The sequence below is a fragment of the Plecotus auritus genome (genome assembly GCF_963455305.1).
Source record: "Plecotus auritus genome assembly, chromosome: 3".
Classification (NCBI taxonomy): Eukaryota; Metazoa; Chordata; class Mammalia; order Chiroptera; family Vespertilionidae; genus Plecotus; species Plecotus auritus.
In genome coordinates this window covers 143,390,090-143,534,268 of record NC_137772.1, presented here as the reverse complement: position 1 = coordinate 143,534,268, position 144,179 = coordinate 143,390,090, and positions in this window count along the sequence as shown.

Below are 144,179 nucleotides of genomic sequence, written 5' to 3'. Positions count from 1 at the left end.
CAAGCCCTTACTCCTCAGCCTTGCTCTCCTTTCTTCTCTGTTGTTCCCAGTGGTCCCCGCCCAGCTTATCATTTGTCTATACCAGTGTTTTCAACCTTTTTACTAGTAATCTCATGACACACATAAACTAATTACTGAAAATTCTGTGGCACACCAAAAAAAGTATTATATTTTTTTGCCAATGTGACAAAATAAAAGATATAATTTTGATTCATTTATACACTGGATGACTACTGTCGTGTGAGCTCTTGTCACTGTTTTATTTGACAATCTAACAGAAAAGGTCAGTCCCCTGACTAAATAATCAGGTATTGCATGTTTTAAAAATTATTGTGGCACACTGGTTGAAAATTGCTGTTCTATACCAATTATACAAACTTATTAATAAATAGTTTACCTCTGTAGTATATGAGTAATGCTCTCATTTGCTCACAGCTTTCACTGAGCATCCTAATATATGCGTGTGATTTGGAACAGATTACAGAGGCTGTAGAGTTCATTTTATTTCAGAGCAGGGCAGAACAATCTTCTGTAGCTCAATTGATACTCCAATGCCCATTTTACTTAATCTATATGCTTCTTCATCTGCAAATGGAAGTAATTATGGTACGTGCCTCACAGATTGTGGTGGAGAAGCAATAAGTAAGCATAAAGCACTGGGACAGCAAGCACTCTGTGGGTTATTCAGTGTTCCTTTTAGTGTTATTTGCTGATAGGATTTACTGCAAGAATGCTGCAGAGCAGTGACTGCAGAGGTTTCTCTCTCTTTAGAAATTCTAATGTCCCTTCTTCTACCTTCAGTGCAGCAAATGGCATTTTAACATTTATTTTTTTTTAAATATATTTTATTAATTTTTTACAGAGAGGAAGAGAGAGGAGAGGGATAGAGAGCTAGAAACATCGACGAGAGAGAAACATCGATCAGCTGCCTCCTGCACACCTCCCACTGGGGATGCGCCCGCAACCAAGGCACGTGCCCTTGACCGGAATCGAACCTGGGACCCTTCAGTCCGCAGGCCAACACTCTATCCACTGAGCCAAACCGGTTTCGGCGGCATTTTAACATTTAATGTTTATCATTTATCAAGCATTATTCTGAGTGGCTTTATATTTATTAACACATTTAATTGTCACAACGATGATCTATGATGGAGATATTAATATTAGTCCTATTTTCTCTGATGGAGGCACAGAGAAAATGAAAACTATTGTTCAAGGACAACATCATTAAAAACTGGGAGAGCTCAGCTTCAGACCCAGGCTGTTTGGCTCCAGGGTCCACCTCCTTTTCCACTTTTCTATGCAGCAAACTATGTTTATTCTCACATGACCTTACTCTATGTCTCAGCACGTTCATGCTCATCACTAACTCAGCTGAGCAGGTCACCTGTTCTTTGACTTGATTATCTCTAAGGTCTCTTGCTCTATAATTCTCTTTTTTCTTTTCAACTATTTTAATTTCTTCTGTTTCACTGACTTTTCAGCTGCTTTCCAAACAGCCAGTTTCCCTTTATCTTTAAAATAAATAAATGCAACCCTTTGAGAAATGTCATCATGTTTTAGGAATATTTCAATTTCTTCTCTTTCTATCCATAGTGAAATTCATGAAGACAAGGTCTGCACCTGCTGACAGTGACTAACCACATCTGTGTCCTTTCCTCCTCTACTCCCACCATTCCACAGGAACCACTTTCTGGAAGTTATGGTGTCCCATGCAAATCTTGGTTCACCCCTTTTCGGAGGTTGGAAATAGAGCCCACAAAACAGTTATTCCAGGCAATGAGTGAAGTAAGATAAATACTAAGGGAAATAGTATAAAAGACTTCCTAAAAATAATACTCTTTGTTTTACTTCTATTTATTAGCTCTTCAGTAGCTACTCTTGATTAGTTAGAACTTAAATGGTCCATTCTCTTATATAAATTTTATCAATATTTTTGGAATAATGATTTGTTTCTCATTTATGAAGATTTATATTTTTTGACATTTCCTTAGTGTTGTTCTATTGCCCCAACTCTAAAAATAGGTAATTAGCATAATAATTATCTGTGACCTCCCTTTGTTAAAGCATGTGACATTTAGGAACTAGTAGGACAGGCTGAAAATTACCTATGGAATTTTGAGATAATTGCTAATTTAATAATATTCATGGTTCGATACTGCGCATTATTTTAAAAGGCTAGAGGTCCAGTGCACAACATTCATGCACTGGAGCGGGGTCCCTCAGCCATGCCTGTGCTCTCTCACAGTCCGGGACCCCTCAGCAGACATCCACCGAGGGGTCCTTAGTGCTGCTGCAGGTTCCCATCACTGCTGCTGCGCTCGCCAGCTGTCAGCCCGACTTCTGGCTGAGTGGCGCTATCCCTGTGGGAGCACACTGACCACCAGGGGGAAGCTCCTGCATTGAGCATCTGCCCCCTGGTGGTCAGTGCACAACATAGCAACTTGGCATTCCGCAGTTCAGTCGATTTGCATATTAGGGTTTTATTATATAGTGTATATATATAGTAAAGCCCTTAAGACTTAAATCTTGAGTAAATTCAGCATCTATGAAAATATAATTTTTGACTGAACAACTTCCTGACTGGGTTTTCAGCTCAGCTTAAGGGCATATTTTTATCCCTCAAAAGATGTAGCACAATGTCAGATTTAGAATAATCCCTCAACAATTGCTGAAAGAATGCACAAATCCATGTGGGCTGAAAAGAAATAGGGGAATATTTTATAGTCTCTTGCCTCTCATCCTGTGTTTTATGTAATAACTAGAGACCCAGTGCATGAAATTTGTGCATTTGGTGGGAGATGGGGGAGGTGTCCCTCAGTCTGGCCTGTGCCCTCTCACAGTCCAGGAGCCATTGGGGGATGTCCAACTGACGTGGAAGCAGGAGAGGCTCCTGCCACCACCCCTGCACTCTCCAGCCGTGAGCCTGGCTTCTGGCTGAGCCGTGCTCCCCCTGTGGGAGTGCACTGACCACCAGGGGGCAGCTCCTGTGTTGAGTGGGATCAGGCCAAAACTGGCCCTCTGACATCCTCTGAGGGGTCCCGGATTGCAAGAGGGCACAGGCCAGGCCGAGGGACCCCACTGGTGCACAATTGGGGCCAGGGAGGGATGCAGGAGGTTGGCCAGCTGGGGAAGACCGAGGGAGGGCTCCAGGGTGTGTCCAGCCCATCTCACTCAGTCTCAATTGGCCGGACACCAGCAGCAAGCTAATCTACCAGTCAGAGCATCTCCCCCATGGTGGTCAGTGCACGTCATAGCAAGCAGTTGAGCAGCCTTAGCATATCATTAGCATATTATGCTTTGATTGGTTGAATGGACGACCAAACACTTAGCATATTAGGCTTTTATTATGTAGGATGATGTGGTATTCCAGGAGTAGATTGTTGGAAGTTGAAATAAAAATAAGGGGAAAAGAAAATTTATGTACACAATGGTGATATCCCTTTCTTCCTCCAAGTTCTATCCTAGCAGCTAGACTTTCCCAGGAAACAATAGCTACATAGTCATATCAATTGTGCTAGAACTATGTTGGATGCTATATAGAGGATATCCATCCATCTATATGTACATACCTATTTGTATATACACATATCTATAATAATAAAAGTGTAATATGCTAATTAGACTGGATGTTCTTCCAGACGACCTTCCAGATGAAGCCAGGGCTGCAAGGGAAGCCCGGGTCCTGGGTGCCAGAGGGAAGCCAGTGCCAGGAGCCGGGGGAAGGAAGGCCTACTCTTGCATGAATTTCATGCATCGGGCCTCTAGTATAAATATATTTTTAAATAAGGAATTAGCTCGCACAATTATAGAAATGACAAGTCTTAAGATATGCAGAGTGAGTCAGCAAGCTCAAGGCCCCAGAGAGCCTATGATGTAGTTCCAGTCCAAAAGTGGCAGGTTCAAGACCCAAGTTCTCAGTTCAAATCTGGAGACAGACAGAAAAAAACAAATATCCCAGTTTGAAAGCAGTCAAACAGGAGGAAATTCCTCTACTTAAGAGGTTCATTCTATTCAGGCCTTCAGCTGGTTGGGTGAGGCTCACCCATTTTAGGGGAATAAGTCTGCTTTACTCAGTTACCAATATAAATGTTAATCTCATTCAAGAACATCCCCATAGAAATACCCAAAGTAATGATTCACCAAACACCTGAGCATCCCATGGTACAGTCAAGCAAACACATACAATTAACCATCATAGATCCTATCAGAGCGGAGTTTACGATGGAGAGGAACTAAGCAGGGGAGAGGGAAGAAGAAGTAAGAACTTTAAATAGTTATTAAGCAAATAGTTAATTCTGAAATTTACAAATAATAATCTAGCAACAAAAGCCTTTGAAATTCTGTATTTGAATATTTTGTAGATGAGATAGTATGAGTTTAAAACAGGGTTGGGAGTACCAGAAGCACTCAATAAAAGGTGTTATTTCTCAAATTTTAGGATGTTTAATTATATACTCTGTTCTTTATTTTAGTTATATTTTATAATTTGCATATAAAATTTTCAAATGTTCTATTTTTAATGTTAAGTAATTAATTTTTATATAATGTATTAAGGATCTAGAATGGGATTCTATGAAGAGGATAAAAAGACATAGTCAGTTCCTGCCTAAACACCATGGTGAACTGTGAAATGTGAATTTTGAGGTCATAGAGAACTTGTTTAAGTATGAGACTCATTACTTTCTAATGCTGTGTTCTTATTGATGTTATTTCACAGGTAGAGTTTGACTCTGTGAAACAGAATGGAGATACCTAACTCAGAAGTTTTCATATGGCTTACATATGGTCATATTACTTATATAATACCCACCACATGGATACAGAATGTATTCAAAGCGTACTAATTCTTTTTAGTTCCTCTTAGGCCTGGGAAGGCTGATAAGGAGTATACATACATGGTCTGGACTGATTTAGGACAAGCTACTTAATACCTTTGTGCCTCAGTTTTGTGTTGTTGTGGGTTTTTTTAATCTATAAAATGAGGATAATAACAGTACCTGTCTGTCATGAGTGCTGTGAGGATTAACTGAGTGAAAATCTGTAATGTATATAAAGCTTTTAAGGTAGCCTTTCCATTAGTCCATTAATGGGAGCTATTTAAGTATGATAATAATAATAATAAATGTCACAATAATAATTATTATTATTGTGGTACTGTTTGCCTCCAGAATCAGTATTATTAGCCACAACTAAAGAAAATAGCAACTACTATATTTTTCCAATGTATGGCATTGTAAATAAGTCATTTACAGACCAGTCTCAGACAAGTACTAAGGAGGTACTAGAGGGAGATCAGAAGACAGCAGTCTATTATAAGAAATGCCTAAAAAATGTTATTGGACATTGGATTCTGGTAGTGAGGAATTTTGTGAAAAGATTTGTCATTATGTGTATATTTTACTTCCCGTCTCACTCCCCCAAAGTGAGGGACTCTTGAAGAAAAGAACTCTGAAAGTTTATATTATGTTCTTGAAGTTAAGGGACAATGACATCACTCCCAAATAGCACTCTCAAACAGAAAGCCAGAAAAAGAGGCCTAAAAACTGGTCTGCTGGTATAAATGTAACCACAGTCAGCCCTTCCCCCTGGGGGGAAAAAAAAAAATGTTTACAAGACATGATTTGTAGCATTTGCAAATTTCCATTATCTAAATACTCCTACCATGATGGATTTCAAGATGCCACCATGAAGTTCCTAAACACAGAATTGGGAATTTATGCCATCAGCTTTTATGAGCCCTAGGAGCAAGCTGCATTCCTAAAGCAAGCATTGCCCTTTACATTTAAAGTTCTGTCACGGAAGGCTACGGAGGAAACCACAAAAGCATCCCACAACAAAAGAAAGGCCAGCATTGAACACAAAGACCCAACATTAAGTTAAAACTGAACCCATCATGTAAGGTCTTTTTTTGCCCCTATACCGTTTCTCTACTCCCCTATACCTGACACTGTAGAGAATAGAACTGTGAGGTAAGAAATGCCAGAGAGAAGGTCAGAAGTGTATCAAATGGAAGAAAAAAAATAAAAGAAGCCAACAGTGCAGCCTGTGAGAGTAGTTTGAACTTGAATAATGGTCTGTGTTTTTGTTCTGTTTTTGATACAGAATTTGAAAGTTTATAAAAACTATGTAGTCTGCCCAACTTTATCTAAGACAAGGAAAGAATAACAATAACAAATCTTTAGATAAAATCCAAAAGGTATAGGTGAAAAAGAATAGAGCTGCATCCTACCTGTGCCCAACCTAGTCTAAGTGGTTTAACAAATTGGCTCTATCAGTGATAAGGAAGTCAAACAAGAATGAATGCCCAGCAGAAATACAATTTTCATAAACAAAAGTAACTGTCACAACTAAGCCCAGCTTATCTGGGCTAGCCTCTCTACTCCAATCACACAGTCAGAGTTAGTTACTCCTTCTGACCCCTCCTGAAGCTTATCTATAATAATAAAAGCGTAATATGCTAATTAGACTGGACGTCCTTCTGGACATCCTTCCAGACCACCTTCTGGATGAAGTTGGGGCTGCAAGGGAAGTCCGGGTCCCGGGTGCCAGAGGGAAGCCAGTGCCGGCAGCCAGGAAAAGGAAGGCCTATTCTTGCACGAATTTCATGCATTGGGCCTCTAGTTCTCCCTATAAAGCTCTTAGTTGGCACAGTCTTCCTTGGGTTTCCTCTTGACTATCGAATCTCCTCTGAGTGTGAGCACCTGGGGCTTGGAATCATGGTGTGTTTATTTTTTGTATCCCTGTACTGCTTAGAACAAGGTACATTTTTACCTGTGTGTAGCTGTGTACTGCGATAGTGTATTTGGAAACATTTGTTTCATTTCCTAGATATAAAATATTCTTTGTTCTTTGTGTGGGATTAATTTGCTCACCACATCATTTTATATTGGCAATGTAAAGGTCAGCTGAATTCCAATTTCAGTCAATAAAATAATAAAGTCTACTCAATAAAGATGAAAACTAATGGCATGTTATTATCCAGTGGGGTTCATTCACAGCTCTTACCAACTTGATAAACCAGCGGAAGTTGGAAAGAACACAGTTAAGTGCTAGACACACTAAAGCCTTAATTTCAACACCATGGAGAATTCAATCCTTCAAAGAATGCCTTCCCCTTGGGATTTTCTGCCATAAGAAGGAAAATTTCTTAAATGCATGTGTGATATTTTTAAGAAAGATACAGAGAAAAATATTGTCTGACATCCTATAATTTATGTGAATTAATATAAACTCTATGTTAATTACCTTTTTGATAACTAAGGAGAATACCATTACTTTCCCAATTCATTGCAACAAAGTCTGTTAGCTCTTGCTCACATTCATTCTGTGGTCTGAATTTCATCTGTGTAATGGACTTATCTTTGATCATTCTTTTGGAATTTTCTAGTTCCTGCTCTTGATGCACTACCTTCCCAAACTTGCTACATGCACAGATTTCCACAACCCAGTTGACTAATACTTTATAGTTGTTCTGGACAAAAATCTTGGCATTATTCATGACTCCTTTCTTTTCTCACACCTCACATTATTGTCAGGAATCTTGATGACTCCAACTCTAAAAATATTTATGTAATCTGATCCATTTCATTGGTCCAAACTACCATCTGAAATAGTCCTCAAATTGGTATTCCTATTTGTACCTTGCCCCTTTACTGATTTTTTCTCTTATAATGAACATCACTTTTTAAAAATTATATGTTTGGTTCAGTGGCCACCTCTTGACTACAATGTAAGATCCACTAGGGTAAGCATCACTTTTCCTTTTTGTTTACTGATGTATCAGACACTAATTAAGGTACTTAAAATAGTACCTGGCAAGCAGTAGGCACTTATTGAATATTTGTTGAATGAATGAATGCTTGGTATAACATATATATACATATATATATATATAGATAGATAATGGTCTATATTTTTACATCTATATGTATGTATATATCATATATTTTGCATATATGCATATATTGTATCTAATAAAGAGGGAATATGCTAATTGACCATCACACCCTCACAAAGATGATGGCACCCACAGCCAATATGGAGGGAATATGCTAATTGACTGCCACACCCTCAAAGATGGTGGTGCCCACAGCCGCAAGATGGCGGTGCCCAGTTCCGCTGCCCGCCCCCCCAGGTGGGTCCAGCTGCTCTGTGTGCCTGCCTCTGGAGTCCCCCAGTCCCCTCAGCCCCCCAGCCACTCAGGACTGGCCCAAGGTGCAGGCAAGCCTCAGATGTCAGCTATCCAGCCACCCAGGGACGTCCGAGGCTCAGATAACCGGGGCCGGCTGAGGCTTGTGCTGCCGGCAGTGGCAGCAGCAGAGATGTGATGGGGGCATCGCCTTCCCCTGATTACTGGGTCACCTCCCGCCCATGAGAGCTCCCAGACTGTGAGAGGGGGCAGGTCGGGTTGAGGGACACTCCCTCCAGTGCATGAATTTTCATGCACCAGGTCTCTCGTGTATATATATATACACACCAATACAGATATATGTGTGTGTTTGTACATACATATATTCCTTGGTAGAATGATTTCAAATGTATTTATTTTGCATCATATTAAACATAATACTCATTCTTTCAAAATCCCATTCTACATAAAAATCACGGCTTAGCTTGTATTTATAAATGTTAAATCAACATTTTGAATGAAGTCTGCTTGAGGTGCTACTTTTTTGTAGCATCAGACTATGGGGAAATAATAGAGGAATTGGCTGATGTCATTTCCACAAAACAACATGTTGGTTATGCTATTTAACAGAAGAAAAAGACTGACCTTAGTCATTCAAAAATATTTCTTTAATATGTACCGCGTGCATATTTTGTGCATGCACAAAAAAGAATGAGACATAAGCATTGCTCTTAAGGATCTAATAAGTAGTAGAATTTTATTTAATTTAAAAGAAGTATAACATGCTGTAATATAATTATCATCATACCAAGAACATACATATATTTTCTAGACACTCAAAGAAAGAAGATAAACATGGAGTTTTGTGTTTCCATTTCCTTTTTGTGCTGTTGTGATGGAAAGTAGAAAGGAAAATTCCCAAATTGGAAAAGCTTCCCTTCTACTTTGAATTGAAATATCTATTAAAGTTCATTAAATTTTCATACAGCAATTAAAGACATTTTGAAAGCATTTTCTTTGTTAAATTTCAAAACTCTTGCACTTTGAAATGTGGGATGTTTAAATTTCTTTAACATGAAGTATTACAAGAGCTTTGTTTTCACTGCACATTGTAATATGGTTATTTCAGCAAAAACATCTAAGTCAGACACTAATTAAGTATATATCAAAAGGGCCACCCATATGAAAAGAATCTTAAATACCCCTGGAATTAAGATAATTTGTGTTTATGATTAAATGTAGGAATAATTAGCCCATCCTTAAATTACAGAATGAAGAATATAAATTCACATTACAGAAGCAGTGATCTCATGTTTGAATTTAACTATGAAAAACACACTGAAAATTTATTTGTATTTTAAAGGAAAAATCTAATTTCTTAGATTTCAAATTTATAATGAATGCATTTGGTAATTTTTGGATATAATTTTATTACTTTGTTCCTTAATATCTATATCTTTAAAAGGAAAACAAGAGACAGTCTTAAGATATTATATTTTCCTCCCAACAAGAAAGCAAATCTCAGAAATGCCTTAATTAAAAATATTTAGAAAGTTCTCCCTAATTCTATTCTTCTCTGTACCCACAGGATATAATCTACTCTTCTAGTATTTATTCATTTTTTATTCTTACCATTTTTCTTCCAAGCTTTTTAACAAATTTTTCTGGCTTTATTATCCATATTACTTTCTTCTGTGTTTGTTTGTTTTAAACTCAGTTCATATTCTGCTACATACTAATACAGCCATAGGCTTTAGATTTGGATGGATGAAAACTCATCCGTTGCACTAACATCATCTATAACAATCCAGTTGAGTGACAGTGTTTGCCAATTTCTCTAGTGTAAATATTCCCACAGCTTGCTGATTTCAGGCTACCAAACCAGCTGGCAAAATTCCTCAATATTTAGCAATCAGCTTTCATAAACTGGTAATAACCAATTCAAGCAGATATTACAAATATTCAGCTGTCTGACCTAGAATATATTTAGTGACCTGCAACTACTTCATGAAGTAGCCCATGTATTGGTAGACAGTCCAGGTTTTAAAGAGATCTTCCTTCTGCCCTGGCCGGTGAGGCTCAGCTGGTGGAGTGTTGTCCCATGCACTGAAAGGTTGCCAGTTCAATTCCAGCCTGGGCTCATACCCAGGTTTTGGGTTTCTCTGGTCAGGGTGTGTATAGGAAGCAACCCATCGATGTTTCTCTCTCTCTCTCTCCTTCCTCCTTCCTCTCTCTCTAAAATCTATAAAAACATTTTTTTAAATCTCCCTTTTCTTAACTCAACCTAATTTTCCCTGATATTTACCCCTGAAGTGACACTAATCACAATACAAAAGCTACATGTCGTAAGTAGCCACTCTTTGCCATATGACAGTCATTCGAAGACTTTAAGGCAGCTTTCCAAGCCTGTCTTCTTTCCCAGGTTAAGCACATAATTTTTTCCAACTGTTCCTCATATCCCATGGTTTCCATTGTACTTAACAACTGATTATATTCCTAGGGCTCTACTATAATTAACTGTCAATGGGGTCTAGAAATTAACACATAGCTCCAGATGTGGTCTGGGCAAAGCAAAGTGCCAGAGAATTATTAGTTTGCTTTTCCTAGCCACTATAATTTTGTTAATGCTGTTTGAGGGTTCATTAGATGTTTTTGGCTGCCACATCATACAGTTGGCTTGTATAAAACTGTAAAACTAACTTTATCCACCCAGGTGGTTTTGTGTGTTTTTTTAACTGAAAATGCACTTCAGCCAGTTTTCTATCATCTTGTACTTGGGCAACTAATTTCTGCTCCTAGGTGTAAGAATTTACATTAATACCTCTTGCATTTGATCCTATTAACTTGGCACTTCATTTCAAACAACAATACAATTGAATCCATAGTCCAGAAACTCCTCCCATCTTTATGTTTGTGATATTTTCAGATGTGCTACCTCTATTTTCATCTAAATAAAAATTAATCTAAAATGGTAAAGATGGCAAGAATCTATGGAAAGCCTTCCTATCAGAAGCAGCACATGGACAAAGCCTTAGCTTTAAATCTTTTTATTTTCTCCTGAGATGTTCTCTTTTCCTTCTCTGACACCATCATTCTGAAAAGAGGAGCTGTAACTCAGAAAATGCAAAATTTTTATCATCTGCATGGACTCAAATCCAAAGGCTTCTTTGTTTCCAAAACACATTTTTCAATTAGACAAAGAGGTATGCCCACCTGTACAATCTAACTTTTCTGCCCCAAATCCCCAGACTTCAACCTAAGACTTCAAAGTAACTAGAGATATAATTCATGTTCCCTCTTGAGATATCAATCATTTTCTCATGAATCAGCAGAAGGACGCAGCTTGAGCTTTCTGTACGTCTTGGCAGATGTCTCCTTATCTCAGATAAGAATTCCTTTTCTAATTACCTATGTGGAATGTTTATATGGCCAACTCCATAAGCTTCAGAAGAAAATCACTAGTGCTTACTATGCATCTTTTCCCCAGGGAACAATACTGCTTTCTCTGTACCTATTAGCATTTTCTATGTATTTGCACATGTCAGTGTAAATATACACTTGCATCAGCCTATGTTGTTATATACTTCGATGTATGGTAAGCTTATCTCCTTAACTCATTTAAAAATCAAGATCTGCTTTAATTATTTTATGTCTCACAAAGAACTGAAATTGCTTACCAAGTTTTGGGTAATATGTTTACATATGCATTGTAAGTGAGAATTTTCTCAAGGGGCTAATTTATAAGTAATGTGATTATAAGATTGATTAAAATCTCTCTGAAAACATTGCTGTTTCTTTATTGAAATAACAACAAATGTTTTTTTCATAATTCTCAAATCAATTAAAGAATAGAAACTAATTTTATCTTTCATCCTCATATTTTAACAACTCCACTCTTTGTCTCTAACATAACTTGTTCCTTCTTGCTTCTTGGTTTCATTGTTTCTGCTTATGATGCTTCTTTTTATGCTTATTTTATCTCTCCAGGTGTCTCACATAAAACCTGGGCTCCAAACAAACCTCTGCTCGGAATCCTTTCCTTATTAACCATACCTGACCTTAATCAGTCCTTTCTTTTTTAAAATAATATTTTTATTGATTTCAGAGAGGAAGGGAGAGAGAGAGAGAGATAGAAATATCAATGATGAGAGAGAATCATTGATTGGCTACCTCCTGCATGTCCCCAACTGGGGATAGAGCCTGCAACTGGAGCATGTGCCCTTGACCAGAATCGAACCTGGGACCCTTCAGTCCACAGTCCGACATTCTATTCACTGAGCCAAACCAGCTAGGGATAATCAGTCCTTTCTATGCATTTTCTCAAGCACTGATGTACACAGTGTGAAGTACACTAAATCAAGCATTCATGTTGTTGCTACATTAGAATTCATAGAATTTCCCAATCTTTGTTGCATGCCTCCCCACTTACATAGCAATCTCTCACTGGGAAGAGGCATTGCCAATCTCATTATATAAATCCCTGATCCGAGCCTTTCCAGGGTCTTTGAACCCCTTAGAACAGGACTCAAGACTTCGGACTCCTCCATTTTCCAGGCTCAATGATTGATACCAGGCTCCTCATAACCCAGTCTCTGGAGTTGTTCCGTAAAGTTCCCAGAAGCTACTGTATTATTCCACATTTAGTTTGCTCCGGCTGCTTTCTGGAATGACTGAAATCTCTGCACGTTCTGGAGAAAATCTCTTTATCTTTGTCTGACTCAGCTCAAGTATCATTCTCTTGATGAAATCCATCCTCTGCCTGCAATCTCTGTATGCCACTTTCCCATCCAACTATCTTTCCCAACAACTATAGGTTCTGTACTTTCAGCACACTCACTAGAATTTATATACAGAAGAGTGGGAAAAGTAGTATTAATAATAAAAAAATACATAATTGAGAAAATTTTTAGAGTTCTAATGAGACTAAAATCATTCTCTAGGCACTAATTTTTTTCACTAATTTTCAGATTTATGAAATGGTAGGAGTGAAGCATTATCATGCTCAAATGGCATGTTTATTAATTAACCATATTTGCAATTAAGAAATTTCAGAAGGCCATTATAAAAATCAGTACAGTTGTTTAGAACCATACATGACAAGCTCAGTTATAAATTGAATTAGGCTCAAGTTAAAAATAAGAGCAAAAAACAATAGTTTACTCTGGGATAATGTCTACGAGTAAAAGCTAAACAATTATATTTCATTATGAAAGACAAAAATACTGTCATCTGTAAATTTAGAAACAAGTCTATTTCATTTCTACAAAAGCTATTTTAGAGCAATATTCCTTATCTTTTCTTATATTTTGAAAAGCCTGCTAATGGCTCCTTCTGGCTTCCATCTTATCCTACCATCATGACTCCTTTGAAAATGTGGTCAATCTAATGTACCTAAAGCATAGATGTGGGGTTGGGGGGATGAGAAGAGATAACCCAAAGAACTTATATGCTTATAGGCATAGTGCATGGACATGGACATCAGCAATAGGGTAGTGAAGACATGGGGGTGAGTGGGGTGGGTAGGGGCTGGGAAAGGGGGGCATAAGAGGGGGAGGGGAATTGTAATACTATAACAATAAAAAGTATATTTTTATAAAAAAAATTGTAAAAAGCATAGTTCTGATCATATCCTATCACCACTCAATAAATTTAAAGTATTCTCTGAGGTCCTGAGAGTAAAATTCTAACAATTTAACATGACATTTGATGTTCTTGACAATCAGGTCCTAACCCTCATTTAGTGTGAGTTCCTTCACATATCCTTCACTAGGAAAACAAACAAAACTATTGATTGACTTGGCATTTTCTGATACAACCCATATTGTATCAGAAAGCTCCTTCTTGAATGCCCTTCACTCTCACCTCTACCTTTTGAACTGTAGGCAAGGCTATGAAGCCTTTCCAGGTAGTTATCACCTTTCTGCTTTTTTCTTCCCTCTGAACTTAATTTGTATATCTATTGTGATCCCTTCTTAATTTTTATATAAAAGACATTCTTGAAAACTGAAATGTGATTTTAAAACATAGCATGTTGAATTTTCGCAAAAGAAAATTTTAAATGGCAGACAAATAAGAGAACAATACTTTATGTTAAGTTTTCCTGATATATCAACCTATTTAACAGAAACATTTATAGAGAATAGTGAAACGTAACATGGCATTAGTCAAAAGCCATGAATTTATTACCCTGCTCCTCCTTTATAAAATGTCTTATATCCAAATCTCTGTCATGCTCAAGAATATTTCAGATTTAGTGCTTTCTCAAATTATCCTGCATTGTCACGTGTTGCTCTGATTATGTTTTCCTTAGCAGCAATACATTCTTGTTTGCTTTCTGTCCAGTGGGCCCCATTTTTCCTTTGTGGTGATGGTTTCTAACAATTACCATTGAGGCCTTCTTTTAAAATGAATGTTTTTTTAAAAAAAAAATCTAAATTAAAATCAAATGAAAAGAAAAATGTCACTTGGGATAACTCTAAATTAACTGACTAAATTAACAAACATTTGAATTCAGTATTCTCTGGAAAGGTCTAGATTTCTAGCTCCCTTTATTCACTGTGACCTGCAATGGATTCCTAAAAAGTACTGATGTTGGTGGGGGTCCCTTATTTTTATACTAATCAGAATGCACATTTTAAGGAAAGGAATAAATCCCATCCCTACATTATTTCACAAAGCATGTGAATCATTTATAAATGACAGGCTGATATATTAAGATTATTATATCCTATCTTGCCTTCTACTTCTATATTTCATTATGTCATACTTGATTGGAGCTCCTTTTTAAATGCTTATCTTATCCATTTAATTTAGAACTGAAAGAATCTAATATATTGATTGCCTTATTCACCAGAATCAATACTTTTTTTTGTAGAATCAAGTTGCACTTGATGAAATATAATGACAGGACACTTATTTGGGGGAAAGGAAAGGTATATTTATTTATTTTTGTTGTTTTGTGATGATATACTGTAATGTTCATTAAAAGGTCCAAGCAATTTAAATTTAGAGATGCATACTCCAATCAACATTAGTCTTCATCATAAAAATTCTTCTACCCAAATTCCACCCCTCTAAGTTAAAAATGGCAAGAAACATTCACATAGAAACCAAATCATAAGAAACATCCAACACCTGCTGCCTTTAGGCAAAATCTAAATTAAAGTTTTCTATGTTTAGAAATACTGCACCTCTAGATAGCAGAAGTATAAAATCATTTTGTTTGGCAAGATTTTCCTACTTCAACTATTTGATGTGTAGCTTATCTGTGGGAAATAAGTCAGTCAATCACTATTCTTTGGCTGTGTCACAAAACCTTTGTAGCTTTCTATCAGAGGGTTCTGAATTTATTGATAGGACTTACCTTTGAAAATTACAATTCTCTTATAAAATAAACATGTATAAAGTTTTTATTTAACTCATTAATTAATGATGGAACCAGTAAGATATTATAACCAATTCAAAGGAGAATTAGGACTTCAGAAATGCTTGAATTAATTTGTTAATAGATTCAAAACTGTTTGATTTTCTATACAGGTAATATTTGGTGTTATCTTTCCTACAAGGCAGAAATCATATAGCTTTCCTTCAGGACATATTGATTTTCATTGCTATCATTTATTAAATAAGTTATCTTCTACTTTTATAGGTATGTAAAATGTCCTAGTGAATAGAAACTCACTTAAAGCCACACACACTTATACAATCAGATAAAACCTAGAAGGTCCAGCAAAAGGGCATTTAGGACTCTGTGCTAATTGGGACAATTTTTTCCTGAATGTGTATCTAGTTTTGAATTGTGATCTTGATATTTAATCTTTTATAATATTTCTTATCAGGAGTAGAGCCTATTGCAGTTTATGGAAAATTTTTATTCAACTGTGTGATTAATGTTTTATGGGTATAAACTTTTGATGGGCAAAAAAACTGGTTCAGGATTTAACTAGATACAGGAATCATTCAAGTTAGGAGGGAACTATTTTAGGAAATTCTCATTCTGTGGCTGAAAAAGTTTGAACTTTTTAAGTCAAAGCTATACTTTCTGTTTGCTGTTTCTCTAACCACTAAGGATTCATGATCTGGTTTAAACTGCAGGCCCAATACCCAAATTAAATTAAACTTTATTTCCAATTCCTAAGATCAGAAACTCATTCTATTTCATCCTTAACTTCCACATTCAGAACCTATTTTAGTCCTGTAGTTCTTGGGCCAGGGTAAATTTCTTTGCTGTCGAAGGAGCCAAGAGTGGGAGTGGAATGGGAGTTCAAAAAGATTTTCTCTCACAGTGCATGTCAATGGATCACTTATATCCTGATGAAAGCTAGGAGTGGTTTCACTTGTCGGGTGGTGGTAGTGGGTGGGTATAGGCCATTATATTCATATCTGATCCAAACAGAGAATGATAACACTTTAAAACACAGTTCAGAAAAACACCGTTCTACTTAAAATCAGAGGGATCATTTTCACAAAGCTACATTTCCTAGGAAGTAGCTTGTAGGAGAGTAGCTATGGGGATGATGAATTATTATTTGAACAGACTAATGTTATTCTATGCATGGTGACATGATAAATGACATGCCAGAATACTCACCAACTATAGAAATGAGGTTAGTTGCTTCTAGAAGCTACTTTCAAATATACTAAATTAGACTTTGTTTATATAAAACACATGCTTTCACATTCTGTTATTTAGCAATGTAATGTAATCAAAAGTAGATTCAAGTCACATAAGAATGAAAGTTAAGGAACCCAATTAAATGGCTAACTCAATAGTCCAAGTAATAAATACTAGTAGGGGTGGGCAAACTTTTTGACTCGAGGGCCACACTGGGTTCTTAAACTGGACCGGAGGGCTGGAACAAAAGCATGGATGAAGTGTTTGTGTGAACTAATATAAATTCAAAGTAAAGGAGTGGAGGGGAGAGCAAGAGAACCGGATAGAACAGCCAGATCCGGCCCGCGGGCCGTAGTTTGCCCAAGGCTAGATGAAAAGAAAGGCAAGATAATTGAAAGCATAATCAGCAGGATTTGATAAATTGAGTGTGAGGGAGAAAGCAGGTCTAAGTTGACTAACAGGTGTCAGGACTCAACATCTCTGTAGACAGAGGTTTCCTTAACTGAGATTTTGTACATGAATAACAGGCCTGAGAATCAGAAGATGATGTGAAATTTGCACTGATCATGTTGTGTTTGAGATACTGCTAACTATTCTGGCAGGTAGGTTCAGGGTCTAACCTGGAAATACCCATTTGTAGCTATTGAACTTACAGGTTTGTGTTAAAATCATGAGTGATGATATTGCCAAAAAGGCTGTGTGCATGAAAAGAAAAGATAGACAGTTCAAGGATAGAAATCTGATGGCAGAGCTGAAAGGGAGATTGGGAAGGATGAATTAAGAGGCCACTGAGCCCTAGCCGGTTTGGCTCAGTGGATAGAGTGTCAGCCTGTGGATCAAAGGGTCCCAGGTTCCATTCTGGTCAAGGGCACATGCCTGATTTGTGGGCTCCATCCCCAGTAGGGGGTGTGCAGGAGGAAGCCAATCAATGGTTCTCTCTCATCACTGATGTTTCTATCTCTCTCTACCGCTCCGTTCCTCTCTGAAATTAATAAAAAATATATTAAAAAAAGAGGCCACTGAGACACTCTCAAGAGATAGATTGGTGTCAATTGAGTCATTGGAAGAGACTTAGGACTGAAACCTTGAGCATATATATGTAGACTGAAGGCAAAGAACCAGTAGATATTTGAAGTTAAATATATAGGAGATAAAAGATAAACTTGACAAAGATCCTAGAAGAGAGAGAAGATAATGAGTAGTGATAAGTTGCTTAACTTATCTCAGAATATGAAGACAGCCTCATAGTCTGATTCTGGGAGAAGAAAATACAAGCATGCACAGATATAAATTATTTTATCCAAAGGATAGCTGAGTCATAATCTCAATTCTATTTTTAAAATGTACATAAAGTTGTTAAGTGAATGAGGGAGGGCTTTGTGAAGAAAGTCTAAAATGAAAGAAATACTGAATAGGAAGGAAAAAAGTAACTGACCAAGAAAAATAAAAGAATGGTTGAACATTCCTATAGTCCAGCTAAAATAACATTCATTAATTTATAGTGACTCAAATCTAGGAAATTCTAAGATTTTCTCTAGTATCAAGAGGTTGAGAATATTTATTAGAATAAGGCCCAAGCAATGGGGTTCTCTGAGGTCAAAGAGCAGGTTCTGCAAGTTATGGCCTGAGAGAACTCTAATGTTAAGAGATGAGAATGTTAAGGCTTATGGTTTATGTTGAGACACATGGATTTTGTAATAAGAAGGTTTTGAGTGAAATCTTTGATATGAAAGACAGAAGTGGAATTTAACTGAAGTTAACTAAGTTTAAGGCAGTAAGAATCTATGAAGTTCGATCTACAAGTAGATTCTTCTTAACTTTGAAATTGCCATGATTGGTCATAAAACATGGGATAGAAAAAAATATTGATTTGAATGCCAAAAACTTTCATCGATATGAGAAAGTGACTAAAATATTTTTATATTCTGAAGAAGAAAAAATGTATTTTTGGTGTGTCACAGAAATTTAGTAATTAGTTTATGTGTGCCATGAAATGAAAATAGATGAAAAACGCTGACCTAGTGCATAGTGTTTACCTTTATGAACAGCTTTTGTATGGTCCCCTTTCTCCACAAAACATCCTCATACATTGTTTCTTTTTATACAAGATCTTCTCTTTTAAACTTTTGCCGTTTTTCAACCTCCTTCTTGGTGTGGTATTCACAAATACATAGTATACAAAGTAGGTTTTAGGCTAAACAAAGAAGACTAAGATACCTCCAGTGAATGAAAATGAGTAAAAATTCAGTGGAGTGTGTGTTAGCTCAATTAGCTCATTTGATATTATGCTGTTGACTTAAATTGAAGTAACTTCCAATAAAGCCCAATACTTTTTTTTCAAAATGCATCATATATGTGTGTGCCAATAAAATATAGTTAGATTTGATCATACTGTTAATGTTATTTGGCAGCATAAATTCACTGTACTGGTTTACCTTCCCAATGTTGTGTCTTCAAAAATTTTGATAAGTTTTTTTGATAAGTAATCACAAATATTAATTTTAAGTTTGAAGACACAAAGATAGAGCCTGTGGCACAACAAAATATCAACTTGACATCTGTCCATGTAGTAGTCTGTTCACTTACATACCATCTACCATCTTTTCAACATTTATGTATTATCTAAAAGTATATCATAAAAAATGTTGCAGGTAGCTCAATCAGTGCCCTACAGTCCCTAAACTTGAGTCAATAATCCCATAAATCTGCACTTCATAGAATTTTTTTGGTATGATGAAAATACTTTGCTAAATCCATCCTGAAGGCTCTTGTTCCCATATTTTCCCCATCCTCCTCACCTCTACAACTCAATCTTTGGTCAGTTATTTTTATTGAGACAATTATTTCAACTGAAGATTTTAATAGAAGTTCTTAGATTATTTCTAAGTGGAGAGACTGTGGAAGATTTGGGATAATAATAGAAGCTGGTGCCTAACTTATAAATTGCCTAAGACAAGAAATATATTTTTTCTCTCAAGACTCAATTTATTTATTCAATAAACAGTACTGACTATATCCTACATATTAAGATCACTTTTTGTTAAATAGTATATGTACCAGGCAAAAGACAGATGTTGGATATACAAAGGTAAATAAAATGTAGTTCTTATCCTTAAGGAGCTCACAACCTAATAATAGAAATAGATATTTAAACATATGATACTACATCATAAGAGGTATAAATAAAATAGCATGAGAATATGGACTTCAAGCACATGCCAGCTAGAATCTAACTCTAAAAATATTCATAGTCTTCTCAAGTTAATGATGTTTATATAGCTTTTTATGAAAGATTCTACACTATATAGAACATGCTCTTTTGAGGCAAACACGTCAATGAAGTATTTCATCAGACCAATCTTGGCCCACCAACATGAAACCGCCTTCCACACCCATATTAATCAACCAATTCTTAAATATTTTTGCTGTGTACTCAGGCTCAGCATAATACAGTAAGGACATTCTTGGCCATGACTCTGAATGCTGATTAGCAATCCAGTTTATTCTCTATTTCACATGAACCTGGGGTCTAATTTCCCACATGTATTGTTCAGTAAAAAGGAAAAGAAAATAAATCCATTGCTTTCTGGATGAAAAGCAGGCCGGGGCTTGTTAACACCTGTCTATGGCTCCTTTCCAAGGGCTTATTTTCAAAAGCCAGATCTCTTTCCTTTTGTTGAGTTGAAAAATCAAAGATTAAAAAAACAAAATCTATATAGGAACTTCCTTTGTGGAGGAAGAAGTCATGTGTAAAGGATTTTCATCCACCGTGCTAATGTTACTAAATGCCAATGTTACTAAGTCTAAAAAGCTAGAGCATTGCCTCAATTATTGAGTTTGCCTATAAATGATTAAGACTATAAATTACTCAAAGAAAAGGACCATACTGCCAAAATAATTGCTCCAACATTAATTCTGCCCTGTTACATCTCGCTAAGAATCCTTTGCCATCCATGCAGTCCCATCAATGTTTATTGCTGTTTTCAAGTCTGGCTTATTATTAAGGTGGTTTGTTGTGTTTTGTTTCACTAAAACCTACTTATTTTATTACCTTTAAGAATCATGGGGACTGGATAATGAAAACTTTTAAATTAGCCCCATTTGGAACTCTGTTGCTTACTAGGTAGTTATAAGCTACTCAATTTTATAGGTACATTAAAAACGCCCTACGAAAGAATTAAATTTATATGGTTTTATACTAGCAGCTCTATTACAATATCTTTTTCAGTTTCTATAGAAAAGCCTTTCATCTACAGAACTACAAAATTAAGAGACATTCTGAGTGAAATAAGTTCCTTTTATGTTTTGTGTACTAGGCTGATTTACGACTCCCCATTGAGATGAAGGTACTCAAACTATCCCCCCACCCATCTTTCTTTTCAAGTTTAAAATGAACTAAGTAAATTTGCCTTTGGTGTTTTATAATATCAATGAACTTTAAAGAGTCTTTTAAACAAATGGGATTGCGTGGACAACCACCAGGGACTAGATCATCATTTTCTTTGTGTTTCTATCCAATTGAAACTGTCTCACTGATTCAAGCCTGTATTCGGGACCTGGGTGTCTAGGTCATTCAGGGATCACCAATATTGTGAAACTTACCCAAATGGGCTTTCCTGGGAGATCAGTTCTGTCTGTGAAGAAAGATTACTACCAGGAGATAGGCTTACTACAGCCCTGGCAGGTTGGCCTCTCCTTCAAGTTAAATCTCCACCCTTCTCAAGTAAATCTCTTACTAAGACTCCTGTTGTGTACCTGAAATTTTTACGAGCACTCGCCTAAGCCCCATCCTTTCACCCTAGCACGCCTGCCCACCACCCACGTCCCATGTCCCATTCAAATTAGGTACTGTCTCACTCTCCTTTCCTCAGGCATCAACAGATTCAGGCACTGCCATTGCTACGCTGGTTGCTCTGCAGCTAAATTGCTTGGATGACCAAAAGGTGAGCTTGCTCATGAAGCGAGACTCTCAAAGCTTGAGACTTAATTCACCAAATAGGGACAGGGCAGAGTTAAAATTAAAAGAATAGTTCTTTTCAATTTGGGGATGTTAGTACCTGCCACAAACAAAGCAGGGTAGGGCCCGTATTTCTCAGGAATGGCCGACCTTGAAATAAATACATGCTGCTTCATGAATATGTTGCTGAATCTTGAGAAACATTTTTTTCAGGGGTGATATTATTTAGAAGAAACAAAAGGGTACTCTCTTGAAAGTTTTAGCTATTTACATCTCTGAAACAGTGCAAACTTCTCTAAACCATTACACTTCAAAAAGTTTTTTAAAGTAAAGTAGAATTTACTTCGTTAACATACTACTCAAGTGTTACCATTGTGATTTTCTCCAATATAATTAATTACAACTTCCCTGGTTCATCAAGAGCATTTTTGTTTTAGGTTGCTTTTATTATGCTCTTTTATTATACCCTTAATCTTTCCAATTTCAATAATCATTTAGTCTGATTACAGTCAGACACAAATTAGATTTTGTATCCTGGATATTTGAATAAACAACTAAATTGTATCACAATTTGGTAAATTGTCTTATATGCCCTTAGGTATTTATATACTAACTAAATTATGAAAGCTTTAGAATGCTGTGACAGTAAGTTTTTTAATTTAATATGACTATAAGAAAAGATAGACTAGTTTACTAACCTGTTTTCAGTACATATCTTATTAGGATATCATATTTTCACAAATACAGTTAACTTTTCTTCCTGATTCTTAATATGTGCTAAACACACAAGTAGCCTGAAACCTAAATTGTTATGGCTAAAATCCTATATTACAGTTTTTAAGAACTGAACTTGAATGGGACAGTATTTCAATTAAGAAAAAAGTCAGTCATGGCATATCTTTTAGTGAGTATGCTGCTATATATTTTAGATTTAAAAGTTGTTTCCTACTACAAAGGCTGACAGACATGAAGAAAATGGCCCAGAGAAGTGAAATTCCAGTATGCCCCCAACTGGTTCTGATACTTATATTTACCTTTTCTTCTTCTTTTCAACACACTGGATCTGCTGATGGCATTTTAATTCAGGCTGACAGTGTTATTGTTTTCTAGATTATATGGGGATTTTTATTCCTGGGCAGCCCATTAGCAAATTGAATTGTGTTACAGGTTATTACCACTAGGAAAACAGAGAATGTTTGCTTCAAACTTGGTGTTTTTTTTCTTATACTAGAGAACATATGAATTCATGTAAAAATATCACTACTTTTTGAAAACATTTATTTAGCTGAACAATTGTTCTTCTCATGTTACAATATGCAGTTATAGCTTACTGAACAGACACATCAGGCATAGAATTAAGTAAGAATTCTAAATAAAAATGTGTGATTATATTTACGTTGGCCCTCTTTGTATGTAGTGTGGTATTATGTATATCTGTCCAAATATATCCACCTTTTATAAAGTGTGGTTGAAAACACTAAATATGGGACTTGTAAACTTTTCAAAACAGGGTAAATGCAACTATTGCGATACTTTAGATAATCTAATCCATGAAAAATTCAACACAGAAAAATTCATAGCAGAATAAAATATTGATTCTATTTTTTATAATTTTTCAACTGAATTGATCAAAGCATTATTATTACTGAGTCTTCAATTAAGTTTTATATAGAGAGGATATAATAAGATCAGCAAGTCCCATCTATTATTTGTTTAATTTTTAGGCAATTATCAAATATCTTAGGACTTTAGTTCAGTATATTCTGGACTTGACCATCAATTCACTTTGCATATGCTAATTTTATTTTAAATAATGGTGTCAAAGTTTTAAACCTATTTTTTCATCTGTGTGTGTGTGTTAGGCCTACATAGAGATGGATGAGTATAATATGTTATATATTTTTGTTCTTCTTAATAAGAAATTGTTATTATTTAATAACTATAATGTATTAAATACAGATAATATACTCACTCATTAATTTGTTTATTTCTTCCACAAATACTTAGTATCTTCTATTTTCTAAACATGTAATAATAAATAATTATTCCCACTTGAGTTAATTTCATTTGAAATCAGATTAAAATTCAACTACAAATCTCTCCCTCCTAGTAAATCAGATTACACAATTCAATCTAGATATGTTTAGGAGTAAATCATATGTTTAAAAATGGTCTCTCTGTGCCAGAAATTCAATAGTCCCTAGGAAGGAAAATTTCTGATTCTCTTCAAAATACTATTTCACCTGGATTATCTCCAATGTGCACCTAGAAAAAAATTCTCATAGGTATCCTATATAATAAAAGCGTAATATGCAAATCTACCAGACTGCCAAACAGGGGAACGACCATCGGGATGACGACCATCCAGGACCATGCTACGACACCCACTGGTGCCAGGCCAGCCAAGGTGGGTGTGATGGGATTGGTCGGGGGCCCAGCCATCACCCTATGATTGCCCCAAAGAGGGAGCCCCAGGCAGATCCTCCCTCTGTGAGGAAAGCCCGGGTCCTGGGTGCCATTGGCTAGAGTGGGTCCTGAGTGCCGGCAGCCAGAGGGAAGCCGGTGCCAGCAGTTGGGGGAAGGAAGGCCTACTCTTACATGAATTTCGTGCATTGGGCCTCTAGTTTATTATAATTAGTGGTTTAGTTTTATTTAATCTGAAAGCCAAGGATAAATATTTGAGGTTTTACATTTATTATTATATTTGAATTTATTTTATTCTTACAGCTTATAAAGATCTTTTCCAATCACCCAAACTATCATGTAACTATAGTTTTTATAAGTAATTTTACAGCCAAAGTTCATATGTTTTTATATTTATTATTATCTTAATTAGGAATATTCAAATAATAAGTAGTATTAATTAATAAATAATTCAGATAACTAATGCTTGTATCATATATAATAGGCTCTAAAATTTCCTAAAACATTTACCTATAATATTATTGTTCCTCAAGCTCGTCAAATGTGTACTTACCCTTACTCTCAACATATTCTGTGTAATTTCTATTATTGATATGCTTAAAAAACTGCAAGTTTATTATTATTTTAACATAAAAGTAAATAAGTCATTGAAATGGTTCAGAAATTATAAGTGGAGATTTAAAATATTCACCACTCTGGCACCATCCTGAATTCTCTCAAAAATTAACCACTACAGGGATTTCTTATGTATTCCACTAGAATAATTATTTTTTTAAATGTATACAATATGTTTGTGATGATCCAGTAATAATTTTTATATGAGATCTGTCTGCATCAATAATACATACGTTGCTATAAACAATATAGTATAATAGAGGCCTGGTGCATGAATTCATGCACAGGTGGGGTCATTCCACCTGGCTGGCGATCAGGGCCAATCAGGGCCGGTGGCCAGGGAGGGACCGCAGGAAGGACCGCAGGAGGGCTCCAGGGCATGTCCAGCCCCGTTTCGCCCAGTCCCGATCGGCCGGACCCCAAGCAGTAAGCTAACCTACCAGATGGAGCATCTACCCCCTGGTGGTCAGTGCATGTCATAGCAACCAGTAGGTCAACTGCTCGGTTGGACACTTAGCATATTAGGCTTTTATATATATAGATTGTAGTTCAAGGTGCAGAATGCTTAGCATGCACTTTCCCTCCAGCCCCTGGTCTTGGAGACCTCATGTCCTTCCAAGGCTCTGCTCATCCTCTTCAGCTGCCACACGAAGTAAGTTGCATCGTGTGCATGGAAACCCTTTGCAGGCTCCATGGGTGTGTCTTTACTTCACTGCTGTTTTGATTACCCCAATATAAGGAGAGACACCCTCATTATCAGGTAACACCATCATGGTAAGACCCCTGCTCAGCCTACTGCAGAGGTTTTAAATAAGCCATGGGTTGCCCTAGATGGTTTGGCTCAGTGGATAGAGCCACAGCCTGTGGACTGAAGGGTCCTGGATTTGATTTCGGTCAAAGGCACATTTCTGGGTTGCGGGCTCAATCCCCAGTAGGGCGTGTGCGGGAGGCAGCAGATCGATTCTCTCTCATCATTGATGTCTCTATCTCTCTCTTCCTCTGCCTTCCTCTCTGAAATCAATAAAAATATATTAACAAAAATAAAAATAAATAGGCCATGAATCAAACATCACTGCTCTCCATCCATCCAGTCCCCTCACACACACTTTTGTCTTCACGCCTGCCCCCCCCCAAACACACTGTTGGAGTCTGTAAAATGGGGTCAGGATTTCAGCTTCAACCAAGGGTGATGCTTCCACACAGCCCTCCTTCCCCACCCATCTCTGTCCCCAGTCCTGTGAGGTCTCTCCCTCTCTCTCACCTCCATCTAACTTGGTGGGCCTTGCTCTGCCCCCTCCTCCTGCAACCTCTTGTCTGCAACCTCCCCATTTCTCCTCCGGGGGTGGAGCTCCCCAAAGACTTTGCTGGGTGGGGCAGGGTGGGTCTGAGTGGGGCTAGCCCAGGTGGGGCCTCAGAGGAGAGCTGGGGTGACAGGTCACCGGGAGGAGGAAGGAGGGATGTGGAGCCTATCCCATGGGAGAGGCACCGGGCTCCCCAACTGACCCCACCCAGCAGCTTTTCTAGGCCCCTGCGCAGCTGTCGCCCTCCACACCTCACTGCCTCCCACTTCCTTTCAAGTTTTGGACTCAGTTTCTCTGACTTAACCCCGCCGCCCTGTCTGCTGCCCCCCTGGGAGCCCTAGGCTTCCCCTTGGCCTCAGGCAGGCGCACCTGGCCTGTCCCCCCATAATGGTGCTAGCCACTCTCCTGGAGTAGTTAGTGAAACTTAACAAATAAGAAGCAGCAGCTCTGAAGATTATAAATTGCGCACTGAGAATGCCACAGGCTGTGGAGGGCTGCACAGTCCACAGCTCTCAGATCACACATAGCAGCCTCCTGAGCCACCAGGTCACTCCTGGGTCTCGCCCCTGCCCACCTCCACTGGGCCTTGGGCCTAACTCTGGGAGCTTCCTGACGGCTCTCACCTCACACCTCACTTTCCAGTCCAGCCCACCAGCACCCGCAGCAAGCTAACCTACCAATTGGAGTGTCTGACCCCTGGTGGTCAGTGCACATCATAGTGAATGATCGAGTGGTCAAACTCCCAGTTGACAATTTGCATATTAAGCTTTTATTATATAGGATATTAACACATTATAAATTATTTAACCATTTTTTTCTTATTGGTAATTAACTTTATTTCTAGTTTATCTTAGTTATAATCCTATATAATAAAGAGCTAATATGCTAATTAGACTGGATGGTGGAATGACCTTCCGGAACAACCAGTGGGTGGGGCCACTGGCATTGGGCCTCTAGTGTTGCTATCAAAACCTTTGAACATATGCTTAGATATATTATTGTGAATCTATCCAAGACTATATTAATGGATGTGAAATGTTGGAACATTAAGTACATGCATTATACATTTTGATATATATGAGTAAATTCCCTCAAAACATTTGCATCCACCTACACCCCCACCAAAAATTTATTTGTGAGGGTTCTTATTTCCTTACTAGAGGCCCTGTGCACGAAATTTAACAAATAACGAATGAAATTCGTGCAAAGAGTGGGGGTTCCCTCAACTCAGCCTGCACCCTCTCCAATTGGGGACCCCTTGCGGGATGGCCAACTACCATTTTAGGCCCGATCCCAGGGATTGGTTGGTTCTTATGCCAGTCAGCATCTCCAGGCCTATCTCTGGGGCTGATCAAAGAGGTGGGGCTTAACAACAGCCCCTACTGATGCCGGGAGAGAAAGAAAAGCCTGGCTGCTGGCCAAGATCAGAAAGAAAGAGGGAGAGAAAGAGAGAGGTAAGTACACTGATCAACAGCTTCCACTGAGGCTACAGATCAGACCCTGACTCACTTTCTGGGTCTCAGCCACCTGGGCAGTCAGTGCTGGGTCGCCAGGCTGCAGCTGGGCAACCCAGAGTTGACTTCCGGATGGTCTGCGTTTGGTCACAGGCTCGGCCCCTTCCCAAGCCTAAAGCCTCTGCCTTAGGCTTTAGGTTTGGGAAGTGGCCCCCCCCAACCCCTCCGATCACAGGCTCAGCCCCTTCCCAAGCCTAAACCCTGGGCAGAGGTTTTAGGCTTGGAAAGGGTCTCCCCCTCACCGTCCCCGCCCCCCGCCCCCCCTTCGATGACCAGCTAGGAGCGACCTGGGTCCCAAGGAGGTTCCCGGGACCCAGGTATGTATGCAAATTAACTGCCATCTTTGTTGGGTTAATTTGCATACTCACTCTGATTGGCTGTGGGCGTAGCAGAGGTACAGTCAATTTACATGTTTCTCTATTATTAGGTAAGATGGTCTTACCAGTACTAGATATTATCGAACTTTTCATATTTGTATATTTCATGTTTTATTTGAATATCTTTATGTATAAATGAGATTGAAAATCTACTCATATATCTCTAGTATTTTTCTGAAAGCTACACTTTTGAATCTTTTTTAATTTTAATTGCTTTATTTATTATATTATTTTATTGTTGTTTTGTACATATATTATTTAACCTGATAAAATGAGCTGTTTGCTCTAATGGTTGTTGTATGTTCTATATGTGCTGCCAATACAAGTTCACATTTCATCTTTTTTTAAACTATTTTTTCTATATAGAACTTTTAAATTTTTATATATCAAAATTTATCAAGCTTTAAAAATTACATGTGATTTTGTTTTGCTTGGAAAAGCCACTACTTACTCTAGAATCATATTAATTCAACAAGTTATTCTTCTATCATTTTATTTTTCATTAGCAATATTTAATTATCTGATAAGTATAGTGAATATGTTGATGTAATAAAGCAACACAACACTTTATTCACACTTTAAGTTCTCAGTAGCCTTATGTGGCTGCTTCTATATTATGGAACATGCCCATCATCACAAAAATCTTATGGGACTTGGAGGTACAGATAATCCCCCAAATTAATAGGCAAGGTTTTATTTTTCTAGCTATTCCATTAGATTTATTATAGTTAAAAATGTAACACACTGTGATAAGAGAAGAATGTGTACATGCATTTCTAACCTATTCTAAAGCTTAGTGGAATGTTGGAGCCCAGAACTAGAACAGTTTTACTACCTTAATCACTGAGTTTGCATATTGATATAAACATATAATGGGATGCTAGTGAATAGAGCTAAATGTATTCTTAAAGATAGGTCAGTTCAAACATTTGCTGCAAATGTTGAGACAAAGACTTCAGAGATTAAATATACTTCTGACCCAGTTTGAAAGAGAACATTGTAAAGAATTCAGGTCTGCTGCCTCTCAATCTAAACCAGCAGCCCACATTTGTTATTAATGTAATCAATGTGGAAAAATAAATTAATTATTGTACTCAAGGAATAATCAAGTGTAAACACAGGGACAAAAAATGACATTAATCTCTAAGAGTCTACAATTAAGTATATTTGGATCCTAAATGTAAACTGCCCTGGGTGTGGTCTCTAGTATTGCCCCTTGATAAAAAAAAAAAAAAAAAAAAAAAAAATGCAGAAATCAGTACCTTTGTACACTTTTCAGAAAAAAGTGACCAGCTCCAAAAACATGAGTGAGCAATGTGTATTTTCCTAATGATTTCATAGCAGAAGAGGAAGAGGAAGTTTATATTACATCTTGCCTAGCAAATGCTTTAAAAATCCTCATCATACAGGTCTGCTGAACTCTCTCTTCCTTCTCTGTAGCAGTGGAGACTCATGTTTTCTGCTTTGTTCCACATAGCTTCCAGCTCTCTTGTCCTTGTTTCTTTTTCCTAAACACCCCCAATCTCAGATGCTTCCTCCGTTTTTGCAGAACAATTCAATGTTTCTGTTTCTACATCTAAAATTGCACCCACGCTTTCAAGGTGATCACCAAAAGAGACTCAAGCTAAAAAAGTCAACAGCTCTTAGGTCTTCCTTAGTAGCCCTCAAAGTTTCTGGTGATTTGACTTTAGTCTGCTGTGTGACATCACTACCAGCTTTTAATAAAAGTCAGCAAATTCTCAGATCAGACCTGCCACATATACAGATATTTCCTAGATAATAATTCATTAGTAAGGAGGAATAAAGCTTTCAAACAGACTGGACTGGCAAGATTTAGGATATTACTATCTTTCTGGGGGCTGTCTCCATGGCATGCTCACTTGACACTATTCTAGATCACTTGGAATTAGCCTAGTTTTCATCAGGCAACCAGGACATAGTATCATTTGGGAAGTCAAATCTAGGGCTCTGTTCCCACATGCTATAGACTTGGCTGGAGTCTTATACACTGTTCATGAAAAGGAAAAAAAGTGTCTCTAAAGAATTTTAGCAAACCCACAGAATTTGAATACTTTTAATTTCACCAATGGGAAGTCATTTCTAACATCCCTCATGCTATTAAACTATTACTATCATGTATTCTAATTATTAATGCATCTGGTTTACATCAAGATATTGATAATTTAGGATTAAAACTGAATAATTTATAGATTAAGATATTTCTGATATAACACTAACCCATCACCCATGGGTGCAGATTTTTAATTAGAATATTCACTGCATCAGGATGTAACTTTGACTAACTCATTCTATATCTAATTTTTAAAGCTGAGGTACTTAAATTTCAGTCTTTGTAACACCATCCAATTAAGATAAACTATATAGAAGACAATGGGAAATAAGTAACAATTAAAGTTTTCTGTTACATGTTTTATATATGAAATTAACTTGGGTTTTATACATTGAAATTGAGAAATCTAAAGGTCTAAGTGCAGTAACGAATGTGTGTTACCTGTACTGTGTTGTGTTAAATGTAGCATTGTGGAAAAGGAGAAAGTCTGCCAAATTTTCGAATCCAGAAAATGTAATTCTTCACAATTTAGAAGGGGAGGACGTTATGTTATTTAGTAAACTGTAAAAGAAGTAGGAATTAATGAAGTAAGGTAATTAGCTAAAATAATAACAGATTCACTGGGGAAAGACAGTTTTATTTAATACAAGGTGTCCCAAAAATGCATACACATTTCATCAGCTGATACCTCAACTTTAAAATTAAAAATGAAGTGTATTTGAATAAACACTGACTTATAAGTATTCACATTGTATGCATACAATTTTGGGGGATACCCTATAGTTCCCAGCACAATCAGGAAAGTAACGCTATCTATAACAATAACAGCGTAATATGCTAATTAGACTGGATGTCCTTCTGGACATCCTTCCAGACAACCTTCTGGACAAAGCCGGGGCTGTGAGGGAAGCCCAGGTCCTAGGTGCCTACTGGCAGCTGGGGGAAAGCCTGGGTCCCGGGTGCCAGAGGGAAGCCAGTGCCTGCAGCCGGGGGAAAGAAGGCCTACTCTTGCACGATTTTTGTGTATCAGGCCTCTAATACTATATAATAAAAGAGTAATATGCAAATTAACCATCACTCCGCGACAAAAATGGCGGTGCCCGTAGACACAAGATGGCGGCGCCCAGTCCTCTCAGGCCTGCCAGAGTCCCCCAGTCCCAGGGAGGGCTGCCAATGAGAGCTGGCAGCGTGTGGCCAGGGCTGTTGGCCTGGGAGGCAGCCACACACCCCCCGGTGTGATCAGCTCCCAGAGTGGTCCGGGCTGTCAGCCTGTGAGCCAGCCGTGCCCCCCCACACCCCCGCCCCGGCACGATCTGCTCCCAGCCCCAGCCTTGGCTGTTGGCCTGTGAGCCAGACGCGCCCCCCAGGTGCGATCTGCTCCCAGCCACAGCCCAGGCCGTCGGCCTGCGAGGCGCCTGGGTGCCCCCTGCAAGATCCGCTTAAAGCTGTGGCCCAGGCTGTCGGCCTGGGAGGTGGCCGCACCCCTCCCACCCCCCTTCCCTGGTGTGATCCACTCAAAGCCATGGCCCGGGCAGTCAGCCCTCCCACCCCCCTAGAGATCAGCTCCCAGCCGCAGCCGGAGATGTAGGTCTGGGAGGCAGCCGTGCCCCCCAGAGCGATCCCTTCCCAGCGGCAGCCTGGTGTGTCAGCCTCCAAAGGGCCTGCACCCCCATGGAGTGATCCTCCCCACACACACTTATAGCCTTGGAACTTCCCTTGCCCCCAGTCGAGTGATTGGACATGGGGGGAGGGGGGTATCTGGGTGATGCTGCCCAGCAAACCTCTCCCATTGAGTAGAAACTTCTGACCAGGTTAGGGAGATAAATGGATTTTGTTTAAAATCTTTAGAAACCGCAAAGGAAATGTCTGAGGTAGAATTTCACATTGGAAGTAACTTACAACTAATTTCTGAAGGCAAACGGGGACATTGCAGTTACATTACTGGAGAGTACCAGGAGGTCCGAAGGTTGGCTCTGCAAGGGTGGTGGTGGGCGCTTCCCGCCCTGGTTCCTCAGCACCTCGGGCAGGGCTTGAGCCCACCCAGGAAGGCCTTTTCCCCTATAGTTTGCACCAAGGCAGGGAGGTTTTGTAGACATGAATAAGAAGTGCCCACACACAAGTCCTGAAGATGCCGGGGCCGGCAGAAATGATAAACCGGGAAAAGAGCAAAACCGGAAACACCACCAATCCCAACATAGGTCATCTTTTTCTTCAGATGACAGTGTATTTCCCTCTTCTTCGTCTTCTGGAAGTGAGACAGATTCAAGTACTGACGATTCTACCAATGGAAAAGTTAAGAGAAAGAGAGGACAGAAAAGGAATAAAAGGAGAAAAGAAAGAAAGGACAAAAGATGAAACATCAAGAAAAAGAAACAGAAGGAAGAAATGAAGAAACAACCACATGATATCACCTTTCCAAGGTCTCATGAAATTCCTCTTTAAGGAGTTTATTTTATGACACTTTTAGTTTGGGTTTACATTTTTACTGGTTTGTCAAGACCACGCAGGTACACTGCCCAATATGTTAAAGAAAAAACCCTATCTGATAAAGAGGGAATATGCAGGGGAGGGCATTTGGGGGTGACCAGGCTGTCAGGAGAGGACAGTTAGGGGCAATCAGGCCAGCAAGGGAACAGTTAGGCATCAATCAAGCTGTCAGGGGAGTGGTTAGGGGGTGATCACGGTGGCAGGCAGAAGTGGTTAGGGGCAATCAAGCAGGCAGGCAAGCAGTTGGGAGCCAGCAGTCCCGATTGTGAAAGGGAAGTCCGACTGCCTGTTTAGGGGATTGGGCCTAAACAGGCAGTCAGACATCCCCCGAGAGGTCCCAGATTGGAGAGGGTGCAGGTTGGACTGAGGGACACCCCCCTCCAGTGCACGAATTTCATGCACTGGGCCTCTAGTCTATATAATAAAAGCCTACGCGACCATTATGGCAGAACAACTGGAAAAACTGGTCACTATGATGCACACTGACCACCAGGGGCAGACGCTAAATGTAGGAAGCTGGGCTCACAGCTGGCATGTGCAGCTGCCACGTCAGGAGCCTCTCCTGACTCTGCAGCAGCACTACCAAGTGCCAGCAGCAGGCACAGTGGGCCGGGATGAGCGTGAGCGGCATGGTGCCAGCCCTGATTCAGGCTCCTCCCTGGCTGCCTGCCACTTGGTGCACTGCTACATCCCTCGGGGGATGTCCAACTGCCAGTTTAGGCCCGATCCCGGTGTTGTTCTCTGTAGAAGGCAGTCAGTCTGAACAACTCAGTGACTCAGGGAAGCACAGGGAACTCAGGGTGAGCCTGCCTCCGCACTTGACTCACCCACTTGATGGTGTTTGCAGGACAGACCGCGGTGGCCCAGCCATGCACATGCAGCAGCTGCTGAAGCTCAAGCAGCAGGCTGTGCAGCAGCAGAGGGACATCCAGCCACAAGCTGGCAGGCAGATATCCCCTGAGGAGTCTTGGACTGTGAGACCAACCCCCCAAAGCCCCCCCCTGCACCGTGAACGAATTTCATGCACCAGGCCTCTAGTTCGATGATAACAATATCTTTATTGAAAGAAGTTTTTTTTAAAAGAAAATTTAAAAATAAGTTAGCCTCTAGATTTAAATAAAAAGTGGAAGAAGACATGAGTTTTGGTAATATTAATTTAAATAGCCACATATAAAATATATATTAATAAGATAAAGATATTCAGATATATGTATATTCTAAAATGAATTCAGAGAGAATAAATTGATCTTATGTGTTACCTATTCTGCCTGGTACTATTAATTAAACTATTAATTTTTATACATTTTGTCTTTATACATATTCATATATCTTGTCTTATTCTTAAAACATTATGGAGGCATATATTAATTTCTTATAACATTCCATGAATTATCTTAATAACCTCTTTATTATCAGAAAAGTCTTCTCTGGCATGCTGGTACAATACCAAACTCTAATTTGGGCACAATTTTTATGTTTATTTAATTTTTTTTGTTTTCTATTACCATCAATGAGGTAGAGGAAAACCAGTTCCTTAGCTATTTTGATAGGGTATTGTAAGGTATTACATACTCAGGGATGCTTTCCCTCACTAAACTTGACTGTTTTATTCAATCTTGTTCTGGTGTAGAGATATGGACACCAAAGGTCAGAGAACAATCAAGGTACAGTATTCAAGATATATTTAAAAATTACCTGTTCTGATAGTTGTCCTCTACCCCAAAAGGAGGAATTCCTCACTCTATCCATTTGAATACTTAATTCAAAGCTGGCATTCTTCAGCTTTGGGGCATGGATCAGAGGATTTGCCACAGCTTATTAAAAAAAAAAAAAGATAATGAAAAATACCAATTGACTATTCCAGCAAAAAGACAAAGTGTTTGTGTGCTTATAATTAATTGTACTGTGATAGAAATTGTGGATCCTGATGAAATCTAGGTACATTTCCTTTTGCTTAACCTATATACAAAGGTTAAATTTCTCCCCAAGTATCTATGGCAACATACATATTTGCAGCAAAGGCACTTTAAACAATGGATTTACTGATTTTAGGCAACCTTCACCTAGAGTCCAGTGCCACTGGCACACTTTAGAAGGAATATTTTTTTTAAATATTTGCCAAATATATACATAGTAGAAGGAAAATATAGGTACAACATGGGGGCTGGAGCGCAGAGTTCTTAAGCCCTATTTAGAGGACTTTCTAATGGACTCTTGTAACAGTGTCACAGTCCAAAGAATAAACCATTTTTCTGCCATTACATTCAGTTTGAAGAAGTAGGAATATATTGAAGTCTATTACTATTAGTGGATTGAGCATATTTAAAGTTGCAAAGATTTAAAGACAACTTATTTTAGATCCTCCATTTAACAGGGAGAATGCTGAGTCCCTGAGCAAGTATAGGTCTTCCCACCAGAGTTTCCTGGAAGCTGTGGGCAGAAATAAGCTCTGTGAACTTCCTGTGTAACACAAGTTCTACAGTAGAAACAGCATTATTGATATTTTTCTGTCACCAAATTGTAAAGATGACTAAGCTGGCTAAGAAGAAAATAAAAGCAGATTCTGACTAAAGAAAAAGTTATGAGGAGATAAAGATGAAATTCCCAGCTCAAAGAATAAGGCACAGTGGAAAGTTAAACCTAAGAATCAGAAAGAAGTTTAACAACTGTGTCTCTGTGGTATCTATGCAGAGTGAGATATGGGAATGATCCAAGGAAAAGAGGGAAGTCCAATGGAGAAATGATAAGTGGAGTTTTATGTGCTAAAACCAGGAAAGCAGAAGGGCCCACAGAAAAACTAATTCAATTTAATAAACTATAATACCTTCTTGCCCAATATTGTCCTTAGTGATCCATTTATTGATTGATATGTTAGAAAATAGAGAGATCATAATTATAAAAATGTAAGCATGTTAAGAATAAAAAAATAGTCTCTTCTAAATAGGAACTAATCAACTTACAGAAAATGTTATTTTTTGTATCAAACAACTACAGTTATTTCATTTGAAGGTTGTAATAACTATCTAAATTTGGTCTGAAAAAACAAATATGTTATTGTCACAATCATTATAAAACTAGAATAATTTAATGCTATAATAACCATGTTCTGGGTCTACATTCTTAAAAATTATAAACCATTTAGTTGGTACCTTAAAGTTTATTTTAAAATTGTGAAAATATATTTTATAAAGATTTCTTTTCCTACTTCTAATAAAATACAATGCATTAATAGTTGTATGAAGGCAACAAAATAGTTACTAATATTAAACACATTAAGTTTAGAATAAGAACTGAAATAACCACTGAAAAAAACACACCAAGGCATTTATTTAATTTATTTGTTTATTTTAAAAAATATATTTTTATTGATTTCAGGGAGGAAGGGAGAGGGAGAAATAGAAACATTGATGATGATAGAGAATCACTGATCAGCTGCCTCCTGCCCACCCTACACTGGGGATCAAGCCTGCAACCTGAGCATGTGCCCTTGGCTGGAATTGCCTGGGACCCTTCAGTCCACAGGCTAATGCTTTATCCACTGAGCTAAACCAGCTAGGGCCCAAGGCATTTATTTTAGAAAATTATCTCCTCCCTAATTTTTATGTTAACAATTACAGTGAATTTAAAAAAGCAAAATAAATCTATTTTAGGATTTCCGTAGTATAAGATTTAAAAACAATATTGAATAAAATTTGCAATAGGTCCAATACTGCTTTGTTTGTTTTGTATTTTTAGAAAAAGGGTTCATAAAAAATAAACAAAAAAACAAAACAAAACAAAACCAACCTTCTTGCTCTATGGAAACAGTGAACTAATCATGTCTAAAGAAAAGAAGTTCATCCAAACCACGTGTCTTAGAGTTCTGGCAAGAATTCTTTACCTTAGGCAACTAAAATAATTATCTACCATAATTTAAGGATGTTTTTAAATCTTAAAGTAGAATGTTGTAATCTAGTTAAGTAACATTTGCCACAAAAAAAAAAAATTATATGGTTGTTCTATTACATGTGTGGTTCGCATGAGGTAGAATGTAGGCAAATCACCAAAAACATAATTTAAGGGATCCTTAAATCAGAATAACTGGAATGAAAATATGTACGTGTCCCCATAAGGCAAATGGTATCTTACTGACATTTACACACATCCTGTGTTACCTTTACATTAAAAAAAAATGAGACTAGTAATGAGTAAGGATAATAATTTCCTACCGCAGGGCACCTCGGGGGGAGAGGACAGGGGTGAGGTAGTAGGAGTTCTATTTTTAATTTCTTGAGAAACTTTCATTCTCTTTTCTTAGTGGCTGTTCCATTTCCATCAACAGTGCATAAGGGTTCCGTTCCCTGCCCTCACATCCTCACCAGCATTTGTTATTCTTAACTTTTAAAAAATTATTTTTCACTTATAGTTGACATACAATACATTAGTTTTAGATATACAATATAGTGATTCAATATTTATATACATTACAAAGCGATGACCCCAATTACTATCCATCTGGCATCATACATAGTTATTACAATATTATTAACTACTAGAGGCCCATTGCGTGAAGAGATTCATGCCTTCCTTCCCTTGGCTTCCAGCACCAGTTTTCCTCCAGCACCTGGGACCCAGGCCTTTGCTCCTGCTGGAGTCTGCCATCTTTGTCTTCACTGCAGACTCTGGAGTCTGCAGTCTTCGTCTTTGCTGTGGCCAGAGTGCTGCTCCTGTAGATCCCTTCGCCCCCCGCCCTCCCTCTCATAGCAGGCATCCTGCCCCGCCCGGCCACTCCACGCCTGGAGCAGCTGGGTGCCGCCATCTTTCTCCTTCTAATTTGCATATTCCCTCCTGATTGTCTGGTGGGCATAGCAGAGTGATGGTTAATTTGCATGTTTCTCTTTTATTAGTGTAGACTAGTGGCCCAGTGCATGAAATTTATGCACATTGAAAGGGAATTAATTAGAGGAAATATTTTAATATTGCTATTTGCCCTTTCTCTATAATAAAAGTGTGAGAGATAAAGGAAATGAGTACAATGCATATGAAAATAATACATAATTTTATTAATAAATAAACAATAACAAAATGATATAACAAACTCATGATATAAAAACAACATTGATGCAAATAATGACTGATAAAGTGATTAAACTTATTCTAATATCTTCCTGTATACCACATTAAGAGTGAAAACACTTTCAGAGTGCTTGACTAATTTCCCTTGGGATAAAGTATTTGCAACTTTAACTTTAAAGTCACATGCTCTTCGAACTCGAGAGAAAGCAACATATAACTGACCATGTGCGAAAACGGGTTCAGGTAGGAATATTCCTACTCTGTCTAGAGTTTGTCCTTGTGATTTATTAATAGTAATTGCAAATGCTGGCATCATGGGAAACTGTCTTCGAATTAATTTAAGTGGGAAGACAATGTCAGATGGGACAAATCAATTCTTGGAATCAGAACAACCTCTCCCTCTGCAGATCCTGTTAATACTTCAGCTTCGATAATGTTAGGTCATAATCTTTTGATAATAAATCTGGTACCATTACAAAGACCCCATTTACTATTAAGATTTCTAAGTAGCATGATAATTGCACCCACTTTCAATTTTAATTTATGACACGGCATCCCTGAAGGAGTAACACTATTAAGAAATTCAATGGGAAAATTTTCCTTTTCAGCATCATCTGTTGAGTCAATGGAATCATCACTCAAATAGGTGTGAAAATCTCCATCAAGTATATCCAAAATTTCTTCATTTAATTTTTGAACATGCTCATTTTTTGGACAAAGAATCACACGTTTATATATATTTTTAATATTATCTATAGATATGCTATTTCCAAAGGTGGCTTCAATAATAGATCCATTACAAATCATTTCATGGGGGATTTCAATAATATCCATTCCTAAATGAAAACTGCTATCAAGTTTGTCATCTCCAAGTTTTACTAACCATTCGCTATAAGCAGAATCCTCTGATCTCATATTTGTTTTAAGAGACAACTTTCTGAAACATCCCCAAACATTACAGTACTTTAAACTTGTTTGTACTATGGCCGATCGCATAGCATGTGGCACAATACTGAGACATTGTTGAAAATCCCTTCTGAGAAGGAGAACTTTCGCACCAAATGCAACATTCAAATTCATAATTTCTCTTAGTAATCTGTCTATGGCGTTTATAGCATGACTGGAAGCCATGGTGCATTCATCAATAATAAGAACTTGGGCCTTTTTAATGGTTTTAGCAACTTCGCTCTTTATTTCGAGTCTAGAAATTGAAGTTTCATTTAATGGAATTGGTCATTTATATTGGGAACGAAAGGTTTTTCCACCAAGAAGTAAATTTGCAGCAATTCCTGTAGATGCTGTGGGTAAAACAGTACCACCACAACCTCTAATATAATGTATTAAAACTTTATAGACATACTAGAGGCCCAGTGCATGAAATTCGTGCACAGAGGTATGTGTCCCTCAGCCCAGCCTGCACCCTCTCCAATCTGGGACCCCTCAAGGGATGTCCTACTGTCCTGGTAGGATCGGGCCTAAATGAGCAGTTGGACATCTCTCTCACAATCCAGAACTGCTGGCTCCCAACTGCTCTCCTGCCTGCCTTCCTGATTGCCCCTAACCGCTTCTGCCTGCCAGCCTGATCACCCCCTAACCACTCCCTTGACAGCCTGATTGATGCCTAACTGCTCCCCTGCCAGCCTGTTTGCCCCTAACTGCCCTCCCCTGCAGGCCTGGTCACCCCTAACTGCCCTCCCCTGCAGGTCTGGTTCCACCCCCCCCCCAACTGCTATCCCCTGAAGGCCTGGGTTCCCCACAACTGCCTTTCCCTGCTGGCCCATTTGCCCCCTACTTCCCTCCTCTGCCGGCCTGGTCACCCCTAACTGCCCTCCCCTGCTGGCCTGACCACCCACAACTGCCCTCCCTTGCAGGCCTTGTCCCTCCCAACTGCCCTCCCCTGCTGGCCATCTTGTGGTGGCCATCTTGTGTCCACATGAGGGCAGCCATCTTGTGTGTTGGAGTGATGGTCAATTTGCATATTACTCTTTTATTAGATAGGATGTTTTTCCACTACCACCTGGACCATCCAAGAAAAAGCATTTGGGGTGTACAGTTCAATCTTCGATGGCTGAAGTTATAGTCTGAAAGGCTGAAAACTGTTCATCATTCAGAGAATTGATCAAAACCTCTGCCTGTTGTCGCTCGTACGATTTATCACATGTATTTGCATTCATTAATAAAGGATAGTCCAGAAGTTTGAAATGTGAACATTTCATTTCATGCAATGTGAATACCTCCTGAATTTCATTAAGGGCATGCATTTCACAGTTCACACAGGCACCTTCTCTTCAGTGCAATTTCCAACAGAAATCTTCAATAAAATGAGACTTATTCTCATCCCATAATTTGTCTGCAGCAGAAGGACATTCAAACACACATATGTATGCAAATGTTACCATAGTTTTTTGGACATATTAAGGATGATTGCATCATCAATCATATCTTTCCAGATAGTGTCGTCAAGTAATAATCCTCGGTTTTTATCAGCTTCATGAAATGTATCATAAATTACACTTCCTACAGTTCGCAGATCCTCAAAACTTATCGCACCTTTTACATGCAGAAGCAAAAGTCTAAGGTAATATCGTTCTGGTTCTCTAAAGCTCACAGTGAACAATCTACCTAATACTTTATTCCCACCCTTTTGGCGTCTTGTCCACAAAGAATTATTAAACACATAATGCTATGGAATCTCCCAATAATAATAATTACGTGCATCAGAGTCTTCTCTATTCAATAAGAACCAAGCCATCAAAGTTGAGTTATGTCTTTTAGCCCTATCTAAAACTTCAGCAAAATCATTGGCATGAAAATACAAATTCTGATCATTTGGCAAATGAATAGCTAATCTTATGGTTGCATGAGATTGGGCATGCATTCACATTCCAAAAAGTCTCCAAACAGCCTCAGGAGTGCTCACATACCTGAAGTCAATGAAGTCCTGTACTTCTTCCTGATTGATAATATTTTTTTCAGAAATTTGAATATTTGCACAATCATGCCCTTTATAGATGTATTTAAATAGATATTTGACACTTCTAATAGATGCACAGACTTCAACATTTATATGACAGTTATATTTGAGGCACAAATACGGGTTATAAGGGACAATCCAAGTATTATCGACAATTTTATTTCCAATAGAAATGGTACTACCAGATCTTCGTTTGTATTTGGGATATCCATCAATATTTCCACTGGTCACATTTTGAAATTCTTTTGGATATCCCTTTCAACATTTTCCATTTTCCATACATAGACTATTTGGATTTTGTATTCCACATGGTCCATGTACCATATTAATTTTACAATTTGAAAAAGTCGAGGACACTGGTCCTCATCTGGAATTTCTACCTTAACTATATGGTCAATGTCATCTTCTGAACGTAATTTGGACTCACTATCTAATATCAATAATATGTGAGCGTGAGGCAATCCGCGTTTCTGAAATTCAATGACATGAATCTTAGCTATTACTTTGCCAAATAAATGGAATTTACATACATCATTTAAAAAGAGCCTTCAACTTAATATTAAAAACTCTGGCTACCAAGTCAGGTCTGTTTTCAACTTTTTGCTAGCATTGTAAATTGTTTGTAATATCTGCCCATTTGGGGTTGCATGTCATGGTTATAAATAAATCGGGCTTGCCATACTTCGTTACAATTGCCATAGCATCCTGATATCACTGCTGCATATTTCTGGGACCACCCTCAAAAGATGATGGAAGTACTATCATTTTACCAATCGGCACATTGTCATTTTCAGATCTAGATTTGAGATAATCCATCAAACCACTATATTTTTCAACTCTCAACTTAGATTGGTTTGCTTTAATGAAATTTATCCGATTGGCCTCCATTTTTTAATATGAATCCACAATAAACTGTTGAGTTAATTTTCCTGCATTTAAAATAGGATTGAACGTGTCCCTCACAGAGAGATGAAATCCATAATACTGCATTTGTGTGACTCGTGTCCTTACATTTTGTCTAGTATTATTGTTGAGTACACTGTTGTCTCTGAGTCTTAATGTGATATCTGTTCCCCAGCCTTTTTCACCATGTGGAAAAAGAATAGGATATGTCATTGCATCTAAAGTAGGAAACAGGATACTGATTTATTTCATTTTAGTTGCACTTGGATTATTGGGAACTGCTTTACAATGAATGAGCAAGTCCCTTTCAAAAGGAGGTTCTCCATCTTCGTTTCTGAATATGACAGCAACCTCGGTTACACGGGGAGAATTATAGCTCCCTGGGTCACTGTTACGATCGTATTTAATTGCCATAGGTACTTCCATGGGAGCTATACCTTTTGCTGCTGCTTCAGATTGGGCTTCCTTTTCTACCTCATGTAGCATCTTGTACGATTTTGTTAATTCATTTGTTTCATGCATGAGATTGTTGATGTTGATCATGAGTTGTTCTGAGCAGCCCTGGTTTTCCGGCATTGCTAATCTTTTACTTGTCGCTTCAGCTGTATCCAAAGTATAGAGTTGAGCAAACTTCTGAGAAACACCATCCGAAGGATGTAAAGTTCCAGTGCGGTGATAAACTTGTCCGTGTATTCTAAAACAGTATGGCCATACCCTGATGGCGATGCAATATTTGCACCCATGGAAGCAAAAGCAAAAGAACTATTTATGGATCAAATATTTTCCATGAAATTTTTACTGTCAGAATCTTCGTTTGTCATTAATCTTTTAAAATATGCCGGGTAATCTGGAAAATGTATATCATTTGGACAGACTTTACCTTTGCTACAACATCGAGTAAATTTTCCATCAGATGGTTTTTCATCAGAGAAATTTAGTGATAGGCAAAATTGACATCTAACAGTCATTCCACCACAACTATGTTCGAGAATTGCATCCTCATGTACTCCATTTTCGCTGACAAGGCAGTTCCTACCAGTATTGCTAGTACTTGTTGACGACTGCTCTCTAGACATATTCTGTCTTCGCCACCGCCTTCTTTCAACTTCAAAGGCACGTTGGTCTTTAGACATTTTATGTCGATGATGCCGGTGTTTTTCAGTTTCAGAGCGACGTTTTTCCAATAGCTGCTCTTCAGGTACATTCTGTCACAGGCGTTGCCTTCTTTCAAGATCAGAGGCACGTTGGTCTTCAGACATTTTCTGTCGATAATGTTGGCATCTTTCAGCTGCAGAGCTATGTTCTATCAACAGATTTTCTTTGGACATAGTCCCACCTCTCTACTGTCACGGTCAGAGATACAGGTGTGTGAGAGTCAGGCCTTTGAGAGCTGTGTGACCAACGGCTGATTCTGTGGGGGTGGGACTTCCTCCTACCTGTTGTCAGTTTCCACAGCTGGGATGAGGAAGCTGGGGCTCCAGAGGGAGCAGTGCCCTCTAAGCCACCAGCTTTCTCGCTCTGCTCGACCCCATGGGCAGGCCTTGGCAGGGGCTGCCCGGGTCCCCGCTGTTTGGACCCCGCCACCTTCCTGAGTCCAAGCCGCGATTGCGATCGTGGCTTGGACCCGGCTGGCGGCGTTGGGCGCTGCCCCCCACCGCCTGCCCGGTCTCCCATCTCGGCTTGGATCCAGCCAGCGGTATCGGGCGTTACCTCACACTACCTGCCTGGGTCCGCGATCGCGGCTTGGACCCAGGCTGGCTGTGTAGGGCGCTGCCCCTGCTGCCCGCCCAGGTCCAAGCCATGATTGTCGGGCAGGCGGTGCGATTGTGGCTTGGACCCGGCCACCTGCCCAGTCCCCCATTGCATCTTGGTTCCGGCTGGTGGCATAGGGCGCTGCCTGCGCCACCTGTATGCAAATTTACCCGCCATCTTTGTTGGGTTAATTTGCATAGCACTCCTGATTGGCTGTGGGCATAGTGGAGGTATAGTCTATTAGCATCTTTCTCTTTTATTAGTGTAGATATCCTCTATACCAGGGGTCCTCAAACTTTTTAAACAGGGGCCAGTTCACTGTCCCTCAGACTGTTGGAGGGCCAGACTATAGTTTTAAAAAAAAACTATGAACAAATTCCTATGCGCACTGCGGGCCCGGGACGAGTCGGCTGCTATAAGTGGGACAGGCAGCGGCACCCGGCGGGCCAGATAAATGTCCTCGGTGGGCCGCATGTGGCCCGCAGGCTGTAGTTTGAGGACGCCTGCTCTATACTGTGCCTAACATCCCTGTGATAATTTTTATAACTGGAAATTTGTACTTTAATCCCTTTCACCTTTTTCATCCATCCACTAAACCTTTTCAGCTTTTTTATAATAGCCATACTAACAAATGTGAGATGATACTGTGGTTTTGACTGGCATTTCCATGACGATTAGTGATGCTGAGCACCTTTCCATGTACCTGCTGCTCATTTGTATGTCTTCTTTGGAAAAAATATCTATTCAGGTACTTTGCCCGTTTTCCAACTGGGTTATTTGTTTAGTTTTTGCTATTGAGTTGTATGATTTATTTTTATATTTTTTATATTAACCCCTTACTGAATATGTGCTTCACAAATATTTTCTCCCATTCCATAGGTTATCTTTTCATTTTGTTTGCAGTTTCTTTTGATATGCAAAAGCTTTTTAGTTTGATATAGTCCTACTTGTTTATTTTAGTTTTGTTTCCTTTGCTTTTGATGTCATATTCAAAAAGTCTTTGCCAAGACCAATGTCAATGGACTTAACCACTATGATTTCTTCTAGGAGTTTTATGGTTTCAGGTCTTATGTTTAAGTCTTCAATACATTTTGAGTTAATTTTTGTGTATCATGTAACATAAAGGTCAAATTTTATTCTTTTATATGTGGATGTTCAATTTTCCCAAAACCATTTTTTGAAGAAACTATAGTTTCCCCAATGTATATTCTTGGCTCCTTTGTTAAGAATTAATTGATCATCTATAATTGGTTTTATATCTAGGCTCTGTATTCTGTTCCATTGATCTGTATGTCTGTCTTTATGCCAATACCATATTGTTTTGATTATTATAGCTTTGTAATATAGTTTGGAGTTAGGAAATGTGTGCCTCTAACTTTGTTCTTTTTCTTAAGATTGCTTTGGCTATTTGAGGTCTTTTGTGGCTCCATATAAATTTTCAGATTACTTGTTCTATTTCTGTGAAAAATGCAATTCAAATTACACGGAATCTATATATGTCTTTGGGCAGTACTGACCTTTTAAGAATAGTAATTCTTCTAATCCATGAGCATAGAGTGTATCTTCATATGTTTGCTTTTTCAGTTTATTTTATCACTGTCTAATTGTTTCTGCTGTGTAGCTCTTTCACTTCCTTGATTAAATTTATTTCTAAGTATTTAGTTCTTTCTGATGCTATTATAAAGGGGATTGTTTCTTAATTTGCAATCAATATTTTTATTCATTTCAGAGAGGAAGGGAGAGGGAGAGAGAGAGAGAGAGAAACTTCAATGATGAGAGTCATTGATCTGCTTCTTCCTGCATGCCCCCTACTGGGGATCGAGCTCACAATCCAGGCTTATGCCCTTGACTGGAATTGAACCCGTGACCCTTCAGTCCGCAGGCTTATGCTCTATCCACTAAGCCAAACCAGCTAGGGCTTAATTTCTCTTTCTGATAATTTGTTGCTAGTGTATAGAAATTCATCTAGTTTTAAATATTGATGTTTTTTATCCTGCAACTTTACTAAAATTGTTTTTTTTTCTTTTTTTTTTACTTCTAATAGTTTTGCTGTTGTTACTGCTTTTGATGGAGTGTTTACTATCATGACATCTGCAAATAGAGGAATTTTACTTCTTTTCTGATTTGGTTGCCTTTTTTTTTTTTTTTCTTGACTAATTGCTCTGGTTAGGATGTCTGGTTTTATGCTGAAAATAAGGGGTGAGAGGGAGCATTCTTGTTTTGTTTTGTTTTTTTTTAGAAGAATAAATGTCAAATTTTCACCATTGATTAGGATGCCACTATTTCAGTGTTAACTTATATGCATATGTGCAGAACCCATGGACACAGACAATAGTGTGGTGAAGGCCTTGGAAAGTGGCAGGAGCATGGTGGAGGGGATCAATGGGGGAAAAAGGGGACATCTGTAATGCTTTTAAAAATAAAGACAAATTATTTATTTATTTATTTATTTATTTATTTAATTGATTTTTTACAGAGAGGAAGGGAGAGGGATAGAAAGTTAGAAACATCGATGAGAGAGAAACATCGATCAGCTGCCTCCTGTACACCTCCTGCTGGGGATGTGCCCGCAACCAAGGTACATGCCCTTGACCAGAATCGAACCTGGGACCTTTCAGTCCACAGGCCGACACTCTATCCACTGAGCCAAACTGGTTAGGGCAATAAAGACAAATTTTAAAAATTAATTAAAAAAACTGCTGCTTTGTTTGCTACAGTCCTCAGTGATTCATGAATAAAAGCACCTTTGGCTATCAGAGCCGTATGACCAAGGATCCATCTCTCAGGCAGCAGTGTAAAAACTGGAGCGCAGACATATGTGCAAGCTCCTTGTAGGGTGATACTGGTTCATGCTAGACAGACAGCTAGGGAGATGTCTACCAGCTGGTTTTCCTAGTCTTCAGGGAGCATCATAGCCAACCCCTAAATGTGTGTTAAATTAGAAGCCTGATTCTCGGGCAGCAGATTCAAAGTATGCCATTGGGCCTCCCTCAGGGAAAGAGTGGGGAATGTGCATTTTGTCTATCCCCTCTGCACTGAGCCCTGAAAGGACAGCTATGATGAATGCTTGCTCATGCTGCTTTGTTTGCAATGGTCTGGTGCAAGCATGTCAAACTCAAAGGCTAACAGGGGCCAAATAAACAAGGTTTACGTTTATGTGGGCCACAAAAAACAAAAGCTTCAATTTTCATAGAAACTTAGGTTTATTTGGATAGAGACATGCTGAATACAAAGGGCTGAAATAAATGAGTAATCGTTAACATAAAAAAATACAACATTTTAATAAAAATTAATATTTTTTTCTTGAACATTAACTTACCAGACACTGAATAATTGCACAAATTAATAAGCATAATGCAAATAAACCTATTTTTCATATTCTCTGAAAGCAAAATATTTCCTGTGGCACACATCAAACAAGACAGTCCAAGACTAATGAGATGGCCATCGGCTGCTAAAATATTCGCTGCTAGTATTAGTGGAGAGAAATGGTGTGCCTGCGTGTAAGGTGCGTGAGAGAATTGAATGCAACACGATTATAGTAATCAGTCATTAGTGAACTTTGTAGTTCCTATTAATAATTATGTATAACAGGATATTGTAAAAATTAAGAAAAAAATTTAAAAGGTTTTTTATAAACCGTTATATTGGCTGGGCTGCAAACATCTTCGTTGTGGGCCGCATGCAGCCCGCAGGCCGCAATTTTGACACGCTTGGTCTGGTGTATCTCATGAACACAAGCCTAATTGGCTTTCATAGCGAGGTGTTTCAGGGATGTGTTCCTTGGGTGGGAGTCTAAAAGGTTGGGGTACTAAAAGTAGGTTGCAAACCATTCATCCCTCAGGGAGTAGCTGAGAGTTGGGAGTTCTCTCCAGATTATATGGCACTGCTTGGGTGGGGTTTATGGCGAGAATATGTCTCAGCCTTTCCCATCATTTTCCATGTAGGTGTGTTCTCATTTGCCCAATGTGTGGGAGTCAGTCAACTGTTTTCTGGATTTTTTTCAGAAATAATTGTTCCCTGTGTAGGGTGTACATTTGGGGTGTCCATGGGAAGAGAGGAAGGAGCTCAGGAGCCTCCCATGTCACCACCTTGATCAACCCGCCTTCACAATTTATTTATTTCATTTCCTCTAAGGAAGGGACAAGAAATCATTAGGTTAAGTGGGGATTATAACTATAAGTGGAATTTGACTAAGATTATCTTGCAAATATGTAATCATCAATAAAATTACTAATCTGCACACAAAAACCAAAAGCAAAATAAAACAAACATAAATTTAACTTAAATATAAAGTACAATGTAACATGCTATATAAGACATCCAAATAAAATCAGTAACCTCAATTATATCCTTAGTTATATACACAAAAAGTGACTATCTCTTTTAATGGGAATACTAGTTAGTATGTTATGTAGGTAAGCACCTTATCTAGATATTGGCTATATTAACCAAAGATATCAATCTTAACAAAATGTGTCTATACCTATTGGCAATAGAGATTACCCTTTAACAATTTAAAATAGCACTTTCTTTAGCATATTTCTTTTTAATCATGTGTTGCCACAAAATCTTTTATTTTAACTTGTTTGTTCCAGTAGCCTTCTAAGAAATACAGAGGTCATTTACACTGAGTGGCCAGATTATTATGACCACCTGACGTCTGTAGGCAAATTAACCGTTCACTGCATCGTATGGGATATGGAAGCCGAAGGCCTGTTCAAACACCTTAGCTGTCTGCAGTTATCAAGATAAAACGTCTCCAATTCACACAGGAACACAAGGATTGGACAGTCGAGCATTGGAAAAAAGTTATGTGGTCCAATGAATCACGTTTCCAGTTGCATCATGCAGATGGCAGAGTGAGAATTTCATGGAAACAGCATGAAAGCATGCACCCTACGTGCATTATTTTTGCACCTTCAAGCTGGTGGGGGCATTGTTATGGTTTGGGGCATGTTTTTCTGGCATGATTTGGGCCCTTTAATTCATGTGGAACAATGTCTGAATAGCACAACATACCTAAGTATCGTTGCTGATCAAGTTCATTCTGTCACGTTGATGGCGTATCCCAATGGAGATGGCTTCTTCCAATAAGACAATGCGCCATGCCACGGTGCTCGTATTGCTCAGGAGTGGTTTCAAGAACATGAGGGAGACTTTACCTAGCTTAGGTGGCCCCACAATCACCAGATCTCAATCCAATTGAGCATTTGTGGGACGAAGTTAAAAGAGCCATCAGGCAACTGGTTCCACAACCATCAGATCTCACAGAACTGGACAGTGCTATTCATCAGGCATGGTGTCAGATTCCTCGCATCACCTTTCAACATCTCGTGGAGTCAATGCCAAGAAGAATCGCCGCAATATTGAAGGCAAAAGGTGGCCCAACGAAGCACTGATGGGGTGGTCATAATAATCTGGCCACTCAGTGTATATAAAGTAGTCAATAATGTGCTTCCAATTGATAATAATGTGCTTCCAATTTCCTTTTCATTATTGAAATATTTAGTTGAAATATATTAACCTCTGTATTTATTTTCTTGTAGAAATCTGCATTTTAATGCCTTACAGATTTTTCTTCTCTTGCATCTTTACTCTGTTGGCACTGAGCCAATCCTTTTGAAAATACATATTTATACATATAATCAGGACAAATGTTTGTTTTTTAAATGAGGGAAGTTAATGATAATCAAGGTTATGGATGTTAGAAATGCTTTTTACAGGTACCGAAATCCAAAGTTAATTTTTGCTTTTGAAATGAATTCACTAAGATTACCACAATTGAAATGTTTGAAGGGTATTATCTGTTCATTTTCGGAGAAACTTGTTTCTGAGGCATATAGCTTTCTTTGGTGACAGCCTAATAAAAGGCAAACTTGTAGTACTGCAATGCTCTGAGCAGTTGAACCTGTGGTAGTTACATTAATTGCTCAGTGACCTGGGCTGGTCTTTCACTTCATTTTGAAAGAAACTGACCAACCTGGTTTCAGAAAGGGGTACATTTACCATCCTGTTTCAGTCACTTCACTCTTGAAGGTGGGGGATTCACGACAGGAATCAGTCTAAATTAAAGTCATTACGCTTTTACTTTACTAGCCTTGCCAAATCCTTTCTACTTGCTGAATTCTCACACCTAAGAAGTTTTCTGAGTGATAAATAAAACTTTTATTTGCCTTTCCCATAACTTACCTCAAAGCATCCCTCTAATTATCGTTTTCCATCCTCAGTGAACAACCGGTCCATAATTAGGGTTAATAATTTAATTTGGATAGATTCACTTATTTTTTGTTTGTACATGAGTATTGCACAAAATATGCTGGGCGGTGATTTCCTATGTATTCATGATGGGAGACGGTAATCAAGGTGCTCTAGGGTTTTATATATTTACTTTTGATGTCATAATGTTGTTTCTGGAAATTGCATTTCCAGGACAATTTTTGCTTTTATCTTGTGGAAAATGTAGTTACAGCTTAAGTTTGTGGTTTACTGCAACAAATGTGTGGGGTTTTTTTTTTAATTAGATGCAAAATGAATTTATATACAGATTTTGAACAGTTTGTGGTACTTGAATTGGATAAAGCAAAGTGATAGCATGTATGTGGGCCTTTCTGCATATATTTTTAAAAAGTCAGTGTGACATTCATTTTCATAGATAATTCAGGTATGAAGTAGGGCTCACACAAAGTGGCAACCAATTTTAGGAGTCCCTTAAGACATTGCCCCTCTCCCCCCCCACCCCCCAAATGTGCTTATCAATACATTAAATGTAAAGGTCTTTATTCTCTAAAAAATTACATAGAGGTTCATTTAATTGTGTTATATATCTTTGCTCTAGATGATAATTGTATTAAACAAAAATCATATTAAAGGGCAGAATATGTTGATTTTAGAGTATGTAGAAAGCAATACTAAATAATTTTGATTTAAACAATTCAATTATATCAAATGACAATTACCTTGAATAAAATAATTAGAATACTGAAAAATTTCGCTGTTATTTAATTGACATTAAATTGAAAACTTTATTTTTGCACCATAATCATTGTGTCTGGATATACAATATAAACTGAAAAACAGATTGTCATGAAATATTAATAGCTGTTACATTTAAATTGTGCTTTCTCTGGTTAAGATCTTATCCCAAGTATTTTTCCCTAACTTTCCCAAAATAAATCACTTAAAATATTAAATTAGTTTAGTATATTTAAGTCAAAAATACTTTTGGAAGTAAAAGAGCATGCTATTATTAGAATAAAATTCTGCTAGAATAGAACTAAATTACATTCAGTCTCTACTGATATCTTTTCCAAAGGAATAATTTAAAATGCTATGCCAATTGCAAACAAAGGCTTCTTGATAAAACGGATAGAGCTCAGTCTGACTTTCTTCTGCTCTTCTATGAACAGCCATTGGAGGCCATCCACAGGTATTATGCATCTAATTCTTCTGTCAGCCAACATTCTTTGCCTGCTCATGTTTCCTGCCCTTTGTGCTTGTGTTTAACTATTCACACTGAGTTGAAATTTCTGTTTGTGCTTTATTTATATAAACTACATTCTCTCTCTTACAATATTTTATTGATCAAAGTGTTAACTCATCGTTGAAAAATTAAATGTTTGTGCAAGTTCAGCAAAAAACATAAAAGACTCTAAAATATGTTGTTTTAATTTAAGAATATATAGCTGCATAAATTATCTCTCACATTTTATAAAACATAGTAAAAAAGATAAAAGAATAAAAACAGTTTACAATTAGACCTCAGTAGTTTCAAAATATGATTCTAGACCTCACTGAGTGACTAATTTAAAACTGGTAATATTTTGAGAGCTGAACAAATAAGAGATATATATAATTGACATTTAAGAGTCTCTGGCTGAATATGTCTCATCATTGGCTATATATAAATGAGCTAAGTGTTTCAAACTCTGCATGTTTTCTGAAACTTACTTTATTTTATTCTTCCTTCCCCTTGAGTAATATAATAATTTATGAATCAGGTAAGAAGTTACAATGAGGTAGAAAAAGAAAAATATAGTGTGTCCCAAAAAATGTATATACACTTTAACAGCTGATAGCTTAATTTTGAAAATGAACTGTGTTTTGATAAACACTTTCTTTATAATTATTTAAAGTGTGTATATACCTTTTTAGGACACCCTATATATATTTGATCTATTAATCAGTTAATGTCTAAACAACTTCCTAGGAAAATAAATACTTATATGCAGGATTCAAAAATTAGGAATTTAAATTCCAGTACAACAATCCTATATAATAAAGAGGTAATATGCAAATTGACCCTCATGCCCTCGCATCACAAGATGGCCACCTGAACGTTGTCACAAGATGGCCACCCCCACATTGTGACAATATGGCCACCACAAGATGGCCACCCCATGTCATCACAAAATGGCCACCCCCACATTGTCACAAGATGGCTGCCCCCACATCATCACAAGATGGCCACCACAAGATGGCCGCCACCACGTCATCACAAGATGGCTGGTAGGGGAGGGCAGTTGGGGGCAATCGGGCCAGCAGGGGAGCAGTTAGGTGTCAATCATGCCAGCAGGGCAGTGGTTAGGTGTCAATCAGGCCAGCAAGGGAGTGGTTAGGGGGCTATCAGGCTGACAGGCAGAATGGTTAGGGGCAATCAGGAGCCAGGCAGGTGAGTGGTTAGGAGCCAACGGTCCTGGATTGTGAGGGGGTCCCAGATTGGAGAGGGTGCAGGCAGGGCTGAGGGACACCCCCCCAGTGCATAAATTTCATGCACCATGGCTCTAGTCCTATATAATAAAGAGGTAATATGCAAATTGACCCTCATACCCTCACACAAGATGGCCGCCCCCATGTAGTCAAAGATGGCTGCCACAAGGTGGCCGGCAGGGGAGGGTAGTTGTGGGCGATCAGGCCAGCAGGGGAGGGCAGTTGGGGACAACCAGGACTGCAGGGGAGGGCAGTTGGGGGGGACCAGGCCTGCAGGGGAGGACGGTTAGGGGTGACCGGAAGGAAGTCGGACATCCAGAAGATGGTCTAATTAGCATATTACCCTTTTATAGTATAGATTGTAATTTTGGGTTTTCTTTTAGTCTCCCAGTCTCTTTTTCATGATTATATTCTTTTATCTATTACTTAGCACATAGTAGGCACAATAAACACCAAATCAAATAAAGAATGAGAGAAGGAAGTGTGGAGAGTGGAAAAAAAGCAGCACCATTAGGTAGGGGATGGGAAGATCATCTTTTGCTGAGTATCCATGTGGTGAATTAAGGGCCATCTGCCTGCCAGCCAGACAAGCAATGGCAAGCAGTGTAGAATAGGTGTTACAGCCAGGATATCTTCACATTCCCTGCAGGTCAGGAAGTACAAGTCCTGGGATGAGAACATGGACTTACAGTTGCAGCTGAAAAACAAAGCCAAGACCTATTATTCTCTATAATCTCTGTAAGATAATAATCCTCTTGCAAAGTATATGCACATCCCTACTATAGGCCTGTATTTATTGTTTTGTAAAGATATCTTCATATGCTGAGTCTTCCATAAGGAGGCTAGTGAAAAGCCAACTTCCCAAGGTGTGAAGAGAAAAATAACTCTTCAATGAATTATTGTAGAATATACTGTATAGAATTGGGCCAAATTAATTAAATCTGTTGGTAGTAATTCCTAATCATTCCAACAGAAGCGATAGTCACTGATATTTTTCATGTCACAAAGAGTATATGAAAATCAATCCATTGTTGTTAACAAAAATCACCATGCCTTGTAATTTACATTAATTTATATTAGATTTTTAAATCTATATATTTTTATTTTTAAAATCTTTGATTTTTCATAACTCAGGAGGACTGTACCTCAAAATATGCTCTATTTATTTTGAACCAACTCATAATTTTATTTGTTGCAACCACTGTTTCCTATCTATTAACATATCTTTCTATATGACTGATTTGACACATGATTGGGTTGCATTTCTAACATTTTTGCTAACATTAGAAAACCAACACAATCATAAATCAAATAATTTTAAAAGTAAATCATTTCACAATTTACATATCTGTACACAGTCTAGTTAGTAAACCACATTAAAATCAATTCAAATATATGTGAAAGGCTTTTTGTACTGTGCTGAAGAGCTATGTTCTGCTAATGGTAGTTTCTGAATGATAATGTCAGGCAGAGCCCAAAAAGCAAGATTCATGCCACAACATGATCATAATGTAACTCACTCAGTTTAAAAAAAAAGTCAGTGTTTTCTTAATTTGTTTCCCAGCGAGAAAGATTGAATGCCTGGCTTTCCATTTAAAATGTTTAAAAATCTGACATTGAAAGTTCAATTTATTAATTGTTAGAATGTTAAAATTATAATAAACTGAAAGACTATTTACATCTAATTTATGACTTCCACATACAAAAATATTGACTTAGTACTCTTATTCAAAAGGAAGATGAAATTGAATGAGGTGTGGCTTAGTTGCATTATGAAATGTCTTTATTTTTAATTCAACTTTGGAATGTTACCTTGGACACAACAAAAATAATGTTCTTTACTGAAATTAAAATAAACCAAGTCTACTTACAGTTTAATCTTTACCCAAATAGTAAATAATTTAAGCCAGTGACTTTGTCCCCTTTTTCACAGATTTGCATGATTGTAGCTTTGTCACAATGTACATTACATTTAGATAGGAACTCGAGTAGGTACTTTTGCTTGCCAATATTGAACTGACTGAACAGGTAAATGCTTGACTCAATTTTATGAAATTTAGAATCAAAACTTTATGTAATAAAGTAATTTTTAATAGGAAGAAATAGAAAAAACACATTTTAATGGAAATAGAACAATCATGCTTAATTTCACCACTGACAAAAAATACTAAAATGGAAGCTTAAATATTTTAAGAAATGGTAGACACTTTTTTCCATGAGAATAAATTAGATAATAAAACTAAAACATGAATTTAATTTATGAATATTGTTTATGATGTTATTACCCTTAAGACTTAGCTGGGAATTAATAGTTTTTATCACCACTTCTAATCGTTTACTGTATTTACAATTTTGTAGTATCTTTTTTTAAATTAAATTGATTGGGGTGACATTGGTCAACATGAACATATAGTTTTCAGGTGTGGGTTTCTATGTTATAAAATCTGTATATTACACCATGTGCCCACCACCCAATGGTAAGACTTTTTAAAATCAGTACTTTAATGTTTTAGTTGTAAATTTGCCTTTTTAATGAACATGGGAGGTTGTACTGTGGCTTATGCAACAGCTATCACTATGCCAGTTACTGCTACATGACAGACCACTGTATACTTACTCCTCACTGTTTGAGTTGCTCATTTTGTTTTATACTAGTAACATTCTTACTTTAAGAACCTTTTAATTTTAACAGTTCACTTTTTATAATGCTATTTACTGAAGTTATTTATTTAAAAAATGTCTAAAATTAAAAAAATTAACAAATATTTTCCTAAACTATGCTGAATCACAATGTACTAGCAACACTGACAAACAACTAGATTTAAAATGAATATAAGATAGACATTATTTCCATTTAATGTAAAGTATAAATTACATTAAAGTTTATAAAATTACATGTTTCTAAATAACACTATTTTATCTTTTACTCAGAATTTGGCAAACAGAATTCTTTAGCTGGTATTTACTTTAATTCTTATAAGAAGACATTTGATAGTATACAAAGTATTAATGTAAAAAAGCAAAATTCAGCAAAGTATTAATGTAAAAAAGCAAAAATATCTGAATTGTTGCAATTGAAACCAAAGTTTTGAATTAATATTATTCAGTAATAAATTGGTAAACAGAAACAAAGTTTTTGCTTACTGAGTTGATAATTTGACAGCTTTTATTATTTAAATAGGTTAACAATGCATTTTTATTACAGAATTATCAATTGATTATTTTAATAATAGCTTAGTGTTAATAAAAATGTATATTTTAATGATGTCTTTGATTTCAAGCCAGGTATAGATTAGATGAATATAGTATGTATATAGCCAAAGAAATATACTATAATTCTGAATTTTAAAATGGGGTCTGCATATTATATTGTAAATTTTAATAATTTTGTTTTTCAATGATATTTGCATTTTTAAATTAAAATATTCTGATTAATTTCATCAAAATGTAACTGTCCTTATAATACATAACTTAAAGTAAAGAGTTTGCATTATAGACATTGATACATTTTTGTCAATAAATTTTATTTTATACAAGATATATAAATAATGCATTATGCCAATATGTGATAAAAAATATGAGACATTCATTTTTCTTGTTTCAAAAAGTGATGTGAATTACCAATAAATTAGTCTATTTAAAGGAATTGCTGACTGAAAAAATGATCATGATTGAAATCCTGTCCTATGGTTTTATTCTCATGTCACACATAAGTACAGTCATTATTGCAGCTAAGAAATGCCAGGAAAAGAAGACGAATTTTTTTAAATGCAGCTGCAAGTTATTAATTCACAACTTGTCGAAGCCTTACAATTAAATGCCTAGTTCAGTAATAAATGTATGACAGCTATTACAAAACAGTCACTGAATAAATGACCATCTAAATTTGTTTGAATATACAGTGTGGTCGGGAGCTCTTCACATTGGCAAATGAGTTTCTATATTTTTAGTTATTACAAATGAGTCTTTATTTAAATAACTTGGAGAGGACTATTGTTGAGTCATGGTGAGACCTCGACAGCTGGCCAAATAGAAAAAGGGAAAGATTGGAATTTGGAGGTACTAGGCCTTGGGAAACTGATTTTGATGGGAGGAAGAATCACATTCATAATGGACAGGCAATAAGTCAAATCACAAGTATATCTGAAGATATTTATTGAATATTGGCTAATTTGGAAAGTTGTCAATATTCAAGGAAAAAAATTTGTTCAATTTCAATTTTATATTCAGGTATAAATTAAATAACAATAATAAGCATATATCTTAGATTAAATTAGTTTTGATAAATGTATATAACCCAATCAAGATATAAAAAATTCCCTTGTGCTGGTTTCCAATCAGGCTTCTCTACTCTCACCCTGAGCCTGCCATATTTAATTGTTTGTTTGTTTGTTTTTACAGAGAAGGGTCTTGCTTGTTTTTGAAGAGTATAGCCATGTAGTTATGGAGAATGTAGTTATGGAGTTCTGTGACTAGGTTTGCTTTGTTGCTGTTTTTTTGTTTTTTGTTAATCAGTGCCAGAGGATATTTTTCCATTGATTTTTAGAGAGAGTGGAAGACAGAGGAAAGACAGAGAGAAACATCCATGTGAGAGAAACACATCAATTGGCTGTGTCCTGCACCAGCCTTGAACAGGGACCAGATGGGGGAGGACTCTGAAACCAAGGTACATGCCCTTGACCTGAATCAAACCCGGGACCCTTTGATCTGCAGGCCAACGGTCTATCTACTGAGCCACCTGGCTAGGACTATGATTGGGATTTTTTATTCAAAACTAGAGGCCCAATGCACAAAGATTCATGCAAGAATGGGCCTTCCTTCCCCTGGCTGCTGGCACTGCCTTCGCTCTGGCCGGAGCTGCCTTTCTGCCTTTGCTCCGGCCCGGAACCGCCTTTCCGCCTTCCCACACTGCCCAGACGCCAGAACACCTGTATCGTCTCCATGGCAATGATGCAAGCATCCCGCCCTCCCCAGCTGCTCAGCACCTACTTATGCAAATCAACCTGCCATCATTGTTGGGTTAATTTGCATATTCACTCCTGATTGGCTGGTGGGTGTCTTGAAGGTATGGTCAATTTGCATCTTTCTCTTTTATTAGTGTAGATTATGTTTGTGTGATTTATTCATATTGTTGCATGTGTCAGCAGTTTAGTCATCATTATTATTCAGTTGTCCCCCATTGATTATATAAGTATACTAGAGGCCCAATGCATGAAATTCGTGCAAGAGTAGGCCTTCACAGCCACGGGTGGTGGCCTGGATCCCTCCCTCACAGCCACGATGGCTTCCTCAATCTCACAGCTACATCCCCGGCTTCGTCTGGAAGGATGTCCGGTCTAATTAGCATAGAAGGCTTTTATTATTATAGATACATTTTCCAGTTAATGAGTATTTGGAATGTCTTCAGTTTTGTTTTGTTATTTTTATTATGAATAAAGTTGCTATGAGCATTCTTGTACAAGTCTTTTTATGAGTATAAGATTTTGCTTCTTTGGGGTAAATTTCTAGAAATATAATTGCAAGAATTTTTTAACTTTATAAGGAAGTAAATGACTTTTTCTAAAGTGGTTGCCTAGTTTATTCTCCCAATATTAATTGCTGAGAATTCAAATTTTTCCATAACCTTACAAATACCTTAATCTTAGCCATTCTCATGGCAGTTTTGATTAGAATTTTCTCAATGATCCAGAAGATTGAGCACCTTTTCTAGTGCTTATTAGCAATTTGCATGTTTGTTTTTTGTTTAAATATTTGTCCATGTTCAATTGCATTGTTTGTTTAGTATTGAGTTTTAGGAGTATTTTCTGTATTATTTATTACATATATATCCTTAAGTCTTATATATTCTTTATATGTACTAGATATGTCTTTGATCAGATACATGTGTATTATAATATTTTCTTCCAGTTTGTTGCTTGCCTTTTCATTTATATAACCATTTTTTAATGAGAAGAAAATTTTATACTGATAAAGCACAATCTACACTAATAAAAGAGTAAGATGCAAATTGACCATACCTTTGTGACGTCCACCAGCCAATCAGGAGTGAGTATGCAAGTTAATCCAACAAAGATGGCAGGTTAATTTGTATACGCAGGCGCCGAGTGCCCGGGGATGTGGAGGGACGCTTGCACTGCTCCAGCCGCTGCCTCTTGGCAGTGTGGGAAGGCGGAAAGGAGGCTCTGGCAGAAGTGAAGGCGGTGCCGGCAGCTAGGGGAAGGAAGGCCCATTCTTGCATGAATCTTCGTGCATGGGGCCTTAGTTTATAAATATTTTCATGTATGATTCATGCTTCCTAGTTTTTATGTAGAAAAAATCTTTGCCTACCCAAACTTTATAAAAAATTTATCTTATATCTTGTCTATAAGATATATACTTTTAGCTTTTACATTTAGGTCTATAATCCTTTTGAGTTAAATATGTGTGTAAGGTGGGAAAAATCCAAGGTTTTGCTTTTGTTTTTCCATAGGGGTATCCAGTTGTTTAGGAAATTTTCTTTTTTTCTGTTTAATTAAATTGTTACATTCATTAAAATTAATTATATATGCATCACTATATTTTTTAGACTTTCTATTATGTTTCATTGAAAAATTTATCTATCTTTATTTTAATACCATACGGTCTTAGCTACTGTTGCTTTAAAGTAAGTTGAAATCAAGAAGTGAACATCAACTAACTTCGTTCTTTTTCAGATTGTTTTGGCTCTTCTAAGATCTTGTATTTTCCTATAAATTCTAAAGCTGAGCTTTGATTTTTATCAAAATATTAGATGTCTTTTTATAAGAACTGCATGAACTCTATAAATACATTGTGAAGAACTCATTGCTTAATAACTTGTTTTCTAATACAGGGTGGGGCAACAGTAGGTTTACAGTTGTGAGTATGTGAAACACAGAGTTTATTCTTGCATTATTATTTATTAATTGTGATATTTTCCATACACAACTGTAAACTTACTTTTGCCAAACTGTGTACATCAACATTATATATCTCACCATTTATTTAGGTCTTCTCTTTTCTTCTAAACAATGTTTTATAGTATAAAGATGTGCATGTATTTCATTAAATATTTCATGTCTTTGAATGATATTTTTAAACTTTGATTTTTCTACTTTTCTGTTGCTAATACAAAGAAACACATTAAATTTGTATATTTACCTTGCTAAATTTACTGTTTAGTTCTAGCAGGTTTTCTTTGAAGATTCCTTGGTGTTTTCTGTATAAACATAATGCCATCTGTAAATAAAGATGATTTTGCTTCTTTTGTTACAATCAAAATGTCTTTTTCCCTTTCCTTACCTCACACTGGTAAGAGTTTTTAGTTCAATGTTGAATAGAAGTAACAAAAGTGAATATATTTCCCATGTCTCCCAATCTTAAAATAGATATATTTCATTTTTCAATATTAAATAAATTAGCTGTAGGCTTTTCATACATGTCTTTTATAAAATCTTTCTCTTTCTTGTATGATGGCTATATTTATCATGAATGGCAGTTGAATATTTTCTAATGCTTCTTCTGTATGTATTGAGATGCTCATGTATTTTAACTTGGCTATGTTAATGTAGACAGTTAATTTGATTGACTTTCAGATATTAAACCAACTTTATATTGATGGAACATATCTCATGATATGCTCTTATGTTTGTATATAGAAATGGCTGAATTCAATTTCCTGATATTTAGTTAGATATTTTTGCATCTGTATTCACAAGGAATATGAGTCTGTAATGGTATTTTGTATAATGTCCTTGTCAGAATTTATCAAGTTTGTGCTGGTGTCACAGACATGTTGGAAAATGTTACCTCTTCTTATATCTACTTACCTGTTTAATCGTATTTACCAGGGATGGCATATGACCCTGAACTTTTGCTTGTGGTAAGGTTTTTATGTGTGAATTCATTTTCTTTTATAGTATAGGGCTATTCTATTAAGTGTTCTTGTGTTTCCTGTAAAAGCAATCTATTCCGAGATTCTATTTTCCTGATAGCTGCTAAATAGGTTTGAAAAGTGATGGTGCTGAGTTACAGTTAGCCTCCGCTTTCTGGAAGTACTCTGCACAATGATTGGATGTTTGAGAGCCATAGCACCTGAGGAGGAGGTAGAAGGCAAGAATCAAGGAAACGATAAGGATCTCAGACACACAGCTGGGTTTTGAGATGAGATTTCATTCTCTATGGCAGACTGAAGCTAATCAAAGAGACAGAATGGAAATCTCAATTATAGTGAAGAACAAACACAACTGAGGTTAAGAAAAGCTCTGTATTTTTTGTGATTGTGTTGATTGGATCACAGGTCGAGGTGATATAAAACCTAAACTGGCTTTAATAAAAAGGGGAACCAATCTCAAAAAGTTCCACATTGTATAATTCCATTTTTACAGTATTCCCAAAATGGCAAAATTCTAGAGAAAAAGATTGAGTAAGTAGTTGCTGGGGGTTAAGGAAATGAAAGAGGGTTGTGACCATAAAGAGGAAGCACATGAGAGTTACTATGTAAGGATATAATAATAGTGTTTTATCTTGATATTAATGATGGTTCTATACATATGAAAAAAATGTCATAGACTTATATACAATGGCACAAAAGTGAGTGCATGCAAAATATAAAACTTGAGTAAGGTCTGTAATCTAGTTAATTATACTAGACCAATTAATTTCCCAGTTTTGATAAAGCACTATAGTTATGTAAGATGTCACCATTGGGGAAAGCTGTGTGATAGGTACCAGGAATCTCTCTGCATAATCTCTGCAATTTTGTGTGAACCTATTATTATATCAATATAAAAGTTTAAACAAATTAAAAAATAAAAAAGCAAAAATTTTGTGCTTACACAAGTTAAATACCCAAGGTTATACAAGTAGCAGGCTTTCAAATTACATTACTAGGACCCATTCTAAAAATATGTCTTAAATCTGCTCTGTTTTGTGATGCTTCCACCAAAGATTTAATGCAAAAACAATAGCTCTCAAAGTCAAGTACAATTTGTGGGCATGTGTGTTTTGTTTGGCAGGAGTGGAGTGGTGTTCAAGCAAAAATCCTGTGTCTTAATGTCACTGGATAAAATTGGGACATATGAACATCCTTAAGATAATTACAGTGCCCATAGAGTGTGTTATCAAGTCAACTCTGTAAAAAAGCACAGTGAATTGAGACTGCGGGAGAGATAATTCACAGATCCAGAGACAGAGAAGCATCGATCAGATGCTCAAACCTCAGAGGGAAGGTAGGGAAGGGTGGGGGTAAGAGGGAGAGATCAACCAAAGGACTTGTATGCATGCATATAAGTATAACCAATGGACAGAGACAGCAGGGGGATGAGGGCATGAGTGTGTGTGTGTGTGGGGGGGTGCAATGGGGGGATATGGACACATATGTAATACCTTAATCAATAAAAAAAAGTAGTTCAAGATACTGTTGCTAAAAGAGAGAATGAGAACAGATGCTGGGTGCCCAGCAAACTACTAGGAGGCTATGAAAGTACCCAGAGCTCATCCCAAGCATTCCAGACACTTAATAGAAAATTGTAAGCGTACTATTCTCAAATGCATTCACCATCCAAGCAGAAATTCTTAATGCACTCTCTAATTTAAACAAGACAGGCTTCGAAACTGTGGGGCATTTTAGATGGCAAGAATGAACACATTGAGATAGAGAAAATACTTTCCTCTAATTCTCATCCATTAGCCATATATAAAATGTTTTCTACATGAAATAAGTCTAATGTTTATTGCATTTAGAGTTCTTTAAGTTAGGCAAATATCATTTTACCCTGAAGTTTCTTTTTACAAGGCTGCACTTCATTAACTTTTATAAGAATATCTTATATGTTATGATTTTCAAATGTATTCCTTCTTTAAGAACTGTATGTATTATTTTAGATGTGTTCTAACAAGCACAGACTAAAGAGAATCCTTCCCTTCCCTGTTAACACTGTATCTATGTTAATCAGTTAGTTTTGTTGGTACATTCACTATGTCATTTACTCAAATTTACATATATACTTTTATTTTGTTGCACCTTTCTAATATTGGACTTGTAAAGTTTTTTTTTAAATAATTTGCTTTTATACTTTAGTATTGGACTTTAATTCTATTTTAAATTTTACCTTTTCAGAATTTTTTCCCCCCTGGAATTTTTAACCAAGTAGAATTATCATGTGGTCAAGGCTTCTAATTCTGGATATCACCATGATTCCCAGTGTTTTGTCATCATTAACTTTAAATATATATATATATATATATATATATATATATATATATATATATTCTATTTCATATATATATATAAATTCTATGTATATATATATAAATTCTAATTATTATATATTTGAACATGAAACAGAATTTTCATGTAGAGTTAACACTGTTGGGATGTTGGGATCTGGCTATTAAGTCCATCTGAATATTTTATTGTAAACAAAAAATAGCTTGAATTTATTAAGTGTTAACATAGGTCCAAGAACTATGTGTTGCTTTACTTAATCATCACAACAAGCTATGAAGATGTAATGTTGTCATCTTCATTTTACAGATTAGAAAACTGAGTCAAAGATAGTTTTAGTAACTTTCCCAAAGTCATACCACTAGGAAGTAGCTGAACCAGTATTTCAACTGAGTCAATCTGGACTCCAGAGCCTGTGCTCTTCCCTCCATATCATTTCCCCTCAGCATTCATGCCTTCAAGAATATCATGAGACAGTCTCGCAAAAAGCCATATTAAAATCCCAATGTCATTAGAATTCTGGAACCAAAGTCTGAATCACTATGAGTTTCACTATTTTCCCTTTTGCTCATAGTTATCCATGACTGCAAAGAAATGAGTATGTACGGAGATGTAGAAATAAACTATGTGCTGTTACAAGATTGAAAGTATGCAGAGGACATTCTTATTCTTGAGCATCAGCTAACTTTTAATAACTGCATCGTTGAATACAAGAATGCATTCATTCTATTGTGAGCTAGATAACCCAAATTTATTATAGAAAATCTCAAGTCAAATGTATAATCTTGTTTTTTTATAATGCTGATATCAATATTTGTTTAACCATTTTGAGCCCAACATTTCTTTAACCTTTTCTATTATTTTTACTCCAAAGAGATCTGCCTCAGAATTTTGTTCTACATCCCTTGAATCAAGAATTCCTACCTCCAGCAGAGATGTTTCTTTTCATTTCACATTTGTCCCATTCCTCTCACATTCCACTACCACCAGTAAAAATAATTTAAACTAAAACTATTTTTCTCAGTAGTAATTAGCAATACTATGACTTCAAGAACCCCAAATGAATATAAACTCAGGGATTTCAAAATCTGCAAATTTGATCAAGGTGTTGAAAATAAAATAAAGAGAAAAATAAATTAAAGTCATCAAAACTATACGGCAGCAAATGCAAAGACACCTCCCCACCACCATCCCAGCACTTTGTTTTCCTTGTCCTTTGTCCTTGCCTCCCTGGGATCTTTATACTATCTTATTTTCCAACTAGAGGCCCAGTGCACAAATTCGTGCCTTGGTGGGGTCCCTAGGCATGGTCTGCAGGGATTGGGCTGAAACCGGCAGTCCAACATCACCTGCCACTCCTGCCTGCCACTCCCGCTCATTCTGGCCCTGCTGCGCCTGCCTCGGGCTCACACCCAGTTAGTCCTGATTGGGAGAGGCTTGCACCTGTCCCAAGGAGGGTGTGGGGGGCTGGGATGCAATCGGCCCTCCAGGTGGCGGTGGAATGCCCTTGCTGGCCCAGGATTTGAATCCATCCCACTGATGTTCGTGCTGGTTGTCGAGAGCCACCTGACGGCTGCTTTTATATAATTTCTTACTTGTGGAGTGTCTAGGGATAGTAAGCAGCCGTGGTGCCAGAGGCCAACTTCTAGGAGACTGGCAGCGCTGTCAGGATTGTGCTGGTGGCACTGGTCTGTTGGTATCTGGCCCGTTCTCCAGAAATTGGACCTGCAGGACTACTAAGGGAGTGAGTGGCTGCCACCCAGCTGGTGGGCCACTGGGATAGGTCAGTCAGTTGAGCAGCGCTCCCACTGTGCGAGTGCACTGACCACCAGGAGGCAGCTCCTGCATTGAGCGTCTGCCCCCTTGTGGTCAGTGTGCGTCATAGCGATTGGTCAATTGGTCACTCGGTCATTCAGTCATTCAGTCATTCGGTCATTCTGTAACTTAGGCTTTTATATATATAGAGAGAGATGGGTTATTCTGTTCATTAAAATATCTATTGATTTTTTTTTCATATGTCTCTGTATGCCCACTTTGGAAAAGTGTCTAGTTAGGTCCTTTGCCCATTTTTTAAATTGGATTGTTGGCCTTCCTTTTGTTAAGTTTTATGAGTTCCCAATATATTTTGGAAATTAACCCCTTATCAGATGTGTCATTGGAAAATATGTTCTCCCATGTAGTGGGCTCTCTTTTCATTTTGTTGATTGTTTTTTTTGCTGTGCAGAAGCTTTCTACTTTGATGTAGTCCCATTTGTTTATTTTCTCCTTAGTTTCCTTTGCCCTGGGAGATGAGAGATGTCTGAGATTTTGCTGCCTATGTTTTTTCCTAAGATTTTTATGGTTTCATGATTTACATTTCAGTATTTTATCCATTTTGAGTTTATTCTTGTGTATTGTCTAAGTTGGTAGTCTAGTTTCATTTTTTTTTTTTTGCATATAACTGTCCAATTTTCCCAACACCATTTCTTGAAGAGACTGTCTTAACTCTATGTATGTGCTTACCTCCTTTGTCAAATATTAATTGAGTAAAATGGCTTGAGTTGATTGCTGGGTTCTCTATTCTGTTTCATTGATCTCTATACCTGTTCTTGTGCCAGTACCAGGCTCATCAACAAATCAACATTTATTGAAGAGACTGTCTTGACTCCATTGTATGTTCATGCCTCCTTTGTAAAATATTAATTGAGCCTAGTGATTTGGGTCGATTTCTGGGTTCTCTATTCTATTCCATTGATCTATATGTCTGTTCTTGTGCCAGTACCAGGCTGTTTTGAGAACAGTGGCTTTGTAATACAGCTTGTTATCTGGTATTGAGATCCCACCTACTTTGTTCTTCTTTCTCAGGATTGCTGTGGCTATTCGGGGTCTTTTTTTTATTCCAGATGAATTTTTGGAGAGTTCTTTCTAGGTCTGTGAAATATGCCATTGGTATTTTAATGGGGAGTGCATTGAATCTATAGATGGCTTTGGGTAGTATGGACATTTTAATGATGTTGATTCTCCCAATCCATGAACATGGTATGTTCTTCCATCTGTTTATGTCTTCCTCTACCTCTTTTTTCAGTGTCCTGTAGTTTTCCACGTATAGGTCTTTTACCTCCTTAATTAAGTTTATTCCTAGGTATCTTAATTTTTTTGGTGCGATGGTAAATGGGACTGCTTTTTTAGTCTCTCTTTCTGTAAGTTCACTGTTGGTGTATAGAAACGCCATAAATTTCTTGGCATTAATTTTGTATCCTGCTACATTGCTGAATTCATTTATTAAGTCTATTAGTTTTTTGATGTAGTCTTTCAGGTTTTTTTATGTACAATATCATGTCATCTGCAAATAAGGACAGCTTTACTTCTTCTTTTCCAATTTGGATGCCTTTTATTTCTTCTTCTTGTCTAATTGCAATGGCTAATACTTCCATTACTATGTCAAACAGGAGTGGTGAGAGTGGGCATCCCTGTCTTGTTCCTGTTCTTAGCTCAATTAATATTTAACAAAGGAGGCATGAACATACAATGGAGTCAAGACAGTCTCTTCAATAAATGGTGTTGGGAAAATTGGACAGATACATGCAAAAGAATGAAACTAGACCACCAACTTACACCATACACAAAAATAAACTCAAAATGGATCAAGGACAAACATACAACGAGAAACCATAAAAATGCTAGAGGAATCCATAGCCAGAAAAATCTCTGACATATGCTGAAGCAATTTCTTCACTGATACTGCTCCTAGGGCAATGGAAACTAAAGAGAAAATAAACAAATGGGACTACATCAAAATAAAAAGCTTTTGCACAGCAAAGGAGACCATCAATAAAACAATAAGAAAGCCCACTGCATGGGAGAACATATTTGCCAATGATATCAACCATAAGGGATTATTCTCCAACATTTACAGTGAACTCATGAAGCTTAACAAAAAGAAGATAAACAACCCAATCAAAAAATGGGCAACTGATCTAAATAGACACTTTTCGAAAGAAGACAGAAGGAAGGTCAAGAGACATATGGAAACCTGCTCAAAGTCACTAATCATCAGAGAGATGCAAATCAAAACAACAATGCAGTATCATCTCACACCTGTCAGAAGGGTTATCATCAACAAATCAACAAATGACAAGTGCAGGCAAGGATGCGGAGAAAAAGGAACCCTCGTGCACTGCTGGTGGGAATGCAGACTGGTGCAGCCACTGTGGAGAAGAGTATGGAGTTTCCTCAAAAAACTAAAAATGGAACTCCCATTTGACCCAGTGATCCCACTTCTAGGATTATATCCCAAGAAACTAGAAACACGAATCAGAAAGGATAGATGCAGCCCTATGTTCATAGCAGCACAATTCACCATAGCTAAGATTTGGAAACAGCCTAAGTGCCCATCAGCAGATGAGTGGATTTAAAAACTGTGGTACATCTACACAATGGAATACTATGCTGCGGTAAAAAAGAAGTTCTTACCATTTGCAACAACGTGGATGGAGATGGAGAGCATTATGCTAAGTGAAATAAGCCAGGCAGAGAAAGATAAATACCACATGATCTCACTCATTTGTGGAATATAATGAACAACATAAACTGATGAACATAAATAGATCCAGAGACAGAGAAACATCAATCAGAACGTCAAACCTCAGGGAAGGTAGGGGATGGTGAGGGTAAGGGGGAGAGATCAACCAAAGGACTTACATGCATACATGTAAGCCTAATCAATGGACACAGACAACAGGGGGGTAAGGGCATGAATGGGAGGTGGGGGGTAATGGGGGAATAAGGACACATATGTAATACCTTAATCAATAAAGAAATTAAAAAAACAACAACAACAAATCAACAAATGACAAGTGTTGGTGAGGATGTAGAGAAAAGGGAACCCAAGTACACTGCTGGTGGCAATGCAGACTGGTGCAGCCACTGTGGAAAACAGTATAGAATTTTCTCAAAAAATTAAAAATGGAACTCCTATTTAAACCAGTGATCCCACATCTAGGAATATTTCCTAAGAAACCAGAAACACCATCAGAAAGAATATATGCACCCCTATATTCATAGCAGCACAATTTACAATAGCTAAGATTTGGAAACAGCCCAAGTGCCCATCAGCAGATGAATGGATAAAGAAGTGGTGGCACATTTACATGATGGAATACTACACAGCTATAAAAAAGGAAGAACTTTTACCATTTGCAACAGCGTGAATGGACCTGAAAAGTATTATGCTAAGTGAATAAGCCAGTCAGAGAAATATAAGTACCACATAATATCACTCATATGTAGAATCTAGTGAACAAAATAAACTGCTGAATAAAATAGAGCCAGAGACATAGAAGCATGGAACAGACTGATGAAATTCAGAAGGGAGGCAGGAGTTGGGGAGGAGTAATTAACTGGGGAACTTATATGCATATTATGTATAACTCATGGACACAGATGGTAGAGTGGTGAAGGCCTAGGAGGGATGGATATGGGATGGAGGGGGGTCAATGGGGAAAAAAAAAAACACCCACAAACAAAATGACATCTATAATACTTTCAAAAATAAAGATCACTTTTTTAAAAATCTGTTAATTTTTGTATGATGATTTTATATCTAATCTGTTCACTGAAATAATTCATTAATTCTAATATTCTATCATTTATATATTTGGTTTTATATGTTGAATAGATCATCTACAAATAATGATAATTTTATCTCATTTCTTGTGCTTAATACATTGGCTGGGACATCAAATACAATGTTCAGTAATGACAATGAAAGTAAATGTCTTGTTCTCTTTAACATTGTATCCAATGCTTTCAACACAATTTTTTTTGTGTTAATAATGTATATCTATTATCAAATCAGAACAATTATGACAAATGTTTTCCTAGGAAATGTTTATCTAGGAAGTTTCTTTTCACTTCTCAGTTATGGCCCAGCCAATTTAGAATTTCTTCTCCTGGCTTAGGGTTTTCCAATGCCTTGATTATAAATTATGATTTTAGGGATATAACTTTAATTTAAAAAATTGATGAAGAGACTTATAAGAATACATAAAGCAAATATAAAAAATGTCATTTGACATAATAATTCTGAAGTACCCAATTTATATTCAGATAAAGTAGAAAACTATAAATGTCACAACATGGCATCTTTTCACAACATGTGGCACTCTAAACACAAATATCATTCTCTCTTTATTCCTAGATAGTATCAAAATCCAGATGAAATATGTAAAATAACATATTTCAAAGTCTTTTTAATAATTTGGTTAAGATAAATATAAATGTTTATGAAGATAGAGTTCATTTTTCAGTATATTGTTCATAGGTCTACCTCTTTTATATAACCAAAGTTCATAGAAATCAATCAAGGATCAAAATTCTATCCACTATTGTTTACTGAACCATAATCTGAACTAGTTTTATAAAAGGATGTTTTATATTATGGTCAATTCCCAAATGAGATAACCTGACTTAAAAATTGCCAGTTATTTTTGTTTCTGGTAGTGGGCAACCAGAATATCTTAAGAACACTACCCAGTTGGTCCCTACATTTTGGGCTATGATGACTCTTAGCAGTATCCAATCTAATAAAAGAGTAATATGCAAATTAACCATCACTCTGCTACACCCACCAGCCATGCCCACCAGCCACGCCCACCAGCCAATCAGGAGCGAATATGCAAATAAACCCAACCAAAATGGCTACAGCCACAGAGAGCAAGAGGGAGGCTTGGGTTTCCCCGGCGATGGAGGAAGCCAAGCTTTCCTCCTGCCCTTGCCGGCCTAGGCCTCCACTCAAGGCTACAAAGTTTCAATTATAGAAGATACATAAATCCAAACAGAAATGGCTGCTGCCACGGAGCAAGCAGAAGGCTTGGCTCCGTTCCAGGCTACAAAGTTTCAATTGTAGAAGATAAATAAACCCCAGATCCCAGGGCCTCTGCTTGGGTCACCAGGGGGCGTGGCCGGCCTGCAAACCACCAAAGGCCCCTTGCCCAGGCTGCCCCATGCCCCAAGGGAACCCCCACCCTAATCCGGGGCACCCTTCAGGGCAAACCAGCTGGCCCCCACCCGTGCACCAGGCCTCTATCCTATCTAATAAAAGAGTAATATGCAGATTGACCATCACTCCAACACACAAGATGGCTGCCCCCATGTGGACACAAGATGGCCACCACAAGATGGCCAGCAGGGGAGGGCAGTTGGGAGGGACCAGGCCTGCAAGGGAGGGCAGTTGGGGGCGATCAAGCCTTCAGGGGAGGGCAGTTGGGGGCGATCAAGCCTGCAAGGGAGGGCAGTTGGGGGCGATCAAGCCTGCAAGGGAGGGCAGTTGGGGGCGATCAAGCCTGCAGGGGAGGGCAGTTAGGGGAAAACAAGCTGGCAGGGGAGCAGTTAGACATCAATCAGGCTGGCAGGGGAGTGGTTAGGGGGTGATCAGGCTGGCAGGCAGAAGCAGTTAGGGGCAATCAGGAAGGCAGGCAGGCGAGCAGTTGGGAGCCAGCAGTCCTGGATTGTGAGAGGGATGTCCAACTGCCCGTTTAGGCCCGATCCCACCAGGATCAGGCTTAAACAGGCAGTCGGACATCCCTCGAGGGGTCCCAGATTGGATAGGGTGCAGGCTGAGCTGAGGGACACCCCCCCCCCCCATGCACGAATTTTGTGCACTGGGCCTCTAGTTTATTTGTATAAACATATTTGAGTAGTTCTTCATTGAGGACTTATTTTCCTGCTACTTGTAACCTCTCTATGTACCCTAATTGTCTTAGTCATTTTCAACTACTTCAACAAAAATACCATAGCTGAGGTAGCTTAAATAGCAAGCACTTATTTCTTACAATTCTAGAGGCGGGAAAGTCTAAGATCAAGAAGTCAGTAGATTCAGTGTTCTGATGAGAGCCCACTTCCTGGTTCATAGATAGGATTTAGATTTAAAATCCTTTTTTCCTCCCCTGTATCCTCACATGGTGGAAGAAGAAAGAAATCTCTCTAAAGTCTCTTTTATAAAAGCACTAATACTGTTCCAGAGGACTCACCTCAGGACCTAATCATTCCTTATCTCCTAATACCATCACATTGGGGATTAGGATTCCAATATAAACACTTAGCCCATTGCATTTATTTTTGTTTGTAATGCATCTTTTCCACACATATATATTTATTAATTCAATCTTAATTTTTCAATGTTTTGAATCATCTATACATGGTTGACTTCAACAAATATAAACTGCTCCACATAAACACACAAAAATCGTCAAACATTTAATGCAGTTTTATTATCAATAAATGTTTTTGATGGCACACCAACCTGCTTGTCAGAACCAGAAATGTTATGGGATCCATCTTTGATAATGATCATTTTTGGATTAAGAAATCTATTGTTCTCATTATTATGCAAATCCTTTCATTCTCCGGCCAATATCACATATTTGAAGTTTTACCTTTCAATATAGATAAGAAAAATAGGAGAGGCTGGCATCAGAAAGAAGTTTAATCTCAATGGATTTCACTCTCTTTCCCATAGAATATCTATGTCAGTCAAGGTGCCAAAATCTAAGAGTAACATTATGTTAGTAGCCATCCTTAACTGATTATATGCCAGGTTACAGGTACTAGGCAAAGTCCTTTAAATACCAGATTCATTTATTATTCAAAAGCCATTATAAATAAAATTTTTTACGATTGCATATAGCTGAAGAGTTTGATTTATAATTAAATTAAGCATGAAGCTTGTCAGTACCAGGGCTGCATTTTAACTGTTTCTTTCTAGTTCAGGGATCTAGTTTACATTCTTGTTACCAAAGACTTGCTGGTATGGAAGACAAATAGCAAATGGTTAGTATTACTATTTGGACTCAAGAAACAAAATGACTTTTTAAAAAAGAATATCACTAGGAATGTATTTACATTTGTATTTATGAATGTATAATATATGTGTGTGCATGTGTGTGTGTTCGTATTTAGCGAGCATAATATAGCTTCCCTTCTAAGCCCTTTTCAAATGTTAACAGATTTAGTTCTCATACCAACTTTCTAAGGAAGGTTTAATTATTAGCACCATTTTAGAGGAGAAGAAAGTGAACCACAGAAAAGTTAATAATTTACCTAAGTCACATTGCTGATTAAGTGGCAGAACTGGAATTCAAACCAGATGGTCTGGTTCCTATACTTTCCCCTTAACTGGTAGTCTATCCTGATAGGTGTGGAGGGATTTCCACACATTCCGTGTCCTCATCTCCTTTTTATTAGGCTTAAATTCCACAGTGAATCATCATAACCAATCCCTTGCATATCAGTTTTTCCTTCCGTATTTGATCTTGAATATCAACTTACAAAAATGTTATCATATCTCTTCTCAATCAAAGATTTTAAAAAATGTTTATTACACCATTTCCCTTTGGAAATGTTACTCCATTCTCCTAGTGGTCTTTACAGTAAAACTCCGGTAAAGCATGTTTATCTACTTATTATCATCAATCTATCTTCTTCCATTTATTTTTGAACCCACTTCAGTTCTTCACCCCCACTACTCCATCAAAACTGTAACTCCCAGCATCACCACCGACTTTTGTATTGCTCAATTTAGGGATTAATTCTTAGTCATCATACTTTTTGATTCACAGCAGTTTTTAATACTTAAAAAATCTTTTTTTTTTCCACCTTTTCTTTCAGGGCACTACCCTCCCTTGGTTTTCCACTTAACTTTCTGGCAGCTCTATCTTAGTGTATTCTTCTCATCCCCCACATCTCCTCTAACCGTTAAGTAGTGAAATGCCTCAGGGCTCAATCCTTGGATATCTTCTCCTTATGTTCATATTTTTCTATTTACATTTACTCCCTATGTAGTCTCATCTAGTCTCATAGCCTACTAGCATATATATATATATATATATATATATATATATATATATATATATTACTCCAAAATTTTATTTCCAACTCATAACTCTCCCCTGAACTGCAAATATATGCATCCAATTGCTTATTCTACACCTGCTCTTGAATGTCTAATAGGCATCTGAGATTTAACAGTTGAAAACTGAGTCCCTGGTCTTTTTCTTTCTGTACTCTCTTTGCACTCCTCCCTCTAAATATCCCCCTTCCAACCCATCTCTTTTACCCACATGCCTCCTTCCCGCCACTGTCAACCTGCTCTACCCATTGTTGACCCTTTTCAGTATATAGAAACTCTGCCATTCCTTCTTCTCACAGAACACTTTGTCTGCTTCAAAGTGTACCCATACACTACTCCTCATGCCCCTCCCACTTCCACCCTGATCCACTGGGTTGTGCAGTTTTCCTCATTGTGCCCATACTTCTTTCTTTGTCTGCTTTCCCCACTGACATTGGAGTTATTCTTTTAAATCACTGTTAGATCTCTACGGAAACTCTTCCATTGGCATTTCAACTCATTAAATGTCGAAGTTTCCATAAGATTGATGAGCCCTATGTGACTTCTTTGACCTCTTCTCTTATGACTTTGGGCTTTCCGCCTGGTTTCCTCTTCTCTTCCCACACTGACACCTCTTGCTGTTCCTTGAACATGGCCTACATTCTCCCACAGCAGAGTCTATGTACCTGCTGTTTCTCAGATGAAACAAATGTATATGTATGGCTCACTCTCATCCCTTCTTCAGGTCTTAACTCAACTGCTATCTTTTCAGTGATGCTTTTCTAGCAACCCAAACAGTCTAATTCTTCCCCACCTCCAGACACTCACTGTATCCCTTTCCTACTTCAGCTTTCTCCTTAAGGCTTATCACCAGTGAACATAACACATATTTTATAGATTTATATTTTTAAAAATTATCACAAAGACTATAAAAAAGGCAAAAAGGGTAAAACTTTAATAACATTAAATTATACTTCAACCAGGGATATTATTAAGTGACACTAGACTCCCTTTTGTTGCTTGGCATTAAAGAGTCCAATGACTATGAGTATGGTTTTGTTCCACTGCCTTGTTCCTATTAGGGTACCAGTCTACCATTGCTTTTGTACTATCAGTGCAAGTGTCAATACAGTGAAAAAGACAAACAGTGTCTTAATAGTGTCAGATAAATAGCTTTGACTCCATGGATCCTTGGAAAATTTTTCTAGAAACCATAAGATTCTGTGAACCACAGTTTCATAACTGCTATTCTATGTGTTTTGGAAATTCAGAATAAATATAAGGCCTTATAAATATAAGAAGCTATTAATTATAATAACCAACCAACAAGTTAAACCATCAAATATTCAAGACAAAATTCAATTAGATAATAAACATTTTCAGATACAATACCAATACCAAAACACAAAATCTCAGAGAATAGAGAATAGAATGTCAAAATTTTACAAACAAAACAATAACCTTTTATGGAAAAGGTTAGTTTAGAAATAAAGATTAGACATTTTTCATAATGAATAATCATTTAGCTATTGACAGAACTAAACTTGACTTCTCAGTATGCTATACTATTTTGGAAATGGCACTAGCCTGAACAATTCTTAAATTTATGTGTCTCACTCAGATATTTCCTGAAATCCAGAGTCACATATCCTTCCAACTGCTTCCTGGGCATCTCTGTCAGAGTACTTGTCACTGTTCATTTTCTGACCATTCCTCTACTCCACACACTCCCTGAGGGCAGACACCACAACCTTCCTCTTTATAGAACACATTTAGTACAACTGCTGGAGTGTGGCAGCAAACATTTCTGAAATTTTTCTCTTTGTACTTACTTTAGTAAGTAGTAGCTTTTATTGTTCTAAGTTATTTGCATGTGTTCTCATTTATCCTTCACAACAATTCTATAAGGTAAATACATTGTTTGAATTTCATAAAAATAAATGTAAGGTGCTCCAAGATAGTTTGTATTTTGGTCAAGTTTCCAATGTTAATAAGTAGTGGCGTTCAGGATGAGCTCACTATTAGACAAGATAAAATGTGTAGTAATGCTCAATAATTGAACATCTTACTTTGGAGGGTCTTTGAAAAAAACGTATGAATAAATATCATTTTGGTGAATCTTTAAAAATATGTTTAATTTCTTTATTGAATTATGGGTAAGTAAATGTTCCTGTAAATTATATCAATTATGTTCTTTAAAAGGTATAAAATATTACCAAGAGCAAAATAAATTTATGTGGAATATTTATATTGCTATAAATGTTTTGAGAATTTTTTCCCTATATCTCACAAGATATATTCATTGGACATTCGCAAACAGTTGGGAGGCTTCTTCCTAAAAGCAGGATATTAATAAATGTTTACAACCCAAATGCTGAGACATAGAAAATGAAAAGCAAACTGCATTTTGCCCTAAAATAATCAGATTGTTTTTCCTGGAAAACAATGAGTTACTTATGCAAGTGTGAAATTGTTTTCTGTGGAGTTTATGATAATAGAAATACACTTACTAAATTTCTCTTGACTGTGATTCAGGGGTGTCCACACAAAACTAATCTGGATACTTGTTAGTCAAATAATTACCAATTCAATAGCACTTTAGGAAAGATGCTTTTGAAATACATGCATTTTATTCATATAGAGTCAGAATAGTTGATCAACTATTAATTAGCTGTGCAAGATTTCAAAAGGTATGTAATCATTTGGGAACTTTGGTTAAATCATCCTTTAAGATCAAAATCAAATCTCTCTAATCTTTTTTTTTTAATATATTTTATTGAATTTTTTACAGAGAGGAAGGGAGAGGGATAGAGAGTCAGAAACATCGATGAGAGAGAGACATCGATCAGCTGCCTCCTGCACACCCCCTACTGGGGATGTGCCCGCAACCAAGGTACATGCCCTTGACCGGAATCGAACCTGGGACCCTTCAGTCCACAGACCGACGCTCTATCCACTGAGCCAAACCGGTTAGGGCAAATCTCTCTAATCTTAAAAGATGCCTTTTGCCTTGTTAGATTTGTATTATACTGTTAATGTTTATACCAATGTTTATAAAAGGGTTGTAACATTTATATTCATAATTAATAAAAGGAAAATTCAGATATTTTTGAACAGCAAAGGTTTTAGAATATTAAATAATTTCTGTATCTAGAGGTAATATTAACTTTTGTTCTCTTTTAGAAAATAACAATGACTCATCTTAATTACTTTCAATTTGTGAACATGAATCACTACACTAAATCTAATTCTCAAATCAAAGCAAAAACATTTGTAGTATATGGCATAGTAATTAGTAAGCAAATGATGAATGGCCACATTTGCATCAAGTATATTAAAAGATACAACTGTATTCTATTTCATTAAAAGCTTTAGGGATTCTGAGATGACTGCTCACGTCATTTTACATTTAAACTATATTGCAGATGGATGTTCTGATGAACTGCCCACATCATTGCTCAGTTCACAGGAACTGATAGCCTCAACAGTACAGTGTTCGTGCACATGGCTCAAAAGTTATAACCCTTTTCAGAACCTATCTTCAGTAAAAAGAGCTGCCTTGTCTAAGCTTATTCCCCCTCTTGGAGATAACTTATTGATGCTGTGATACAAGGGCTTGGAATCCTTTCCTCAGTTCAAAACATCACTGGCCTGGGCAGCGTGGCTCAGTGGTTGAGTGTCAACCGATGAACCAGAAGGTCAGAGTTCAATTGCTAGTCAGGGCACATGCTTGAGTTGCGGGCTGGATCCCCAATGTGGGGTGTGCAGGAGACAGATGATCAATGATTCTCTCTCATTGATGTTTTTATCTCTCTCTCTCCCTTCCTTTCTCTCTGAAATCAATTTCTATCTCCCTCTCCATTCCTCTCTGAAATCAATATATATATACTGAAGGGTCACCTCAGTTCAGAGCTCCTCATGGTATGGTATGATAGGAAACCTCTGATGTAACTACATTGTGCTTCAGCTTTTTCCTCTACTTAATCCATTCCCCTCACTTTACAGAGTGCTTCTGACAGAACTCCTCACAAACCTTCTGCACACAAGTAGCCATCTCAGAACCTGAGTTCTTGGAAACCCAACCTAAGATAACTTGTATCCGAAATGCTCCTAAAAGGCAGGCACAAAAATGGAATTTTGGAGAGAGAGCACCAGCTGGAAATGAGGACACCATCGCTGATGATAGATAGCTGACAGCTCCTAGCATGCTATCCTGGTGCAATTGCTAATTTTTTTTTTTACTGATGACAAACTGGGATAAGATGCATGTAGGATGGATTGCCCTTGGCCATTGCAATACCTCATGTAACTCTTAGAAAAAATGAAAAGTCAATGGCTCACATTCAGTAAGTTCTACTTAACAAAACTTCTAGAGCAGATAGTGAAAGGTAGAATGAAAAAGATCACAAAAGTGAGCATGGTAGGAGGCCAGAACACCCAGGAGCCACCCATGTTCCGTGGGAGAACGGGTAGGAGACCCCTTAACCAAAGCAATAAGGAATGCATTGGCAAGGGGATTACCTTCATCACTGGGTGGGGTTCTCCTGTTGGAGCCAGGACTGATGGTAGTATTAGGTTCCTTGATAACAAGGAAGATAATAGGAACCTAAATTAATAGAATCAGGGACAGCTTTTAACTGTCAGAAGCAAAGTGGATGCAATTACATTATCATTGGCAAGTAGTAAATCAAAGGGGTCTAACCTACTATTCTGTTCAGGTAGTAAACAGAACACAGTGGTACCAAGAACAAGGTATATGGGAGTTTAACAAATATGGGACTTAATGTATAACCAAAAGGAATCATCCTGGATGCTCAGAAGGCAACTATCCCAATTAAAAAGTAACAATCCCTTGCCTGATTTCCAGAGTTGAGCCAGGGTTCACACGCAGAAAGCATTATCAAAGGGGAGATTGTGTTGTATCCAGACTCTAATATAATTCCAAATGATCACTTATTATATCTAATAGCATTTCAGAGATTCTTTGAGATTTTCTATATAAATAATCACACCATCTGAGAATATGGATCATTTTTTTCTTTCCTGTCACTTTTTTATATTTTTATTTTCTTTTTCTCACCTTATTTAACTGGCTAGGATCTTTAGTATGATCTTGAATAAAAATGGTATCTTGTTCCTGATCTTGGAGGAAAGCTTTTAGTCTTTAACTGTAAAGTAAGATGTTGGCTTTATATATTTCTGTAGATGCCATTTTTTTTTAGATTGAGTCAGTTCCCTTCTATTTCTAGTTTCCTGAAAGTTTTTAAATCATTAATAGATATTAAATCAGACAACCATGTGCAAAAAATGAATTTTTATCACACTTTGAACTTTATACAAACATTAAATAAAAATAGATGATAGATTTAAATGAAAACCTAAAACTATAAAAGTAGAAGAAATTATAGGACATCATTGTGACCTTGGGTTGGGCAAAGATTTCTTAGATAAAGCAACAAAAGCAGAGTCCATAAAAGAAATGATAATGAAATAAATCTTATCAAAATTAAGAATTTCTGCTCTTTGAAGGACTTAGAATAAAAACACAAGCCATTGTCTGGAAAAAATATTTCAAATCACATGGATAAAGTACTTATATGAAAAACATATAACAATTGAGATATATCAATCTGATAATAAAATGGGCAAAAGATATGAACAATTTATCAAATAAGATATACAGGTAACAAGCACTTGCAAAAAAGTACAACATCATTAGTGATTAGGTAAATACAAATTAAACACAAAATTAACTTTCATTTGTAATGCTAACAGCAAGACACCCATGAAAAACACGCATGGTGTCAAAACAAGCAAGCCAAAGGAAAATCGTTTGGGCAAAAAATGAAAAAGGATCCCAAGTCAAATTTATAGAAAAGATTCCTTTATTAACTTTTGGTCGAGAATATGTTTGTATATTTTCAGAAAACAACTCCAAGACCATGTGGATTCCTGCAACAGAGAGAAATTGACAGGACTGCTCCAGCCATAAAGACAGAAGATAAACAGTCCAGAGATGGAAGGCGCTGACGACGCCTTGCCATACTAGCAGTCAGCAGCTGAGTGTCACAGCAGGTTGCCCAGGACCAAATCAGAGAGGGTCGGACCTGCATTACCACCATTTGTCCATCATCCAGAACTGAAATATCATTGCTGACATGTACACATAAGGAACTGTTAGAGATTGAAATTGGAACTCAAAAGAACTGTTGGCCCAGAAAGAAACTCACTACAGACTGATTCATTTGCCTCTCAGCATAACCATTATTGCTTGTCTCATTTTTGGTTCTTATAAGTGTATTTCTAGTATCACATGATCTCACTCATCTAAGGGAAATAATGAACAACATAAACTGATGAACAAGGACAGACCCAGAGACAGGGAAGCATCGAAAAGACTGTCAAACCTCAGAGGGAAGGTAGGGGAGGGTGGGGGTAAGGGGGAGAGATCAACCAAAGGACTTGTATGCATGAATATAAGCCTAACCAGTGGTCATGGACAACAGGGGGTGGTGGTGGCATGCGTGGGAAGGGGTTTGGGATGGGAATGGGGGGATGAGGACAAATATGTGATACCTTAATCAAAAAAGAAATTAAAAAAATAAAATAAACACAATGAGACACTACTATATAACTATTAGAGTAGCTAAGATTTTTTTGAAAATTGACATAGTAAATGCTGAAGAGGATGAAATGCTGTCCTGGGAGACCTGTGGATTTTTCCCTGTCCAGCCACCACCGGAGCAACCGCTTTTCCTGTGTATGTAAGTTTCTCCTATTAAAGCTCTTATAAATTTGAATAAGGCAATGTGTCAGTTCTTCAGACTCGATCCTGAATTTAGACTTTTGGGCCTTTCCCTTAACATGTGCAAGAATGCTAAATATAATGAAAGCTTAAATGAATAAAATATTAATCTATTAATGTTTAAATATCTCAATTCAAATGTCAACTTCAATCACTTTATTTTTTTGATAATTCATCTGATGATCTATATATATAAAAAGCCTGTGGCCATAACACCATAACAACCAAACAACAGGTCACCAGGAGGTGCATTGATGGGTCTCGCCGGCACAGCAGGTCTGGGGCCCCGCCTCGTGCAGTGGGTCTGAGGTCTCACGTGATTTCGGCTCACGCGGCGCGGACCACAGGCTCTGATCTCAGCAAGGCTGGCAGCTGGAGGGCGGGGAAAGGTGGGCGCAGCGAGTCACACGCAGGTGGGCGGGGCGAGTGCGAGAGGGCAGGGCCCCGCAATTTTGCAGACTGGGCTTCTAGTACAGGCAGTCCTTGGGTTACGTCGGACACGACGTACATTGTTCCATGGTTATGTTGCTATCTCCCATTTATTTATAAAAAAAACCAATTCCGTCATTTTGACGTATGTACATATGTGCTTTATGTTTTTTATTATTTATTTACCACAAGTAAAGGTCAGGAATTGTTATCTTTCTTTTAATTTTTTTTTTACTGTTTCACTTCATTACTGCTGTGTATGTGCTCCATGTGAGTGACGTAGGTGCTTATGTAGGTGGGTTCCGACTTACAGCGAAAACCGCGTTACGTCGCGCTGTAGGAACGGATCTCTGACGTAACCCGAGGACCTACTGTAGTTTCATAAGTACATAGGAGTATCTTCCAGGTTACTTTACTTCTCTGCTGGTCTTAAAGATAAGTCACAATGCAGCTGATAATTGACAACATCACTATTGGAACTCCAGGTTATCCATCATCAAAACTTCCCTCTGTTCCTAAAAGAACACAAGTAGTTCGTATTTTATCATCAGTTTCTTGAAACTCATTGCTTCTGGTATCTTTCCATTTGATTGTTACTTTGCCATATGGTGAGCTAGTGTGTTAAAGAAAAAAGTGCACCATTCTCCATTATGAAAAAGAAGCCAGGGACCCACTACTTCCCTGGGGGTTTTGCTTCTCTGACCCACTGTTTTCCTGCTTTCCACAAGCGCTGCTCCTGTGAGTCACAGTGTCCATTCCTTTAGAATGAAGACAACAGGAGACTTTCTCACATTGATCATTTAGCAAGGAGACCATCGGTTTAAAGTTTTGTTCTTTCTAGGTTTTCTTTGAAAAAAAAATACTAACACATATTTTCCATATTATTATGAGTTCTTGCTTAAAGCCAGGGAAATAGAATCCATGACGTGTTAAACTAGTGCTGTGACTCTGATACTTTGTGTAGATTGCACTCAGAGGTGTGTGTATGTGTATTTTCCTTCATCTTACATTATATCCTTTCCTCACAGTCAAATAATTCAGGTAGTTTTCAGGTAAGATAAATTTTATAAGAATATTTGGTAAGAAATCTACCATTTAAGTCTATTAAACTACAAATTGTTGCTTTGTTGATCCCTTGGATGTAAAACCAATTTTCTTTTAAAGACTGCATAGCTCTCTGGAAACATAAGTAGAAAATAATGCCAGAGGCAAGACCATAAGGAAAATGACATATTCTCTAACTAAATGCAAATGTATTCATGAAGAGAGTAAAATTTGCACTAGGAAATCATAGCTGAGGCCAGAACTTTTCCTGAGGAAAATTTCTTAATGACCATTTAGCTATTCAGAGAATAATCTTTTTCAAAGCCTGATAATATCCGTAAGTATAGAGGCCCTCTCCCTAAAAAAGTTCCCAAGAATTAAAAATATAAAAATGTGTTTCTTTTCTTTGGACACAATATTACTTAGATCATCACCCAAATCAGGTTTACTCAACCACAACATTACTGCCATCTTGGAATAAATAACTCTGTTGGTGGATGGAGGAGGAGTCCCTATACATTGCAAGATGTTTACCAGTATCTCTAGGTCCCTCGTAGCAAATACTCTAATTGTGACAATCAAATGTATCTCCTGACATTGCCAAATATTCTGGGGACAAAATTGACCCCAGTTGAGAACCACTGATTTAAATATGTGTCTGCCGTATTCTGCCTATATTATACCAAGGGTATTTATTCTCAAACCTCAGTACTATAGTCAAACATTTTCTGTAATTTTGTAGCAATTCTGGATGCTGAAATGGTTCATGGACTTCAAATAAAGTAATGCAAGTTTTCAGTGAAGAAAGTGGTCATTATTAGGTAAAGTTTATAGGGACAAAATCATACATTTCTTCAATTAATAGCACGGAGACGCCTGAGATAAGGTTTTGTCTTTTCTATGCAGACTCAGAGGCTGAATTAGAAACATGAGTGGAGGTTACATGAGAAAGATTGTAACTGAACAGAATAATTTAAATAATTAGTGCTTACTAACATTGTATTTTAATTCTTAGTACTTCATTTGTAACTGAACCTACACAGTTTTAATATCCATTGATCATATATTATCTTACATTATGAATTATCAGATTATGTTCTTCACCAATTTTACTTTTGTGGTGTTTATATTTTCTTATTAATTCATCAGATCCTTTCATATAGAAGGCATTTAACTTTTACCTGCTATATATAGTATATATATTGCTATATTTTTTAAAATCTCATTTATTTCTCTTATTTTTTTATATACAGCGTTCCTTAAAAATGCATGTACTCCAAACCATTAATTGCTTGCTGTCGTTTCTCCATTTGTTTCTATGTCTAGTAAGTTCTTTCCCATAATTAGAAAAATAAACACACAAAAAATGTACACTTTTTGAATCTTTTTGTTTCTAACTTATACAGTAATTTTTATATTCTGTTTTTAAATTATGAAGGACTTTAGTGCTAGGCTACTTAATCTTGGAAAAAGAAGGAAAATAGTCTAACAATTGTTAGGTTGTCAGTTTACCAAATGCCCACAGCATGTCTGACATAGTGCTGGGTGGTTTACAGGTCATGTTATAAATGACTTTTTTGTGACCTCACTATTAACACAGTATCATTATGCATAGTTCATAGATGAGGAAATTGAAGCCCATAAAGTGTAATAGTTTGATCCATGGCACAATCGTGGGGCAAAATTTAGACCAGTTCTGTTTGATGTAAAGGTCATGTTCTTAATATTACAGCAATGTTCTATAAGCAATAAGGAATCTTTTGGACTTTGAGTGGAAAATGACATGATCAGAACTGTGCTTCAAGAAAATCAATGTAGCAGTAGCTTACATGGAAATTTTTTTAAAATAAATTTTGGAGACTACTGAAGTAGATAAGTCAAAGATAAGAAAATGCGAGTATCTAAATAAAATGGTAGCTAGAAATTGAAGAGTAAAAGATAGAAAAGAGATATTATGAACAGAGAATTGACAGGACAGGGTAACCAATTAAATGTTTTGGGAAAGAAAATGTATGTGTTAAAGATGACTAGTTATATTCTGACAATTCAACTTGAAAGAATATAGTAGTAATTTTTCAAATATGAAGTTTTTAAAGGAAGATTATAAGGTCAACATTGGACACCCTGAGGTGCCTAATGCAAAGAGAGGGCCCTCCGTCATGGTTTAAACTATAAGACTGCATCTTGAGACAGAAAATGGGGATTGGAACTGAGTTATAGATGTGGTAATTATCTGCACTGATACAATAGAAACCATGAGATTGCCAAGTGTAATAGTTGAAATGAGATGAATCATGGACAGGTTCTTGGGAAATCTTTATGTTTAAATGGTGGGAATAGGAAAAGAACATAAATACAAAAAGTGAGTAGAGAAGTAAAAAGGGAAACAAAGAGTTCTTATGAAAAGAAAACACAAACACTCCAAATATAGTTAAGCAGCATATGATATATACTGTCAACACCATACCCATATTCTCACACACTCATCAGATCAGTGCATGGCTGCCTAAATTTCAGTTCCAAGTACCTGCATTACTTTACCTGAGAGCTGCTCTGGTCAACAGAACCTCCTTGCTAACACCACAGGCTAATGGTGTTAGAAAATAGCCCCCAACCCCAGCAGCCCTGAACCAATTGCTGTGATGTAGAGGATAAGTTCTCCAGCCCCCTGGCGCCTAGAGCAGGATAGCGCTGAGGCCACATCTCACTGGCTATGCCCCTTTCCCAGTGCTTAACTTTTAAGTTATTCACAGGAGAAACTTGCCTGATAACAAAGCTTCATTTGCTTCCTCCTCCTCCTCCTCCTCCTCCTCCTCTTTCTTCTTCTTCTTCTTCTTCTTCTTCTTCTTCTTCTTCTTCTTCTTCTTCTTCTTCTTCTTCTTCTTCTCCTTCTCCTCCTTCTCCTCCTCCTCCCCCTCCTCCCCCTCCTCCCCTCCTCCTCCCCCTCCTCCCCCTCCCCCTCCTCCCTCTTCTCTTCCTCCTCCTCCCCCTCCTCCCCCTCCTCCCTCCCCTCTTCCCCTCTTCCCCCTCCTCCCCCTCCTCCTCCTCCTCCTCCTCTTCCTCCTCCTCCTCCTCCTCCAATTGTGGCCCTAATAGTGTTTCCTGGAATCACTTACAAAAGAAATGAACTCTTAAACTCAAATCTGCCACAGGATCTTTTTCTGGAAAAACCCCAATGAAAGCAGAACATGACAAATGATAAGAGGTATTAGCCATAGCCACAAGAAGTCGTTGCTGACTTCAGGGACAGCCTTCACAGGTGAGTGTCAGAATAGTTGGGTATAGCCGAAACCGGTTTGGCTCAGTGGATAGAGCGTCGGCCTGTGGACTGAAGGGTCCCAGGTTCGTTTCCGGTCAAGGGCATGTACCTTGGTTGCGGGCACATCCCCAGTGGGAGGTGTGCAGGAGGCAGCTGATCGATGTTTCTCTCTCATCGATGTTTCTAGCTCTCTATCCCTCTCCCTTCCTCTCTGTAAAATATCAATAAAAATATATTAAAAAAAAAAAAGAATAGTTGGGTATAAGAAAACTGAAATGAAAGAGTGCTTGGAGATGGCAGGTAATTTGAGGTAACTCAGAGGGAAGTTGAGAAGAAGGTTGGATCTTGGTCTGAACCTAGAGCGAGTTTGAGTCTTTTTTCTCTGCCTAGAGTGAGCTGAAGCAGGATACTGAGGCTTGAGAAGAGTAGATTAATTTTGGACAACTGCTGGGGCTAACATGATAAGTCATCAATCAAAGTTAACAATATTTTAAGATACTGTCAGGTAATGTTTTCAGTCAGACAGACCTGCGTAGGAATTCTGGCCTTACCTCACTAACCATGTGGTTATGTGCAGGATATTGAACCTCTCTGACCTCGTCGTCTACATCTGTGAAATGGAGATTACAATATTCAACAATCAAGGATTGTGGATTCAATGCTACAACGTGGCACATAGTAAATTATAAATGTGAGCTGTTACCCATCTGAGGGACAAAAAGAATTCAGTTGAAATTTGATTGCATGAGTTCAGAGTAGCAATATTTACTTGGTGCTATGTACTTTAAAAAAAATCGGAATGTTTGTCTCTATTACAGAAGTTTTGAGATAAGAAATGCCTATTTGTTCCAAGTTTTTCTTTCCCAGGGGTTCTAACAAACTCACAGGTTCTGCTCTGATAACCTATACCACTTGTCTGAGCAAACACTGAAAAAGGTAGCAAAAATAATAGTTACTTCAGCGTCAGTTTTGTGGATGTTTTACATGGGTATTATTTTTCAGACAATGAATGGTATCTGATTATTCTGGGAAAATCAGACTTGACTTGAGGTTTCCTTCTCAGCTTTTATTTAAAGATCAAAACAATGTGCTAAATAAATTGAAAAGACTTTTCCAATCACACTATGTCTCAAAAAGGAAAAACTGCAACCTCAAGTGAACTTCCTTATTCTTAATACATATTCTACTTTTTTAAAAGTTTTTATCTCTTAAAATTAGATTGCCTTTAGATATTTTACCATTCTTTTTGTTAATGTTCGTTACACATGATGTTGTTGCAGAAAACACTATTTTATTATTATTTCTATAAGTATTAATCTGTGAATTTTCTATGCATCGTATCTCCTGGGAACATGAAAGGGAAATATTCAGATGATCATTACACTTCAAAGTCTATGGGGGTCAATTACTCTTAACAGACACTAGCAAGGAGGAAACAAAATATTTAAGTGTCAGCTATGATGCTTCTGGCCTTTGAATATGAATACCCTGATCTCCTATTTACAAACTGAAAATTTCTTATTTTACAAAACCAGATTAAAGTATATTTCAATGCAGGAAAAAGGTTATCAGAAAGCATTTTGACTGCATTGCATTGAACACAAAAAATCATGCAAAAAAAGCTCTTCATTTGGCAATCATAATAGAATATGGATTTATACCCTTGTGTCCAAGGGTAAATTATTCAACATTGACTTGTTGAAACTAGCTATTTTATATGTTCTATATTGGACACAGAAGTTACAAAAATTAAACATTCATAGTGCCTTCTTTCTAGTAGGCTGATACTAAAGATTCATGATTTCTGCCATTTACCTGGTCCAAATACTACCATTTCTCATCTAGGCTAACACAATAACTTCACTACTGATTTATTTGTTTTAACTTTTCTTCCTATGTCCACTCACACTCCAGAGTAGCTTTAAAATCATATAAATTGGTCATATCCCACAAAATATGATCTGATCATATATCATTTGCCCTAATCACCCAAACTTTTAGTCTACTTTAAACACTCTAGGGGTTTCTATTACAATTTGAATAAAAATTAAATTTCTTACAGCTCCTCTAGTCCACGACTTCACCCATCTCTTAATGGCCTCTCCTTTTACACTTCCATTTATTTACTCTGCCACCATAGTCTTACTTTTCTTAAGAATGCCATTAATTTTCTTCTTTTTAAATATAGGTTTTTAGATGTAATTTTTCCAATAAGCACTGCTTTAGTAGCATCTTATGTGTTTTGGTATATTTGCTTCATTTTCAATCATCTCAATATTTTCTAATTTCCTTGGTGATTTTTTTCTTGACTTATTGGTTATTTAAAAGTCTGTTGTCTAATTTCCATATATTTGTGACTTTCCCAAATTTTCTTCTGTTATTGATTTCTAACATTATTTTATTATGGTCATATACTTTATATAATTTTAACCCTCTTAAATTTATTGATACTTGTTTTATATAATCTACTAGTATACTTGAGAATGTTTCATATTTAATTGTAAAGAATATATATTTGATTTTCTTCGTTGGGATGTTCTATTAAGCCCACTAGTTTATAATGCTATTCATAAATACATAAAATGCTACAGAACAAACCATACAAAAACTCAATGAGTTAAATGACACTTTATTTTCTCACAGTCTGAGGCCAACGGAAGGTAATCTAATTTGGCTGGACTCAGCTAATCAAATTTATGCCTCTGGAGAGAGGCTGACGCACATTGAGCTTGGCTTTTTTTTTTCCTTTTTCTGCAATAGTTTGCTTGCCAGGCCTGTTCTTCTCACTGTGACAGAATATTCACAAGAGAGGAATGTCAATATTTAAATTCTGCTTATATCACTTTTGCTAAAACTCATACAGTGTCTAAAGATAACTGAAATCATCACTCATCAAATTATTCACGTTAGTGCAACAGTTCCTTTTCAATGGTGTGGAAGATGTTTCTTAACTATATTATGTTTTCTGTCCTCAAATTAATCTCACTTCTGTGTGTTCTGCCTATTAGGAACTACAAAAAGATAGTAAACTAAATAGTACAAAATGGTAAACTGTGACTAACAGAAAATTTGTAATGATGCTTTTACTTAAGATAAAGTTTAAGTAATTATTTATAACATATGTCAGACCTTTTTTTCCCCCTTTTGAGACAGTTACATGATAATTTTCAAAATTTATTTGGCCTAGAATTAGACTATACTTTGACAAGATTGGCTGTTATTTATAGTATACTAGGGGATCGATGCATGAAATTCGTGCAAGTGGCTCAGCCCTCGCAGCCCTGGCTTCATCCAGAAGGTTATCCAGAAGGACGTCCGGAAGGTCATCCAGCTGTCTGGTGTAATTAGCATATTATGCTTTTATTATTATAGATTATTATAGACTAGAGGCCCCGTGCTTGAAATTCATGCTCGGGTAGGGTCCCTAGGCCTGGTCTGCGATCAGGCCCAAACTTCCCCGACTGCCAGCAGCCAGCCCTGCCCCCCACCGCCACAGCTACCACTGGTTGCCCTCTGTGTGTGGGGCCATCAGCGAGGTGATTGGGCCCTGGTGCTGCCTGTATCTGCTGCCACCCACACCGTTTCCTGGTACCCCATCGGGCAATAGGAGCCTGCCGGCCAGGGGGAGGGACCAAGAGGTTGGCCAGCAGGCTCCCATCTGGCGATCAGGGCCTGCAGGCTGGGAGCAGCTCCTGCATTGAGCATCTGCCCCCTGGTGGTCAGTGTGCATCATAGTTGACTGGTCATTCCACCATCTGGTTGATTTGCATATTACACTTTTATATATATATATAGATTCTTAAGCTCATATAACACTAAATTCATTACATTATTTATGTATTTATAGGTATATATACATTCATCTCCAAAGCATATATGAATAGATTTTATGACTCACAATAGTTTTACATCTTTCCCATATGTTAAATGTGTCAATAACGCTTATACCAAAATCATAACCATTAATAACCTTGTAAGTATATAATTTAATTAGTTTAAATAACTAATCACTCTTCCATTTGCCAGTATATCTTGAAAATATGTAATTATAAGGTTGATGTTATAGTAACTGTCAGTATTACTAATGGTAACCAAGAAAAGCAATGTGGAGGTTCAGCAATAAAGAAAAAATTGGAAAAAACACACATTAGATTACTTCTAACAATATTATAAAAAACAGCAGAGGAAACATTTTGGAGATAAGCAAATCTTGTGTCAATTTATCAAAATGATTCCAAGACTAGTTTTAATTTTCCCAAAACTGTATGAGCCAGAATAATTACTTTAATAGGTTTTAATTTCTACTTAAGTTGAGTTGCTAATTCATTCATTTTATTATTATATCATTTGAAGCAAAATTGTATAATTTTTGATGGCTTATTTTATCTTGTAAATGATATATGCTTCTCTTGCAGTAGAAATATATGTCATTTTGTATTAACATATATTAATACTGAATACTAATTATATCTTTGTTTTAAATCATGTAGTTTATTTCCAAGAACATGTACAAAATTATTTCAACAAAATTTGCATTTAAGATGATTTTACTTTAATTAAAAATAAGGAATCTTATTTGTTTAATTTCTAAAGCCATTACTTTAAAATTTAAAATATTTTGAAATTGGAATCATAGTACAATGACACCTGCTTTTCCATAGGCTAAGAAGACAATGGTGATGGTCTCGTTGTTGTCATAGCCATCGTGTGTGTGTGTGTATGAGTGTGTGTGTGTGTGTGTGTGTGTGTGCAGATAAATTGGAAGAGAACAGTACTGAATACATATATTCATCCAATTGTCCTCAGTAGAATTATTTGCAATGATGGGGAAATGTAATTTAAACTCTGAATCCCTGATTGTCCCTGTCAATTTATTTCAAAGATTTCACTATAGTGAATTTTTAAAACAAAAATTGTATATTCCAATGATTATGTATTACAAGCACAAGTCAGTTTAGGGAATAGGAATAGCCAAGCCCCTTCAGACCATCAGAGAATTTACAAAGCTTAGAAAGACTGAAGATAAAGAAAAAAAAAGATTGAAGGTATATTAATGTGACACAAAAAAGATATCACTAAAGCATTAAAAATATATCTGTCAAAAGCTTCCAGATGATTTTTCAAGAAAAACGGTTTAACTTCCAGCATTGAAAGGAAAAACAATGGGGGATCACTAAAGAGAAAATATACATGAAGTTCTGAAATTCTTTGATATTCTTTAAGATGACTATCAGTTCAAGATGCAAATAATTTCAGGATTATGAGCACAGATTACCAAAGCAGCAGTTGCCTGATGTATGTATTTGTACCAATGGATCAGACCATTTAGACTGAATAAGGAAGAGGCTTAAATTCTGTGACTACTAAAAATTAAAATGGCCTATAGTTTTATGGAAACAAATACTCTACTGTAGTTGTCTTTTTAACTGTTTATATTTTATGTAATACTTTATTTTTTACAATGAGTTTCTAGGAAATGGGTCACGTGTCTTATAACTGATAGCATCTATATATTGAGGAAATATGGTTCTTATACTTCACAAAGCAAACTGCCAACCCAAATTACATTTTAATTGTAAATATTCTTTCAAAAATGACTAACATCACATTTGCTATCTTGATAAGGAAGATATTTTTATATGATTCTGCTTGATTTATTCATTTGTATAGCAAAACTTTTATCATAGACAAGGCATAAGTAAACTTTTATCAAACTTCATTTTTATCTTATTATTACTAATACAGACATATATTTCTTTTTCTACTTTCTATTCATCCCTCAAGTTATAAGGTCTATAGTACTCTCTATTATTCTATATTTCATATTGTTGTATCAGGCAAATATCACAACCATTCTATGGCTTCTCAGCTTTAGTACTAATGACATTATGGATCAGATAATTATTTGTTGTGAAGGACTGTCCTGTGCATTGTAGGATATTTGGCAACATCTTTGGCCTCTACCTGCTAGATGTCAATAGTAACCCCCACCCTCCTCCTCCCAGTAGTGACAACCAAATGCATTTCCAAAAGTGTACTCTGGAGAGCAAAATCACTCTGGCTGAGAATCACTGCTGTATCAGAATGATTTAGTGTCTTGATAAAATTCACATATAGAACTATGATATAAAACCCAAGTGATTCCATTACATATAGTTTGTGTAATCTTGTAATCTTACATCTAAATGTGAACAATATATTTCTTTTTTAAAAAATTATCTTTATTGTTGAAAATATTACAAATGTTCCCCTTTCCTCCCATTGACCCTCTCCACCCCACCCGCACCCTTCAAAACTTAGATTTCTTGAGTCACACCTCACACTTACTGTAATTATACTCAATTATTCTTGCTATTTTATGCTTTTACTAGTGCCCTGGTGCATGGATTAGTGCACATTGAAAGGAAATTAATTAGAAGGTGGCCAGCGGGGCGGGACTGGGCAAGATGGGCTGGACATGCCCTGGAGCCAATCTCCCACTGTCCCTCCCTGGGGTGGCACCATGGCTCGAAGGTCATCGAGTGAGTGGGGTCCTTCCAGCAAGTAGGATCTCTTGGCCTGGACTGCGGGGATTGGGTCAAAACCAGCTCTCAAACATCCCCTGAGGGGTCCTGGATTGCGAGAGGGCGGTTATCAGGTGACGCACCCCGGAATCAGGCTCCCTCCTCTCTGGGTCCGAGTGCATCACCAGAGAACTGCTGCTGCCAAGTCTCTGCAGCTCCAGGGTTGAGCATCTGCCCGTGGTGGTCAGTGCGTGTCATACCTACCAGCCAGTTGGACAGTCGCTTAGCCTTTTATATATGTAGATTATCCATTCCAACTATTAATCCTAACTTTCAACCTGATATGTTTCTTTTCATGCATTGGCCACTGAAATTTGTTCCTGTTTTAATAGGGAACTAGTTTAACTGAAAGTGATTTCCATTTGGTTGTATCTTAGATCTTACTGGTAAATATAACTTAAGATTATTCAAGTCCTTATTCTCACCAGTTTTAAATATTAGCCTATCTTTGGTGGCCTAGTCTGACTCAGGTGGCATTAAAAGAAGGAGAACATGGATAACTATTAAGGAGACCTTTTCAGTAATCTATAAGAATAATGATATTACAATGAAGAAGAGATGGCTATAAGAGACATATAGATAGAAATATGACTGGATGTCAGTGATGAAAAAGATAGCAGCAATTGAAGGTTATGGAATGTCTATGACTTGTTATATTGGGGAATTAAAAAATAGCCAGAAAGAATGAGATGTATGTATATATGAATACTTATGTATATATATACACACACACACGTGTATTAAAATATGTATAGTAGTTAATGCCTTAAGATGGATCATTAAAAAAGTCAAGTCTTTGGGCATTGGAATTATTACTATCATGTAACTCTTCTCAGATATAAAATTTTTAAAGTCTTGAATAAATGAATGTTACTTATATATAACAGCCATCATATGATTGCTAACAGCAAGAAAATGACAATGTTCTCTTAAGCACATATAACTAAAGTTCACAGACCATGACTTTGTGACAGCTATATAATTTTAGTAAAAATATGAAGTAGAACAAAGCATTGTAATCTTGAAAAATGCTTCAAAATTAGTATTTGAACTGAAAGACATTACATAACACAATTGCTACTGACAAACATCTTTTTCTCAAAAAAAATTTTTACAGTGGGAGAAGCTGTCATGTATTTCTTCTCTCACATTAATTTCCAACTTAATTTATACTAATGCAACTAATCATCTTAACTGTATGCCAATAACTTTTGCTCCTTTTATACCTTTAAAAATTTATGTTTAATGGTTTCTAATGGCTTAAACCTTATACAAAACAAATTTAATCCAATATCTGCAAGATATTTTTACTTCTGTTTATCTCTTTCCTCAATATGACAAGAACTTTTAATAAAATCTGACATAAATGTTTTAAATTAATGCTTATATTAGGTGAACTAATACAATGAAGCTTCAAGTTACAGTAGGATAATAAGTTAGCTTTCAATAAAAAGCAAAGAATATAGTATTTCAAAACATTATTTTAAATTAAAGGAGATTCGCTAATTCCATGATACTAGAGCTTCCCTTTACATAATGTGATCATAAAGTTTGTGAACTGATACTAATGAAAACTCTACTAGTGTAAAAATAAAGTTAAGGTATGTCATTGCAATGGAATGTGTAGGTACATACACACATGCATATATGATAAACTCATAGTATTCATTGGGTGAATTATAAAAAAAACAACACACACAGTAAATTTTTAAATCTCACAGCCCCTTTGAGTCTTACCTATCAGGCATCTTTTTTCCCTTGCCCTGGATAAAAAGTAGGGTATTTTCCGTTTATTCTTAAATAACAAAAAGTCATACTCTTACTTTAACTCGTAATATAGCCTTGGTTCAGTAATTCAAGTGCTCAGTCCCATGTAACAGTGCAAATGTGAAACTTGCTATAATGTAAAAACTTCTCTCTTGCCCAAAAGGAGCTTCTGCTCATGGAAACAGGGAAGGAAGATTAAGTGCTTTTTTCTCCCCATAATTTAAGATTTAATCCTTTTTCTAAAAAGCATGATAATATTTGATTGATGCTTCTCTGAGAAATCAGTCATGACATGGCCCAGATGATGGAATTATCAAACAGGACTTCAAAGCATCTATTGTAACTGCTCAGTGAAATTTTTTAAAATGTGCTTTTAATAAATAAATAAATAAGAAATTCAAAAAAATAAAAAGCATGAGAATAAAAGTTCTTACTGTACTTACATTATTTGTAAGACGGCTTAATGTTCTCAGAGTCTGGTAAGTGTTCTAAAGTGATTCATTTCATGGGATATTTTCTTTTCCCTCTCACTATTTTATTTAAAGTAAATTAATGTAATTGTATATATTCCTTAATGGATAGCCCATGTATAACTCTTTGTTTTTCTAAAAGTGATTTTTTTCTACTTCATTTTTTTTTTTTTTTTTTTGGACAAGCAACTTTATCTCTTACTAACTTAGAAGTGCTTGAATTTATTCCTATTCTTTCATCCTTTTTCCCATGCCTAGAAAATGTATCTGTAAATTAGGCAACCAAAAAGTTTTAACTGTTACTTCTTCAGCCCTAAATAATCTGTGTAAGTGATTCAACAATTGTTCTAGACTAAGATTCATTTCCTTGACGACTTTGTTGTTCTGTGACTCAGAACATTTCAGTGTGTTTTCTGTGGGGTGGTGAATTTTCTTCTTGTTGGATGCTATATCATAACAAAGAGGGTTACTTACTGCCTGAGTCCCATTACCATCCAAATGGTCATCTTAAGTAGAATTTTAAAGGAATAGAACACTGCTCTCGCACAGAGTCACTTTTGGTCAAAGGAAAACATGCATTCTTTTCAGCCACCCCTCTGTGAATAAGCCCTACCAAAATGCTACAGTCCATTTCTGCTTTCTGGGTTTTTTCAGGCATGAGCTACACAGAAGTTCACTGTGTCTTCCTAAGTACAAGATAAATGTATCAAGCACTCTAATATTAAAATCTGCTCCCTTGACATGATATAAAGAGGTAAGCACTTCCCCAAACAGTCCCTCAGTGCAAGGTGACAGGAGTCACAGCACAGATATCTCCAAAGAATTCCTCCTCCCAGGTCTTGTCCCAGTTCTCATTATAAGCCCTTTTGTTGCTATTTTTGATGTGGATGAAAGATCAAGAGTAGAGATGGAAATCCCTGGCCTTCCCTTTGGAAATGTGCTTCTTGTTTTGACTTGTAACCTGACATCTGGGATCTCTTATAACTTGGTGCATCACTCAATGTTTCTAATTCACCATTCCGCTATGCATATTACACACTAAGGCAATAGCTAGTTATTATCAAGGCAAGACTTGTACCTTATAAAGTAGGAAACGATCGATGCAGGATCTGAGAGAAATGTTCCTCAAAATGCCTGTCTCTGAACTTAACTTCTGAACTTCTCTCATAGTAACACTACATGTAAATCCTCTGGTAATGCTGTGAAAAGTATGCTAAATCACTGCATTTATGTCTAGCAGGAAAATAATGTAAAGGGTCAGAAGATGCCTCTAAACTCAATCTGGGTCATCTTAGATGAGAGGGAAAATGAATTTGAAGTTTTTTAATTTGCAGCAAAAAGGGTACAGGAAACGAAGGAGCTCCCATGTCAAAAGGAATAGCATTTATAAATACACCAGAAGCCCAGCATGCGGAATCGTGTGGCCCTGCCCACCCATGTGCGCCTCACCATGCTCTCAGTCCCACCCGCCCGCCACCCCGCCCACCCGCCGGCTGCCAGCCTTGCTGTGATCAGAGCCTGTGGACCGCACCGCATGAGCTGAAATCGTGTGAGACCCCAGACCTGCCATGTGAGGTGGGACCCCAAACCCCAAACCAGCTGCGCGTGGTGGGACTCCAGACCCCAGACCCGCTGCAAGAGGCGGGACCCCAGATCTGCCACGCCATGAGACCCATCAATGCCCCTCCAGGTGATTAGTCGTGTGTTTGTTACGGCATTAGGGCCACAGGCCTTTTATAATATAGACTAGAGGCCTGTTGCACGAAGATTCATGCAATAAGCCTTCCTTCCCCTGGCTGCCGGTACCGGTTTTCCTCTGGCACCCGGCACCCAGGCTTTTGCTCCAGCCGCAGCGGAGAAGCCAAGCCTCTTCAGTCTTCAGTCTTCCATAGTCTTCAGTCTTCAGTCATCTTCAGTCTTCAGTCTTAACTTGGACCAGAGCCTTCAGTCTTCGCTCTGTGCCTGTGTATGCAAATTAACCTTCCATCTTTGTTAGGTTAATTTGCATACTCACTCCTGATTGACTTTTGGGAGTCATGGAAATATGACCAATTTGCATATTTATATTTTATTAGTGTAGATGAGGTTACCTGAACATAAAACGTTCTTGACTTAGCTCCTACTGTTCCCTGCCCTTTCCCTCTCATAATCAGTTTGTCACAGAGTCATTTACCTTAACTTTAGGACATTCCTCTCACCTTTTCCATTTCCTTTGCCACCACTTGGATTAACTTTTCTTAACTCCTGTCTGGGTTTATCTTTTGGATTTCTAAGTGATCTTCCTGCTGTTCCTGTCTTCTGATTCCAATTCATCCCACACACTAAAGTCAAATAACTGTAATTATGTTTGAAATATGAACTGAACTTGGTCTTAAAGTTTAAATTAAAGCTTGTCATTATTCCAATTGAAGAATCATTGGATGTTTGAGTCATTCTCTAAAATAAAATAGACTAAAAAAAAAAAAAAAAAAAAAAAAAAAAATAAAATAAAATAAAATAGACTAGAAAAATAAAACTTGCAAATGTAATATAATTCAATGAGAGATAGCTAGATAGCACAGTCATATAGAGAGATAGATATAGTACAGAAGACTATCATGGCAAACTAAAAAGGGAAAATATTCTGAAGAGAGTTTGGCAAAAATCACAGAAAGGTACTGCCGTTTGAAGAGTATTTCATGATTTGGGTGAAATAAAAAAAAGGAAGAAAAATAAAGTCCAGACAGAGGTAAAAGCCTGTAAAACCTCACAGAGCCATAAATATCTCATATATAAAAATCTTATAGCCCTGGCCAGTGTTGCTCAGTGAGTATCAGCCTGTGCACCGAAGGGTCATGGCTTTGATTCCCAGTCAAGGTCACATACTTGGGTTGCAGGTTTGATCCCTAGCCCAGGTCAACAAGCTTGCAGGAGGCAACCAATCCATGTATCTCTTTCACATTGATCTCTCTCTGCCTCCCTTTTTCTCTCCCACTCTCTCTAAAAATCAGTGGGAAAAAATATCATCAGGCGAGAGAGAGAGAGAGAGAGAGAGAGAGAGAGAGAGACCTATGTGAGAAACATTGATCGGTTGCTTCCTGCAAACCTGAAACCTAGGTATGTGTCCTGACCAGTAATGGAATCAGTGACATTTTGGTGCACAGGATGATGCCCAACCAACTGAGCCACATTAGCCAGAGCAAAGACACCTTATATATAAGTGCTGCTAGCAGAATTTCTTCTTACTCGCTGGAAGTCAGTTGTTTGTATTATTCAGGTGTTCAACTCTTAGGAAGGATAAGGCCCACCCACATTATGGAAGGATTCTCCTTTACTCAGAGTCTGTTGATTTAAATGTTAGTTTCATCTAAAAATACCTTCACAGAAACACTCAGAATAATTTTTTTTAAAATATATTTTTATTGATATTTTACAGAGAGGAAGGAAGAGGGATAGAGAGCTAGAAACATCGATGAGAGAGAAACATCGATCAGCTGCCTCCTGCACACCTCCCACTGGGGATGTGCCTGCAACCAAGGTACATGCCCTTGACCGAAATTGAACCCGGGACCCTTCAGTCCGCAGGCCGTCGCTCTATCCACTGAGCCAAACCGGTTTCGGCACTCAGAATAATTTTTGACCAAATATCTGACACTGTGGCCAAGTCAAGTTGACACATTGAATTAGTAATCAACCCCATGTTTCCTCCCAATCTCTTTTTCTCTTTTCTTTGAGATGCCTTAAAACATCTCTCATATGTTTACTCATCTGAAATATATTATTTTCCTACCGTTATTCAGAAGACAATTCAACCCATTTGGTAAGATAGAGGTCAAATGCCATCACTTTTATAATGATTCCCTTGATTATTACCAGAAGTGCTTACTATATCTTTGTTTTAAAATTTCTAGTAGTCTTGTGTCATTTGCTTAGTTCTTACCATAAACAGACATATAGTTTCTGTGCATATATGAGTTTTATTACTAGATTTTTACTAAAGTTGTCACTGGAATTTATCAAAAGCAACACAATATCTTCCACTATTTAATATCTACTTATATTTCTTATTTCTATTTCCCCATGTTTCTAACACAGGGACCCTGGGATTCAACTGGGCTTCAGCTCATCTATCCTGGGATAGAATAACTATAGGAAAATGAGAAAAATGGTTAAAGAAGCAAATGTATGTTAGGCCTGTACTATAATGTTTGAAGCATTTACAATTGCATAATTATATATGCTTACATTAGAATATAAGTTAATGAACAGTTGACTTAATGTGTATAATATTAGAAATGGGATTTAGCAATATTTAGACTTTTTATTTTATAGAAAGCTATTTTGACATTCTGGAATCAAGCAAAGAAAATCTCTGTAACATCACATCTCTTATAATGCAACATTTTAAAAGTTAATCTAAATATAATATATTAGTTTCCTAGCTCTCCATTAACAAAATGTCACAAAATGAGTGGCTTTAAACAAGTGCAGTTCACTGTATCACTGTTCTGGTGCCCATAAGACTAAAATCAAGATGACCATGCTTTTTTAAGGCTGTAGGGGTGAATCTGTTCCATGCCTTCTCTTCGCTTCTCATGTCACCAGTAATCATTGGCATTCCTTGATTTGTACTCATGTAACTCCAATTTCTGCCTCTGTGATCAAATGGTGTCATTATTATTATTATTTTAAATATATTTTTATGGATTTCAGAGAGGAAGGGAGAGGGAGAGAGAGATAGAAACATCAATGATGAAAGAGATTCATTGATTGGCTGCCTCCTGCACACCCCCCACTGGGGATCAAGCCCACAACCTGGGTATGTGCCCTTGACTGGAATCAAACCCAGGACCCCTCAATTCACAGGCTGATGCTCTATCCACTGAGCCAAACCAGTTAGGGCAGTGTCATTATTTTTATCTCCTCCACATCTCTTTATATTGATCCTAGTGATATTTGATTAAGTTATCAGCCTACTCCCATATAGCTTCATTTGAACTAATTACATCTTCAAAAGGCTTATTTCCAAATAAGGGCCTAATCTGATGTAACGGGGTTAGAACTTTATCATATGTTTTCAGGAAACACAATTTGACCCCATAAAAAAGATCAACCAAGTATGCTTCATTTTACATTCAGACATTTCCTAAAACATTAATACACCACATTTTATTTTATTTATTTTTAATACACCACATTTTAAAATGACTCTCAATAGACCTGAAAATTATTTGATCAAAGTTAAGATCCATTCTTTATTGTAAAATCAAAACTAAGCAAACAAAAAAACAAAAAGCAACTGTGAAAAACTAGGGGTTAAAAGATATCAGTATTTGCAAAATTATATTCTGTTAGATTGGTTAACAACTGAAAAAAAATTTGAATTCATAATAATGTTGAGTAGATCTTGGACATAAGATAAATATACACAAATTGAAAACTTTCATGTAAGTCCAGATAACGTTTGGAAGATATTACAAAAATAACTTTCACAATAAAGAATAGGCAATTTTATACTTTAATAACATATATGCAACAAGGCTTTAATAAATTAAGTTGTAAATTCTGTTTTTTATATGAAGACAATATTTAGAAGCTGAAGTCAACTCTACATAAATCACACTTTAAAACTTAATACAAAGCAAAGTTAGCAAAATGATTCTGCAATGGACTGGATGTTTATGAGTAAAAAAAACCAAACAAAAAAAACTTTACTCATTCTTCCCAAATAATTTCCAACATTTCTCTGAGGGTTTCTCAGGATGAGAAATGCTCATGAGAGTCACCTCACTTTCTTCCTCCCAAGCCTCCTTGGTGTTCTCATACTCAGTCTGTTGCATATGATGCTTATAAAGTCATCTCTCTCCTAGACACAACAAAATTAAATGCCACTACTACCTTCACTCTGGCCTACATACTCACCCTTTTCGTGTTCTGTTCCAGGAAAGACTTTGCTTTAAACTGAATGACTCACAACTGTTTCACATCCAAAAATCAAGCTGCTCTTTCTTTACCAACAGAAACATTCCACATTTCCATACTTTACATTCCAAAATAAACTTCCATTGCCCTTAAAGAAAGAAAGATAGAGGATTATTTTTTATTAATTTCAAATGAATAGCAAACACTTACTCATCAATACACACTATTTTAATTGAATGTACTCAGCTAATAATCTGCAAAACACCTTGAGAAATAATTTTTAAAAAGTTAAGATTCTGTCTTTAAAGTATTGAAAGGAGCCTTGGCGGGTATGGCTCAGTTGCTTGGAACCTCGTACTGTACACACAAAGGTCACAGGTTCAATTTCCATTCAAGACACATACCCAAGTTTGGGTTCCATCCCCTCTTGGGGTGCCTGTAGGAGGCAACCAATTGATGTTTTTTTCTCTCTCTCTATCCCTGCCTTCATCTCTCTCTAAAATCAATAATAACATGTAATTTTTCTAAAGAAGGATAAGGTTGATATATAATTACACCTAGAGAAAAATGCAAATAATATATGATTAGTTGCTAAATTGCTTGGTATAGAATATAACTGTAATAAAAAAAGAGCTTAGAAAGGATGATTTCTAAGAATCTTGACAATCCTTAAATGTTGGGTTCCTGACATTGGTGTATAGATATTTCAAGGAACAGAAAAGATTTATGTCTAATGAAACCATAATTTTCTAAATCGGTTGCAAAATGAAACTTTTTTTTATTCTATATTTTCATTAAAGTGATGTTTATGGAAATCCAATTGATTATTCCTATCTTTTGAATCTATAGTTTGCAGATTCCATGCTGATGTTTATTACATGTTAATGCAATTACCTCATATAACACTACCTACAATCTTATAATGTGGGTATTACTATCCTTATTTCACAAATGTTGAAAATGAGTCCAGGAAGTTAAAGTTTGTCTGATCACACCATTAGTGATGCTGAGTCCTGGAGTAACTGCCAGAGAATAGAACACCTAGGTGAGGGGGGAGGGGGGAGTAGGAGTGATGAAAGTTTGCTTTCAAATAGAAAAAATAAATAATTAAATAATTAAAAAATAATAATAAAAATTGGAGAGTAGAATAAATACAACAGGAAAAACATGTGAGTTTGGGGAAGAAGAAAAAAACCTCATATTAAGCTTTAAGAAAGGAAAAACAGATAACAAGGAGAAATTTGTTTATGCTAAAGAAACAGAAACAGTAGAGGATAAGCCATATGAGAAGCATTAGAAGATAGTAACATAAAAGGGAAGAACTCTTAGATTATGTGACCACTCTTATCTCTTCACCCCCATTTCTTACCAGTTTTATTACCAGATACTCCTCAAAATGAGCATTTTCACACGTCTTGCAAACTGCAGACTCTCTTGTTGCTGAATCTTTGTACCTATTCATTTTTTTTTAATTTTCTCTTCTCTTCTTTTTCCTCTCTCTCTCTTTCTCTTTTTTCCTCTCTCTTTTTTTGATCCAGTTGCCATTCTACTCATAACTGGAGATAGTGTATTTATACCATAAAAGAACTAAACCATGAAAAAGTGAAATCGGGTTGAAAGAAATAATTTTTGCTAATTAAGGATATAATCACAGAAATTGTTAAATAATAATAGTCTAATGCCATTGCTTATACATATAAATACTACTGCATGCTGCCTCAAAGAAACAAAGAAACATTGTCCACAAAAACTTGAATTTCCAAGGTAAAAGAAACTACTGAGTACTCAGTAAACTGAAATTCTATCCTGGACAAAAAGAGAAGACTGAAAGCTCCATAGAGAAAGAGAATGAAAAAGGTGATATACAAAGTGTGAATGGGAAATATACAAGGTTTCTGGTCTGTTAGAAATCAGTGAAATGAAGCCTTCAAAATGCTGAAAGAAAATGATTTGCAACAGTCTAACTTTTAATTTAGTAGGAGACTAAAACAAAGTCATTTTCAAACTTATGTTAATTTTTTAAGGAAATACATATATTAATTTTATAAATATATTAAATTAGTCAAGTATTTTATTTCACCCAATTAAAACAAGTTCAAAGGGAAAGAAATTTGAATATGTATTTAATAGAAAAATAAAAATTAATTTACAATTATGAAAATTGTTAATTTCTATGGAAATATGAGGTAATATTTGAGATAATCTTTTATCTTTTTGAATTTCTTTATTGATTAAAGGGTTACATATGTGTCCTTATTCCCCCATTACCCCCCCCATCCCCTCCCCTCATGCCCTCACCCTCCTGTTGTCTGCGTCTGTTGGTTAGGCCCATATGCATGCATACAAGTCTTTTGGTTGATCTCTACCCCTTACCCCCACCCTCCCCTACCTTCCCTCTGAGGTTTAATGGTCTGATCGATGTTTCTGTCTCTGGATCTATTTTTGTTCATCAGTTTATGTTGGTCATTATAATCCACAAATGAGTCAGATCATGTGATATTTATCTTTCTCTGCCTGGCTTATTTCACTTAGCATAATGCTCTCCAGTTCCATCCATGCTGTTGCAAATGGTAAGTACTCCTTCTTTTTTACCGCAGCGTAGTATTCCGTTGCGTAGATGTACCGCAGTTTTCTAATCCACTCATCTGCTGATGGGCACTTAGGCTGTTTCCAAATCTTAGCTATGGTAAATTGTGCTGCTATGAACATATGGGTGCATATATCCTTTCTGATTGGTGTTTCTAGCTTCTTGGGATATATTCCTAGAAGTGGGATCACTGGGTCAAATAGGAGTTCCATTTTTAGTTTTTTGGGGAAACTCCATACTGTTCTCCACAGTGGCTGCAACAGTCTGCATTCCCACCAACAGTGCACGAGGGTTCCTTTTTCTCTGCATCCTCACCAGCACTTGTCATTTGTTGATTTGTTGCCGATAGCCATTCTGACAGGTTTGAGATGGTACCGCATTGTTGTTTTGATTTGCATCTCTCGGATGATTAGTGACTGAGCATGTTTTCATATGCCTCTTGGCCTTCCTTTTATCTTCTTTCAAAAAGTATCTATTTAGGTCCATTGCCCATTTTTTGATTGGGTTGTTTATCTTTCTTTTGTTGAGTTGTATTAGTTCCCTGTAGATGTTGGAGATTAAGCCTTTATCAGTGATAACACTGGCAAATATGTTCTCCCATGCAGTGGGCTTTCTTGTTGTTTTGTTGATGGTTTCTTTTGCTGTGAAAAAGCTTTTTATTTTGACGTAGTCCCATTTGTTTATTTTCTCTTTAGTTTCCATTGCCCTAGGAGCAGTATCAGTGAAGAAATTGCTTTGGCATATGTCTGAGATTTTGCTGCCTATGGATTCCTCTAGTACTGTGGTTGGCAAACTATGGCTCGTGAGCCACATGCGGCTCTTTGGCCCCTTGAGTGTGGCTCTTCCACAAAATATCACTGCCTGGGCGAGTCTATTTTGAAGAAGTGGCGTTAGAAGAAGTTTAAGGTTAAAAAATTTGGCTCTCAAAGAAATTTCAGTCGTTGTACTATTGATATTTGGCTCTGTTGACTAATGAGTTTGCCAACCACTGCTCTAGTATTTTTATGGTTTACCATCTTATGTTTAAGTCCTTGATTCATTTTGAGTTTATTTTTGTGTATGGTGTAAGTTGGTGGTCTAGTTTCATTTTTTTGCATGTATCTGTCCAATTTTCCCAACACCATTCATTGAAGAGACTGTCTTGACTCCATTGTATGTTCATGCCTCCTTTGTCAAATATAAATTGAGCATAGTGGCTTGGGTCGATTTCTGGGTTCTCTATTCTATTCCATTGATCTATATGTCTGTTCTTGTGCCAGTACCAGGCTGTTTTGAGAACAGTGGTTTTGTAGTACAGCTTGAAATCTGGTATTGAGATCCCACCTACTTTGTTCTTCTTTCTCAGGATTGCTGCAGCTATTCGGGGTCTTTTTTTATTCCAGATGATTTTTTGGAAAGTTCGTTCTAGGTCTGCGAAATATGCCATTGGTGTTTTAATGAGGAGTGCATTGAATCTATAGATTGCTTTGGGTAGTATGGACATTTTAATGATGTTGATTCTACCAATCCATGAACACGGTATGTTCTTCCATCTGTTTATGTCTTCCTCTATCTCTTTTTTCAGTGTCCTATAGTTTTCCGCATATAGGTCTTTTATCTCCTTAGTTAAGTTTATTCCTACGTATCTTAATTTTTTTGGTGCAATGGTAAATGGGATTGCTTTTTTAGTCTCTCTTTCTGTAAGTTCACTATGGGTGTATAGAAATGCCATAGATTTCTTGGCATTAATTTTGTATCCTGCTACATTGCCAAATTAATTTATTACATATAATAGTTTTTTTGATGGAGTCTTTAGGGTTTTCTATGTACAGTATCATGTCATTTGCAAATAAGAAGAGTTTTACTTCTTCTTTTCCAATTTGGATGCCTTTTATTTCTTCTTCTTGTCTGATCACAATGGCTAGTACAGTGGTCAGCAAACTCATTAGTCAACAGAGGCAAATATCAACAGTACAACGATTAAAATTTCTCTTGAGAGCCAAAAACTGACATCTGTGCATGGGCCACGAAGTTTCAATCGCACTGTACGTGCACACCTGCACGTGGTATTTTGTGGAAGAGCCACACTCAAGGGGCCAAAGAGCTGCATGTGTCTCGTGAGCCGCTGTTTGCCAACCACTGGGCTAGTACTTCTAGTACTGTGTTGAACAGGAGTGGTGAGAGTGGGCATCCCTGTCTTGTTCCTGTTCTTAGGGGAAATGGTTTTAGTTTTTGCCCATTGAGTATGATGTTGGCTGTGGGTTTGTCATATATGGCTTTTATTATGTTGAGGTATGATCCTTCTATTCCCACCTTGCTGAGAGTTTTTATCAAGAAAGGGTGTTGGATTTTGTCAGATGCTTTTTCTGCATCAATTGATATGACTATGTGGTTTTTATCTCTCAGTTTGTTTATATGATGTATCACATTTATTGATTTGCGGATATTGTAACATCCTTGCATCCCTGTGATAAATCCTATTTGGTCATGGTGTATGATCTTTCTGGTGTACTGCTGGATCTGATTTGCTAGAATTTTGTTGAGGATTTTGGCATCTATGTTCATGAGGGATATTGGCCTGTAATTCTTTCATTGTGTTGTCTTTATCTGGTTTTGGTATTAGGGTGATGCTAGCTTCATAGAATGAGCTTGGAAGTATTCCTTCCTCTTGAATTTTTTGGAATAGTCTGAGGAGGATAGGTTTTAGTTCTTCTTTGAATGTTTGGTAAAACTCCCCTGTGAAGCCGTCTGGCTCCGGGCTTTTGTTTGCTGGAAACTTTTTGATGACTGCTTCAATTTCTTCCATAGTTATTGGCCTCTTAAGATTTTTAGAATTTTCCTGATTGAGTTTTGGAAGGTTGTATTTTTCTAGGAATATGTCCATTTCCTCCAGTTGTCTAGTTTGTTGGAATAGAGTTGTTCATAGTATTTTTTAACAATCCTTTATATTTTGGTGGGGTCTGTTGTTATTTCGCCTCTCTCATTTCTGATATTGTTTATTTGGGTCCTCTCTCTTTGCTTCCTGGTGAGCCTGGCAAGAGGTACATCAATCTTGTTTATCTTTTCAGAGAACCAACTCTTGGTTTCATTGATCTTTTGTATTGTTTCTTTGGTCTCTATGTCATTTATTTCTGCTCTGATCATTATTATCTCCTTCCTTCTACTCACTCTGGGCTTTTCTTGTTGCTCTCTTTCTAATTCTTTGAGTTGTAGAGTTAGATGATTTATTACCATTTTTTCTTGTTTTTTGAGGTAGTCCTGTAGCACTCTAAACTTCTCTCTCAGGACTGCTTTCATTGTGTCCCATAGATTTTGGGTTGTTGTGTTTTTATTGTCATTAGTTGCCAGGATGTTTTTAATTTCTTCTTTGATCTCTTTGGTAACCCAATCACTGTTTAATAGCATGTTATTCAGCTTCCAAGTGTTTGAATTTTTTGAGCTGTTTTTGTTGTAGTTTATTTCTCATATTATGCTATTGTGGTCTGAGAAAATGCTTGATATGATTTCAATCTTCTTGAATTTGGGGAGACTTTGCTTGTGACCCAATATGTGGTCTATTTTTTAAAATTTCCCATGTGCACTTGAGGAGAACATATATTCTGTGGCTTTGGGGTGAAATGTTCTGAAGATGTCAATTAAGTTCATCTGATCTAGTGAGTCATTTAGGATTGCTGTTTCTTTGCTGATTTTTTTTGTCTAGAGGATTTATCTAGTGATGTCAGTGGTGTATTAAAGTCCCCTACTATAATTGTATTGTTATTGATCTCTCCCTTGATATCTTCGAGGAGTTTTTTTTTTTTTAATGTAATTGGGTGCATATATGTTTATCAGGGTTATATACTCTTGTTGTATCAATCCCTTTAGTATTATAAAATGGCATTCCATATCTCTTGTTACGGCCTTTACTTTGAGGTCTATTTTGTCAGATATAAGTATTGCTACCCCAGCTTTTTTTTTTTTTTTTTCATTTCTATTTGCCTGAAAGATATTTTCCCATCTCTTCACTTTCAGTCTGTGTGAGTCCCTTGTTCTAAGGTGGGTCTCTTATAGACAGCATATGTATGGATCATGTTTTTTTATCCATTCACTCACTCGATGTCTTTTGATTGGAGCATTTAGTCTGTTTACATTTAAAGTTTTTATTGAAAGGTAATTGTTTGTAGCCATTTTTATTTTTTGTGCCTGTGTTCTTTCTTACTTTTTTATTTCTTCTTTTTATACCAGTCCCTTTAGCATTTCTTGCATTGCTGGCTTGGTAGTGATAAATTCCCTTAGCCTTTTTTTGTCAGGGAAGTTCCTTATTTCCCCTTCAATTTTGAATGATAGCCTTGCTGGATAGAGTATTCTTGGATTCAGTCCCTTGCTTTGCATCACTTTGTAAATTTCCTTCCATTCTTTTCTGGCCTGATGTGTTTCTGTTGAGAAATCATTTGATAATCTAATGGGAGCTCCCTTGTATGTAACTTTCTGTCTCTCTCTTGCAGCCCTTAGGATTCTCTCTTTGTCCTGAACATTTGCCATCGTAATTATGATGTGCCTTGGTGTGGGTCTTTCCAGGTTCATCTTGTTTGGGACTCTCTGAGCTTGTGTTACTTTTTTCTTCTCCACATCAGGGAAGTTTTCTGACATTATTTCTTCAAATAGGTCTTCTAACCCTTGTTCCTCTTCCTGTTGTTCTGGCACCCCTATTATTCGTATGTTGCTTCATTTCATGTTGTCTCATAGCTCCCTTAGGCTCTCCTCCTGTCTTTTAAATTTTTTCTCCAATTGCAGTTCAGTTTGGGTGTGTTTTGCTTCCCTGTCTTCTAATTTGCTAATTCGGTCCTCTGCTTCTCCTAGTCTACTGTTGAAACTTTCCATGGTATTTTTTATTGCAGCTATATCACTCTTAATTTCTTCTTGATTCTTACATAAGTTATTGATTTTTTCATCCATTTCTTCTTTTTTTTAATATATTTTATTGATTTTTCACAGAGAGGAAGGGAGAGGGATAGAGAGTTAGAAACATTGATGAGAGAGAAACATCGATCAGCTGCCTCCTGCACACCCCCTACTGGGGATGTGCCCGCAACCAAGGTACATGCCCTTGACCGGAATTGAACCTGGGACCCTTCAGTCCGCAGGCTGACGCTCTATCCACTGAGCTAAACCGGTTTTGGCTCATCCATTTCTTCTTGATTCTTACATAAGTTGTTGATTTTTTTCCTCCTGGTTTATGAACTGTATGACCCTTATTCTGAATTCTTTTTCTGACATATTGCATGCCTCTGTTTCACTTAGCTGTTTTTCTGGTGATTCCTCCTTTTCTTTCCTTTGAGGGTATCTTTGTCTACCCATTTTTGGTCTCACTGATTGATCTAGATGTGGAGTCATGCAGGGGCTGCTTCTTGGGTGGCAGTGGATCCTCGGGCTGTGGTTGCTCCTCAGGTGGTCGCTGAAGTGGCTGCTCCTCAGTTGGCAGCAGCTCTTCTGGTGGGTGCTGTTCACAGCAGTGGTGTATCCTTTGACTGGTGGGGAAGGCTGCTCGCACAGCTGCTGTTCCTTGGACGGGGGCGGGCTGCTCACCCAGCTACTGCTCTTCGGTTAGGTGCAGGCTGCATGTGGCTGCTGCTCCTCGGACCAGGGCGGGCTGCCCAGGATTGCTGCTCCTTGGACGTGGGCAGTCTGCTCGTTTGGCTGCTGCTTCTTGGTCTGGGGTGGGCTGCTCAGGCGGCTTCTGCTCCTTGAATGTGGGTGGGCTGCTCATGGCGCTGCTGTTCCTCATACAGGGCCGGGCTGCTCACACAGCTACTGCTCCTTGGATAGGGGATGGGTTGCTTGCGTGGCTGCTGCTCCTCAGCCAGGAGTGAGCTGCATGTGTGGCTGCTGCTCCTTGGCTGGGGGTTGGCCGCTCAGCCAGCTGCTGCTCGTCTGACCGGTGCAGGCTGCGTGTGGCTGCTGCTCCTGGGATGTGGATGGGCTGCTCAGGCGGCTGCTACTCCTTGAGTGGGTGCAGGCTGCTCACACCACTTCTGTTCCTTGGATGGGAGCAGGCTGCTTGTACGGCTGCTGCTCCAGTAGCAGGTTGCTCACGCAGCTGCTGCTCCTCGGACAGGTGCAGGGTGTGGGCTGTACGCAGCTGCTGCTCCTCGGATGGGGGTGGGCTGCCTGGGGCTGCTGCTCCTCAAATGTGGGCAGCCCGCCCCAGGTCTAAGAGCAGCAACCTCATGTGGCCTGCCCCTGTCCAAGGAGCAGCAGCTGTATAAGTGGCCCATTCCCCCGTCCAAGGAGCAGCAATGACATGAGCAGCCCGCCCCATCCGAGGGGCAAGCTGCTTGTGTGGCTGCTGCTCCTCGGACAGGGGCAGGGTGCGGGCTGTGTGCAGCTGCTGCTCCTCGGATGGGGGCGGGCTGCATGGGCTGCCGCTCCTCAAATGTGGGCGGGCTGCTCTTGTGGCTGCTGCTCCTCGGATGGGACGGGCTGCTCATGTCATTGCTGCTCCTTGGACGGGGGAATGGGCCACTTATACAGCTGCTGCTCCTTGGACAGGGGCAGGCCACGTGAGGCTGCTGCTCTTAGGCCTGGGGTAGGCTGCTCACGGGGCTGCTGCTTCTCAGATGGGAGCGGGGGCAGACCGCTCACACAGCTGCTGCTCCTTGGACAGGGGCAGGCCACGTGAGGCTGCTGCTCTCAGGCCTGGGGCGGGCTGCTCGTGGGGCTGCTGCTCCTCGGACGGGATACACACACACATCCCACATGACCACACACACCTCTTTTGCTCCCTCCCTCACTCACACTCTCTCCCTCACTGCCGCCTTCTTCCTGCCTCTGTAGCTGCATCTGGGGTGTTATTGACCCGTTCGTGGAGGTAGTTTCCTCTCCAGGTGTCTGGTTAATGTGGCTCGCTCTCTAGCTCCTGGCCAGACAGGATAAAATTCACCTTGACAAGATATACACAAAGGGAACAAAGCACGAATATACTCCCAGCACCAATGACCCCACTATAAGTAACGACCTGAGAAGAGAATTAGGGGAGAGAAAAGAGAGCACAGATGATATCAAAGAGAGAGAAAAAGATAGGAGAGAAAAGAAGAAGGAGAATATATATATATATATATATATATATATATATATATATATATATATATGTAAAATGCCACAGAACCAATAGATAAACAAAAAACAAAAACACCAAACTCCCAGCAAAGAGGGTGGGGGCAGAATCTGTAGAGGTTGAGCTTATATACAGAAAATAAGGTTAAGAATTGGATGAATATGGGGATGTCCTCAGTTCAGTATAGCGGAAGTAGAAAAGGGATGGGTGGATAAGAAGAAATAGAATGAGAAGAAAATAATAATGATAATAGATTTACAAAAATTGATTTCAAAATTGGTATAAAAATAGTAAATAAAAATAAAATAAAATAGAGTTATGGAAAAATAATGTAAAAAGAAATAGAAAATAAAGCAAAATTAAAGCAAAAAATAGAAAATAAAAATAGGGAAACTTAGCAAAAAGAAGAAAAAAAAGATAAAATAATAGTAAAAAATAAATAAAAATGAAAAAGTGAAGTGTAGTTCCTTTGGCTGGCTTAAGATCCCAGTCTTTTGTACTGTCTTTAGGCCAGTCCCTTTGGAATCTCAGGGATTATTTGGATTTTTTTTTTCTTCTCAAATCCTTTTTGCTATTCGGGGTGGGATCTGGGTGTGGCTGTATTGGTTGCCTGGAACCTGGAGGGAGGGGCTATCTCTTCAGGACAAAATGGCTGCCCAGGTCCCCGGCTCAGGTATGACTCAGCACCAGACACGCTGCCGCTTCTCCTGGGCCCCCCACTCTCTCCAGACTTGAAGGGTCTACACCTTCTCCCTCACCTCAGCCACGGGTAAGTGACTGTATCGGAAAGGTCCTGTGAACTAGGCTCAGGGGAGAAAGGCTCAGGCCACAGAGAGGGGAGAGACTGGGTCTCTGCCGGTGCTGTGAAGTCTGGCCAGCCCTTCAGGCTGCACCCTCTGGGTTCATCCTTTTGTGACTGTGGACCCAGTTCTGGAATCCCCTGGGGTCCAGCAGTCCTGTGGCCCTTCTTTCCACAGTCAGATGCTTGCTTGTCCCCAGGGACGGAGCTTGGTGCTGTGTGGGTTCCCTCAGGGGTCTGGCAGACTCGCCTGCCCAGTTCCTTGATTTTACCCTTTTCCAGGGACCCTATGCCCTTCCCGACTGCAAACTGTCTCCCCTGCTGAGTCTCCTTTACCAATTTGGGTTGGATGTTACTTGTTTCAGCTGTTCTTTCTATCTGCTCTGGGACAAGGCTCCGGACACGTCTGTTTGTTCCATCGCCATTTTGTCTCCTCGAGATAATCTTTTCTGTAAGGCTAAATCAATTCTATCTCTACCAGCTAGACAAAACTTATTTGCATTACTGTGAGGGAGTTCCTTTGAATGACTATCAGTTTCAACACCTTGACTTATACTCCTACATAATTATAAATAGTTTGGCCAAAGGAGATTATCAAAGAATCACACTCCTACAGTTCAGGCAGTCCCTGAGGGTTTTCTAGGTAATGGTCACAAGTCCACCAGAAGGACACTCAATCTTTTTGTCCATTTTGAAGTATATGACATTTTTTTTCCTGACATGATAGAGGTCTTTCATTTCTAAATTCTTAAGCAGTTAGCAAGTGATTGAAATGTGATCTTTAACACTATAAGAAGTAACCCAACAAAAGAATAATATGAAATTTCTGGAGGATAGGTAATCGATCCAGAGCATTGCTCCATTACTGCAGGAGAAGAAAAGAACAACTCCATCATATCTAAGCATCAATCACAATAGGTAACTATTCTGAAGGAGCAATATAAAAAATTAGAAGTGCAATTATATTACATATATGGGATCACTTGAGGTCACTATTACCATGTTTTGACCAATCTTCTAGTATATTTAGAAAAGAAAAAAAGTAGTAGATTCATAAGAAACTAAACAAATGAAAAAATGTTATTATAATGCCAGGAAAAAACACACTATTTTATATAAAGATAAAAATAAATGCAATGCATTTCTTGAATTCATAATAAGCCATATTTATATATCAAAGTAAAATAAGCACTGTGTATTAATTTAAGTCATATTTATGACATAACTAAATTAGGTTAATGCTTGATGGGGAAAGGTGCTTGACAGAAGAGAGCTAAACCATCACCTATAATAATAAGAAATAAATAGGTGATGTCTAAATTTGATAAGTTAGGAAATAAAACTTTAAGACTGTATTTTTCAAATATTATTTTTAAATACCTAGAAAAAATGAATGTTTGTAAATGGTTGTCTCTGGGAAGAAGGTCTAGGTTGTGTGAAAATATGAGTGTGCTCTTAGTTTTCATTAAAAGTCATTTAGGAAAGAGAAATATCACATGATCTCACTCAAAGTCCAACCTATGAGGGAAGGCGGGGAGTGAGGGGATAAGAGATCAACCAAAGGTCTTGTATGCATGCATATGAGCATAACCAATGGACACAGACTGCGGGGGTGGAGGAGGGTATGTGCTGGGGTGGGTAGGGACGGCTCAGGAGAGGTCAATGGGGGTAAAAGGAGACTTATGTAATACTTTTAATAATAAAGAATTTAAAAAATCATTTAGTTTTATTTGATTTCTCAACTATGTGCATTTATACTATTAACAGAAATAAAAATTAATTTCAAATAAAATGAAGAAAAATGTAATTACAAAGTGTATGGAAGGAGTATAAACAAGATTAATTTATGTAGGTGGGGGATGTTGGGAAATTATTCTTAGTTTATATAATATTTGATTTGGTTTCTGTAGTGAGATTCAGCATTTACTTGATAGCAAAAGAGAAATAAAGGCAGTTCAGCAGAGAAAATATTATGTAAGCTGGTCTTTACCATTCAAATAAGTAATTTTATTGAGTTATGGATATACCTGAGTTGTGAACATAATTTTATATTCAATTATCTCTGACATTTCCAGACTACTTACATAAGATTTAAATCTATATACAAAGAAATGCATAAAGATGACTTAAACTTAATTCTTTGTATCCTTGTCTCATGGGTGTCACATAGATTTGCCAACGCCTTTGCTTTTCTGATGTTCTAGTATTTTAATTTTCATTGTTCAGGAGAGAACACAAAAAAAATTTTAAAAAGAATTACATGTGGATTGCCATAAAGAATGTTCACATTCTTGTATAGACAGCAAGTCTTTAATACATATGCAAGCATATATTTTCTTATAAGCAGATGTTGACATTACAAAATAATAAGTAATTGAACACAGATGGTGTGTTTGGCATGCTGAAAATGCTTAAAAGAGAATTAGCACTTAGCAGAAGAGCAAATTTCTTTTTCAGATAAGATTATTTTGGCTTTAATATTCCAGATTTCTTTTTCACTTAATACCTTCTTACAAAAGGCGTGTTCTGAGCCAGAATGAAAATAATAATGCACTAAATAGTAATGATAGATATAAAGTGATTTTCAAAGGAATGGTGCTACCTAGCTTAAGTAAAAATGATAGCTAATATTAGTATTATGTATGAATTACATTTATATATTCTATCTATTATTCCCAATTTTTATTTTAGTGATATTATTATATTTATTTCTGTTAGCCATTAAGCAAATTAAGCTTAAGCATGTTGCTTTGATAACATAGTATTCCTGACAATTGTAGTGAATGAGATCTGGGTCATTCTATTAATGTTTCCTGTAGAAAGTGTGTTTAACTACTTAAAGAAATTGTAAATAATAGTAAGTGAGGAAGAAATTGGGGAAAAAGTACTCTTAATTTTTAGCTAGGAGATAGATAGATAGATACTGGTTTCAAATTAACATTTTGTATAGCAAAATAATGTCAACTTTTATTTTTTAAATATAATACTAAAACATCTACACCACCTTCACAGCTTTGACTAAAAATGTTAAATTTATTTGAAGTTTGTTTTTTTCTATCTCTCTTTATAAAAGAGGAAAGAGGGCAGACACTATCTCAAATTTCTGGTCTGTGCCCAATTTTTTATGTTTAAAAACATAAAAGGTCTTGAATTATTTTATCTCCCGAAATCATCTCTTCTACACAAAGCTTTTCCCATTGACTTCAAAGTTGGAATCACAGAAGTGCATATTAACATTGAAATTAATGAAAAACAGATTCAAATTTTGGCATGAGCATAGTGACTTGAAAGATAACTAGTAGAAATAGTCAGTAGATCAGGCAGGCTGACAGATCATTTGAGTTTCTCTTATATTAAGTAAAATGTAAAGATGAGCATACTTTCTACTATGGATGTGAACATTTTCAGATGGTGGAAATGCACATTCATAAGAGGGGAAAGAAGGAAACATTTAACTTCTTACAATAACATGTTACTATGACTTAATGAAGCAGGAAGAACACTTTACTCTTGGAATCTTATGCTAAATCTCAGGATACACAGGGACTTTGGCCACAGCAGTTCTTAATAATTCCCACCGAGAATTTTTTAAAAATTAAAGACTCTAGAAGAGTTAGATAACTCGGGTATTGTCTTTCTGAGTACATGTTACTTCTTGGAAAAGAGTGTGGTTCATATAAATCTCTTCAGAGGCAAGAGGATAGTATAGAAGATTTATTTGGGGTACCTTTGATTTTTATTCTTTCTATACATTTCTAAATTATCTTTTAACTCTAGAATAGAGCATTACTGATTAGCTTGATTTATTAAGTATTTATTGAACATGTTAAATAGTTTCAGGGAGGAAAAATGTTACTCTACATTTTGGCTGGTCTAACAAATTAAATCAACATGAGGCAGATTAACAAGAGAAAATAACTAAATTTAATTACACACATATATGGGAACCCCACAAACATGAACGGTTCTGAGAAAGTCAAAATGAGGTATATAACACCCTGAAAATAGGAATGAGGTAAGGCACCTGAGATTTTAGAGGGGAAGATGGAAATTTATTTTCAGGATGATAGGAAGAGCAAATGTTCAGTAATTAGTGCTTCCCCTGCCTGATAGCTAGGTTATAAAAAAGTTATTTCTGGTAATAACTCTTATTATGAGCAAGTACCCCAATTAAAAATTTGTAAAACAGAGGTAAAGTTTTCTTCTGAGTGGGATCTTGATTGCCTTGAGATCAAAATTTTGCCAATAGCCAATCTCACCACGTGCCAAAGTGGTGAGATAGGGTATTGGCAAAAGTACTATAACTGATAAGGGCTCCAAGGACTATCACGGAAATAGTGAGATCAATCCCCAACAGATTTATGGGTTAGAACTGGCAGAAGACCAGTTCAATTCAATATGGCAACTAATTTCACCTTTCAGTAACCCCGAACCTCATTATATGCTCATTGTAATATATTAGCATACTAAACGACAGACCCAAAGCTCCCATGATCAGAAGTGGAAAGTCCATATGAAGACACAACATGATCCACAGTGTTCTTCCAAGAACTTTCCACCTCTATCCCAGAAAAATCCTGAATATTCCCCTCCCTTATTAAATGCCCTAACCCTCAATTAAATGAGCCTCAATAGAAGAAGTAAATCCCACTAGGGAGGGGCTGCTGTGTCTGCAGAATAGCCATCTCTGTCTCACTGCTTCACTAATAAACTCTTTCATTTTAAACTCTATGCTGGCTTGTATGTGAATTATTTTCTGCACTAAACCGTGAATCCACAGTTGGTCTCAGAATATCCAGTCTTCAGACCCCTGGAATGCCTGCATCAATGGCACATAATGGGAAGACCTGTTTAGAACCCCTTCAACAGTAAACTAGTTGCTGCAGAATAATCAATAAAAAACTTTCATTCAACAAAGTTTATGGCCATTATATTATTGGAGAACAGAAAAAGTCCTATCAACAGAACCAAAAATTTTAAAAAATCCAAAAGATTGCCAATTAGATTGGATCAATTCTTAAATTTGAAAAGAGGAAACTGCAGCTGAAAACACCAGGATTAACAGGGATTCTACCCAAGGGAGTTCCAAAAAGCTCTGAGTATAGTATCACCAAATACAAATTGCTGAAATGCAATTATTATTAAAGTGTTCATTAAAGAACTGTATTCTGGACAGTTTTTGTCCTCCTCATGCCATGGAAACAGAAATGCTATTTATGAGATATAAACGATAGAGTAAAGTGGCTCAATCTCCTTCTAACAGAAGTTTTTAATCATAATGCCAAATTAGGATAAGATTCAGAAAGCCTTTACAGAGTACTAATTCTCAGATATCCCCAGATATCTGATTCAATTGGTCTTCACAAGACGCAGAAGTCAGAACCTCAACCCCTGAGTTCTGGCTAAGAAAGAATTCAGAGCCAAGTCTCAAATACAAACTAAAGTTTTTTTAGAAAGCTACAGAAGTAGAAGAAATGAACTGTAGAATAAGAGTGCCAACTGGACGGGGCAGACTCAGGAAACAAGTTACACAGGTAAAAGAGGGGCCCTTGAAGCTTAGGAGAAAGAAAAAGAGAACATACCTAGGGGAACAATTGGGGGAAAGGTACAGGCATACTCAAGAGAGAAAGAGAAAGAACCACCCTGGGTCCTTCTTAAGGACTTTTATCTAGAGGTCTCAGGGGAGGATCTCAATAGAATAATCATCAGCTTTCTAGGTGTGTCTCCTCAAGGTCATGGTCTTTACTGAGTGGCTGGCACCAGGGCAAAGGATCATCATTCATCCCACCTGGTCCTGATGTCAACCTGCCAGGGTTTGCTGCTTTTCTAGGACTAGAGCTGAAACACAACTGAGGCCTAGATGTTATCTCTAGTTTGAACAAAACTCTCTCTCTAAGGCATTGTTCCTAAAATTGTTTGATGCTGGTTAGAACCTCTTTGTCTTGAGGCCTTAATTCTTAAAGGAGTGGTCCTGCAAGGGCTTGTATGGGAGCCCTATGAGGCTATTTTCCAGATGCCTAGTCCCTCTTCTAAGGGGTCTACCTCATGACTAACAACTTGCCAGGAGAGGAAAGGTCAAGGGGTCTAAACCACTTGGCCAGCAATATGCTAGGGGAGGAAAGGTCACCCTGGTGGTCAGGTCCTACAATACTTGTTTCTTAGTTTTGCCCAGAGCTAGGTACCTGGGCTTTCCACATAGATGACCTTCTGTACTTGGCCTATTTTTCCTATTCTGCTCACGTCTGTCTAACTGCTCACTACGTCAGGAGATTTTTTATAGTTTCATCACTGGTGCATCTCCAACATTAAGAACAGTTCTAACACATAGTAAGAACTCAACAAATGTTTCAGAGTGAGTGAACAAATGAATGAGAACTAGACTGCCTTTGGAAAAAATATCAGTGACTAGGTAGTTGTGTATTGAAAGATAAGTTCATAGTTTTGAAAAAAATGAGTGATCCTAGAATTTTATACACAATTGAATTATCAATAAAATGTAAAGAAAAGTAAACATGCTTTGAAATATGTATGCAAAATTTACTACCAAAACAAACTATATGATAACATGACTCAAATCTATACTATAAGCAAAAAGAAATCCAAGATATAGAGCACTGGTTATAAAAAAATAGTATTTGACTATAACACAAACATAGTAAATACAATTTTATTTAATTAAAAGAGAACCCAGTAGACCTTGCTATCACAGTTGCATGAAATTTTTTGATCACTTTCCCTTTATTTGTGATGGAAGATTTAATAGTAAATATTTTTATAAATAAATTTTAAATGCTATTTATGCTTTCAGTTCTTTAATTAAATCAGGTCATACATTTTTTAAAAAAAATTACCAAATAAAATATAATTGCTAATAACTGTGATATTATATATATATATTCCCCCTATGTCTTGGTGCAGAGCTCCTAAAACCCTTGGAATCTCCTGAGTGATGGAAGTGTGTCTTTGGTTATTCATAAGAAGACCCATTTGATCACCCTTAAGTTAGTGCTAACAAGGTGACTTAGGGTGGGGTCCTGGGATAACCTCAGGATGCCTCTGGTCACTAACAGAGACCAAATGATCAGAGGTTAATTCTTTCAGCCCCACCCACCAATCTCTAGGAAGAGAGATGAGAGGAGCTGAAGATTAACCTTTATAAAATAATTTTTAAAAATTTATTGCAGTGACATTGATGAATAATATTATGTAGGTGTGTTTTTTCCTGTTGGTTTTTAGAGAGGGAGAGAGAGAAATATCGATGTGAGGGAAACATCAATCAGCTACCTCCTGCATGCTCCCTACCAGGAATGAAGCCTGCAACCCAAGCATGTGCCTGTCAGGGAATCCAACCAGCAACTCTTCGGAGCATGGGATGAAGCCCAACCAACTGAGTTACACCAGCCAGGGCACTTAGGTTTTAAGTGTATATTTCTATAATGCATAATCTGTATATTGCATTGTGTGCCCACCACCCAAAATCAAATCTTCTTCCGTCACCATATATTTGACCCTCTTTACCCTTTACTACCCCCAATCTGACTTTCCTCTGGTAACCACCATACTGTTTTCTGTGTCTTTGTTCTGTGTCTATGAGTTTTTGTTTATTTGTCATGTTTGTTTATTTGTTGCTTTCAGTTTTATATCCCACACTAGAGGCCTGGTACACAAAATTTGTGCACCTTATCTAATCTGGGACCCCTCAGGGGAATGTACGACTGCTGTTAGGGCCAGTTCCGCAGGGATCAGGCCTAAACAGGCAGTCAGACATCCCTCTCACGATCCGGGACTGCTGGCTCCTAACCACTTGCCTGCCTGCCTGCCTGATCGTCCCTAACAGCTCCCCTGCTGGCCCACCCAATTGATGCCTAACTGCTCCCCTGCCAACCTGATCGCCCCCAACTGCCTTCCTCTGCTGGCCTGGTTGCCCCCAACTGCCCTCCACTGCTGGCTTGTTCGCCCCCAACTGCCCTTCCCTGCCAGCCATCTTGTGGTGGCCATCTTGTGACAGCCATCTTGTGGAGGCCATCGTGTGGCAGCCATCTTGTGATGTGTGGGAGGCCATATTGTGATGACATGGGGGCGGCCATCTTGTGGTGAAGTGGGGGCAGCCATCTTGTGATGATGTGAGGGCGCGAGGGCCACCTAGGCTTTTATTAGTATAGATATGAGTGAAATCATATGGTTCTTAACTTTTTCTGTCCGACTTATTTTGCTTGGCTTGATATCCTCAAGATCAATCCATGTTGTCCCAAATGGCAGTATTTCATCTTTTCTTATGGCTGAGTAATATTCCATTGTATATATGTATTACATCATCTTTATTCAATCATCTATTGAAGGACACTTGTTTTTTTCCATATCTTGGTCACCATGAATAATGCTGCAATGAACAAAGGGGTGCATATATCTTTGCAAATAAATGTTTTCAAATGTTAGGGGTAGATACCCAGAATAGGGGCTTCTGGGTCAAATGGTAACTCTATTTTTAATCTTTGGAGGACTCTCCACACTGTTTTCCATAGTAGCTGTACCAGTTTTTAGTAAAGAAAATTGCAATATTAGGAGGAGAGAGGAGCCCGGCCAGTGTTGCTCAATAGTTGAGCATGGATCTATGAATCAGGAGTCACAGTTCGATTCCTGGTCCCATACCTGGATTTGGGGCTCAATCACTAGTAGGGGGCATGGAGGAGGCAGCTGATAAATGATTCTCTCTCATCAGTGATATTTCTATCTCTCTCTCCCTGTCCCTTCCTCTGAAATTAAAAAAAAAAAAATGTGTATTTTTTTTTTTAAAAGGAGAGTGGAGTATTATAAAAGATAAACATAGTAATAACATCAAATTTTATATGAGAGTTAACATATACTGAGTAAAATTGGTTTAGCATAGAATATGGGTCTAAGTACAGTATATAAAATAACAAGAAAACCACCATAAGAAAACCAAATATAAAAATAAACCTTACTTAAATTTGTGGTGGAGAGGGTAGTAAAAGATAATGTATCAATTATTCAGCTTTCCTGGGAGCACCAATAGATATAAAAATGGAAACAATAAATAAACTTGTAACATTTAAAGTTATATAGGCAACTATCAGAATAACAAAAGCATAACTTTTTTGTTGTTAGAAGTCATAACATCTATGAATGTGGATGATCAGTCAGTATATTTTGTTCAACATTCATATGTTTTATTTAATTTTTTGCATGTATCACTTATATAATATAAATGTTTAATTTAAAATATCCCATGAACTGCAAAAAGCCACCATCATTTATAAAAACAGACAATTCAGAGAAAAATCAAATTCTGAATATTTTATTATACTTTATAAAATCCACATATCTATCTACACTAATAAAAGAGAAACATGCAAATTGACCATACCTCCACCACGCCCACAAACCACACCCACCAGCCAATCAGGAGCGAGTATGCAAATTAACCCAACCAAGATGGCTGTGGCCAAGGAGTGAGCAGGAAGCTTGGGTTTCCCTGGCAATGGAGGAAGCCAAGCTCCCCGCCCACTCTGGCTGACCCTGGACTCCACTCAAGGCTACAAAGTTTCAATTATAGAAGATAAATAAATCCCAACAAAAATGGCAGCAGCCATGGAGCTGGAGAGAGCAGAAAGCTTGAGTTGCCCCCAGCGATGGAGGAAGCCAAGTTTCCCACAGCCCTGGCCTGCACTGGCCTCTGCTCAATGCTACAAAGTTTCAACTACAGAAAATAAATAAATCTCAGATACCAGGGCCTCCGTTTGGGTCGCTGGGGGGCATGGCCAGCTTGAAAACCACTACAGGCCCCTTGCGCAGGCTGCCCCATGCCCCAAGGGAACCCCCACCCTGATCTGGAACACCCTTCAGGGCAAACCAGCCGGCCCCCACCCGTGCACCAGGCCTCTATTCTATCTAATAAAAGAGTAATATGCAAATTGACTGTCACTCCAACACACAAGATGACTGCCCCCATGTGGACACAAGATGGCTGCCACAAGATGGCCAGCAAGGGAGGGTAGTTGGGAGGGACCAGGCCTGCAAGGGAATGCAGTTGGGGGGACCCAGGCCTGCAGACGAGAGCAGTTAGGGGTGACCAGGCCTGCAGGGGAGGATGGTTAGGAGCAATCAGGCTGGCAGGGGAGCAGTTAGGCATCAATCAGGCTGGCAGGGGAGTGGTTAGGGGGTGATCAGGCTGGCAGGCAGAAGCAGTTAGGGGCAATCAGGAAGGCAGGCAGGTGAGCAGTTGGGAGCCAGCAGTCCTGGACTGTTGGGAGCCAGCAGTCCCGGTAGGATCGGGCCTAAACGGGTGGTTAGACATCCCTCAAGGGGTCCCAGATTGGAGAGGGTGCAGGATTGGCTGAGGGACACACACCCCCATGCACAAATTTCATGCACCGGGCCTCTAGTCTATATATAAAAGCCTAAGTGACCATTATGAATGGACGACACTCAATGCAGGAGCTGCCTCCTGGTGGTCAGTGCACTCCCACAGCCAACCTCCTGCAGACAGCCAACCTCCTGTGGTCCCTCCCCCAGACCGGCCAACCTCCCAGCCCCAGTAGTTCTAATGGGGAGTGGGTGAGATGGCTCCGATTGGCCCCGATCCCTGGCCAGGCCAAGGGACCCCACCTGTGCACGAATTCATGCACCAAGGCCTCTAGTTTGAAAATAAAAGACATAGCTCTTAGTATGTGTTTTTTTAATTTCATTACACTACATATGCAGTACATTTTACACCTATTATATATTACAGAGCTCTTTGATTATTATTAAAGTAATACCTACCTATTTTAAGTTTACAGATAGACATTTTGACCTACTTTTTTCAAACATATTGGGGCAGATAAATTTTATTAAAATCATGCTTTGTTTTTTCAGATTGTATTCTAACTCATCCACACAAATATTTTCTTTATATTATACAATTAATTATTCATAGATTACTATGTAGTGTAATGATATCAAGTATTGAACTATTTCTTTCATACTTTATTGCATTACATTTAAAGAGGCTTTTTAGTGAATGTCTTAAAAATGCAGTTTTAAGGAACTTATACAGTGCATAATTAATTTATTCAAGGGCCATCAATGTGGTACAGTGCGTCTCTCAATAAGAGAGCTTTAAAAAACACTTAAAACTTTGTTAATTTTGATTTATAATGCATTTCTATCAGAGTACTTAAAGTCCTCACTGTCCATGAATAAAATATGAAAAAATTAGGGGAATAAAATTAGAAAGTACTCTGAGAAATATAATGTATTCCCATTTATATTTGCACATACATCCATGCTACAACTTGTCTTTTTGCAGCTTTTTCTCCATGTGGCCTCCTCCTTGAAGTTTTTCTTTCATGAGCTCTAATGGGCAGAGGAGTACAGGAAACTACCCCAGTACAGACATCTAATGATGGTCTCACTTGGATTCGGAAGTTGCTTTCTACAAAATAGTCTTTGTTTCCAAAACAGACTCTTTAAGAATATGAGGACAATGTGCCTGAGGGGGAAAAAATAGCAAAACTTATAAATAAATAAAACAATTATACACATAAATGATAGTTTACTTGGGTTGTTTGATTATATGTCAGTTCAAATCAATGGTAATAGTTCATTAAGCTGAGAAGTCTATTTTTTTTAATCTTTAGTTTTATTAGGTAAATTTCAGAAGTCTTATAGAATCCCTTCGCAATTTAATCAATATCCATTTATTCTATAATTTAAATTTGCTGCTCACTTCCTCAGTTTTTCTCTTTTAATGCATCATTTCACTTTATTCTTTTCATCTTTTGCATGACTTCATGTTGACTGAGCCCTCCATGACCTGCTATTTTTATTCCTGTAGCTATATTTCTTTCTGTGCAAATAGCTATTTTTCTGCCCAGGCTTATTTATGCTCTCTTTATTTCCTAGGGCTAAATGATCACTTCAAATCTGTGTTTTAATTCTATTTCTAGCCCTGGGCTGGTGGCTCAGTTGGTTGGAGTGCTGTCCTGTAAACCAAAATGCTGCTAGTTTGATTCCCAGTCAGTGCACATCCCTAGGTTTCGGTTCCATCCTGGGTCCAGGTGCATACGGCCTATTGATGTTTATCTCTGATGCTCCTCTCTCTCATCATTGTTTCTCCCTCTCTTCCTCCCTTCCCCTCTCTCTCTAAAAATACATTAAAAAAAAACAACATATCCTCAGATGAGGATTAAAAAGAATGTTAAATTGTATTTCTGGCTCCTGACTCTATATTCTTGGGAGATTTTGTTTACCTTCCATAGAAAACCTTATATGTAAAGGGATCCCCAATCAACAGATGGTCACAAGAGCCCAGAACATAACAGAAACATCCTCTTAATGGTGCTCCCTGGCTTCCTCCCTTTAAAGCGTTCACTAACGAAACTAAAAAGTAGTCAAAACTTTGATCCACTAGGGCAATAAAATCTGGTTTAGAAGATATGACAAGTTACATTTTCTCTCTCAATACTTCAGTTTTCTCATCTTCAAACATAGGAATAATAGTGCTTACTTTTATAGTTTATTTTAAGGTTCAAATAAAACCAACACATGTCAAAAACTCTTAGCACAAGGTCTAATGTACAGAAGGTACATTTGGGGATCTTGAAAACCACTGCCTAATAAGTATTTATCAAAGGCCTTTTATTTTTTTCCTTTTGTTCAATCCTGAAAAAGGGAATTTAAGAGTAGCTAAAAGAATCTGTGGATGCTTTCTCAGTTAACTGTAATTGAAGCTATTATATGGTACTAGTTGCATTTGCTACATTATACTTTACATTTAAAAAAATAAAAAAATAAAATAAAATTACAAACCATTTCAAAGATCTTATCAATGACCGTGGTTGACCAAGTATGGCCAAAATGGCATGCTCTAAATGCAGGCTTTCCAGGGAGGTCTATCACCACCTTACATGCACACATGCAGGTTTCTCCTTTTGAATTATAATATGGTAAAATCAATGAAGTATTTTTTTTTTTTTAACCACAGCTGCTTGGCTTTCACTGTTCAGTGTAGTGTGAATTTTTATACCACATGCCAACAAATAAACAAAGCCCAGGAGGTAAAGAAATCAAATTACACTATCTTAAGGTTTTTATACTAGGTAGAGTGGAAACCCTTAAAAAATTAAATATGCACCTAATTTCACACAGATGAAAACATGTTTGTACAAAACTTAGAAACAAATGCTCATAGCAGCTTTATCTATAACTAGAGGCCCAGGTCACGAAATTCGTGCACTCAGGGGTAGTGGTCCCTCAGCCCGGCCTGCACCCTCTCACAGTCTGGGAGCCCTCAGAGGATGTCTGACTACCGCAGAGGTGGAAGAGGCTCCCACCACTGCCTCTGTGCTTGCCAGCCATGAACCTGGCTTCTGGCTGAGCAGTGCTCCATCTGTGGGAGGGCACTGACCACCAAGGGGCAGCTCCTGCATTGAGCAGGATTGGGCCGAAACCAGCTCTCCAACATCTCCCGAGGGGTCCCGGATTGAGAGAGGGTGCAGGCTGAGGGACCCCACTGGTGCGTGATCTGAGCCAGGGAGGAACATGGGAGGTTGACCAGCCAGGAAGGAACTGCAGGAGGATTCCATGGCATGTCCGGCCCATCTCACTCAGTCCTGATTGGCTGGACCCCAGCAGCAAGCTAACCTACTGGTCAGAGTGTCTGCCCCTTGGTGGTCAGTGCCCATCATAGCAACTGGTCAACCAGTCGACTGTCTACCCCTGGTGGTCAGTGCACATCATAGAGAGCAGTTGAGCAGCCTTTGCATATCATTAGCATATTACACTTTGATTGGTTGAATGGACAACCAGATGACCAGACACTTAGCATATTAGGCTTTTATTATCTAGGATACTCAAACCTGAAAACCACAAAATGTCCTTCAGCAGGTAAAGCAATTTTACTATACTCATAAAATGGATATTATTCAGATAAAAATAAATGATTGATACACCAAAATATTATTGAATCCTAAAATATACTGATTGAAAGAAACCAGCTTCAAAAGAGTACATATCATATGATTTTATTTTTATTTCATTTACACAAAATTGTAGGCAATATAAATTAATCAATAGTGACAAAAAGCAGACCATTAGTTGCCTGACGATGGGGTGGGGAGGTGTTACGGACAGGAGCAGGAGGGAAGGGTTATAATGGAGCATAAATAAACTTTTGCATGGATATGCGCATGAGCATTATCTTGACTGTGCTAATGGTTTCAGGGGTGTACAGTAGTTCCCCTCCTGCATCCTCAGTTTCACTTTGAGGTTTTAGTTCCCCCAGTGAACTGGAGTTCAAAAATATTGAACAAAAAAGTGTCAGAAATAAGTGTTAAATTGCAGATTTCTCAGTAGGTGATAAAATTTCAGACCACCCCACTTCATAGCACCAGGACATGAATCATCCCTTTGTCCAATGAATTGCAGTACACATCACCTGCTCATTCTTACTTAGTAGCCAGTTTGGCTATCAGATGGACTGTTCAGGTATCGTAGTGTTTGTAGTCAAACAAATTTTATTTTATTTAATAATGGTCCCAAAGCACAAGAATAATGGTACGGGCAGTTTGGATATGTCAATAAAAAGCTGTAAAGTCCTTATTGTAAGTGACATACTTTTAAATGAATGATAGTCCAATAAAATAATCACTGTAAATATAAAAGGTATAGTGAAAAAAATCATTTGATTTTTTATTTAAACAATAATAAATTCCATTGGAGAAAAAAACAAGTTATTGTGTTTTTTTTAAATTGTACTTTGTATTTATATAGCATTTTTATATTCCTGGATATTAAGAAATCTGTAAGAAAGATATATAATCCATTTTTTGTTTTCTTGAAAATAAATTCAGAAAGTGGTAGTAATATATTTATTTACTAGATTTATTTCTTAAGCATCCAAGATATGCTAATTTGGAAAAGACAATTGTATTATTAAATACTTTATTATAGACTTTTGAATTTATCAAGTTAGTATAGTATATTTACCTAATGGTGAATGAAAATTAATTTTATCCTAATATTTATTTTCAAGAGTTCTTAAAATTCTAAATTACATAAAATACTTTCTTAGTAAAAATGAATCACTTTCTCATTACAATATGATGAAAGAGCTATTGTTCCTCATTGCTACATGTAATATGATAATGGTTCTCTTTGAAATGCTTGACTAACTTAAAGTGGTGCTTTCATTCTTTGCAAAATTAAAGTAAAATCCAAAAATTTAACCACTATCTCAAAAAATTATAGCTCTTATTTTTAGTTTTTAAATATGTTCTTATTGGTTTTAGTGAGAGAGAAAGAGAAAGGGATATAGAAACATGGATGAGAGAGACACATTAACCGGCTGCCTCCTCCATGCCCTTTACAGGGGATAGAGCCTGAAACCCAGGCATGTGCCCTGACCTGGAGTTGAACCAGAGACCTCTTGTTCAGAGGTCAATGCTCAACCACAGAGACACACAGGCCAGGAAAAAATGATGTCTCTTTTTTTTTGTCGTTGTTGTTAATCCTTACCCAATGATACTTTTCCATTGATTTTTAGAGAGTGATAGAGAAAAACAGAGAGAAACATTGATTGGTTGCCTCCTGCACATGCCCAGACCAGGGCCTGGGCCACAGAGGAGCCTGCAACCGAGGTACTTCCCCTTGACCAGAATCAAACCCGTGACCCCTTGGTCCACAGGCTGACGAATTATAGCTCTTAATATCCACCTTTACTAAGTTAGGACACCTTTTTTATGTTTGATTATTTAATTAAGTATATCATAAGTCTTTCAAAAGGTAAGTATGACTAAGAATGATTTAGTAAAAAACATCTTAATTACAGATCAAATAATTAAATTTTAAAAAATCAATTTTAGCTCTTGAAAATATTTTTTAAAAAACAAGAAATCATTATTGAAATTTTTACTTTCATTTCACTAAAACTTTTATTGTATAAAAATAATTAGTAAGACACTTTTTGCCAATATTTTATATTCCCATTTATCAGGATGGCAGTAAAATATCTTTTTTCCCATGAAGTAATTTCCAACTTCTTCACTACATTGAAATATAAAATGGATAGTATTTCTTGTTTAAGAAAGAAAACTGATGAGATTTAGAAGTAAAATTGGTGAAAACATGTTACTCATAGGATAAGGGAAACAAGAGAATCTTGGAAATTATTTTATCTTATTCATTTCACAATTGTATATTTAATGTTAGATGGATGCTGTGCTAGATGCTGGTAATACAAAGGTGAAATAAGACTCGGGCCTTGACTTTGTAGAACCTTTCCAAAATGCATACAGAATATGTGTAAAATAAATTTTCCAACTATAATATATGTGTAGGTACACTATCTGGGTCTAGATGATTACTCTGTTTTGACTAAGCAAGAAGAGAAATAGGCCCTAGCCGGTTTGGCTCAATGGTGAGAACATCAGCCCATGGACTGAAAGGTCTCAGTTCAGTTCTGGTCAAGGGCACATACTGTGGTTGTGCCTTGATCCCAGGCCCCAGTCAGGGCGGGTACAGAAGGCAACCAATCAATGTGTCTCTCTCACATTGATGTTTCTCTCTCTCAGTCTCTTCCCCTCCCTTCCATCCTCTTTAAAAATCAATGGACAGACTGATGAACAAAAATAGATCCAGAGACAGAGAAATATCGATCAGACCATTAAACCTCAGAGGGAAGGTATGGGAGGGTGGGGGTAAGAGGGAGAGATCAACCAAAGGACTTATATGCATGTATATAAGCCTAACCAATGGACACAGACAGCAGTGGGGTGAGGGCATGAGTGGGGGAGATGCGAGGGGGGGGGGTGATGGAGGAATAAGGACACATATGTAACACCTTAATCAATAAAGAAAATTTAAAAAAATCAATGGAGAAAATATCCTCGCCAAAACAAAAACAAACACACACACACACACACAAAGAGAAATAGTAGAAAGTCATCTTTTTTCTCTGCCTAGAGAAAGGAATTTTGATTTATTGTAGACTTAAAATATACTAGAAGTTTCAAGAAAGCTTGGCAATAATCAAGAGGTATTAAATTATTTGATTCAGATCACACATTTATTTGTAGGAATGAAATTTTACTCCACTTCTCATGATCCAAGACTAGTAGTTTCCTATGTCATGGCATACAAGAATGGACTTGGCTGATCACATTACTGTGTATACATCACTTATTTTCTTATATATTTTAAAGAAAGAGGGCAAATCCCCCTCTTTTATTAAATTCATACAATAAAAATTGATAATCATATTTGGTATGGCTTTATAAATATTATTTCTCTTTTGCTTTTCATTTCTTGCTTGACCTTAAAAAATAGCAAAAACCTCAGGCTATTTGATATTCTAACAATAAAGGACAACTTGGACACAATTCTGTCTCTGTAATTAAAACTTTAAATAGCAATTTTAAGAAATCTACAATGTTACTTGCCACATTTAATATATAGTGTACATAAACCATTTTAATAGAAATTTAATTTCATTAGAACCTAATAACTATTTTTTATGAATCACTTTCATTTCTATCTGCTTCTTTATTTATTTATATTGTTTTCTCAAGTTTAGGTTTTAAAATTCTCTTAGTACACTTAGTACTCTTTCCGGTTTCTTTTTTTTTATTTTGCTATCTTATTTTTGTTTTAGTAATTCAGACAAAATGAAGCACATGCTGTCTTCTCTCTATAATTTATAGCATTGTTAAAATAAAAATTGTATCATAATATGACTTAATGCCTCTCACTTTTGTTCAAAGACTAGGAAGGATGCCTTATTTTTTCACTTCATCCTGCAGTATCTCTTCTGTCATTAACATTCAGTGTTCCTTTTATCATTTTGTTTCAACATGGTGCCTAACCCTCCCCCACTTTTAGAGCTGTCTTTGTGTTCTCTGACTCATTTATGAATTCCCAGAATATTAGTCATTTTTCTTATTAACCACTTTATTTACTTTTCAAACTTATAAATGGTTAGTATTTCTAAAGCGTCCTAATTTTACTCAAAGGTTCATTGTTTTAACTTGTCTCCTACTGCTCTCTATTCTTCAACTGTTTTGCTCTCTAGGCACCTTTATTGCACAGGGCGTGGCATTCTTTAACTATTTCATATGACTTCACATACTTTTTCTCAAATTGAATTAAATAATTCGATGTCATCTTATATTTCTTTTTATGTAAATCTAGGTTCAATATTGATACTGTTGGTTAAGATCTGCCTGTCGTCCTTCAATAATAATATAATTAGCACTAAGAGAAAAGTATTTTCATTTAATTTCATATTTGATAAGATACTGGACCAAGAAAATGAAATTAGGGACAAGAGCAGAATAAATGATTCAAGGATGAAAAAAGAATGATTCAAGAATGACTATGGATTATAGCTTTGGTAACAAAGTCTTTTAGGCTTAGAGATTGGAAAGGGGCAAATAGATGAGTTAGGAGAAACAGAGATAGAAGGAATAAGGCATACCACATTTTATAGCATTTGCTTTATTGTGCTTTGCAGATACCGTACTTTTAAAAATTGAAGGCAAGATCCTCCAACAGCAAAAAAAGTTATGACTAGCTGAAGGCTTCGATGATGGTTAGCATTTTTTTAGAATTAAAGATTTTTTAGATTAATGTATGCAAGCTTTTCAGACAAAATGTTGTTGCACACGTAATAGACTACAATGCACTAGTAACATATAACTTACATGCCCTGGGAAACTTAATGTTTTATGTAACTCCCTTTACTCTGATTTTCACTTTATTGCAGTGGTCTGGGCAGAACCTACAATATCTCCAAGGTATCCCTGAAGTAGGTTTACAGGTGAATTATAATGGGAATATATTTGGATTGTTAAGCTTCCAGTGCCTGCATTATTGTCAGGTGGTAATGACTAACAGGTAGTAAAAAATATAGATGTAGCAAGGAGAGGGAGCATGAGGAAATAAATATGGTAAGACCTAGTATTTGAAGTTATTAGATTGTATTAAATTCTTTGGAGGAATCTTAAAAAGGGAGAGAGAGAAAAAAAAGTGAGGAAGAAAGAAAAAAAGAATGGAAAGAGGAAAGAAGGAAGGAAAGAAGGAAGGAAGGGAGGGAGGGAGGAAGAAAAACAAAATGGCTCAGGAGTCAGACTAAGATTAGGAGTCAGTTACTTTAACATTAGATTCGTAAGAATAAGCCTAAAGGAGGGCGCAATATAAGAAGTTTAATGCGTGAAAATAAAATAAATGATTTATAATTTGTGAACAGAATCTGAGACTCGAGTTTTCTAGCCAAGAATATAGAGGAAGCAGTTCACAGGATTCATAGAAGTTTTGATGAACCACTGGAATGATCAAGCTTAATTTACAACAATTACTACTATGTAAAATTTTAAAATCAGGATTCACATATTTCAACTAATGAATAGACTTAGGAAGTTAGGAAATGTGGCCAAAAATGAGTTTAGAAAATGAGGAGCATAAAGATAGTTATCAGAGAAATTAAGTTTCACCTAAGGGATTTAGTTAAAACAACAACAAAAACAAAAAACAACTCTAGTGCAAATACAAAGTAAGCCCCTATAAGCCCCCCTAAGGTTCTCCACATTTTCCATTGTGTCTACAGTGAGGCTCTTTAAGGCAGAGATAAACATAGTTAAGTCATTTCAGCTGACAGATCTATAGAAGTGGGATGCCAGGCTTACCCACTCAGTCACAGGCAGCCGGAGAACACAGACCTCCCCAAAAGGAAAAATATTGGACCCAAACTTAAGGTGTATGGCCTCAGGCTCATCTTCTTTCTGGTTTTCTACTCAGATTAGTCACTTTTTTCCCATGGGTAGGATTAAAAGTCAAAAAGCACATTCCCAAGAAAGTCCCTCCCCAGAAAAACAAGAGAATTGAGCACAAATCATTCTCCCCTAATAGAATAATTGAGGCTCTTCTTACAGAGGAGTTACTGCTAAAGATAATGAGAAAATTCTATCATTCCCCATATCCCTCTTTTAAAAGCTCCCCCACCACCACTAAAAGAAGCTATGTGTGATTGAACAATGATTCCTCCTTTCTGTACTGTTCCACCCAACAGCAAGAGTGGGGTGCATGCTGTCTTCCACACTAGAGCTAAGGCAGTTAGGATTTTGATAAGAGGCTATATCTTGCTACCCTGCAACTCACTAGAGAGGCCACAAAAGAGGTTAGTAATAGCCAGAGGATTATCCATTTTATAGTTGTTTTATTCTGATAGTAGGACAGAATCTGAGACTCAAGGTTTCTAGCCAAGATAGTAGGACAGGATATTTCTCTTTTTCATCACCATCATCTAGGCACATAATTTGAAGAAACTGATAAACTTCCTCAATAAAGGTGGAAGATAAGTGTAAGTAGATGACTGAGGGCCTGCCTTAGAGGAAAAATGAGCTGGGGGTGTCCTGTTTCCCCTCCAAAAAACTTCCACGTTCTATTTAAGTTGTTTATATTTACATCTATAAAATATTCTCTCACCAGAAAATATTATGTCCACTACCTATCCTGTAATGTTTTTTTTGATTCTGAGTTTTTGACTAAGACACCACTGTAGCCTTTTTGCTGGCACAGGTCTCTTCCTAACCTGAGCTTTGGGTGTTTTTAATCCATCATGGAGGTATTTATCATATTTATTTCTTTGAGTTCCTTCAGCATCCTCTCAGCAACTGGGCATTTTACAGACAAAAGAACATTGTGAAAAGATTTTAAAAATTTAAATTTATTGGAATTCAATCCAGTATTCTACATTGATATTTTTCTTTTTTAGTTTCCATATGTAGCATTACATTCAAGTTTGTGATAAGTTAAATTAAATGGGCTGTTAATACTTCAACATATTATATCAAAACCTCAGACATTTTCTCCTGCCACATTTTGCTACAATTAGTCCTTTATCGGCTTCATAATTTATACTATTATTCTTTCACGCAATCTTCAACCATTTATTTTTAGAAAGTTAGTTTCCTTCTTTGTAAATTTAGTTTTCTTTCTTTTCATTTTTAAAAATATAACTTGCCTTTTGTGTTTTGGAATGACTTCATACCAATCAAGAGTAATGTATTTATAAAAGAAGATAAAAATTGCACACATCTTATTGTAAGTTGTTGAAAAGATTCATAGTCACATGAAAAAGGTAAGCAGAGGTTTATAATTTTTACACTCTGCTTTTTAAGTTCTGCAAACAAGATAATGAAAATTAAATGAACAGTGATAGGCTAATTTCTAAAGAATTAAATGAATAAAATAAAATATGTAAAATTGGATAATCTAGACACTTTTATTCCACATTCATGTATTGATAGTAAATTCACTTACTTTTCACCCAATTCAGTCCTTTGCTATGATATCCTCTATTGTTTCAGTATTACATTTGTGTCTGTATCATTGAGGATTTTTTTGTTTGTGGCTAAAGCAAATAGGACTTTTTTTTTTTTTTTGGCAAGTAGTAAAAGTCAAGAAGCAGGTAATTGAGGTCAAGGCATTTAATTAGGGAAATCATTGGGACCAAGGCTTCCTGATCTGCCATTGTTAGCATCTAATTTTGGATGCATCCAGAGTTCTTGACCACACTGCAGGCAGAAAGAAGGGCAACCAGCAGTCTGTCTGACCAAGGGACCTCCACTTATGACGTTGGCTAGAACACAGCAACCCTCAATGAAATTATTTTTACATGTATTTTTAAACAAGTAAAAACATGGCTTTCTTAGTAAGAAAATAATATATCTATCATTGTATTGCTTTTTGACAGAAATGGGTTACCACACTTTATAATGATTGCAGAAGTTTTCAAATTTCAGAATGATTAAGTTTCATCTAGAAAGTTTATCAAAGTTGTGGAGTTCAAGTCCTCAAAAGGACTGATTTTTATTCAGTGGGGCAGAGCAGGGTCCAGAATTTTATATTTTAAGCTATCATCAAAATTCATTCTGATGCAGATGGTTCATGGACCATCCTTTGAGAAATACTGGCAAACTCTTATAAAGTTCATTGAAGATCTTCTCCATTATGATTAGTGAAGTTCAAAGATAATTGGTGCTTCAATTTATTTGAATGTTATGCTTCAATTTCTGATAATTTTACTTGCTTACTTCCTCCAAATATTTTCCATTTCTTTTTTTTTTCTTTCTCTATTTTTATATGTGAGACTATCTGACTCTTGCCATTTTCAAACCTTGCTATTTCTAAAAATAACAATAATGATTAGGTGAATGTAAAAGTTATTTTCTATCTCCATTGATTCTTAAGTCACAGTCAGTCTGGAAACTGTTATATACTTTTGGAAATAAACTTACGATCCATTACTTAAAGTAAATTTTCAGACATATTTGAAGATGTCAACATATTGAGAATTTTTCAAGTTTGAGAGTATGCAAACATCAGCTGCTCAGAATTGCTGGTGAAAGAAGACTCCTTTTCTATATCTTCCTTTTGATTTTGGTACTTATTTTAGAAAATATTTTTCTTGGCTTTCTATTGAACAACAGAATGTGGTCTACCTTAAAGGAAGCAAAGGGGCCTAGTAGTTATAAATTACTAAGCAAATCCACCCATGGTGTGGAGAAGTGGGTTTTTGATATCTAAATCCAACCTAGCACCAGGAATGCTCAGGGCCTACTCAAGAAGGCAAATAATCCTTTCCACTAATATTTACAGGGTAAAATAAGATTGTTGTTAGAGTATTAAATTTGACAGTAAAATAGTAGTCAAGTTCTCAGACTAATTTAAATTGGCTAAGTGAAATAAGCGAATATTCTAGAAAAATTAATGGTACTGGACAAAAAGCTGTTCCTAAAGCGTTAACCAAAATTTTTATTGGTAGTTCATCTCATGGTAAAATTGTGTAACATGTAATGAACCTAAAGCAGTTATATTTTAGTGCAAAAATTTAAAATTTAAAAGCTATCAAGACTACATTATAAAATTTCCAAAAGCTTCCTAATATTTAAATCAAAAAAGGGGGGATAGTAGAAGAATATCATGTAAGGAAAAATATCCTGTAAGTAAATTACATCTAGAAAATTTTTACTTTAGAAAATTAACCATCATTTGTAATGCTAACAGCAAGACACCCATGAAAAACACACATGGTGTCAAAACAAGCCAAAGGAAAATCATTTGGGCAAAAAATGAAAAAGGATCCCAAGTCAAATTTATAGAAAAGATTTCTTTATTAACCTTTGGTCGAGAATATGTTTGTATATTTTCAGAAAACAACTCCAAGATCATGTGGATTCCTGCAACAGAGAGGAATTGACAGGACTGATCCAGCCATGAAGACAGAAGAGAAACAGTCCAGAGATGGAAGACACTGACGACGCCTTGCCATACTAGCAGTCAGCAGCTGAGTGTCACAGCAGGTTGCCCAGGACCAAACCAGAGAGGGTCGGACCTGCATTACCACCATTTGTCCACCATCCAGAACTGAAATATCATTGCTGACATGTACACATAAGGAACTGTTAGACATTGAAATTGGGACTCAGAAGAACTGTTGGCCCAGAAAGAAACTCACTACAGACTGATTCATTTGCCTCTCAGCATAACCATTATTGCTTGTCTCATTTTCGGTTCTTATAAGTGTATTTCTAGCATCACATGATCTCACTCATCTAGGGGAAATGACGAACAACATAAACTGATGAACAAGGACAGACCCAGAGACGAGACGGGGAGGCATCGATTGGGCTGTCGAACCTTGGAGGGAAGATGGGGGAGGGTGGGGAGAGGGAGGAGAGATCAACCAAGGGATTTGTATGCATACATATGGGCCTGACCGGTGGTCACGGACAGCAGGGGGGTGGGGCATGCGTGGGGAGGGGTTTGGGATGGGAATGGGGGGATGAGGACAAATATGTGATACCTTAATCAATAAAGAAATAAAAAAAACCCAACAAATCCACCCCTCCTTGCTCATATTCAGTGATATGCTAGAGCAGGCTCCTGTCAGCTAGTTAAAGGAAATTGTTAGCATTTATTGCCAATTCCATGTCTGGTGACATCAGGTTGGTAGTATAAAATTGGCCTTGGAGGGTATACTTTACACAACAGAAATAAGCAAATGCTACAAATCAGGCTTCTGATTTGCTTTGTTTTTACTAGAATATCACTGCCTATAAAGTTACCTGTCTTTCCAGACCTTTAGAATTAATCTTGTTTTAGATAGCTAAGGAAGGTTGAAGGGAGAAAGTAAAGAAAGAGAGAGAAAGAGAGGAGCGGGGGGAGAGAGAAAGGGAGGGAGGAGAGGAGAGGAAGGGAGGAAGAAAGAAAAGGAAAAAAGAAAGAAATGAAGACAGTGAAATCAATCAAAATCTGGACCTGCCTTGTTTTCAATTTTATTCATTTTGAAACAAAACAGAAAGAGAAAACATCAATTAGAGTCTGAAGATCTAAAATAGAAGTCTTCTTAATAAAATAAAAATAAAATTATTTTTAATACAATAACTAGTTTCTACTTAAAAGTTTTTGGTTATATTAAAATTGTTTTATTCTTCCATCTCCAACTAAAGAATCCAGGCATTTTTGAAGGATGAGATATGCCCCAGGGCATAAAAGCATGGAATAACTCTAGAACAAAGTGAGTTATATAAATAATTGATTTACTATGTTCTGAAGGATCATGGATTACTGAGACCATCACAATGGAAAATACTGATTTGCTTATAACAAAGTAGAAGGTCAGAATGAGTCAACCCTCAAAGAATACTACATTGATTCCCTATTAAATCCTGCAAAGACAAGCTGCATTGTTTGTGCCTCCATACAACCTTGTTTTGCAAGATGTCCATTGACTGATGCATGGAGTCATCTATCCTTAAAAACAACACAGTGCATTAATAGTGAAGAAATAATTTTTAATTGCTTTAGTCAGTGGAAATTCCATGAAATTTCCAAGGCAAATTGTATACTGCAAAAGGTGTTAAATTATTAAATCAGTGTATCAAGATTATAGTCAATATGTGAATGATAAATGACCTGTAATACATGAACTCTAGTTAAAAGTTTGTATCTTACAAGTCAATCTAAATAAGTATGGCAGCCCTAGCTAGTTTGGCTCAGTGAATAGAGCGTTGGCCTGAAGACTGAAGGGTCCCAGCTTTGATTCCAGTCAAGGGCACATGCCTGGGTTGCAGGCTCAATCCCCAATATGGAGTGTGATTCTCTCTCATCGTTGATGTTTCTATCTCTCTCTCCTTATCCCTTCCTCTCTGAAATCAATAAAAAATATATTTACCTAGCTAACTAACTAACTAAATAAATAAGTATGGCACACAAGATGTGAAAAATAACATCTCAACTAAGGCTATGAGCATTAGAAAGGCAGACATACTAGAGACATTGCAAAAATAAAGTCACCACCCCTTCCAACATAATCGAAGGTTATCCTTAGAATATCCAAATGGATAAATTGCAATATGAGTCAATAATTTCAAAATCACAGAAAGCCTGAAATAGATATTTTAGGAACACATGAAGCATATTAGCAGTGTATGCAAACACATTAAATTGTCTTATTTTGATTCTAGTGTTTATGTAAATCTTTCTCAGTATATGAATTCATCCACTTTCACCTATACACAGCAAAAAGATGTTTTCCTTATTGGTATTAATATTATTAATTTTATCAAATGTCCTTCTAAAAAGTTACATAACTGAATTATTGAATTAATAGGGAAAAATTGAGTCCACCAAATCTCATGGTATTAAATAATCACTTGACAAAAACCTAATTCACAGTAGAGGAATAAAAAAGAAGGCTGGTTGTGCAATAACCAGCAAGAACAGGTGTGTAGGTGACAGAGGCATCAGAGTGGATCAAGTGCCCACATATTATCTCTAGAACTTTTTCTACCTACTCACTCTGCTTTTCTGTTTTGGCCACATGCTCTATTAATATAGACAAACTTCCTCTGTTTATTGGAGAATGTGGGCAATGATAGTGCTTAGTTAACATTCTTCTTATACTGGGTATCCAGAAGCAAGAAAGCAACTCTTAACCCTCCAAGCAAACAATGTTTAAATTTTGTTCCCATCTTTGAAACCAATCTCTGTGGACAGGATAATGAAGTTAATCTGATGGCCTAAATGAGGGCCTGAATCTGGGAGTGTTTGGGATGATATGATTGGCAGACTCACTAGTATCATAAGAAATGAAAATTTAAACATTCCCCAAAGAAGGAAATTTAAGGGGAAGCCCAAATCAAGAGATGTCCACTGCATCATGTAGCAAAGTATGCAGATTTGATTTCTGCCATTCTTTAGGATTCCCACAAAAGGAAGCACAATTTGAAAAGTTTTCTCCAATTCACACAGTAATAGTTGATGAATATAACTATACTAATAATAGAGGAATATGCAAATTGGCTGGGATGCTGTCATGTAATGACCAGTTAGGACGAGTGTGGGGCCACGGTGGAGAGCTCTCAACATGCCTGTGCTGGGGTCTGCAGGGTGTGGAGAGGAAGGGAGAACAGATAGGCAGTTAGGGGGATCAGGCAAGGAGGGGAGAGCAGATAGGCAGATAGGATGATCAGGCCAGGAGGGGAAAGCAGATAGGCAGATAGGATGATCAGGCCAAGAGGGGAAAGCAGGCAGTTAGGGGGATCAGGTCAGGAGGGGAGCACAGATGGGCAGTTAGGGGGATCAGGTCAGGAGGGGAAAGCAGATAGGCAGTTAGGGGGATCAAGCTGGCAGCGGAGGGCAGGTAGGGGGATCAGGCCAGCAGGGGAGCAGTTAGGGGCATCAGGCAGGCAGGCAGGCAGGTGAGTGGTTAGGAGCCAGTGTTTTCAGAGTTCGAGAAGAATCCAGATTGGGGAGGGACTCCCTCCCCCCATGCATGGATTTCTTGCACCGGGCCTCTAATATATCCTATCTAATAAAAGAGTAATATGCAAACTGACCGTACATACGTTATATCCACAAGCCATGCCCACCAGCCAATCAGGAGCGAGTATGCAAATTAACCCAACCAAGATGGCTGCCCCCATGGAGAGAGCAGGAGGCTTGGGTTTCCAAGGTAATGGAGGAAGCCAAGCTTTCCGCACACCCTGGCCAGCCTAGGCCTCCACTCAAGGCTACAAAGTTACAACTATAAAACATAAATAAATCCCAACAAAAATGGCAGCAGCCACGGAGATGGAGAGAGCAGGAGGCATGAGTTGTCCCTGGCGATGGAGGAAGCCAAGCTTCCTGCCCACCCTGGCCTGCCCTGGCCTCCACTCAAGGCTACAAAGTTTCAATTATAGAAGATAAATAAATCCCAGATATCAGGGCCTCCACTTGGGTCGCTGGGGGGCATGGCGGCCTGCCTGCAAACCACCACAGGCCCCTTGCCCAGGCCACCCCATGCCCCAAAAGAACCCCCACCCTGATCCGGGACACCCTTCAGGGCAAACCAGCTGGCCCCCACCTGTGCACCAGGACTCTATCCTATCTAATAAAAGAGTAATATGCAAATTGACCATCACTCCATCACACAAGATTGCTGCCCCCAAGAGGACACAAGATGGCTAACACAAGATGGCCAGCAAGGGAGGGCAGTTGGGAAGGACCAGGCCTGCAAGGGAGGGCAGTTGGGGGTGATCAGGCCAGCAGGGGAGGGCAGCTGGGAGGGACCAGGCCTGAAAAGGAGGGCAGTTGGGGGCGATCAAGCCTGCAGGGGAGGGCAGTTATGGGTGAACAGGCTGGCAGAGGAGGGAAGTTGGGGGTGACCGGGCCTGCAGGGAAGGGCAGTTAGGGGTGACCAGGCCTGCAGGGGAGGGAAGTTAGGGGTAACCAGGCCTGCAGGGGATGGCAGGTAGGGGCAAATAAGCTGGCAGGAAAGCAGTTAGGCATCAATCAGGCTGGCAGGGGAGTGGTTAGGGGGTGATCAGGCTGGCAGGCAGAAGTGGTTAGGGGCAATCAGGAAGGCAGGCAGGCGAGCAGTTGGGAGCCAGCAGTCCTGGATTGTGAGAGGGATGTCCGACTGCCCGTTTAGGCCCGATCCTACTGGGATCGGGCCTAAACAGGCAGTCAGACATCCCTCGAGGGGTCCCAGATTGGAGAGGGTGCAGGCTGGGCTGAGGGACACACCCCCCCCCCGGGCACGAATTTCGTGCACCGGGCCTCTAGTGCATGTATGTAACAAGTTCTAGATTACAGAGTTTCTACAGACATCATCATATTTGCTTCAGGTAGTTTGAATAGGTTTTTGTCACTTGTTGCAGAGATACTTAATTCACAAGGATGTAATGGACTTAGTTTTTACATTTAGTTCAATTAATTATAACTGTAATTATTCCAAATGAGAATACTAAGATTTAGAGATGTTTGTCAAGTACCCAAGATGAATAAGAAGGATTCTATCTCAGAATTTCAGACCAAAATTTGATTTTTATTTTCTTTGTTTTTAAATTTTGAATGAAATTAAAAACAAAGCTCTCTAGATTTGATTTAACTGTCTTATTTATTATTTATTCATTATTTTATTTATTTATATTTCTGTACTATCATTAGCCTGCCTTTAGAGAGAAACCATGCACCAAGGTAAGTAAGAATCAAAGTGTTGTACTCATTTCCATGAACGTGTAAATTACTTTTTGGTGAATTAGAAACCAAAAAGTAGTGACTCCATTTGCACTAGTAGACTTCTTTGTTCTTCTTGTTTTTTTAATATACTAGAGGCCCGGTGCACAAAATCGTGCATGGGTGGGGTCCCTCTGCCTGGCCAGCAATTGGGGCCAATCAGGGCCATCTCGTCCAGTCCCAATCTGGGCTGATCATGGCCAGTGGCCAGGGAGGGACCACAGGAGGGCTCCAGTGCATGTCCAGCCCTGTCTCACCTAGTCCCGATTGGCTGGACCCCAGCAGCAAGCTAACCTACTGGTTAGAGCATCTGCCCTCTGGTGGTCAGTGCACGTCATAGCGACCGGTCAGTCGACCACTCAGTCGGACACTTAGCATATTAGGCTTTTATATATATAGATTTGTATTGATTTCAGAGAGGAAGGGAGAGGGAGAGAGAAATAGAAATATCAATGATGAAAGAGAATCATTGATCATTTGCCTCCTGCATTCCCCCTACTGGTGACTGAGCCCACAACCTGAGCATGTGCCCTCACCTGGAATCAAATCATGACCTCCTGGTACATAGGTTGACTCTCAACTGCTGAGCCACACCAACTGGGCAGACTTCCTTGTTCTTTATTAACTTCCTACTTTGTATCAATAGCAATAGAAATTCATCCTGGTTTTTACAACAACAGTGTGAAGATATTGCATAATTTCCTGTTCATTTTATGGAAGAGCATCAGAAAGCCATTAGCCTAAGACTTTGTTAAAAAAATACTGGGAACAAGAATGCTCACCAGCAATCTTTTTTTCCTGGAGAAAAAAAGGAGTTATACCAACTTGAACTAAATTGGGGAATTGTTGTTCAAACTCAGTTCTGGGAAGGAGAAATCGTTTTGTAGATTAGCAGCTATTTGTTGATCAATTCAAATTTATGAAGAAGGGTGGAAGAGGAAAACTTATGGGCTAAGGTCATGTGTAAGTAAAGTGGGAAGGAATAGCTGTAGGAGGCAAGGACATGCAAAAGCCACAGTGGAAAATCATGTCTTTCAAGGTCTCTTGCAATTTGATTTATGGAGTATGGACCCATCTCTTATCACTTATGTTTGGGTAACATTGTTTAGATTGCATATCAATAGAACATCTCATTTACTTACAAGAAGGTTTAACCTTTTGGATTCTTTTTAAAAATAAATTATTTGAATTTAGCCTGATCAAAACACAAAACCTAATCAAAACACAACAAACATTAAAAACCTTCTTTTACTTTTTGTTACAAAAAATTAATAAATATGTAAATAAATAAATAAGTAAATTCTTGATAGTTTTACTCTGTGTTCTAGTGTAATATATAATTGGATAATAAAAAGTATGTAGGGTTTGTTTAATGTATTAGTACAATCCTATATAATAAAAGCCTAATATGCTAAGTGTCTGGTCATCTAGTTGGCTGTCCAACCAATCAAAGCGTAATATGCTAATGATATGCTAAGTCTGCTCAACCACACGCTATGACGTGCACTGAGCACCAGGGATAAACGCTCAGACCGGTAGGTTAGCTTGCTGCTGGGGTCCGGCTGATCAGGACTGAGCCAGATGGGCCCGACATGCCCTGGAACCCTCCTGTGGTCCCTTCCCAGCTGGCCAACCTCTTGTGTCCCTCCCCAGCCCCGATCGTGCACTGGTGGGGTCCCTTGGCCTGGCCTGAGCCCTCTTGCAATCTGGGAACACCTCGGGGGATGTTGGAGAGCCGGTTTCAACCCAATGGCGGAATAACTGGTCACTATGACGTGCACTGACCACCAGGGGGCAGATGTTCAATGCAGGAGCTGCCCCCTGGTGGTCAGTGTGCTCCCACAGGGGGAATGCCGTTCAGCCAGAAGCTGAGCTCACAGCTGGCGAGTGAAGCAGCGGTGGCAGAAACCTCTTACGCCTCCATAGCAGCACTAAGGATGTCCCACTGCCGTCTTAGGCCTGCCCAGGAGCAGCCTTAAGCTGTCAGTCAGACATACTCTGAGGGCTCCTGGACTGTGAGAGGGTGAAGTCCGGACTGAGGGACCCCCCCCCGAATGCATGAATTTTGTGCTCTGGGCCTCTAGTATATAATGTAATACAATTACATTATTGAGGTAAAAGAATAAGTTAATTTACCAATTTAATGGTAATTCATTTGATATTTATGTTACCTTTAAATATATTACATGAAAAATAATATCAATAATTCTATTCTTTGGAAACCACACATAACCCTGAAAATGTATGAGAGCTGAATAACATTCATTTTGGAAATTTGTTTTTTAATACTGGATTAAAGTAGTGCTATTCATCATAAAATAAGCTCAACTGATGTACAATGGGCTTTCTTGTGTAATAGTTATTGAGTAATACATAAATAACAACTAATAGCTGTCAACCAATGGTCATTGACACCAATTCAAAGCCAACAGGAATCCCCAATTTGGGGTCTGATGAAGAAGGAAACTTTATTTGGTGCGAAAGAGCTCATTTGTGATACAGCTTGGCTGGGCTGTGAAAACAGCATGGCTGGGAGCAGCCCTGGACCCAAGTAGCCCTTGGCCAGGCCCCACTCCAGGTAGACAGTTCTACTCTGCTCCTCACTGGCCTGCTCTGTTCCTGCGAGACATCTTTGGTGTTTCAGCTTAGCCAGGGTAAGTGTGCTCCCCCAGCCCGAGGGAAGCTGACTTACATAGATCTAAGTCTCTACCCCTGGTCCCTGATTGCTCTGTCCTCATGCAAATGAGGACTCCAAATCTTCACAGTTTGATTGATCCAAAAGGCACTGTTCTCTTCTGATTGGTTGGTGAAAACACTGATGGGAGCTATGGCTGCACAGTTGGACTGGATGGGAAAAGCCTCAGCCCTGTGGTTGAAATAGGATTCCAAGTGCTCCTTTAAAGGGCTGGATCAGATGACAGAAACAGTGCAGGCAGGCAGTTTGGTGAAGAGGCAGGCAGTTCAATACCGACTGCTCCCTGAAGTACAGTTTGCATGAGAGACTCCTGTGTAGCAATGGCTGCTAGGCTCAGTCTTTTAAAAATGTGAGCCCAGTGAGCCACCAGAAGCCCTTCTTAGTAGGCATCTTCTCAGTGTCCACACAGACTAATTTGAAACTACTGATTGCTTTATTCAGCCATGTGATTAAAATATGTCCAATCTGTTGTGTATTTAAATGTACCAATATGGTGACAAAACAGGTTTAACTGACTTTTAAAGGTTCCTAGTCATCATCACAAAACAACATGAAAAGAAAAGCAAAAAGCAGGACTGCCTCTATACACACAATGTATTGATTTGACCCACTTATCTTTGGGTCAGACTGGTTTTGAAAACAGAGCATTTGTATAAATAATAAACACAGTTGCCACAATAGATAATCTCTCTGTTATAAAAATAAACAAATAAAATATACCAGTAACCTCATTTCTCCCACAACATAATCTGGGGAGTATAAATGCTTCATCTTTCAATATTTCATTGACTATACATATTTTAAATGAATATTAATATAATGCAGTGCCATTGTGCCTATCATACATAGAAAACTGTTTTCATAATTTCAGTAATTAAGGTTTATTCAAACACAACTGTCTGCCAGTGGATTAAACTGAAGATGTATAATAAAAATGATCTGAAGTAGGAAGTTTGTGACCAAATAGTTAATTTCTTGTAGGAGTAAATTTAAATGTTATCTTCTCTCCTAGCTGAGAGCCTGTCAGAAATAAATGCATCAGGTTGAGTAATGTTAATTGCTTCACCTCAAAATAAACATTTTAAATGTATAAAGCCACAGGCCACCCTCTGCACAGCTTCTTCATCCTGCAGAAACCCACTGGCATTACATTTCTGCCTGTAAAGAGGAAAAATCCCATAGTGTTTAGACAAATAGGTTTAGAGACAGCAACCTGGATTCAAACCTCAGCTTCACCACTAACTACCATTAGAACTTTTGACAAATCACTTAAAATAGCTGCCTTTTTGTACTGACCTTTTCAAAAACAGAAATAAATAAAATTCTAACTCAAAGTATTGCTTGATGTTTAAGTTGCTGGATATGTGCAAAACACTTTATTTTTTGTTACAATATTACATTAGCTTCAGGTGTACAACATAGTAATTATACATTTATATAACTTATGAAGTCATCAACATGATGAGTCAAGCGCCTGACACCACACATAGTTATTACAATATTATTGACTATACTAGAGGCCTGGAGCATGAAATTCATGCACTGGGAGTGGGGGGGGGGGTGTCTCTTTGCCCGGCCTGTGCCCTCTTGCAGTCCGGGACCACTGGCTCCTTACCGCCCGCCTGCTTGCTGCTCCCTACGGCTCGGCTCGCTGCTCCTTAGTGCTGCCGCGGAGGTTCCTGCCACTGCCGTGGCACTCACCAGCCATGAGTCCTGCTTCTGGCTGAGCAGCGCTCCCCTCCCCCCTGTGGGAGCCCACTGACCACCAGGGGGCAGCTCCCATTTTGAGGGTCTGCCCCCTGATGGTCAGTTCACTGTGACCCATCATTCCACCATTCGGTTGATTTGCATATTAGGATAGGATATTGAATGTGAACTGTAAATGAAAAATAAAATTTAAAAAATAACCAAATAAAATTTTAGATCTGAAAATGTTTTAATATATATATACATATATATTTAATTCTCACCTGAGGATGTTTTTAAAATTGATTTTTAGAGAGAAAAACATCCACGTGACAGAGAAATACCAGTAGGCTGCCTCTGCACCTGCTGACCCAGAGGGATCTAACCTAAACCTAAGTATGTGCCCTAACCTAGAATCCAACAGGAAATCCTTTGGTGTACAGGTTGAGACTCGAACCAATTGAGCCACCTGGCCAGGACAGATCTGAAAAAAAAAATTCTTAACTGTACCTCCAGGCCCTGGTCGGTGTGGATAAGTAGTTAGAGTGTCCTCCCACGCACCAAAGGGTCATGGGTTCGATTCCAGGTGAGGGCACATACACAGGTTGTGGGTTCTATCCCTGTCGGATTGCTTGGACAACTGATCGATGTTTCTCTTTCTCTTTCCCTCTCCCTCTCTCTCTAGAATCAGGGAAAAGAACATATCCTTAGAGGAGGACTTAAAAAGAAAAAAAATGCTGGTTTGGTTCAGTGGATAGTGCTTCTGCAGGCAGAATGAAGGGTACCGGGTTGGATTCCGATCAAGGGCACGTACCTGGGTTGCAGGCTCAATTGGGGCCCTGGTCGGGGATTCTGCAAGAGGCAACCAATTGATGTCTCTCACATTAGTTTCTGTCTCTCTCCCTCCCTTCCACTCTCTGTAAAAAAAAAAAAAAACAATGCAAAAATGTCCTCAGGTGACATTAGTCTCCCTTTTGTGCTTTTTTGCCTCTTGCCTAGACTGTTGTAATAGCATCTCTTCATATACCCTTCCAGAATAATGTTCTCCAAAAAATTTTGATCATGTTATTGATCATTTATTGACTATTCAAATTCAAAACAATCAAATGCAACATTTTTTATCACCTTTCTTTTTTTCAAATCTTCACTGTTGAAAACATTACATAGGTCTTCCTTTTTCCCTCATTAACCTCTTCCAGCCTGCTCCCATCCCCCCAAACCTTTTATCACTTTTCTTGTCTGTTTCCTTTAGCCAGACCACAGTTATAAGGTCTTTTGCTTCTTCAATTATCATTTTATTCCTTTGCTTATGATGATCTTTTTCTCTCTACTTATAACTTCCCAAGTTCTTCATAGTCCAAAATAAGATCTTTGACATCATGCATTTAGTTTCAGATCTCACTGTATTATCATGGGAACTTTGCTCCCCTCTTTTTGTCTGTTTTTAAAATATGTTTGGTGGAGATGATAACATCTCTCAGAGTTGTAAAACTGAAATAAATTAATCATTGTAAATTCCCTAGCTAAATATATGTTCTCAAAAATATTAGGTTCCTTTCCTAGCTGATTTTCCCTTCCATTTAGACCAGACTACACCCCTACCTTGAATCATACTTCCTATCTGTTCACCACAGTACTTACCCTGTATTATATTCATGATTGACATCATGAAACTTTTCTTGAATGGATTTTGCTAAGTAAATTATGACATTTTCTATTGAAGTACAAACCAAGCTCTTGCAAGTTTTAATTATGAAAAATTTCTCAGGAGCTCCTAATATATAGATTTAAAAAGCCATGTACATGTTAGTATTTAAAAAGAAAACACAAAAGAAAAAAAGAGGAAGAAAAAAGATAAATTTAAATCTTATTGTTGAAAATAAAATGCATATACAGTTTAAGATTAGATACTGATACAAGTGAGCCAGAAAACTAGTTTTATTCCCTGCCTACAATGTTAATTATATGGTAATGCTGGGAGGCAAATACTCTGATCTACTTTTGTTTCAACATAGCTAAAATGTAGGTAAATACAGGTTTAACCTCATCCACGTGGGTTGTGATGGTAAGACAATACCATATATGGAAATATTTGAGGGTTTTTGTTTTTTTATATAGCTTCAAAGAGCTACATATATAAAATAAGATCATCATTGCATATACTATAGATACTGTATAAGTGTGTTTCTTCACAGATATAGAATGTTTGCTTTATTCTTATAATTTCTTCTTATTAGTCATGATTTTGTGTTTACATGGCATTCACTATACGTACATCTGATCTATTCTTACTCTCCTGCCTCTCTTGCCGATGGTGCTACCTGAAGTTCAGACCTATTCAAATTCAGCTTCCTCACCCATCCTAGGGTTGTGTACATTAAGTTTCAAGATAACACCCAAGAAGTCTTTATTGTAATTACATTATAATAAACTCTTGACTATCTATGATAATGGATGCCTGGGAGAGCCTGGATAAACAAATTGGTTTGGAGACTTGTCACCTTGAGTGATCTCTCCCATGTTGGTCCTTGGGAGTGGCAGAAAGGGTGAGAAAAACAGGCACAGTGA